Below are 144,179 nucleotides of genomic sequence, written 5' to 3'. Positions count from 1 at the left end.
TAACAAGTCTAAAGGAGTGACCAGTGCCACAGTGATCTGCCTACATCTCTATATATATATAGTAAACTATTATATATTTTTTCCCTTGCACTGCTGTGGAGTTTGGTGAGAGGAGAAGGCAGGAGCGAGTGGAAGGAATACTTATACCCTATATGGTGGGAAGGAGTCCTGAAGGCTTCATTAAAGGGGGATTAGGATCCCTAAACATCCTAAAAGGCGCATTACTCACCATCATCTGGTGAGTGCGGTTGATGTTGTTTTCTCACTGGTGATTGGTGGAAGTATTATTTCATGTGGATATTCGTCTTCTTTTTTTCACAAACCAATGGGAGAAAGGACTTTCCTTTATGTATTGTTAACTGGACACTTTAGTATGGAAGAAAATTTTATATTATAATATTTTTTGAGTCACTATATTACACTTTATATTTTTATTGATGTATACACTGTATGCTATTTATAGTTTTGTTTGAGTCAGGTGGTGATTTGCACTGTTTTTTATAGTTTTAAATAGGAGGATTCATCTGGGGTCTGAGGTGGTACACCAGAGAGCTGGAATGCTCTTAAACGAGAGACTATTTTTGTCCACATCTGTACATAGTTGCTAAGGAGTTTGTCCTCAAGTTTGAACTTTGCTTGGGCATCCCATACACCCCTCAACCCCATCCAAGTTATTAACCCCTAAATAAAATCACAAAACCAAGTTCAAGGACTTTTTACTGACTCTGAATGCAACGTGTGGAAGAAAATGCATGTTGCCTGGCTGTGCAGAGCTGTAGGGGGACCCAAAATTCAGATACTCTTAAGGGGGTAGTGCTACACTAGCAACGGAAAAACAACCACAGGGACTTTCACAAGCAAGAACATAGAAGTATAAAGAATATATATTATACAGAGTATATATTTTGTAGTATATAGCGTATGTATTGAAAAAATATATATGTGTATAGTATTAAAAAAATATAGATTGTTTCCCCCTTAACTTGGGACAGGTCAGTGTGTTAGGTCTCTGTTCTTTATGATCTGTATACTACACGAGTGCTACATTTTTACCTCAAAACAAGATTTTTATCTTTTGAAATCAATAAATACATTAATTTTATGCTTCTATGTTCATGTATGGGTATTAAAGTACACCCTTCTTGCTGTTGCACATATATGCTGTATGTGGTCGACAAGAGGTTAAAGAAGAACTCCACTGTCTATCTGCTGATCTGATATGGTGAGTGTGATCATGTTCATTACAGTTACCTTGGTGCCCTAATGTACACTTATGTATCCTCAGGGTGTCAGTCCTCCTGCTTTTCTGTCCACTTAGCATCATTCTGCAGTCTCTCAGGTGTCTGGGACAATAGGATTGATTACAGCAAAATGATGAGATAACGCACCACATTTTTTTCATTTATTTATTTTGAGTAGTGAGTGTAGCAATCTTCTTCCCTGATATTATTACTATAGTTGGAACATAGCCGTGCATAGGTCTTTACCATTTGCAAGGCAAATAGACTGTTCACTTTGCAAGGGAACTAACACTTTCCAAGGGATCATTCTCCAGAGCTTAGTGAATGTGGTGAAGTACTGTTGACTTCCATCATTTAATCATGTCCAAGCAAAAATGCTGTTTTTTTTTCTATTTTGGGCATTCTTTGCAAAGTGAAAAGTTAATAGTTTATTTGCCTTTAGTGTATCATCTCCAACTGATCTGAAGGTGAACATTTTGTGGTTTAGGCCACAGAGCTCCACCCAAAAGGGAAAGTTCTGCTTTAAGGCTTTCTCCCCAGCTCCCTGTTAAGGATTGGCACCTTTGGGGAGTGGGGGAGGAAGAGGGTACCCGAATTTGACAGGTACCCACTCCCACTTCCTCTGCGATCGCCCAGGCAATCGAAAGCAGAAGTAGTCCTTCCCCCTTCCCTCCTTATAGTCTTCTGGGACACATGACAGGTCCCAGATGACTACGGGACCATTCACAAGGCACAGTGCTACTCACGCATGCACAGTGGGCACCCAACTGTGAAGCCGCAAGCTGTCACAGCCGGGTTCCCACACCGGTGCCAAGCAGACAGGAACATCGGTGAACCTGGTTGGTGTGAGGGCACCATGGGATTGAGGGACAGGTTTTTTACAAGTCAGCAGCTGCAGTTTTTATTTTTAAAATTCCGACTGGACCTCCGCTTTAAGTATATTTAACATCATTCCACTTCCCAGCCATGGATGCTTGGACAGAGAGTTAGCAGAGTTCTGAATACCCTAAGGAATGCCTTATTGAAATACAGCAAGTAAAATAAATTCCAAAGCTGCTGTAAAAAAGCTTTATGCTCTTTCTTTCTAATGTGCACTATACATTATATATGTTTACTGACATTTTGCCTAGAATAGAATCGTCTTTTTCTGACAGGCTGTCACATGGAAAGCAGTATGCTGTCAATGTCCTTGATTGATAGGAACTTCCAGGGATTATGCGACCCTGCAGCGTGTCCAGGTGTTGTTTGTATGAAGCTAGATGGGGCTCTGGGCTCTCTCACATTGACAGCTCATGGCTGCTTTCCCCTTTGTAACTGTAGGTGTTTTTTGTCTTAGTTTGTCCTTATTAGGAATTTCACTTTGTGCCTCAAAAGTAGATTGCACTTCCCACAGGATACCCACTATAAATTGTGCACTTACCTGGAGGAACATTAACCCTTCCCTTCCTAGGGATGTAAGTATGGTGTAGTGTACCAACTGATTTAACGATTAAACATTAAAATACGGTGAAATGCTATTCTTCAAATGCTAGCAGACTCAAGAAGAAGAATGTTTATCTTTTCACATTGGAGCTGGAGTCTTCAATATGTACAGATTGCTTATCCTAGAAACTACTATGAAATACAAAATCAGACTAAAATAAAGTAATTCTCTATCTTCCAACAGTCGTGTTTTCTAAAACATTGTTCTTTACAAAGAAATAATTGTGCTGTGCATTGTAGAAAAGACAATAATAAGACGCATCATTATCCAGCGTTAGTAGGAACGGGGAGAGTGAATCAGCTCTATTTTGTAAAATGCATTAAAATAGGATTTCACAGCAGTATTAGCAGCTTTCTGGATATGTTATATTTTCAAATGCTTATATTTAGAACTATTGGGCTGTGATAATTTACAGTGTTTATATGGGATGTAATGCATTTGCTTCAAACTGAATGGCTGTGCACAGGCACAAGGGGATCATTCACAGAAATACAATTCAGAGGCTTAGAATAAACTTGAATCATACAGACTGTAAAAAAGAGACAGTATAACAAGTATTTAATAAAAAAACAAAATGTGCCACACTATACTATATATCTATGTGCAAGGTGATAACACTGTCCACAATATTATGTGTATAAAACCCATTCTGATAAACAATAAATAAAAACAAACTCATATGTGAATCAATTCCTAAAATTGTGCACTCTGTACAATGAAAGGTCAGCAAAGTTCACAAAGATATACTTGCAGTGTATGAATTAGTTCATATACATATTAAAGTTTTACTAAACCCACAACAGTAAAATCAGTCTGTATATGCAGTAAAGCATGCTTGATATACTCATTGTGGATCCTAATGGGTTAATCCTCTGCATTGTGTAAAAAGGCTGTTTGATCCTGACTTCTCTGATCCTCCTCTTCTTCCTGTGTCCCCTTCTTACCTCTTGATAAGACATTGTGTGGAGACACTCTGCACATGCTTAGTTTGGAGTGTTTTGCTAGAGAGTGCATGTGATCAGCACAGGGCCTGAGTGCATGTGATCAGCACAAAGCCAATCAGCATTGCCCAGGCAGAGGTCAGGGTTTCTGCATCCTCCTAGAGCAAAATGAAAACTCCTACAAGCTTTAACCAGCTCTCTGCTGAACACTGGTAGAAGTCACAACTCTAGCTGTTTATGAAAAAAAGGTATTTAGCTATTTATATTTATTAAAATAATTGCTCCAACCCAATTTCCATGTTGTGTGTACTGGGGGAGACCAGATATAGTGAATGCAGGGCCCTGGGTTTAGTAACACTTTAAATTGTGCCTTAAAGTCCACATGAATATTAAAGTGAATATGTGCCTCCACTCCTTTCTTTGATCTTCATGAATAAAGTGGTTTAAGCTGTCCAAAAATTTGTGCAGCCAAGATCAACCCAAATGGACATATGATCACCTTCACTGTTGGACTTTAATATTATAAAAGGTACTAAATGGGTATTTCCCTAAAGTTGGGTCAATCCAGTCAACACTGCTTGATAGGGCGAACCTACACATGTTCCTACTGGACACCCTCCCACAGGAGGTATGCAGTGGAACGCTCATTTACTCACCATGCTCAGAAGCAGGTGTAGGCTCCTTTAACTCAACTTCCCACAAGTTCATGGGTTCCTGGACACATCCAGTAAAGATACGTTTCTATGCACCCCTCCCTCAGGAGCTTAGCAAGGCCAGATCTGATGAGGCAGAGGTAGCTGGGCAAGTGGTGTGCTGCCAAATAAGAGGCCCTCCACTGTCAGCAGTAGTGTGCAGGCAGCCAGGCAGGAGCCCAACAGCATACAACTTCTCCAGAAGACCCAGCTACTGCAGGTAGCCTCTCCCCAATTCCCACCAGAGTACTCCAGTTCCAGTGGGGGGCTTCCATATGTCCTTGATACTTGGATACCTTCAGCTGTTCACCTGTGTTACCAGAGCAACCCTGTACTCTGCTGAAAATGATGCTGTTTATGAGGATAATCACAAGTAGCTGTTTGTGTCCTCAAGTGTTTTACTGATTGTTAGCTAGACTTTGTTGCTATAGAATCTTATACAGACCTATGCTATTCAGTCATATGTTACCCTGATTACAAAGACATTGCTGTGAACAGTTCATGTTTGTACATCTTTCATAATCTGTTTTTTATTATTCTGCAGTGTATGTCCCACCCTAAACCTGGGTTCACACTGATGCGGTGCGGAATTCCCAGCACTTTCTGTGTGAATTACGCACCGCATCACAATTACACACCGTTCATGCGAACCGCTGAGGGTGTGTATGTTAACAACATCCTGGAATCGGTCCGCAAAACGCGGTGCGATGTGCAGAATCGGATTGCATGGGTGTGAATACACATGCAATCTGATTCTAGTGCGGACCGAAAAAATGGTCCTGCACCTTTTTGGTGCAGGCGCGGTGCGATTTGAGCCATTCAAAATGTTTCCCAGCTTTTTCTGTGCAATCTTCCCACAGGGATTGTCTGAGACAGTATACATCTGGGGTGTCCAAACTTTTGACCTTCCTGGGCCATATTGGAAGAGAAGAAATTGTCTTGGGCCACACATAAAATACACTAACAATAACGATAGCTGATGAGCACTTCCTTCTGAGGCTCCCAGCAGGTAGATTTGGCCACCAAGCTCATTAACCTCTTCACGCCGGCCGCACACAAATGTGCGGCCTCCCGGCGTCTGGGCCTAGACACGAGCGGCCGCACATTTGTGTGCAATTAACAAAAAACATATGTGCTGAGAGCGCACACCCTGCGCGCTCCCAGCACACATGTCCGGTACTCACGGAAAGGTCCCGGTCTGCTCTTTCGATTGGGACCTTTCCCGATCATGTGACCGCCATGATGACGCTTCACGGCAGTCACACAATCTCTAAACCCCGCCCATCCCGCCTCCAGCTTCTGAAACTCTTAAAGGGCCAGGAGGCGCCGGCGGGAAGGGGTTAACTATAATGACAAGTTGCTGGCAGCCGCGGCTATCTGCAGCTCTCTACACAGGCAGTGATTACCTGCGGTGATAAAAACATGCAAACTATAAAAAAAGTTGGGAGGTATGGAATTTTTTATTTGTAAAAACAAACAGAAATACCAAAACTGTAACCATCATAAAGAAAAAAAACACATAAAAATAACAAAAATGTACCAATTGCTTACATATTCTTCAGGTCAGAAACTCTTGGGAGGTATGGATTGAGAAGCCCCAGTGGTCTGGAAGGAGCCATCACTTCTGTGGTATAGGTGACCCTGCTACTAGGGGCAAGTGCATCAGACCTTGTTGTGAGGTCTTCTCAAAAAGTGAGAACATAATTTTGTTGGAGGATGGGCATCTGCATCTGATGATTATATAAAAGAAGAATAAAAATGCAGTAGCTCAAATACAATAGATGACACAGCTGGTTTATTGGACAAAAAGTTTTTTTTGTGACACTTGAAATCTGTCTTTGTTAAATCACAGTTAATGGTGTGGATTGCTTCAGATATATTGTTTGACATCAATGCATAGGTTGATTGCATGTCCATCTAATACATTTATTTATTTGTGTTCTTTTTTTTTTCTTTGTCATGCGATGTAATGTTTCATGGGATATAATAATTTATCACTAGGAGTAGAGTAGTTATACTGCACGGCACCGAGTCACCTATGTTAAGCATTGGTTTTATTGTGGAAACACAAAATGAGCAGCAGTATTAACATTAGTTACACATAGTTACAAACACTTTTGCATGTATGTATATATATATATATATATATATATATATATATATATACTGTATGTATATATATATATATATATATATATATATATATATATATATATATAAATATTTAATAGTTTGCACGTTTTTATCACCGCAGGTAATCTCTGGCTGTGTAGAGAGCCGCAAATAGCTGGGGCTTCCGGCAACTTGTCATGATAGTGAATGAGCCCATGGGCCACACCTACCCACTGAGAGCCTCAGATATATTGTTTGGCATAAACGCATATGTTATACGCATGTCCATCTAATACATTCATTTATTTTTTTATTTTTTTCATGTAATGTAATGTTGCACGGGATATAATAATTTAACACTATGTTATACTGTGTGGCGCTGAGCCACTTATATTACGCAAATAGGTGTTGCTGTCAGTGAACTGTCATTATAGTGAATGAGGACGGCAGATGCACCTAACCGCTGAGAGCCTCAGAAGGAACTGCCAATACAATTTGCTCCAGACCTAATCGCCAGCGCGATTGTAGTCTATGTATGTGCTGTGGGGGGTTGTGGGCAGAGGACTTTGGGGGGGGGGCGCAATAAAAATCTGTGGGGCTCATCCAGCCATGCAACATTTACTTACCTGGCGACCCTACATTCCTTGCTGCCATTGCTATTGCAAACATTGCAGCCCTGGCATCCTTCCAGCCAGGCATTTTCCCTAGCTTGTCAATGTAGGCTTTCAAGGCTTCTGTGTTTGCACAGCATCCCCGGTATCCCTACAGATAAATCTGTGTGTGTTGGCTGCCATGGCTGCTGTGCTTGCATGGCATCCCCAGCATCCCTCCAGACAGACCCAGGGCCACATGCTAAACTCTCTGGGAATGCATATGCCCCTTGGGCTGCAGGTTGAACAGCCCTGGTATAAATATTCATGCTGCTCATTTGCCTTACTCCACACCTATGTTCCAGTGCCATCCAAAAGGTTCTAAAAGGCAGGAAGAGTAATCAAATCTGCAGCCTGTGAAACATAGAACAGACATAAACAATCACAAAAACTGAATTTACCTAATGGCAAATGCAGCTCCACTGGTTACAGTGAGCCAGAGCTAAATTACCTAATCCTAGCACCTATCTAGGAGAGTACTACATGTAAATAAAAATAAACGTACCTAAATATAATTTCTTACCTTGTTTTGAAATATTAGCTAATCATAAAAAAATGTGTAAAGCACATTAATCACATTCTGTGAAATATGCCCCCCAAATATAACACGTTACATAGAAAGATGAAAGGTCGTCGCATGTGGGTATCTTTGGGCAGTGTGCTACAAATAAGCTGAGTTTTCTTAATGTCTCTTCTTTTCTTCCTTTTACAGTTATCTTGGTGGTGGTGTTTGGGATCTGCTGGGCACCTTTCCACACTGAACGACTGATGTGGAGCTTTATTAATGACTGGACAGCTGAAATGCATCAGATGTTCAGCTTTGTTCATGTTATCTCCGGAGTATTATTTTATCTTAGTTCCGCGGTCAACCCAATTCTGTACAACTTACTCTCTACGCGTTTTCGTGAGATGTTTAAAGAGGTCATGTGCCACGGAAGGAAGAAGAGGCTTGGTTCTCGGAGGTCATCCCCCAGCGTTACACGCGTCACCACAAGGAGCACAGTTTGTGAGCATATTCCAGGAAATGGACTTCCCTTCGCTGAAGTGGATGAATTTGATGTATATGAAGAATGCGGCCAAAAGTGACATCTTATTTTTGATTTCCTATATCCAGAACTCAAATGCATCTACTATCCTTGCAGACTTCTGTTGTACTTACACAGAAATTCCCAATTCAGTGGAACTACGAAACAGCTAAAAAAATTTTTTCAAAAGATGCAATGTCTGGCAGTATAGTGGTTAAGACCCCTTCCTTTGACTACTGCACAGAATAAAAATAGTTTTATAACGAGAACTCTGTAGGTTACTCCACACTGTCTTCTAAAGATTGCAAGAAACTTATAGCTGATCAGAAATGTTATATATAGAAGTAGAAGGCTCAGATACCTTTCATTTATAACTTATTCACTACAGTGCTGTCCCTGAGACCTGCTCTTTCTCACAGTAAAATGTTAGAAGAAGTGGAATAGGCTTGGGCCTGCATTCCAGAATCAGAGACAAGACAGGTTATTAATGTGTATGCACTGCAGCCTCTCACGTAGTCAATAATTCTAGAGAGCCCACTGATATTTAACTTAGTTAAAGCCTCATTTAAGTAGGACAAGATGACAAGATGGTATGGTATAGAAAAATACACATATTTCTTATTAAAGAGCCACTAAACCAAAAAACATGAAGTTGTAGAATGGAGATATTTCTGTATATAAAAGACAAAATCCTTTCTAATAAACATATTAAATGTATAACTCTACATTTGTAATAGAATTACTTTATAAACTCTAGAAGCACTAATGGAGGAATCCAAATCTCATTTTACTAGATATGTTTCAGACATGGTTTGACAAGGCTCATTCATACAAGTGGGGTGGCTTTCAATATATTAAAACTTTAACAAAATGTCATTCCTGTTTTATTCCAGTCTGAGAAGGTGTTAAAAATTACAGCATGAAACATAGCTAATGACATTTCCATTAAAAGCTGTGAAAGGTATTATGAGGAGGCCTTTCACTGCAGTGGGGGGGTGGAGAATCAAAAAAATCCAAGCTAAGAATCTCAGCATGTTAGCATAAATGAAACCTTAAATTCAGAAGTCTGGCATTGCAGATATGTATGTATATATGTCAGAGTCTCTGTAAGACTGTCCATGCACCTAGGGATGCAGCAAACGTGTACCACCATAGTGAAGCAAGTCATCTAAACATTGCAGTGTGGGTTGGCTTGTCGCACCAAGTCTAAGTCAATTGATAAGGTAGTGGGAAAGAGGTGAGTGGTGCAAGTGGATGCTCCTGCCACTGTGTATCTCAGCACAGAACAGTAGCAATTGAAACACATTTTTTGGCAAGCTACCGTCTGCCACCATAGATGTGAAATATCCTCATTCAGGCAGATTGGCTGACCTTCATTTTATATTTATGGGCTGCTTATTGTTGAAATGTACATTTTTCTCCTATTGAAGGAGTCCAAGATCTACTGTTAAAATTCCCATGTCACTGCAATGGCCATGGTCCCAGACACCTTGAAAAAGGTGGTGGGGAACTCCACTTTTCCAGAACCCATAAAAGCAGAATAACAGATTTTCTATACAGAAAACTACTATAAGGTCATACTTAGATACCCTTGGGGTAAGAGAAAGAATAATGAGTACATAGTATATGGTTTTTCTCAATACAGAGTTATAACATGTAAGTAATCATAACTGCATAGTAGGAAGCTGTAGGAATAAGCTGGTAGCTTTGCACTAATTGCTACATACAATCAGAATCCACTGAGCCTAATCCAAGTTCTTACTTTACTCATACGTTTGCTATATACACAAGTAGTCTTGTATATGGTACTATATGATAGTAGCTCAGATGATTATCAATTACTGTAATTCTCTAGTTGTGCTGTAGTTGTAAAGTGTGTACTATGCTTTCTGCAAATTGCCTACCACAAGGCAGGCAGCCCTCATAATCAAAGCCCAGAAAATTAAATAGGAGTTACTAAATCTCTTTATTCCTGAAAATGAACAATATAAACTTTAAAGTCATTAGAATGTGATTAGACACTCTAATCTGAAATGACAATTATTTTCTCTGTCTCAAAGGAGAAGAACTCAGACACTCAAAGACTATGTCTGTACCTAAATATTCCCCTGTGATTACATTCTGATTTATGTACATTAAGTGGAAACTGTTTTAAATAAGCACTTCCACTTATAAGTAGCTTTTTAAAACCACTAATTAGCAAGTACAGTTGTAAACAAAACTCTTACTTTTAGCACTGTAGCATGGCATGCAGTCATAAGAATAAAGGACTGAAGCGACTTTTAACTGTATAGGTAATTAGGATCCCAGGATTCTGACCATGCATAGGAGTGGTGGTCAAAAAGCTGTTGTGGTTGTAAATGTGTGATACTGTACAAATTGCTGGAGGGCACCTAATATTAGGCCTGATCTGTTTCTGAGAATAATGATCAGGCCCCATCTTATCCTCCAATATTAGTCAGCAGAAAGCAGATTATACTAGCTGTGACAAGGCAAGTCTGCAATTTCTGTCTGGTACAGCAATCTGGTCCATTGCTTTCATAAAATATTGTCTGACATGTCATGTATTATTTCCAAAAAGAGAAGCTAGAGAAAAGCTAGAGAACAAATGTTCTGCAAAGTGGCATCATTTTCTAATTTTCCATTTGTTTCTCAATTCTCCACCAATCTGTCAACTTCACTTTAAATATGACCTGCACTGTAAAAGCTGCGCCATCTAAAAAGGCAAACAAGGGGCTTCAGCAGGGACTGGCTGGAATTTGAACAATCTAAGGGCAGACTGATTGTATCCAGGTCGATCAATCGATTTGGGTACAAGCAGCATACCAGATTTTTACATGCGATTACTGCCAGCGGCTATAGCCGTTAGCAATAATCACTGTGTTCTCCCAGCAGGGATGGCTCCACTCCCCAGCTCAGAGAACACAATAGCTCCTCAGGAAAGATTCCCCCATCAACACTAATGTAGTGATGTGCCAATGGAACGATTCTCTTTCCTGCATCCCATAGTTGCAGGAAAGAAAATCACATCATCTATGACCTGCCTTAATCTCACACTGCACATATACAGCTATGGCGCTGTGCCTAGGCACCCTAACATACCAGCAAGAGCACTGCTACTTTTCAGGAGGTTTTCCAAACAAAATGTTAATTTTTTAAGAGCACTGATTAGGCACAATTAATATTTCTAGGTGCTCCCTAGCAAAACTTCATTTTATGAGCTCAAGTCCACGTTTAAATACATCCTGCAGATTCAATCTTTTATAGACTTGGCAACAAACGTGGGACACTGAAAGTGCAGGAAACAACAGCAATTATTTACTAGTAGTTTCTGATCTGATAGCTTTCTATGTTTAATGAAAACACTATTGCTGTAAAAATTAAAACACAATTATTAATAATAAGCCATTGTTAAATATATCGGTAATATTTTACATTTATTGGCACAGGATTTACGTGTCAATTAATTGAGCTTACATAGTCCTGAGCTGTCTCACATGATATATTGCAGGATATATTTTAAAATGAATGTATCTTTTCTTTATAGAAGACACTTTTATAAAAGCACAGCAACAAAAAACTAGGTGATTTATAACCAGTTGCATTTTCTTCTTTGCTCATTATACAGTAATTTATCAAAGTGTATAAATAACAGTGTAATGTCTTGTTGGACCACAGACCATAGTATAAATATCATTATTATGTAAGTATTTATGTGTAATGTATGTATATAATGTTGACACCTATTTAAAATCATGTAATCATGTACACACATTCTGTAAATATAAAAGTGATTCTTTAATTTATGTTGAAGCTCAAAAACAGGTTGTTATGTAAATGAAGATATTTTGAAAACTTTCTTTGTTGTTTTGTGGCAGAAAATTTTTGTAGCACAGAAAACAATCTATTGCTGTTCTACAGATAGATCATCTGCAAATATTCAATAGAAAAGATGGGACTTTCAGGGTGCATGAATATGAATACCAAACATATTAAAAAGATCCTCTGGTATTACCACTTCCCAATGCCATATATACAGTCATGGCCGAAATTGTTGGCACCCTTGATATTTTTCCTGAAAATCAAGTATTTCACACAAAAAAGGTATTGCATTAACACATGTTTTGCTATACACATGTTTATTCCCTTTGTATGTATTGGAACAAATATAAAACAGAGGCAGAAAAGCAAATATGACATAATGTCACACAAAACCCCAAAAATGGGCTGGACAAAAGTATTGGCACCCTTAACTTAATATTTGGTTGCACACCCTTTGGAAAACATAACTGAAATCAGTCGCTTCCTATAACCATCAATAAGCTTCTGACACCTCTCACCCGGAATTTTGGACCACTCTTCCTTTGCAAACAGCTCCAGGTCTCTCTTATTGGAAGGACACCTTTTCCCAACAGCAATTTTAAGATCTCTCCACAGGTGTTCAATGGGATTTAGATCTAGGCTCATTGCTGGCCACTTCAGAACTCTCCAGCGCTTCTTTGCCATCCATTTCTGAGTGCTTTTTGACGTATGTTTGGGGTCATTGTCCTGCTGGAAGACCCAGGATCTTGGACGCAAACCCAGCTTTCTGACACTGGGCCCTACAGTGCGACCCAAAATCCTTTGGTAATCCTCAGATTTCATGATGCCTTGCACACAGTCAAGGCACCCAGTGCCAGAGGCAGCAAAACAACCCCAAAACATCATTGAACCTCCACCATATTTTACCGTAGGTACTGTGTTTTGTTCTTTGTAGGCCTCATTCCGTTTTCGGTAAACAGTAGAATGATGTGCTTTACCGAAAAGCTCTATCTTGGTCTCATCTGTCCACAAGACGTTTTCCCAGAAGGCTTTTGGCTTACTCAAGTACATTTTGGCAAACTGTAGTCTTGCTTTTTTATGTCTCTGTGTCAGCAGTGGGGTCCTCCTGGGTCTCCTGCCATAGCGTTTCATTTCATTTAAATGTCGACGGATAGTTCGCGCTGACACTGATGCTCCCTGAGCCTGCAGGACAGCTTGAATGTCTTTGGAACATGTTTGGGGCTGCTTATCCACCATCCGGACTATTCTGCGTTGCAATCTTTCATCAATTTTCCTCATCCGTCCACGACCAGGGAGATTAGCTACAGTGCCATGGGTTGCAAACTTCTTGATAATGTTGCGCACTGTGGACAAAGGCAAATCTAGTTCTCTGGAGATGGACTTGTAACCTTGAGATTGTTGATATTTTGCCACAATTTTGGTTCTCAGGTCCTCAGACAGTTCTCGTCTCCTCTTTCTGTTGTCCATGCTTAGTGTGGCACAGACAGACACACAATGCAAAGGTTAAGTGAACGTCTCTCCTTTTTATCTGCTTTCAGGTGTGATTTCTATATTGCCCACACCTGTTACTTGCCCCAGGTGAGTTTACAGGAGCATCACATGCTTGTAACATTCTTATTTATCCGCAGTTGTGAAAGGGTGCCAATACTTTTGTCCAGCCCATTTTTGGAGGTTTGTGTGACATTATGTCGAATTTGCTTTCTTTCCTCCCTTTTTTTGTTTTGTCCCAATACACACAAAGGGAATAAACATGTGTATAGCAAAACATGTGTTAATGCAATACGTTTCGTGAGAAATACATGATTTCCTGGAGAAATATCAAGGGTGCCAACAATTTCGGCCATGACTGTATATAGAGAGAGAAAAACAGGTCTGAATGGTTTTGCCAATACACCACAGTTCCGTTTCCAGATTATTAGCAATGGAATCCCCTTGTACAAAAATACTTGTATACAGTACCATGTGCTTAGACACCTTATAAGAGGCTCCCTTCTTTAGAGATATCATGAAATATTGATAAATGTTTAAAATGGTCACAAAAGAAAATGTAAAAAATACAATTTTGCCAGGTATATGAAATACTGAATATTAATTTGTGCATTCTCTTTTTGAGTCAGCAGATGGAACTGAAGTCACTTTTTCACATTTTTACCAGAGACTGCTTAGCCCCTCTGAAGTAAAAGCCTGTTTTTTTCAAAGTTTAAAAGCTAAACCTTAAATGTACACACCCAAGTAAATGAGTTAGAGAAGTGGCTCATACCTTATCAGATAGCTTCATCCAAGTTTATAATCAGACAAAGCCACATTTGAGGGAGGGAGCCACTGCTGCATTGTCTCTTTAGATAACCTATAGTGATCTGGGATTCCTTTATCATGTGTGAAATGTTTATTTCTAAAATAAAGATTGTAGGCATATGGTGGAAAACAAGACATAAATTTAACAGCTTATAAATCTTTAAAGATTACAAAACTGACTGAAAACCATTATAGTCAACCTATAACCAAACAGTAAGTTTAAACTCAAAATGTTGACATTAATTTTCAATGTTTTTTTTAGTTCAAAATAATTTCCTTGACTATATTGACCAGTGGATTGTTAGAGATTGTAATCCATAATCTTTATCTACTTAATGGTGTATTTTAGAGTGCTTAAGATTATAAAATACCGTTGTGCACGTTGCCCATGTAGAACTTCAAATCACACTCCTTCAGTGTCGGTACTAATTTAAACAGTCATTAATAATGGCTAGTTGCAAAACTTAATAAAGAAACACTTTCAGTGGGCTCAGACATTTCATTGGTACATCATTATGGATTGCCTTCAAAACAAGCTAGCTATATCGGAGCAGTCAGTATGCATGTGTCACTTCGCTGAAGAGCAGGTAAGACATAAATACCAAGGATACGAAGATTAAACAGAGATCTGTTGTGTATCACTTCTAAATTAGATTTTTTCTTAATATTTATTAAGATGCCAGAGAAATAAGTCAAATACCTTTTTAATAACAAACTATCATCAAGCAACATTTCAACAGCAATAAATTGACTGATGAAATGCTGGTGAACATTCATTATTCATTTTCAGCTGGGAGCCAAATGGTTTATCAGCAAAAGTATTGGTTGGCAATTCTCCTTTGTACTAGTTTGCTTTAAAGAGGAACTGAACTGTAAAAGTTGTACCCAAAGGCAGCAAAGAAAGAAAGAAAGAGGGGGTGGCTAAAGGACTAGTCACCAATGTTGGCTGTGGGTTCCCTGCAGCTCATCTTTTCCTAAATACTGACTTACCATGCCTTGTTCCACAGTGTGTTTCTTTGTGGTGCTGGCCACCTTGATAGAGGCGCAACTTTGCATCCTTGATTACTGGAGATGTAATGACTACTGGAGGAATATTTACAAACCAGCAAGGGAAGGGCAAAAAGCACAGATCCACAGAATGGATAAAGCAGAAGCAGAGAGGTCCTTGCATTGCAGATCCCCATGTACAGTTTTCTCCTAAGCAAGAAGTACACTGAACTGCAAACTGTTTCCTTAAAGATAAAAGATCTTAGCTTTTTGAGCTCAGTTCCACTTTAAAAAGAAAAACACTGATACTACAAAAAATTTAGGATTTATGGAACAGATCCCAAGATTGTGATTTGCAAATAGGGTAGTGTATCAAACTTTATGAATGGGCAGGGTCACACTGTTGGGATGACAGCTAGGGGGGAGGAACAAATGTGACGTCTTTAGATCTGGACACCTGGTGCAGCATTCTTGTTGGATGTCCTGGTATGGAACCCAAAACTACCACTGATGCTCATTCATGTGTGCTTTATGCTATATACATGGACAAACATGTTTCCAGATGTTTTCCTTCTTTGACATTATTGCTGCTGTGAACAGGCAGCAACTTTCTGTACTTTGCTAAAACCAAATAAAGTCTTAATGGAATCAAAATGTGCAAACACCCTTCAGGCCGCAGAACATAGTCTTAGCTGTAACCTAAGCATGGACGATGGTATCTCCTCAGCTGCACAGTCTTCAGTTTTCCTTACAATATTTTCTGCACAGGTATAGACTCACAGACAGGCATCCTATTAAACTGGGCACAGCAGCAATGCAGGCAAGGGTACCAGGGGCATATATAATGTGTAACTGGTTGCTGATTTTACCAAGATAGCAAACGTCTGACAATAGTTTACTTTCCTGTATGCATACAGCAATCATTAGTTATCACTGAAATAGATTGGAATTGTAAATGATATCCCTTGAAACAAATAACGTTACATTAATTATAATGAATAAATACACAGAAATCCAATCCTGGCAAAAAATTGGCCACAGTGTGTATTTTTAGTTGATTCTTTAAATTTCTAAATTTAACAGTAAACTGTCTCTAAAGTGTATTTGCAGGCAAAAGTGTGTCTTAGTTTTGGAACTAGCGGGGAAGGTTTAGACTGACTGTGAAATGTGTATTGTTGTCTAGGTCCCCATTGGGGGAATTCACCTCTCGATTATGACTAAGCCCATGGGAAGGTGAAATGCATCAGAGGAGTGTAGCTTGGGATGAGACAAGCTGAAGCTGATTCCTTATATACAGTATATATGATAACTGGGCTGATAGCTGGTGCTCAGTTCTTTATCTTTTTTTTGACAGTTGGAAATTTTGGACAGCTGAGGACATGATCTGTGGCCATGGGGATATAGTGTTACCCCCGCATGGGGATGCTTCTTAATTCTTCTCCCCAGTGGTTGCCCTGACCTTGCAAGCCTCCCGACACCTCTGACATTCTGGGTCCACACATACAATATTTCAACACTATAGAATAATAATGCAAGATACACAATTATTTAGCAACAGCTCTATATTAATCTTGTTCAAAAGAGTAGGCTGCAGGAATAATGGGTTTAGGATATACAACTCCCCATAAAAAGATAACACAGGTAAGTTAGGAATAATCAGCAATGTTTACCAAATTATACAGTCATGAGTAGTAAGCTTCAACTATTAAACTGCAACACCAGCAGTAAGAAGAAATGGCTTTTTGACTTATCATCTCCCTCTAGGCCATCAGCGCCACAATGGGGATGCAGAGAATTATGTAAATGTATATTCCAGCATAAATAGTACCCCAATTTGAATAACAATGGGCTTAGAAAAGAAGAGGTTCAGTTAACTAGAGGTTGCAACTTGAGTCCGGGATGTTTAACCACTTCAAGTCCAGGCCAATTTTCAGCTTTCCAGGCCACTGTCCAGGCCAATTTTCAGCTTTCAGTGCTATCACACTTTGAATGACAATTGCGCGGTCATGCAACACTGTACCCATATGAATTTTTTTGAGACAGATAAAACTTTATTTTGCTGGTTTTTATTCACCACTGGGATTTTTATTCTTTTTGCTATATAAATGAAAAAGTCCAAACTTTTTGAAAAAAGTGTTTTTTCTTATACAATTTTGCAAATAAATAATCTTTCTTCATAAATTTTGGCCACAATTTATTCAGTTATCTTTTTAGAAAAAAAAATAATAACCCAAATTAGTTTATAACCAAAAATGATAATCTTTCTAAGTTTTTTAGTTATTTTTTTACATACCATCACCCTAGCAGTACAGTGTCACCATAATGACACTACTACTTGTGGGGGGTGATGAAGATTTTTTTTTGGTTTTACACTGATTGCTTTTATACCCCTAAAGGCTGTAAAAGGAATCATTTCTCCTTCTCTCTGGCTGCATTCTTGCAGCCATTGAGAAATACTGTGTGAGCTGTGATTGGTCACAGCTCGTCACATGGTACAAGGCTGTTGTAAATAGCCTTGTATCATGTGACCTCTGTGATCATTCACAGATTTCACACGTAGTAAGCAATGATGTCAGAAGTGGCATCTTGCTAACTACTCTTCATGTGATCACTGATTGGCCAGTCAGTAGGCTGTAGGAATAATGGGTTTAGGATATACACCCCCCCATAAAAATATAACACAGGTAAGTTAGGAATAATCAGCAATGTTTACCAAATTATACAGAGGTCCCGTACAACGATCGGTGTTCTGCACACTCCCAGGGAGTGCGCACAAGCAGGAAGTGGGGAGGACATTTATAAACGGCCACCTACCCCTGCACTGCTTCTGTCCAGCCGTTTATATACATGGGCCAGACGGGAAGTAGTTAAAGTTCCTGATATTGTGGTGTCTGTTGTATTCTGCTAGCTATGTTGGGGCCCATAAACAGTGGTAAATACTGGTAATTCAATGAAGTTAAACAGATAGGCTGTGGTACTGCTCAAAGCAAAGATCTCCTGCTACTAAGGTTTTAAAGTGTCTGCATGCAGTGTCTCTAGAATAATGACAGAAAGAGGTTGGGCATCCACCCGCTCACCAATCCCATAGATAGCATAGCCTCCTAGGAACAAGAGTTCTTGCTCAGGCTCTTGGCTGATTGCAGGGATGTGTAGAGTTTCTGCCTGATAGCCTGTCCATGCAGCAAATAGAGATGTCTATGTGAAGACCAGATAGTGCAAGTCTTGATGCAGAGAAGCTGATGTGATCCCAATGTGGTGATCATTGCCACCGGGATAGTGAACTGAGAGAGTTCACAGAGTGCAGAGTCCTGCAGCTGTAGGCCAACAATCTATCTCTGGAGGAAAATGGCAGTCCCCTTGTGCTCAACTTTGAATCCTGCACCCAAGAGAGAGAGCTAGTCCCTTGCTGTAGAATATATCTGCTCTCCCAGCATCCCTCTCATTTGCCAGGTCTTTGGTAGTTGTAGTTCAATCAGCACTCAGGACTACATTATGTATTATAGGACTACAGGTCCTAAGATCCTCTGCTGCCGGAAAAACTGAATCCACTCTGCTAACAGAAAGTGATGTAGCAGTCTGTTCACTGGGGGAAAATGATTAGCCATAGTTTCATCTGTAAATGTCCCTGAAAGACATAATGATATAGCTGGCATCTGGCTGCAGGGAAATCCTCCAACTGTTGTACACACAGCGTGGAACGGAGCTTCTTATCAGCAGGAACTGTGTTATCACACTGGAACTCAGAGTCAGGGATGTTCTTTATGAGTGAGATACTTTGGAATATGATAAACTTTCTAGATTTGAAAATCAGCAGATGAAATGATTGAGTGATTCAGACAACAATTTATCGGAAACCCACGTCCATGAATAGTTTACTACATTGGAAAAGTCATCACCCAAAATCCTTCAAGTGAAGAATGAGGGCAAAGCGAAACTGCTCAACACAAGTGGACTCTTAAGCAGAAAGTGGGTATCTCTTTGAGAGAGTTACTCAATAAGGATATCCCAGGAGGAATCTGTTGGAATCATTTGAAAAAGCAAAAGCAATACCCAAAAACCCACTCTTAGGACAAAAAAGAACTAGAAACGATAATTTTGGAGAGATGCAAATAATTGGCACCTGCTTGCAGCAATTGGGGAGGATTTATAACATTCAGAAGTATTAAGCACTTTTGCTGGATGATAAGGACCAACACTGTTTCCTACCAAATCATCCATTGATACCATATAGAAGAGATAGGAATTTCAGAGATGTTCTGGTCCATAGCCATTTTGATAAAGTCCTAGCAGACACAGAATATAACCTTGCAGCCAGATAAACCCAAGGGGTCACATTGATGTGGCCCTTGTAAAGCCTACATTTTTTGTGCCAACTGTGAAGGAATTCATGAACCCTAAAACAGGTGAAAAGGAGATTATTCGATCTTTCTATAACTGTAGCTCTGGAGGAGTAATCTACATTGCCAGTTGTTCATGCCCCCTACTTTATGTTGTAAAACTATTAATCATTTCAGACGGAGGGTCTTGGCACACATAAATTATGTTATATTAAAGAGAGATAGCCCTATTTCTAGGAATGTTTGGTAACACATGGAGGAAAATGTGAATGTCTGGATGGTGCAAGATTTGAGATTGGGTTCGAGATAGGGTGATCTAGCTCAGGGGTCTCCAAACTTTCAAAAGAAAGGTGTAAATACAGTGTAAATTTGCTGTCCCCTCAAAATAACTCAACACACAGTCATTAATGTCTAAACCACTGGCAACAAAAGTGAGTACACCCCTAAGTGAAAATGTCCAAATTGGTCCCAAAGTGTCAATATTTTGTGTGGCCACCATTATTTTCCAGCACTGCCTTAACCCTCTTGGGCATGGAGTTCACCAGAGCTTTACAGGTTGCCACTGGAGTCCTCTTCCACTCCTCCATGACGACATCAATGAGCTGGTGGATGTTAGAGACCTTGCGCTCCTCCACCTTACGTGTGAGGATGCCCCACAGATGCTCAATAGGGTTTAGGTCTGGAGACATGCTTGGCCAGTCCATCACTTTTACCCTCAGCTTCTTTAGCAAGGCGGTGGTCATCTTGGAGGTGTGTTTGGGGTCGGTATCATGTTGGAATTCTGCCCTGCAGCCCTAAGAACCCTAAGAAGAGCTAAACGAAGAGCCTTGGGTAGAACAAGAGAGGAACTGATAAATAAGCCAAAATCAAAAACAGAGGAGGACCCCTTAAATCAACCTATAAGATTCATAACCAAATTTGGACAACAATGGAGGGAAGTTAGGAATGCCTTGAATTCTCACTGGCATCTACTAACACAAAATCCACAGATAGCAAGAATTGTAGGGGAGAGTCCACAAATGGTAGCAAAAAGGGCTCAGAATCTAAATGATATACTAGTACAGTCAGAGTTTCAGAGGACTCCACAAACAAACTGGTTGACTAGGAAGAAACGCATGAGAGGTATGTTTCCATGTGGCCACTGTCAAATCTGCCCATATGTACATAAGACTAACCTATTCTCCAATAAGGATAATTCACGGGAATTTCAGATACGTAGTTTTATTAACTGCTCCAGCAATAGAGTAATATACATGATAGAATGTCCCTGTAAGAAAATGTACATAGGAAAAACTAAAAGAAATCTTAGAACTAGGATTGGCGAACACCTGAGAGATATTAGAAATGAGAATAGAAATGTAGGGAAGGGTGAGAAAGAAAATCCCCTGGCACAACACTTTAAAGAAGTACATGGGGGAAGAACAGAAGGCCTGAAAGTTAAAGGGATCTTCCTGCTGAATATTTCAGCTAGACGGGGGGACTTTGATAAAGTCCTTCTTCAAAAAGAAAAATTCTGGATATATACCCTAGGTGCACTTGTCCCCTATGGACTAAATACAGAACTTAACTTTAAAGTCTATTTGAAATAAATGTTTGAAGCTATATATATTTTTTCCTGTATTACTATGATCATACTGTTAGTCCTAAACTAGGAAAATATGGATTCCCTCTGTTATAATATATCCCCGATATGAAGGCCCCTAGGGGACTAAATAGGAAATGTAATCGGTACTAGGCTCTATATGGTCTCAAATCCGATCTCTGCATTATCTAAAATATTAAAAAAGATAGTATTAAAATGTGGACTTTGTTCTGCCCTGGGGGTCCCCCTGCTCCCTCTTCTCCTTTTGGCCCCTGGATCTGGAATTATTCTGTCCCTTATTTTTACTCTCACTAAAGAATATCTTTCTATTGTAAAATAAGGCTTTCCTATGTAATGTCAGCAGTCATTATAAGTTTTTAAACTCACTTTGGATTTTTTAATGTAGTGATATCTTTTCAACACAAGAGGGCGACATGGAGATTTCTCTATATGCAATTAGTGTACTATATAAGGCAATGGAAATGATGTCCCCTCCCAGTTCTGACGAAGTCCGCGGTGATTGGCGGACGAAACGCGTCAACGTAATGACGTCACTACGCTCGGCGTCTTCATAGGGTGCGGTGCCCACGAGGAGGGAAGGAGCGGCGTTTGCTCCAGATCCATGTTAAGAAGGCACGAGGCTCTGAAAAAACTACCATAGGGCTACCTTTCCAGCAGTCCGCATGTGGCAATACTAAATAGAGCATACCTTCCACCGGTGGCAAGTAATTTTTTGCCTATTTGGCTAAGTTAGCGGGTAGTCGCTGGTTAGGGTCAATAAGCCTATAGGGAATTTTTATGGAATGCTATATGTGCCTAGCACCCCTGTTGTTTCAGGGAATTTTTTGAAAATCCTCTGTGGAAGAATATATGTATCCAATGTCACACATGTGCTATATGGTGTGATATGGTGATATCCTTAAGGAACCGCCCTGCTATCTCAGTTTGAGCAATTTTTGGAAACCCCTCAGTGGGTATATAGATTCAGGTATATATTGCCTGCTATATATATACTATTTTTCTTTGAAGTTTTTTGCTTTGAGACTACCTGGCTTCCCATTCATATATACACTACTAAACAAGCAGAAAGGACCTGATCCTATTTCAAGTCGACGTGAAGTCTTCTTGATCATCACTGATGGTAATATATACCTTATTTTTTTTTTTTATTTTTTTTTTATTCAGGGATCCTGCCTGATACTTATGATTTATATACTTTATATATATCCTTAGAATCACTTGTTACTGTGGACCTTGTTTCACTTGGGGTGGTTACCCAGGAAGTCTCTACATTCATCATGCTGGTATGACAGCCAAATTACTGAGAAGGTAACTGGAGTAATAGTTCATGTTTATATGGGGTAGAGTTGGTGTGATATATACGTTACTTATGTTTTTGACTACCATCTTTTTGTGTTATAGTCTCTACTCACCAGGAAGTTACTCTACATACCCTGGCACATACCAAGAATATGTCTGAAGACTACATGGTCAATTCTAATACAAGACTGGACTATATGTAAACTTAAGAGAATATTGCTAGAAAATTCTATTGCCTTATATGGTTCCCTATGTGCCCAAATCACCCAGAAATGAGGACGCTAAGTGCTTTTAAATGATTTTATTTTGTTTGATATGTTCACTGTGCTCATGTTCAACCTCCTTATGATCTATGTGATCAAAATAAAGTATTCTTTGTAATTACCTAACCTACATTACTCCGCGTGGATGTTTAAGTAACCACTTTCCCTTTTGGGTGGTGTTGCTCTTGTCACACTACTATATTTTCTATTATGCATTCCTCGGTTTATTAATCCACACTTCTATAATAAGTGAGACGGAGATAGTATTATGACACAAAGTATTTGTGTTATTATTGGTGGCTCTTTTCGGTTGCCGTTTTTGTGATAGGTTTAGGTCTGGAGACATGCTTGGCCAGTCCATCACCTTTACCCTCAGCTTCCTTAGCAAGGTGGTGGTCCTCTTGGAGGTGTGTTTGGGGTCGTTATGTTGGAATACTACCCTGTGGCCCAGTCCCTGAAAAGAGGGGATCATGCTCTGCTTTAGTATGTCACAGTACATGTTGGCATTCATGGTTCCCTCAATGAACTGTAGCTCCCCAGTGCCGGCAGCACTCATGCAGTCCAAGACCATGACACTCCAACCACCATGCTTGAATGTAGGCAAGACACATTTGTCTTTGTACTTCTCACCTGGTTGCCACCACACACGCTTGACACCATCTGAACCAAATAAGTTTATCTTGGTCTCATCAGACCACAGGACATGGTTCCAGTAATCCATGTCCTTAGTCTGCTTGTCTTCAGCCAACTGTTTGCGGGCGTTCTTGTGCATCATCTTTAGAAGAGTCTCCCTTCTGGGACAACAGCCATGCTGACCAATTTGATGCAGTGTGCGGCGTATGGTCTGAGCACTGGCAGGTTGACCCCCCATCCCTTCAACCTCTGCAGCAATGCTGGCAGTACTCATACATCTATTTCCCAAAGACAACATCTGGATATGATGCTGAGCACGTGCACTCAACTTCTTTGGTCGACCATGGAGAGGCCTGTTCTGAGTGGAACCTGCCCTGTTAAACCGCTGTATGGTCTTGGCCACCGTGCTGCAGCTCAGTTTCAGGGTCTTGGCAATCTTCTTATAGCCTAGGCCATCTTTATGTAGAGCAACAATTCTTTTTTTCATATCCTCAGAGAGTTCTTTGCCATGAGGTGCCATGTTGAACTTCCAGTGACCAGTATGAGAGAGTGAGAGCGATAACACCAAATTTAACATACCTGAGACCTTGTAACACTAACGAGTCACATGACACCGGGGAAGGAAAATTTGGCCATTTTCCCTTAGGGGTGTACTCACTTTTGTTGCCAGCGGTTTAGACATTAATGGCTGCGTGTTGAGTTATTTTGAGGGGACAGTAAATTTACACTGTTATACAAGCTGTACACTCACTACTTTACATTGTAGCAAAGTGTAATTTCTTCAGTGTTGTCACATGAAAAGATATAATAAAATATTTACAAAAATGTGAGGGGTGTACTCACTTCTGTGAGATACTGTATGTCCCATCATTGGTGTCTAGGGGAGGAAGAGTGCTAATTGTTGATATCAGGGAAGAAATTCTGCCTTATCATTGATGTCCATGGGAGGAATGGTGCCCCATTGTTGGTGTCAGTGGAAGGAATTGTGTCATATCATTGGTGTCTGTGGGAGTAACAGTGCCAATTGTTGATATCAGGGGAAGAAATCGTGCCTTATCACTGGTATGCATGGGAGGAATGGTGCCCCATTGTTGGTGTCAGTCTGAGAAAAGCGCCTTGTTTTGGGAGAGCAATAGTGCCCCAAGGGTCAGATAAAGGCAGGCAAAGGGCCGCATCTTGCCCCTGGGCCGCAGTTTGGAGACCATTGATCTACATAACAAACTTTTTCGTGTTCAAACAATTTTATTTTTTAACATGGAACAGTATAAAATAATAAGCAAAAGTATGGGTCATTGAAGGTGTACATTAATGGCACAGTAAGAAACCCAATAATACAAAGTCAGGCATCACTAATAAAGAGGACTATCAAATGGCAGTTAAGGCCTAACAAAATGGGGGGGGGGGGAAAGGATGGGAAGGGGCATACGGCTGCACAGTAGGGGGAGAAGGGGGAAACCCGCAGTATGGTTAAGGAATGGTACCATCAAACAAAAGATGCAGATTACGGATTGAGAAGGGAGTCATCAAAATTGGATGGGAGGAAATGCTCTACCCAGGGATTCCAAATCTTCTTGAACTTAGGGATGGAATCTAGGATAGTGGCTTCTATTTTTGCGTGAATCATTGCCTGAGTGACCCTATTCGAAACTGCAGTGATACTCAACGAGGGAGATTTCCATGATTTAGCGATAACCTGCTTGGCTGTGGTGGTGACTTGTAGAATAAGTTTGAAATGCGCCTTAGCGATGCCAGGTGGTCGCAGGTTAAGAAGCGCGATTAAGGGATCGGGATAGAGGGTTACGGCACTGAGTGTAGATAATATTTTAAAAACCTCCACCCAAAATGCACGGACGATGGAGCAATCCCACCAAATATGGAAAAAAGTACCCAGGTCTGCGCAGCCCCTGAAACAAACTGAGGGGTAATCAGGGGTATATTTTGCAATTCTAGCCGGGACTAGGTACCAGCGGGTCAAAACTTTGTAATTGGTCTCCAGGGCCACAATATTCTGTGATGACTCCTTGGTATTGGACCAAATAAGGTCCCAATCTGAGGGGTCAATTTGCCGTCCTAAATCCACTTCCCATTTATTTGTATACGAGGGGAACGCTGAGGTAGTTGAAGTTGTGAAGAGGGAATATAAATAGGAGATGAGGCCCCGTCTATGGGGGTCCCTGAGGCAAGCTCGCTCAAAAGGTGACAAAGTAGGTGTTGGGTTATGTGCCGTTGTGTACGGAGCAAAGAAATGCTTCAGCTGCAGATACCTGAATATCTCAGAGGCAGGGAGGTTATGGGATTCACATAGTGAGGCGAAGGATTTGAATTTATTCCTGCATACGAAGTGTCGGGTCTGGGTGAGACCAGCTGTAGACCAGTGAGCAAAGACGTGTGGTGCGGACCAGGCTGGGGGGAAGGCTGGATTGCGAAGGTAGGAAAGGAGGGGATTATGTGGTGATTGTAGGAGATAATGGGACTTCAGTTTATCCCAGAGGGACAAAAAATGCGAGGTAATGGGATTCGCAATCGTGCGGCGATTAACACGTCTCAGCCAAAGAAGGTTTCCTGTACTAAAGGGGTCGCACTCAATGGATTCCAGAATGACCCACTGCGGGGTTTCATTGGTAGCATGATACTTTGGCAATTGTGCTACATGCGCCGCTTGGTAATACTTGCTAATTTCAGGGAGGCCCAGACCACCATGAATTTTTGGTCGGTATAGAGTAGAGCAAGGAACACGGGGGCGGACTTTACCCCAAACATAGGAGGAAATACGGCGCTGCAATACGCGAAGGTAGTGAGAAGGTACTGGGATAGGGAGAACTCTGAAAAGGTAAAGGATTTTGGGGAGGATCGACATCTTCACAACAGCTATCCTGCCCAGCCAAGCCAACGGAAGGGAGGACCATTTGGTCATTAGTGCCGTTAGACGAGCTAGCATAGGAATGTAGTTAGCTGTATAGAGACCTGAAATATGCGGGGTGAATTTTATACCCAAAAAGGGAACAGAGTCTTGCGACCACGAGAATGGCAGGATCAATTTTAGATGGTTAAGTTCATTGGGTGGGAGCGAAATATTAAGTGTAAGTGACTTCTGGGGGTTTATTTGGAGGCCCGAGAGCATCCCAAACCTATCAAGTAGCTGAAGAAGAGTAGGTGTGGATGTTAAGGGGGAGGTGAGAAAAAGTAAGACATCATCTGCAAATAAGCACAGTTTATGTGTGGTGCCTCCTATCTCAAGTCCGCGGATATCCGGGTCAGTCCTAATCAATAGGGCCAGCGGTTCTATAACTAATGCGAAAAGCAGAGGGGATAGGGGACAACCTTGTCTGGTGCCACGCATAATTGGGAAATGAGCAGATCGATGCCTTAAGTATTTGATCCTGGCCGAAAGGCCCTGGTAGAGAGAAAAGATCCAGGTTAAGAAATGCGGGCCAAAACCCCATCGGCACAATATATAGTGTAGGTATGGCCACGAAGACAGTGTCGAACGCTTTCCGTATGTCCAAGGACAAGAAGCAAGCAGGAATATTGCGAGTTTTGGCTAAGTGTGCTAAAAGGGATGCACGTCTGACGTTGTCCCCCGCTTGTCGGGTTGGAATGAAGCCGACCTGATCATTGTGGATTAGGGATCCAATACATGTATTGAGGCGAGTAGATAGAATTTTAGCTAGGAGTTTAACATCTACGTTAAGAAGGGAGATTGGTCTATAATTGGACCATTGCGTGTCATCTGAGTTCGGCTTGGGTATCATAGAAATGTTGGCTTGCACTGTATCTGAGTTAAAGGTATGGCCTGAAAGTATGGCATTAAACGCATTAGTTATAACAGGCGTGAGAATGGGGGCAAACTTTTTATAATACGTGGCAGAAAAGCCGTCGGGTCCTGGGCGTTTACGGGGCTTTAGGGAATTGATAGCATTTAAGGTTTCAATTACTGAGATAGGTCGCTCCAGTGCTCCTAAGTGATTCTCAGCCAATTTCGGGAAAGGAAGGGAAGCAAAAAGGGCTTCAGCATGGGAAGAGTCAAAGGGCGTGGAGGCAGAGTAAAGGCGCGAGAGATGCTTGTGGAAGGTGTGCAGAATCCGTTCGGGGTTGCTAGAGAGATTCGCAGTTAAGGTCCGTAACCGTATGGGTCTAACAGTTTGGTCTAGTTTACGGAGAGAGAGAGCAAGGAAAGTGCCAGGTTTATTGGCTTTAGTGTAGAATTTGTGTCGAGATCTGTGGATGGAGAGCTCGGCTTGGTCAGTGAGGAAAAGATCCAGGGCTAGGCGGGAGTGCTCGAGAGCTTCTTTGTTAGCAGGGGTGGGGGAAGTTTGGAAGGCGGCATGGGATTGGTCATAAGCTTGTTCAAGGAGGAGGCGTTTCTGCCTCCTCTCTCTGCTCAGGAAGGAGGCTTTGCTGATACAGAGTCCGCAAAGTACCGGTTTGTGTGCTTCCCATAGTAGAAGGGGGGAGATATCAGGGGTTTGATTTAAGGAGAGATAGTCCTTAAGCGCAGCTGCTATCTCTGAGCAATAAACTGGGTCAGCCAGCAGGTTTTCATTAATGATCCAGGAGGGATCGGGGGGAGCTGGGGCCAAAGAAGCAATGGTAGTGACCACCGCACAGTGATCCGACCAAGGGATCGGTAGGATATCAGAAGCTAAGATTCGGGGGGAAGAACTGGCGGTCAAAAAAATATGATCTATTCTCGAAAAAACCTTATGTGGGTGGGAGTAAAAAGTATACTGGCATTTAGTGGGATTGAGTTCCCTCCAGGAATCGACCAATGAGTAATGTTGCAGTATGGATTGGAAGGAGTGGTTGGGGTGCGCGGAAAAGGTGATTGTGGGGATTTATCTAAGAAGGGGTATATTATATGGTTAGAGTCTCGTGCCTCGCTTATGATGATCTATAACCGAGAAGAGGTGGGAAAGGAACGGCAGAGGACCCTGGTTTGGAGCGTAATACGTGGCTATGGTGACCTCAAAGTCCACCAACTGCCCAACCAGTATGATATAACGACCCTCAGGATCCTTAATCTCAGTTTGTAACTTAAAAGGAGTTGTACGGTGGAGGGCGACTAAAACCCCTCTACACTTAGTGGCAGCAGAGGCCGCGTAGACCTGTGGGTAACGAGGGCCAAAGAATTTGGGAATAGAGGTAGGAGTGAAGTGTTTTTCCTGAAGACAGACTATATGCGCATTATGCGACGCAAATGAGCGGAATGCTTTGTTGCGCTTCTGTGGGACGTTAAGACCCTGAACATTCAGGGTGAGACTATTCAAGGAACCCATGGGTAGAGCAAACAATGGGTAAGCGGACAGTGAGGTACCATCACGAGGAATGTTATGTCAATTTGGCGCCGGGAGGGTATGCGGTTACTCGAGCTAAGCTTTAATGTGCAGTCGTATGCGAGAGCAAGGGTGGGGATGGGGGGAAGGGAGGGTATTCTATGATAGACACTGAAGGACATAAGAACACCCCCAAGAAAGAGGGGAAAAAAAAAAAAAAAAGGGAAGAAAAAACCCCCCAAAAAACAAAAAAAAACAACAAAAAAACAACAACAAAAAAAAAACAACGGTCCCCGGGAGCACCCAAAAGCTGGTGGCCCGGGGAACAGATGTAGCCCAGGTGGTGTAAAAAAAAATGGAACACCAAGGGGGCTAGTGGTGAGTGCGCAGAAACGCAGGCGGCTAGGAAGACAGCATGTAGACAAAGGCATATTAAAGTGATCCTGGTAGGAAGAAAGCATCAAAACCAACAAGCAAAAAGCCCGCAGAGCCCCGGCGCCGGTGGCCCCGGTCAACCTGGTCCGGACCCAGAGAGGTCGGAGCCAAACCAACTGAAACGCCGGAACCGAGGGTCCGCCAGGCGAGGTAAAGGTACAACAGCAGTCCAAACATGGCGAACATCAAACCAAACAATAGACCAATATGATTCCCAACCCGAGCAGCATGTATCAGGTGCTGGTCAGGCTTAGGTAAAAAAAAGCACAAAACACAAAAAACAACTGAAGCACAACAGACCAGTATAAGGATACAAAGTTGCAACGACGGCAGTCAGGTAGACAGTCAATTGACTAAACCCTGTGGGAGGCGATTGTGTGGGTGGTAACGGACCACCACATAAGGAGCAGGATTAAGGATCAAAGGTGGTCAACGGGATTCAGTCCATTGAATCTTGTGGTGAGGGAGCAGGAGAGGAAAAGCGTCCCCGCTTGTGTGCGTTTAGGTTAGGAATTCGTGACGGCTGGGATTTCTGCGGTGAGCATGACGCCGAACGCCTTCTGGAGGTCTCAATCTGTGCAGCGGGAGGGTGCAGCTGGAGGTTTCGTAGCGCGTCCTGAAGCTCGTCAGTAGTCTTGCATACGTGGTCACGGGCTTGATGGCGGAAGCGTACCGCAAAGGGAAAGCACCATTTATATGGTATACTATGCTGTTGTAGCACTAGCAAGTGCAGTTTCATAGCTCTGCCTTTGGTAATGGTAGTAGGGCAAAGGTCCTGAAACAGCTGGTAATGGTGACCTTGAAACAGGAGGGACTCCGAATTGCGGGCGGCTTGTAGTAGTTGCTCCTTTGTGCGGAAAAAATGAAGTTTAGCTATGATGTCTCGCGGCGGGCCGTCAGTGCGCTTTGGAGCTAGTGCCCTGTGAACCCTATCCATCTCGAGGCGTTCTATTGGGATAGCGGGGGCGAGCTCTTGGAATAGCGCAGTAGCTGTAGATTGGACATCAATAATTGACTCGGGGAGGCCACGAATACGCATGTTGGAGCGTCTGGCCCGGTTCTCAAAGTCCTCTAAGCGCGCCTGAAGTATAGCGTTTTCGTCACGCAGCAGGTCTAGCTCATCCCCTTGCGTTTGGAGAGATGCATCAAGGTCGTCCACCCTCTGTTCTAGGTCCGCAGTGCGTTGCCCCAACTCACGGATTTCCCTGGACAGCTGGTTAGTTATGCGGTCTGAGGTCTGTTTCAGGGCCTTATGTAGCATTATTTCAAAGCGAGCTAGAATGTCAGGGGTAGTAAGGTCAGGCGTCAAGGCATGTTTGGGGGTCGTAGTGTCATCATCTGACTCACCCTCTGAAGAGCTTGGGCGGCTTGGCTGCTCCGTTTGCAGGACTGCAGGGTTGGATAAGGCTGGCTGGCTCTTGTGGTGCTCCGATGTGGCGGCCATCTTGGAGGAGGCACGAGCAAGGGCCTCCTTTATTGGCTTATGCGGCGGCGCCGCTTGATGTTTATTTGCCCCCCTGACCATATTGACAGATGGCCGGGGGGTTGCACTGCTGATCGGTGCAGCTCGTGGAGCGGTGCGGGGCCGGATCATGCAGCGGTGAGGCTGTCTTCCCTGCGGCGTGGAGGAGCCTCAGGGAGACATGTCCTGTGCCGTCAGCCGCGCATGCGCACTCTTCCATAACAAACTTTTTAAAGCAGAGGCTAGATGGATTTTCAAATAGAGCTCAAAGGCACCTTATAGCCTGAATAAAGGTTTCAGGCTCCTGCCATTTGTGCACAATTGAAATTACCCACAATTTTTACGGTTGGAGTGGGGAGAAAGATGGATTTGTATTACATTTAGACATTGACCAAATAATCTGTATATAATTTGAATTCGTTTTGTAAGTTCTTAGATTGTAAGCTCCAAGGAGCAGGGCCCTCCTAACCTTCTTGTATTGAACTGTATTGTTGCTGTACTGTCTCCCGTTATATTGTAAAGTGCTGAGCAAACTGTTGGCGCTATATAAATCCTGTATAATAGTAAGTAAATTATGTAAGTGAATTAATTTACACCTGGTGGAGAGTCCCTTTAATATGTAGAGGAGTTACTTTTTGATCTGTTATGGAAATACAAAAAGAAGTGCAGTAAGTTGAATGAGCTGTAGCTGGCACAGTGATGTGTATGCAAAATAACACTGTGGCGCAGTCGATGTGATGAAACAAGGAAGGTGGGAAAGAAAGAAAGCGGGAAAAAAGGAAGGAAGGAAAGCGGGAAGGTAGGAAGAAGGGAAAGAAGGAGGGAAAGAAAGAGAGAGGGAAAGAAGGAAGGAGGGAAAGAAGAAAAGAAAGAAAGAAAGAAAGAAAGAAAGAAAGAAAGAAAGAAAGAAAGAAAGAAAGAAAGGGGAAGAGAAGACACAAGGCTGGTGGGGAGTGTAGGTGGGGCAGACACAGGAGGAGAGGGCGGGAGGAGAAGGGGCAGAACCAGCTTTCTCTCCCATTTGTGGTGGGCAGGAACTGTCAGCACTGGGGACAGAATATGATGACAGATTCCCCACAGCAGCTGCAGGGAGGGGAGAATCCAGCAGCAGCATTGCAGGAGATGGGGGGGCAGCTGCGGGGGGAGCATACAGGAGCCAAGGGCATGCAGGAGATGGATAAGAGGGGTGGCCGGGCGGCACATAGAGGAACCGAGAAATGCACGGTCTTGTTTCTCTATGTGCCACCCGGCCGCCTCTCCTATCCAGGTGGCCCAGGCCCACTGAGCAAATGCCCGGTGTGCCCTATAGTCAGTCCGGGCCTGGTCAGATGCATGTCAAAGAGACCACATCCCTTTTATCATTTGATGTAATTAGTTCTCACATACCTTTTTTATAAATCTGTATTTCAGGAATTTTGTAAGGTATACATATTGAATGTTTTATTTCTGCATCTCAGAAATTGTATGAGCCATGTAGACGCAGAAAAACTGCATTTCACACAAAGAGCGTTTCTATTTTTCTAAAACTGCAGTAGGATTTTTTTTTAACAGTGATAAGTGATCTATAACCACAACATTCTTGAGTTCTTCAAACATGCCTTAAATAAGTTAAATACACAGAAAAGAGGGATGTACATATATCAGTTAAATCTGTTATTTACAAAATGTATGTTGAAGTTACTGAAAGATATTCTAAGATCTACCATGCCCTGAAAAAGTATTCATACCCTTTAAAATTTTCCCCATTTTGTCATGTTACAACCAAAAGCATAAATTTATTTTATTTTGATTGTGTGTGATAGATCAACACAAAGTTGCACATAATTGGGAAGTGGAAGGAAAATGATAAATGGTTTTCAGCATTCTTTACACATAAATATCTGAAAAGTGTGGTGTGCATCGGTATTTAGCCCCCTTTTCTCTGATACCCCTAACTAAAATCTAGTGGAACCAATTGCCTTCAGAAGTCACCTAATTAGTAGATAGAGCCCACCTGTGTGTAATTTAATCTCAGTATAAATACGGCTGTTCTGTGAAGCCCTCAGAGGTTTGTTAGAGAACATTAGTGGACAAACAGCATCCTGAAGGCCAAGGAACACACTAGACAGGTCAGTGATAATGTTGTGGAGAAGTTTAAAGCAGGGTTAGGTTATAAAAAAAATATCCCAAGCTTTGAACATCTCACGGAGCACTGTTCAATCCATCATCCGAAAATGGAAAGAGTATGGCACAACTGCATACCTACCAAGACATGGCCATCCACCTAAACTGACAGGCCGGGCAAGGAGAGCATTAATCAGAAAGCAGCCAAGAGGCCCATGGTAACTCTGGAGGAGCTGCAGAGATCCACAGATCAGATGGGAGAATCTGTCCACAGGATGACTATTAGTTGTGCACTCCACAAATCTACCTTTAAGGAAGAGCGGCAAGAAGAAATCCATTGTTGAAATAAAGTCCCATTTGCAGTTTGTGAGAAGCCATGTGGGGGACACAGCAAACATGTGGAAGAAGGTGCTCTGGTAGGATGAGACCAAAATTGAACTTTTTGCCTAAAAGCAAAACACTATGTGTGTCGGAAAGCTAACACTGCACATCACCCTGAACACACCATCCCCACCGTGCAACATGGTGGTGGCAGCATCATGTTGTGGGAATGCTTTTCTTCAGCAGGGACAGGGAAGCTGGTCAGAGTTGATGGGAAGATGGATGGAGCCAAATACAGGGAAATCTTAGAAGAAAACCTGTCTAGAATGCAAAAGACTTGAGACTGGGGCGGAGGTTCACCTTCCAGCAGGATAACGACCCTAAACATACAGCCAGAGCTACAATGGAATGGTTCAGATCAAAGCATATTCATGTATTAGAATGGCCCAGTCAAAGTCCAGACCTAAATCCAATTGAGAATCTGTGGCAAGACTTGAAAATTGGTGTTCACAGACGCTCTCCATCCAATCCGACAGATCTTGAGCTATTTTGCAAAGAAGAATGGGCAAACATGTCACTCTCTAGATGTGAAAAGCTGGTAGAGACATACCCAAAAAGACTTGCAGCTGTAATTGCAGCGAAAGTTCGTTCTACAAAGTATTGATTCGGGGGCTGAATACAAATGCACTCCACACTTTTCAGATATATATTTGTAAAAAAATTTGAAAACCATTTATCATTTTCCTTCCACTTCACAATTATGTGCCACTTTGTGTTGGTCTATCATATAAAATTCCAATAAAATTCATTTACGTTTTTGTTTGTAACATGACAAAATGTGGAAAACTTCAAGGGGTATGAATACTTTTTCAAGGCACTGTATCTATCTATCTATCTATCTATCTATCTATCTATCTATCTATTGTTTCTATCTCTTCTTCTGGGCTATCAAAGTCACTTTGGAAAGGGAGATTCCAGAAAATGCACAGATGCTTTAAAATCATAACAGATTTGCTGTTCCAGCACAACTGCAAATGAGCGTTTGAGGATCAGATAACAGAATCAGCCCGTTATAGACAATATAAAGAGGTCTAGGGTGGATAGAAATTTAGATGGATGATAGATTGGAAAATAAACTAGTTTCGATTTTTTTATGTTCAGAATGTGCTAGAAGTATGATACTTTTGGGAATGGAGATGAACCAGCTATTTATGAATGAATACAGAGATTCTGTAGAATTAAATCATTTTATTTTGCATTAAAAGCTAATGTGTTATTAAATTGAAAACACGTTAAGAGGCAAAACTAAGATGCCACTACAATATTCTAGTTCACTAAGCAATTCCAATTCACTCATTAAATGAATTCTCCAGCAGTGGAACAATTCATTAACGGCTAAAGCAGTGGCTAAACTCAAGAATGAATATATCTTTACTTAGCATAATAGAGTGGAATTTAAAAATAGAAGTGTCAGGTATCTGGAGCCACAGCTATGGAACGCTGGTGACAAAACCTCCAACTAATTTGCTATAGGCTAAAACATGACAAAAGAATAGCTAATAACAGGGGCAGGTATCAGGGTACAGAGGAGTTTTAAAAGTTTATTGTGCTACTAATAAATTGATGGTGGTTAACTCTAGGAAACCTGTGGTTATTCACTTTGTGATGAAACATTGGGATTGCTATGTTGTATGGCTTCTTCACACTATCAGGATATATCTATAGTTTTCAGCAGCATATAAAAGTGTATTGAAGAAAGATATTTTTATGCAATTGTGATTTTCACATTTACTACATAAAGGGGCTTCACGCAAGTGTAGCTCTTTCCATTGCGTTTAAACCAACCGGGAAATAGGTTTCAGGGCTTGAAGGTTTACTTTTATTTCAGGAAAAAATAAAATTCCAACGAAAAGAAAAGATCTCCCTTACATTGGTTTCCACCATCAGTTCAAGCACAAAAGTAAAATGACATTAAGCCTCCTGGCTTCCTCTCCCAGCACCACTGCTCAAGTCTGCACTGACCCATGTCCTGGGATCTGGGTAGGGGACCTCCTATCGCCTGGGTGGAACTGCAAAACCCAATCAGAGAATTACCAAGACCAGAGAAAAAGAAAAATTCAGTTTTCTTTGTTCATAATAACCATTCTTGGGCCTCCACTGAACCATGTGTGCTATTTATCTCTTCAAAAGTGGCAGGGCCCAGCACTGTCACAACATATTTATATAATGTATTTAGAAACTATAAAATATACATACACCTGCGCTACTACAACTAAAATTTATAGCAGCTTTGCTATGCCTATATCTATAACTGAAACACCCCTGTGTAATCACTAAACACACAGTACCAAAAAACAATTCATAACTAAAGTATCAATTCCTATGTAAAAAAACTCTAGCATCCACTAATTATAAACATACATAATTCATAATAAAAGAAAATCTGTGCATTAAATCCCTCCAATCCCAAGCATGTATAATTCATAAAAACAATAAAGGGACTTTTGACCTGCCAATTTTTAACTAATAAATGTTGTAACAGTTATTAATTATTATTGTAACAATAAAATAATACAGTAACAAAGTCACTGCATTGTTTTTATGAATTATACAGGTTTGTGATTGGAAGGATTTGATGCACAGAGAAATTTGTTTGTATGTTTATAATTAGTATATATTATTTTATAATTAGTATATATATTAGTATTAAAATTAGTACCGTATTTGCCGGCGTATAAGACGACTGGGCGTATAAGACGACCCCCTACTTTTCCTGCTAAAATGTAGTGTTTGGGCTATACTCGCCGTATAAGACTACCCTTCTTCCAATGCACACCAGTGGGAGCAATAGTGCCCCATCATCGGTGTCAGTGGGAGGAATAGTGCCCAATCATTGGTGTCAGTGGGAGGAATAGTGCCCCATCATTGGTATTAGTGGCAGGAATAGTGCCCCATCATTAGTATCAGTGGGGGGATTAGGTGCCCCATCATTGGTATCAGTGGGAGGAATAGTGCCCCATCATTAGTATCAGTGGGGGGATTAGGTGCCCCATCATTGGTATCAGTGGCAGGAATAGTGCCCCATCATTAGTATCAGTGGGAGGAATAGTGCCCCATCATTGGTATCAGTGGGGGGAATAGGTGCCCCATCATTGGTATCAGTGGCGGGAATAGTGCCCCATCATTGGTATCAGTGGGGGGAATAGGTGCCCCATCATTGGTATCAGTGGCGGGAATAGTGCCCCATCATTGGTATCAGTGGGAGGAATAGTGCCCCATCATCGGTGTCAGTGGGAGGAATAGTGCCCCATCATCGGTATCAGTGGGAGGAATAGTGCCCCATCATTGGTATCAGTGGGAGGAATAGTGCCCCATCATTAGTATCACTGGGGGGAATAGTGCCCCATCATTAGTATCACTGGGGGGAATAGTGCCCCATCATTGGTGTCAGTGGGAGGAATAGTGCCCCATCATTGGTGTCAGTGGGAGGAATAGTGCCCCATCATTGGTATCAGTGGCGGGAATAGTGCCCCATCATTAGTATCAGTGGGGGGAATAGTGCCCCATCATTGGTGTCAGTGGGAGGAATAGTGTCCCATCATTGGCGTCAGTGGGAGGAATGGTGTCCCATCATTGGTGTCAGTGGGGGGTGGAATAGTGCCCCATCATTGGTGTCAGTGGGGGGTGGAATAGTGCCCCATCATTGGTGTCAGTGGGGGGTGGAATAGTGCCCCATCATTGGTGTCAGTGGGGGGTGGAATAGTGCCCCATCATTGGTGTCAGTGGGGGGGGGAATAGTGCCCCATCGTTGGTGTCAGTGGGGGGAGGAATAGTGCTCCATCATTGGTATCAGTGGGAGGAATAGTGCTCCATCATTGGTATCAGTGGGGAGGAATAGTGCCCCATCATTGGTGTCAGTGGGAGGAATAGTGCCCCATCATTGGTGTCAGTGGGAGGAATAGTGCCCCATCATTGGTGTCAGTGGGGAGGAATAGTGCCCCATCATTGGTGTCAGTGGGAGGAATAGTGCTCCATCATTGGTATCAGTGATGGAGCACTATTCCTCCCACTGACACCAATGACACTTGCTGACCCTGTTCTAGTATGGTGCTGCTGCAGCCAGCATATGTGGTTGCAGCAGCACCTCTACACGGCACACTTACCTGCTGCTCCTGCACTCGATTTTCACGGGGCTGCTCGGCTCCGCCCCCTCGCCGGTGATTGACCGCCTGTGTGCCTTTCCTGAGCTACAGTTCTGGCGGCCAATCACCGGTGAGGAGGCGGAGCCGAGCAGCCGCGCGAACATCCAGTGGCCGAACTGAAGGAGCAGCCGCGCTTCCTGGACCGGATCGTCGTGGGACCGGAGCCAGGTAAGAGACAGCAGCCCCTGCCCACCCCTGTACTTAGTGTCCCTTCCGTTGGAAGGGGGGGGGCGGCGGCGGCACCGCGCCGCCCCCCTAAAAAGTGTCAGTATGCCGTATACCGGCGTATAAGACGACCCCCGACTTTTGAGAAGATTTTCAAGGGTCAAAAAGTCGTCTTATACGCCGGCAAATACGGTAGATGTAAGAGTTTTTACATAGGAAGAGCTACATTGTTATTTATGGCATGTATTTAGATATGTCAGTTGCCATCAGCATGGCTCTGGCTCATTAGTTCATATTCATTTACATGACTCTGGCTCATTAGTTCATACAGTATCTCACAGAAGTGAGTACACCCCTCACATTTATGTAAATATTTTTTTATATCTTTCCATGTGACAACACTGAAGAAATGACATTTTGCTACAATGTAAAGTAGTGAGTGTACAGCTTGTATAACAGTGTAAATTTGCTGTCCCCTCAAAATAACTAAACACACAGCCATTAATGTCTAAACCGCTGGCAACAAAAGTGAGTACACCCCTAAGTGAAAATATCCAAATTGGGCCCAATTAGCCATTTTCCCTCCCCGGTGTCATGTGACTCCTTAGTGTTACAAGGTCTCAGGTGTGAATGGGGAGCAGGTGTTTTAAATTTGGTGTTATCGCTCTCACTCTCTCATACAGGTCTCTGGAAGTTCAACATGGCACCTCATGGCAAAGAACTCTCTGAGGATTTGAAAATAGAATTGTTGCTCTACATAAAGATGGCCTAGGCTATAAGAAGATTGCCAAGACCCTGAAACCGAGCTGCCACATGGTGGCCAAGACCATACAGCAGTTTAACAGGACAGATTCCACTCAGAACAGGCCTCGCCATGGTCGACCAAAGAAGTTGAGTGCACGTGCTCAGCATTATATTCAGAAGTTGTCTTTGGGAAACAGACATATGAGTGATGCCAGCATTGCTGCCAAGGTTAAAGGGGTGGGGGGTCAGCCTGTCAGTGCTCAGACCATATGCCGTACACTGCATCAAATTATTTTGCATGGCTGTTGTCCCAGAAGGAAGACTCTTCTAAAGATGATGCACAAGAACGCCCGCAAACAGTTTGCTGAAGACAAGCAGACTAAGGACATGGATTACTGGAACCATATCCTGTGGTCTGATGAGACCAAGATAAACTGATTTGGTTCAGATGGTGTCAAGCGTGTGTGGCAGCAACCAGGTGAAGAGTACAAAGACAAGTGTGTCTTGCCTACAGTCAAGCATGGTGGTGGGAGTGTCATGGTCTGGGGCTGCATGTGTGCTGCCAGCACTGGGGAGCTACAATACATTGAGGGAACCATGAATACCAACATGTACTGTAACATACTTAAGCAGAGCATGATCCCCTCCCTTCAGAGACTGGGCTGCAGGGCAGAATTCCAACATGATACCGACCCCAAACACACCTCCAAGACAACCACCGCCTTGCTAAAGAAGCTGAGGGTAAAGGTGATGGACTGACCAAGCATGTCTCCAGACCTAAACCCTATTGAGCATCTGTGGGGCATCCTCAAATGGAAGGTGGAGGAGCGCAAGGTCTCTAACACCCACCAGCTCATTGATGTCATCATGGAAGTGTGGAAGAGGACTCCAGTGGCAACCTATGAAGCTCTGGTGAACTCCATGCCCAAGAGGGTTAAGGCAGTGCTGTGCTGGAAAATAATGGTGGCCACACAAAATATTGGCACTTTGGGCCCAATTTGGACATTTTCACTTAGGGGTGTACTCACTTTTGTTTGCAGCGGTTTAGACATTAATGGCTGTGTGTTGAGTTATTTTGAGGGGACAGCAAATTTACACTGTTATACAAGCTGTACACTCACTACTTTACATTGTAGCAAAGTGTCATTTCTTCAGTGTTGTCACATGAAATTATATAATAAAATATTTACAAAGTGTGAGGGGTGTACTCACTTGTGGGAGTTACTGTATGCATTTACATGTGTCAGTAACCTGCCTGGGTAGGTTAGCTCAGCTGGGTGCTGATTGGGGGCCTGAGAGAATTAACTGGAGTCCAGTTTTTCTGTTCAAGTGTACACAGTGTACGGGCATCTCTAAAGGTTGGAGGAACTCTGCCCTGGCCCAGGACATTGTTGAGCATGGCACAAGTAAAGGTAACCCAAGTATAAGGCGAGTGATTCGTTCTAGGTGCCTGCTTAGTACAGAATAATCTTCTCTGGGGCTAGTCATGTGACCAACACTTGTTGCCCAACGAGGAGAAAAATATGGAGGAAGAATCACCCACCTACAACCGTTCCTCCAATTTCTTCCCCTTACATGTATTCCAGATTATGTTTCTACTGCACAGTCTGGTTTTGATACTTGGTTCTGGTTACCCCGAGAACAACCTTTGATTACTCACATCAACAACTCCACACACCTGCCTAGCCCTCACTAAGAAAATGGCTCCAGATAATTCAGCACCTACATTTCTGGGGACAGTGCACACATATAATGCATCCTAGAAAGGTTGCTGCTAAAGTTGAAGAGTACTAAAGCAGTTGTCACCTGGTCTTAACAAAGACCTTACAACTTGATAAGGGACTGGCAGCAGGTAAGGGGGAGTTTTCTAAGAATAGTTTATACTGTCTGCTATTTTGACGCTTCTCTTTTCAAGTACAGGTACACTTTAACCCCTTCCCTATATGCAGATATTCAGCTTCACTGAATTCAGCTTTTATCTGCGAGACTGCATATCTGTGTATCTGTCTTTGTGCAGGGAGTGTGCCGCACAGTACGCTCCTAGCACAGAGTCCAGTCACTGTGAGCCCCAGGTCTCATACTAATGATCGGGACCTGGAACACCCTGAGTCACCTAATCACTGTAATAGCCTCTGATTGGCTATCACAGTGATCAGTCAAGTGTTTGTTTTCTCTTCTGAATGGAGAGGAAGACACCTTGTATCTTTTTCACCTTGCAGGAGATGAAGATGTAAATACATCTTAAAAAATAAAGTAACAAATATCTAGACCAAGGTTTGATCTGGGTCAGTGCCAGGATTAGTGTTAAGGTCAAGGTAAGGATCAAAGGTTAGGGTAGGTATATATATATATATATATACATATTTTTAAAGCATTTTTCAAATTAGTATCAGTGTATGTCAGTGTCAGTTAGTGTCAGTGTGTTTAAAGTTAGTATAAAAAAGCAAAATGTGCACCATTGTTTCTGAGCCCTACTACAGGTACAAGCAATTAATAATGTACACATATGTGGTTAATTCTTGTAATAGCAAGAAATATACAGCTGAATTTAAAAAAAATTACTATTTTAGGACAATTTTCCTTTGATAATAAAAAAATGAAGAGACATCCATTACCATTTACCATCAAAAGAAAGCCCAATTTGTTCTGAAAAAAACAAGATATAATCCACCAGGATAAGCAAAGTAGTTGCAACGATATGTACACTTTTATTAACATGTCAAAGTTGCAAATATGTGTTCAGGTACTAACATTTATTTTCTCCTCCATCACTAAGGGGTTAACAATAACTTCCTATGGCGTTTGACTTCCACCGAAGAGATTCACAAACACAACTGTGCATTTGAATAAAAGAGATTGTATAACATGTGACTTCTACTCTGAGTGATAAAAGCAATCTTTTCTCGGTAGCACAAACCTAGTGAAGTGGAGAAAATTATATAGCTGTCAGCAGATCTCATTATGGTAGGAGGTGCGGTATCCAGTTGGAAAGAAAAAAATTTACTTTTATACAGTAAAACTACAGCATTCAAAGACTATCATATTGTTGAAGTATATATGTCATTAATAACACATATAATTAATGGTGATAATGATGCATTAGCAAGTTAGGCAGCACTAAAATGTGCTAGTAGTGAAACTGTCATATTTAAAAAAAAAAATAATAATTAGAAAAGCTGAAGAAATGCAAAGTAATTGGAATGTTTTTTTTTGCACAGTATTTGAAATGTATATGCATCATACATACTAGATCAGGGGTGGGCAAACTTTTTGACTTGAGGGCCGCAATGGGTTCATATATTGGACCCGGGGGCCGGACCAAGAGTAGATGAATGATGTGTATGTGTCATCCATAGTAAGTATAGTAATATTCCCCCATAGTAAGCATAGTAATTAATCCCTTATATAGTAATTTATCCCCCATAGTAATTCATCCCCCATATAGTAATTCATCCCCCATAGTAATTCATCCCCCATAGTAATTCATCCCCCATATAGTAATTCATCCCCTATAGTAATTCATCCCCCATATAGTAATTCATCCCCCATATAGTAATTCATCCCCCCTATAGTAATTCATCCCCCATAGTAATTCATCCCCCATAGTAATTCATCCCCCATATAGTAATTCATTCCCCATATTAATTCATCCCCAATATTAATTCATCCCCCATATAGTAATTCATCCCCCATATAGTAATTCATCCCCCATATAGTAATTCATCCCCCATAGTAATTCATCCCCCATATAGTAATTCATCCCTCATATAGTATTTCATCCCCCACAGTACTATTCCCCCCCAAGTAGTAAGCCAAGTCCCCCCTGTGTCAATTCACTTACCTTTGCTCCGCGCGTTCCTCTCGCCGTGTTCCCGCGCCGTTCCGGTCTTCAGGACGGACTGTGAGAGGAGCCTAGCTCCCCTCACGTTCGTCACGCTGCCCCGCCTACACACATCCTGACAGCCAATGTATCACGCTCCGCGGGCTGGATTAAAAGGTCCGCCGGGCCGTAAACGGCCTGCGGGCCGTAGTTTGCCCATTGCTGTACTAGATTAATCAATTATATCAGGGGCAAAGCTGCAAAAAGACTCTTGTAGCTGAAAAAAAGAAAAATAAATAGGTTTTTTTACAGTCAGTGTTAATAACTATCACTAAGAAATTTAACTAAGAGGCAAAAATTGATCATTAGAAGATAAGACCACTTGTAAAACTGAGTGCCGAGCCATGAAGTTAGAAAGGATAAATAAATAATGTACTTGTTTATGTTTATACAGTCATTCAGAAAGAGGGAAAATAAATCCTTAAACTGGGAAAAATAGAAGTGTAGTAACCCTGAACAGGACTTTATTTCTTAAAAAATAGGTGCCCTCTTCTGATTTTGCTTCTTGTCTCCACCCCCTACCCACCTCTGAGCACCATCACTTGGTTCCACCCCTACCCACTTCCCAGTACCTCTTCTTTTATAGAATACAGAGCCAAGTATCATTTTGTGGTACTAAATAATTTGTATGGAATGTTCATGATAGCAAGAAAAGCAGAAAAATAGTTCCCCCGCAGCCAGCAGCAGTAGACCTCCCCCCAACAACAATAAATTCCTCCAGCAACAATGGGTCCCCAAAACAAAAATACCACCCCAGCAACAACAGACCCACAGATGCTACAACAGATCTCCCAGAAGCTAGCATCAATAGACTCTCCAGCAGCCAGCAACAATAGACTCCTCCCTCAAAAGTAGATCCCTTCCAGCAACAATTGACCCCCATCAATAATAGACCACCACACAAATAGATCCCCTTCAGTGACAAAAGATCCCCAACAGCCAGCAACATTAAATCCTCCAGCATCCTCCAGCACACCTCAGCACCCCTTGTCATTACATACATATAGTGCTGTAGGTGTCGGAACTGCATTCCCGCTGAATAAAAGCCCTGACCCTGAATCATTTTAAGGAGAGAGTGGGGTGACCCACAACACCAGTAAGAAAGGGTAGGCGGAAGTGAAAAGAAATAGTAACAGTAAACTAGTATACTGTAAAAGGACATTTGGCTGAGAAAACTGAAAAAGGAGGCCTGCCAAATCACACCCACAGATACCTTAGGGGTGTTACTGTCATACTGTAAATCTATCTGATTAATAAAATATGTGATTCTAGTAATTGTAACAACTGAGCCCTGTAATGGTAAAATCCCCTCACAGAAGCTTAGGGTGGGAGCCCTAATACTAACACCAGGAATATTACCCTGAAGTTTGAGCTTCAGCCAAAATACCACAGCTGTTTGAAATAAAAAAGGTCCTATGAAAACTGTGGACTATCAACTTAGCCAAGTTTTGCATCAGGGTAACAGAATAGCCTTCCTTCTGACCATTCAGGGAATTAAATCGTTTATGAACCATAGATATTTCCTGAAAGGGACAAAGGCATACTCATAGGCAGAACCTTCACTCTTCAGAATGGGGAACATGAAAATGAGGGATCCAGCAGTCAATATTTTGACTCTAGGTAGAAAAAAACAGTTTGGACAGTTTGGCACACATTTAAGTATGTCTAGGGTAGTGAGTATGCCACCTGGCAGTTACCACAGGAGTTCTGCAAACTATTCCAGAAGAAAAGATCCTCCAACCTTAAGTAGTAGGAAAATCAATTGTGAGAATCCACTCAGAAAAGGGGGAAGGGATCATTTCAACCATAGCCTAAATCTGGCAATTAGTCACTGAACTGTTTGGTTCACAGGGCCAACTCAGTACTAGTTATAAATCCCAGATTCTCCAAATCAAAAAAGAATGAAAAAGGATTGAAGGAAAGCAAAAGTGGGGGGGACTATGTGAAATACAACAAATTCATAACCCCTAAAGGGTTGATAGGTAACAGATTCTGACGGTATGGATGAGGGTGTACAAAGATTGTGGATGATGAAGCTCAGTTCAACATGAAGTGCTTGAAATTAGGATACTGACCCTGTTAATCCAGAACAAATGTAAGAAATGGAAGGATCAGGTCTCTGTGAATCCTGGTTATGCCCGAGAACACACTTCACCAGTAAAAGCTTTGTTGACTCTTAAGCCCTACAAGCTAGGAGTCCATCATATTTGGTGAGTGTGGAGTATATAGGAAGGTGGTCGTGGAGCACTGCGGGGTGATATTATTTAAAGAACACATCTTGTTCTGACACAAATTTTTGATTGGATCACTGAAGCACCATTTTGGGACAGTGGACTTTCTATCACTTTTGGAAATCTCTTAATATATATATTTTTTGCACTGTGTTGATTATTTATATGTTAAGGTGTTTTTTCAGTTTAGGAACAGCAGCATTATGCATTGTAATATTTATTAAGTGTATGATTTGTCACAGTAGTGTAGGTATTTTAGTTTTTTTGTATTTTTGGGGGGTTTTTTTAGTTACCCCGGGGCCAACATAGCTTCTACTGTTTTTCCACCAAATAGGTCCTGCTCAATACCTGAAAAGATGTGTCTAGGAGGTCCTCCCACATGTCTTACTCGGCCCTATGGACAATAAAAAGAGCCCTCCCAGGAGAGACCTTGGTAAATGTATGGCGTCTTCTGCACCCTGACATACAAGATTACACATTTTACTCTGCTTCGCATAAATTTTACTCTCACTTAGATAATTTTTTCTTATGCCAATTAGCACTCCCCATGCTGGTGGCGGGAGAAATAGGCCTCCGGACAATATCTGATCATGCACCGGTCACGTTGACCCTGATGTTAGGTGAAGAGGTGAGAAGTTCAGGAACGTGGAGGTTAAATGAAAGCTTTCTTCAACAGCCACAATATACTTGAGAGGGATATTCAGGATTACTTCGCCACTAATGAGTCCCAGGAGCTCTCCCCATGGATAGTGTGGGAGGTGCATAAATGCGTTTTACGGGGCTCCTTTATAAAGTTGGGGGCCAGAGTTAAGCAGGAACGTCAGCAAGACATTGACACCCTCCAAGGGTACATATCAGGGTTCTGGAAGAATCCCATTAACATTCACTAGCATCCTCCCCAGCAGTGGACCTAAAAATCCTTTGGGATAACTTAAATTATATTCCACTTACGAAGGTACTAATGTAATCCCAGAGACATTACTACGAATTTGAAGGTAAACCAGGGAGACTATTGGCCTTTGCTCTACGGAATACCAAACATAAATCCTATATGTGGTACGGTCCCCTCAGGGCAATAAGCTTCATAAATCACAAGATATTGCAAACTGTTTTTGGGATTTTTAGGAGAAACTTTACAATCTACCTACTAACGACACCCCAAAAAATTCCCAGACTCAGTCACCAATTATAGATGACTATCTTCGACATTTGGGCCTTCCTCAACTATAAGCTGTGGATAGGGAGGAAATGGAGGGCCCCGTTACGTAACAGGAGGTCCTAAAAGCGATGCAGGGGATGGAGATGAACCAGACCCCTGGCCTGGATGGCTTCCCCTTGCTCTACTACCGAACTTTTTCTACCCACCTAGTGCCTAGATCGGTAAGGTCTTGTAAATCCCTGCTGGATGGAGAGGCTTTACCTGCAACCACCCTTTCTGCACACATTGTCTTAATTCCTAGGGAGGGCAAAGATAGTTCAGAATGTGCAAATTATCTCCTTGTTAAACGTAGAGCTTAAGATTTTCACAAATGTCCTGGCTCATAGGCTTCTTTCATATTTACCTGCCCTGATCCATAACGACCAAGTGGGCTTCATTCCGAACAGGGAGGTGAAAGATGATACTTCTAGAGCCCTTAACCTGATTCACTTGGCCCGATCTAGAGACATTCCCAATTTACTGCTGTTAGCAGATGCGGAGAAGGCCTTCGATTGGGGTAAAATGGCTCTTCCTTAGATGCACCTTGAGACACATCGGTCTGGGAGATCATATGTGCAAGTGGGTGGCTGCAATTTATTCTGACCCAACAATGGCAGTAAGAGCTAATGAATCCTTGTCCTCCACATTCTCATTGAACAATGGTACTAGGCAGGGGTACCCCCTCTCACCCCTGATTTTTGTTTTGATTCTGGATCCTCTACTATGTAGAATCAGGGCCCACCTGGACATCAGGCTGGGGACATACAGCACAAGGCTTATGCCGATGACCTTCTCTTCTTTATTACATGCCCAGACATAATTATCCCCAATCCAAGAGTTGCAAAATTATGCAGCATTATCAAACTACAAAATAAATGTACATGAATCAGAGGCTTTAAATATTAATTTTACTCCGGAAGCTCTTAATTGACTCCACATGAATATTCCTTTCTCTTGGTCCCAGAGGAGATTGAAATATTTGGGCATATACTTTATCCCCTCCCTGTCTGGAAAATTTTCAAGGAAATTTTTCTTCTTTGGTTGGCTTCAACCAGGGACAACTTGAATTGATGGCATCAGAAAACGTTTACTTAGTTTGGTTGCAACAGTATACTGAAAATGACAGTCTTGCCTAGACTAGTAAACCTGCTGCAAACCCTCCAGGTTGCAATCCCCAGGCCTTTTCTTCGAGCAACCAAGGCGGAATTCTTGACCTTCCTATGGAGTCACAAAATGAACGCAGTCCATATGTCCCATACTCTAGATTGAATCAAACATAGGTCAGAAAAGGGATGGGTGTACGTGGAGCAATTTCTGTCATTGCTCCCCTTACAGACACTCCCATGGCAAACAATGATTCTTCCATCAGAGGTTAAAAGGCACCCTATCATAGGGACCAAGGTGTCAATTCTGGCCAAAGTGGGCTGTTTAAACTCTGCTCTGCGGTCTTTATCTTTGATGTCCCGGGTCATAGGGACTCAAGAATTCACCCCCCAGTATAGAGGACAGATTCCGAGCCTGTCAACCAATCAATTCCGTGTCCATATTTTCTTGACAGGAAGCAGATAATGCTCCATTTATGATATCTGAGTGATGCTTTCCCCCTCTGGATCTGTGGAGGGCCATGCAAATACTCAATTTTCTTTCTACCATCAAAGTGAGCGAGATAAATCCTGGTAGGATTTCCCCATATGAGCAATTTTGCTCACAAACTTCCTCTTTGTGTCACACGCTCTCGATTTTCCCCCTTTCCTCCAGAAGTTGAAAAGGGAGAGAGACAAAACTCTGACTCCTGCACAGAGGGCCCGGGTTCTCTACTTTCCGCATCAGTCTTTGCTGTCCAGCCAATTCCAGGAGGCAGGCCACAAACTGCTGACCTGCTGTTACAGGACCCCAGCGATCCTTCATAAGATCTGTCCATCGGTTTCACCGTTGTGTTGGTGTTGCCAACAGGTGACTGGCACGCTGTTGCACATTTTTTGATCATGCCCTGCTCTACAATCCTTCTGGAAAGATATTGAATGGATGATCCACAAACTTACTGACTTCTCTCTTGAAATGCGCCCCAAAGTATTCTTCTTGAACCTCACTTCCCTGTTGAGATGTAGGTACAAGATGTCCCTCCTGATCCATTTACTCAGTGCAGAGTGTGTTTCCCACTTAAATGAAAACATAATGAAATGGAACAATTGACAGCAGCTATAAAACAAAAAGAGGAACTTTTCCGGAAAACACGGTTTTATTGGCACGATTTCCAATGCACACAAGACTATACTCTGCTACTGTCTTCACAGGTCACTGAAGTTCAGGCCCAGCAAGGGCTAGCTAGGCTGTCCCGGCATACTCCAAGCAGGACATAAGTCCTCACCCCTCCTACAACCCCCTACTCCTACCCTCCCTCCCCCCTCCCTTTTTTTTTCCTTTCCCCCGTCTCTATCTTTTGATAGTTCTTCTCCTGGAAAATTTGCTCTTGATGCCCAAACCTGCGTGGCCTGGACTCTGGCCAATGCACCAGAGTAGGGCAGCCAAGACAATGTCTGCTATCTGACTTTACTTTAGACCAGCGGTTCTCAACCTGGGGGTCGCGACCCCTTTGGGGGTCGAACGACACTTTCCCAGGGGTCGCCTAAGACCATCAGAAAACACATATTTCCGATGGCCTTAGGAACCGAGACACCGCTCCTTGATCCGTCTCCAGGTGTGGGCGGGATGACATGCCGTCCCTGTCATCTGGACACACCCCCGGGATCAATCCTTCCTCGTCGGTGATTGGCCGCCGGAACTGTAGCTCAGGAGAGGCACACAGGCGGCCAATCACCGGCGAGGAGGTGGAGCTTGGAAAGGAGGAGCCGAGCGGCACCGCGAAGATCGAGCGAGTGAAGAGGAGAGCGGCCGGAGAAGAAAGACATCTGACCGGTAAGTGTGTACCATGGGAGAGGGAGGGAGCGAGCGAGCCAAGGCTGGAGCAGGGGTCAGCAAGGTAAGTATCATTGGTGTCAGTGGGAGGAATAGTGCCCAATCATTGGTGTCACTAATACCAATGATGGGGCACTATTCCTCCCCCCACTGACACCAACGATGGGGCACTATTCCTCCCCCCACTGACACCAACGATGGGGCACTATTCCTCCCACTGACACCAATGATGGGGCACTATTGCTCCCCCTGATACCAACGATGGGGCACTATTCCTCCCACTGACACCAATGATGGGGCACTATTCATCCCACTGATACCAGTGATGGGGGCACTATTCCTCCCACTGACACCAATGATGGGGCACTATTCATCCCACTGATACCAGTGATGGGACACTTTTCCTCCCACTGACATCAGTGATGGGACACTATTCCTCCCACTGATACCAATGATGGGGCACTATTCCTCCCACTGATACCAGTGATGGGACACTTTTCCTCCCACTGACATCAGTGATGGGACACTATTCCTCCCACTGACACCAGTGATGGGGCACTATTCCTCCCACTGACACCAATGATGGGGCACTATTCCCCCCACTGACACCAATGATGGGGCACTATTCCCCCCACTGACACCAATGATGGGGCACTATTCCCGCCACTGACACCAATGATGGGGCACTATTCCTCCCACTGACACCAATGATGGGGCACTATTCCTCCCCCCACTGACACCAACGATGGGGCACTATTCCTCCCACTGACACCAACGATGGGGCACTATTCCTCCCACTGATACCAACGATGGGGCACTATTCCTCCCACTGACACCAACGATGGGACACTATTCCTCCCCCTGACACCAACGATGGGGCACTATTCCTCCCACTGACACCAATGATGGGGCACTATACTTCCCACTGACACCAACGATGGGGCACTATTCCTCCCACTGACACCAATGTTGGGTCACTATTGCTCCCCCTGATACCAATGATGGGGCACTATTCCTCCCACTGACACCAATGATGGGGGCACTATTCCTCCCACTGATACCAATGATGGGGCACTATTCCTCCCACTGACACCAATGATGGGGCACTATTCCTCCCACTGACACCAATGATGGGGCACTATTCCTCCCACTGACACCAATGATGGGGGCACTATTCCTCCCACTGATACCAATGATGGGGCACTATTCCTCCCACTGACACCAATGATGGGGCACTATTCCTCCCACTGACACCAGTGATGGGGCACTATTCCCCCTACTGACACCTATGATGGGGCACTATTCCTCCCACTGACACCAGTGATGGGGCACTATTCCCCCCACTGACACCAATGATGGGGCACTATTCCCCCCACTGACACCAGTGATGGGGCACTATTCCCCCTACTGACACCTATGATGGGGCACTATTCCTCCTACTGACACCAGTGATGGGGCACTATTCCTCCCACTGACACCTATGATGGGGCACTATTCCTCCCACTGACACCAATGATGGGGCACTATTCCTCCCACTGATACCAATGATGGGGCACTATTCCTCCCACTGACACCAATGATGGGGCACTATTCCCCCCACTGACACCTATGATGGGGCACTATTCCTCCCACTGACACCAATGATGGGGCACTATTCCTACCACTGACACCAATGATGGGGCACTATTCCTACCACTGATACCAATGATGGGGCACTATTCCTCCCACTGATACCAATGATGGGGCACTATTCCTCCCATTGACACCAATGACGTGGCACTACTCCTCCCACTGCAAAATTACAGTTATGAAGTAGCAACGAAAATAATTTTATGGTTGGGGGTCACCACAACATGAGGAACTGTGTTAAGGGGTCGCGGCATTAGAAAGGTTGAGAACCACTGCTTTAGACCTTATGGTTGTAATTATATTTCTTATGTAACGGCATCCCACTGCTCCAAATGTTGTATAATGAGACACAGTTTTGTTCACAATGGTTCTTTCCAATGCTTGTATCTTGTGTTGATAACACTTGTTCTTGTCCCACCATGTCAGGTCGACTGTTAACCATAATTTTGTAAAACGTACTATGCCAAAGAGTGAAATAAAAATTTAAAATAAAAAAAAAAGATCTGTGGACAGAGTGGGACATAGACTTTAAATGGGTTAAGTCAGTTGTTCTTATCTATATCTCCAGAGAACTGAGTGCTACAGTCTTTAAATATACAATAAAATGGTGTCAGATCATGAAACGTGATATGTTGGCCACAAAATGCACATGATGGGCAGGTATAATCCCTGGCCACAGGTTATTCAGAGTATTACAGAATCTTTCATAAGCTTGTAAGCATGCTATCAATTGCTTTCACTTACAGCACCAGGCACATCTTAAGTGGTAGTGGAATCTACAAAAATGTACCAAAGTTTTAGGTAGTTAAAAAACTATAATATAGAATACAACAGTCATTTGCACAGATAAAAAGATTACACTTGAATAAACACAGAACTATCTTAAAGAGACTTTTCAGGGCATCTGGCAGAGCTTGTTTTTAGCCTAGCCCCAAACCAATTACAGTTACATCAATCCTATGTAAGCTTTGAATAGTTCCATCATGAAGCTTACATAAGATTGACTCTTGGAGGAACAAAGTGGTACAGGTGCATGGGTAAAGTGAGTATAAGAGACTGTCACTTCACTGCTCTGAACTAGCAAAGTTAACAGGAAAAGTTGGCAAAGGGATTCACTTTCATTAATATTGATAATGATACAAAGCAAAACAGTGTGCAGCTTAAAGCGCAAGATGACGTAAGAGAAAAGAGAATAATTGTTTTGAAGGACCAGAATTTCTACAAAAAATACATTGAAAAAAAGTCAAGATAAACACTTACTAGTGTTTTGAAAACAGCAAAATGCATGCAGCAGTCATAATATTTGGGGCATACTTAATGAGACAATGATTACTGAGTTTTTGGTTGCAATGGTCAATACAATGCCTACTTGGGAGAAAATTGACCCACTAAATCATCATTAGACTGTACTTTTCCCTAAAGGATATATATTATTGCAAGTGTTGGTGAAAATATTGACATCTAGGCAGGGCCATCTTTAATATTAATTTGACCTTGGGCATACATTTACTTGTGCCCCCCCTAACTCGACAACACAAACACCCAGCCCCCTAGCATGTAATTTCTCCACCTGCTCTGAGACATACAATAAAAAGCAGCCAGACTCAAAATCTGTTTATTGCAGCAGATCAGGCAGCGATTGTGATTGGTTGCCAGAGGTCACAGTATATCATGACCACTCACAGACTGGTTGCTAAAGGTTACTGTACATTATTACCACTCACTGATTGGTTGCTAGAGTTTACTGCACATCCACATCCTCACCACTCACTGATTGGTTGCTGGATTTTACTGCACATCATTACCACTCACTGCTTGGTTGCTAGAAGTTACTACCCATCCTTACCACTCACTGATTGGTTGCTAGAGCTTACTTCACATCCTTACCACTCACTGATTGGTTGCTGGAATTTATTGCACATCATTACCAGTCACTGCTTGGTTGCTAGAGGTTACTGCACATCCTTACCACTCACTGCTTGGTTGCTAGAGGTTACTGCACATCATTAGCACTCACTGATTGGTTGCTAGAGCTTTCTGCACATTTTTTCCGCTCGCTGATTGGTTGCTGCAGCTTACTGCACATCATTACTGTTCACCCATTGATTGCTGGAGGTAACCACACATCATTTCTGCTCACCATTGGTTGCTAGTGCTTACTATCCTCCCTCACTCCTCCAGCCTCTGCCAATGCTTGTCATTGTGTCTCTCACCTCGTCCAGCATGTGAGGCATGAACTCCACCGCTCACTGCTTCCCTTTCCCTGCAGCTGCACTATGTTACAGGGAGAGATTGTTAGGATGTTGGGCCCCACAACAATGACAGGGCTCTGGGCAGATGCCCCTTTTGCCCTGCCTTAACCACTTCAAGTCCAAACACTTTCACCCCCTTCCTGTCCAGGCCAATTTTCAGCTTTCAGTGCTATCACACTTTGAATGACAATTGCGCGGTCATGCAACACTGTACCCATATTAATTTTTTTACGGTTTCTTTTGAGACAGATAAAAATGTATTTTGGTGGTATTTATTCACCACTGGGAGTTTTATTTTTTTGCTATATAAATGAAAAAGTCCAAACATTTTGAAAAAAAAGTGTTTTTCTTATATAATTTTGCAAATAAATAATATTTCTTCATAAATATTGGCCAAAATGTATTCAGCTATCTTTTTAGTAAAAAACAATAATAACCCAAATTAGTTTAAAACCAAACATTATAATTTTTCTAAACTTTTTTTTACATTACCGTATTTTTCGCTCCATAAGACGCACTTTTTTCTCCCAAAAAAGGGGGGAAAATGTCAGTGCGTCTTATGGAGCAAATATAAAGCGGCCGGTACGGTATTTCTGCCGCCACCATGTCAGAATACCAGGCCGGCCGCTCAGCTGTTCTCTCCTGCAGGGCCTTACCTGTTCCTCGCTCCAGCGCTGCACAGTCTTCCCGTGCTGGCTTCTGTGACAGCCGGGTGCCCACTGCGCATGTGCTGCGCTTTGTGAATGATCCGGTGTCTTCTGGGACACATGACAGGTCCCAGAAGGCGCCGGGCCATTCACAAAGTGCAGCGCTTCTCGCGCATGCGCAGTGGGCACCCGGCTGTCACAGAAGCCGGCCCGGGAAGAAGAGGGAAGGACAACTCCGCGGAAGTGGGAGCGGGTACCTGTCAAATTCAGGTACCCGCTCCCCCTCCCTCCCCAAAGGTCAGCAGTCTCTGGTCATTCCCTGCACTGTCTGCAGTCTCTGGTCATTCCCTGCACTGTCTGCAGTCTCTGGTCATCCCCTGCACTGTCTGCAGTCTCTGGTCATTCCCTGCACTGTCTGCAGTCTCTGGTCATCTCCTGCACTGTCTGCAGTCTCTGGTCATCTCCTGCACTGTCTACAGTCTCTGGTCATTCCCTGCATTGTCTACAGTCTCTGGTCATCCCCTGCACTGTCTGCAGTCTCTGGTCATTCCCTGCACTGTGTCCGCAGTCTCTGGTCATCTCCTGCACTGTGTCCGCAGTCTCTGGTCATCTCCTGCACTGTGTCCGCAGTCTCTGGTCATCTCCTGCACTGTGTCCGCAGTCTCTGGTCATCTCCTGCACTGTGTCCGCAGTCTCTGGTCATCTCCTGCACTGTGTCCGCAGTCTCTGGTCATCTCCTGCACTGTGTCCGCAGTCTCTGGTCATCTCCTGCACTGTGTTCGCAGTCTCTGGTCATCTCCTGTACTATGTCCGCAGTCTCTGATCATCTCCTGTACTGTGTCTGCAGTCTCTGGTCATCTCCTGTACTGTGTCAGCAGTCTCTGGTCATCTCCTGTACTGTGTCCGCAGTCTCTGGTCATCTCCTGTACTATGTCTGCAGTCCATTGGTTCAGAATATTTTTTTTTCTTGTTTTTCGCCTCTAAAACCTAGGTGCGTCTTATGGTCAGGTGCGTCTTATGGAGCGAAAAATACGGTAATTTTTTTATATTATAATTTATGTTTTTTTTTTTAACATACTGTCACCCTAGCAGTACAGTGTCACCATAGTGACACTGTACTACTTGTGGGGGAAGATTTTTTGATTTTTTTTTACACTGATTGCTTTTACACCCATAAAGGCTGTAAAACCAATCATTTCTCCTCTCCGGCTGCATTATTGCAGCCATTGAGAAATACTGTGCAAGCTGTGCTTGGTCACAGCTTGTCACATGGTACAAGGCTGTTGTGAATAGCCTTGAACCATGTGACCTCTGGGATCATTCACAGATTTCACTAGTAGTAAGCAATGATGTCAGAAGTGACATCTTGTTTACTACTATTCATTTACACCGATTGGTTAATCAGCGATCACATGATTTTTACCTCACACAGAGGTCCTGTACAGCGATCGATGTTCCACTGTGTCCTCTGGACACTGCGGGCACTGGATCGTGGTGCCTCGCGCTCCCAGGGAGCGCGCACATGCAGGGAATCGGGAGGACATTTATAAACAGCCACCTGCTCCTGCATGTCTCCCGTCCGGCCGTTTATGTACATGGGCCAGACGGGAAGTGGTTAAAGACGGTCCTGCATCTAGGGGTTGATTTACTAAAACTGGAGAGTGCAAAACCTGTTACAGCTGTGAATGATAGCCAAACAGCTTCTAACTTCAATTAAGCTTTCACAATGTAACCTGGAAGCTGATTGCTTTCTATGCAAGGCTGCACCAGATTTTTCATTCTCCAGTTTTAGTAAATCAACCCTCTAACATCATTTTTATTCTGCATGTTAGTAATATATCAATAGGAAGAAAAAATAAGAAGACTCTTTTGCAGACATTAAAGGAAACCACATAATAGCAAATGATAAAATATTTGTTGTGTTTGAAGATGATTTTTTTTGTTCTTGATAATGTTGGTTATTTGAATGGTAGTCTTAGATGGTGGACGTTATGTAAAAAATAGGATATCACAATCAACTATATTATAACTTCAGAGAGTTACTGCCCCTTTTAGCAATATCTATGATAACACCATAAGATAAAAACAGTTCTAATGTACTTATGAACTGTTTCGGCAAAGCAAAACCTCTAATTTACTGAACACAAATCTCACAGAAGAACCTGATTTTGATCCATCTATACAACAGAATATATAAGCAGATGCATCAAAGGATAGCTATGTGTTTGCAACAAAGACACTCCACCAATATCTCTAGAATTCCTGTAAAGATGCACTTTAATCATAAACCTCTGAAAGCCACTGTCAAGACCCATTAGGTAGGTAAACTCATGCAAGGTAATAATGTTGCTGCCATTAAAGAACTATGATGTAAATGTGACATTGCCTAAAAATCCAAAGACTTTTGAAGATACAAGCTCCACAGCATCTGAAGCTGTATGATTGGCTAATGGAGAGGAACTTTTTGATGAGACAGTGGTTTACAGCACTTGATGGCATCTGAAAAACCTATAAATCCTGTAGTGCTGCAAATGTTATAGAAATACAGAAGGATATCATTCTGACAGCAGTCAATAAGATTCAAGCCTGCTCAAAAAGAAAAAGTGTCTCAATTTACAGAGATTTTGGTTACTGTGCAATCTTTCAGGATTACAATTATATCTTCTGACACAAACGTTTAATGTCAAAAGATAAGATTGAAACCCCAAAAGGATTCCGAAATGTGAAAGCTGCTGCATACAGCTCAGCAAGCAGGCATTCAGACCTCCAAAGCATGAGGAAGAATGAGAATGTATTGAATTTGCATTTTCAGAGACACTGAACATGGAAAACTGCAGAAACTGTCAAGAAAATGGACAAGCCAACCAAAAAGAAAATTATTTGTAATGCACTGTACCCTTTTCCTAGACATGAGTGCATTTAATTTTGGATTACATGTATTCTTGATGGGGGAAGGGAAGACATTTACCTTTGAAAGTTTACCACTGTAAGCTTTTCAAAATGATGACTGCAAAGAAAAACTAACTGCCATATGTAAACAAATGCAATTGCATAATACTGAATTTTGCACCACCCTTTTGGGTAAGTGCATGATTAAAGTGGTTGTAACATATACCTAGTGAAGTGATACAGAAAGATGAAACAAATATTCCTACATAAGTTGTACCTGTTTATCTACAGTCTTATCTTCTCTACATCCATTGAAAAAGCAGAATTTACAAAGCTTGGCTTAGTGCTTAGTAGGGTTACAACTTGTTGTCTGAACTTCTGTTCATCAAGATCATCTGGCCTTGTAGAAAGAGGAAAGAGACCTTCCAACCTGGATAGAATTGTGATTGTGGCCTATTCATTTAGATATTTCAGTTTGAATGAATCAGTCAGTGAACAGTTAGCTTAAAATTGCAAAGGAGGTAGTTGAATATTATCTCACCAGAGGACAAAATGCAGTAAACATCACTAACGCTTTATATATATATATATATATAAAACTATATATAGTATATGGTGTATATATATACACTTTTGACAATATAGTGTATATAAATATATATATACACACCAGGGGCGGACTGACAACTCATGGGGCAATAGGGGATCATGGGGCCCCTGTGTCCTTGCCCAAACTAAAAAAAGCCTATGAAAAAGGTACCAGGGGCATCTTATGGGGCCCCCTACTGACCCTGGGCCCTCGGGCAGTGCCCGAGTTTCCAAATGGTCAGTCCGCCCCTGATACACACACACATTATATATAAGGACACCTTTGACATTTTACAAATTTAAATTCTTAACACCTAATTAAAGACATAACATGCTAAAGGCAAAGGTGATAGTATTGTCAGAGCTCTTATTGATGTTATAGGAGAAAATAATGCAGCAGAATTGTTAAAATGATTAAAAACCTACTTTTTTCTTGCATAGAAGGTGAAAACTAAATTTTTTTTATTGCACTCCTAATTAGGGAACAATAAATAATTACTGGTTATCTATGCATAGTCATACTCAGCCAGTTTTCCAAATTAGCTGCACCTGAGACCTGCAGAAACTATTAAAACCTTCGTTTTCAGCCACAGTATAACATACTGACTATTCAGGCACCTAATTACCTCATGCTACATGCATTAAACTGCCCTCTGCATTCCTAGTCCTATGATTACATACTTGGACACATTTGATTAAAAAAAATGACATTTCTTTGTAAGTGGCGCTTCAATCCTTGAGTCATTATCCTTTTTTTTTTCTCCACGGATTTAATTACCTTTTTATTCTGTTGCACAAAATTTCCTCCTGCCTCATTATTTCCCCCTTTTTGCTTTGGCTCTTAAAAGCCACATTGAAAATTAATATCACACTTAACCTTAAGTATAAAATATATTTAATATTTTAGGTTTTACATATGCAATAGAAAACTAATTTTATTAAGTTGTTTTCAAAGCTTACTTTTCCAAAGAGAAGAAAAAGAATCGAATTTGAAAATACAGCCAAAATGCCCACTGATCTATAGACAGTTTATCTATCCTGCAGACATTCAGTCATTATGGGATCTTGTCATTTGCTTCAAATGTCAGCGACTCACTGCGTCAGACAAACATGAAGGATATGTTGTTGGAGGAGTACGTTCCAGCTTTCAGCATACGATTTTAGAAGTCCTTTAAGGCATGTCCTGCAAGCAGGAAGTTCTGGAAAGATAAGTTCTACTGTATGTATACTTTAAATCAGTATTAAACTCCAAAACAAAAATGTATTATACTTCAGCTCACATTAGATGTGGTGATTGCACTTTTTTTTTTTTAATTTTACAGGGGTGCTTACTAGAGATGAGCGAATCGAACTTGGCGAAGTGGAATTCGTTTAGAATATTAGGAAAAATTCGATTCGCACCGAATCCGAATTTTAGCAAACTTCGGATGCACGAATCGAATTCTCCCCGATCAGCCGGCAAAAAGTGTCACTGCAGAGAGCTCCGCTATTTCTGACAGTTCTCTGACAGTTCTGACAGTTCATTTACAGCGGTTGAAACATTGTATCTATTTGTTTCCATTTAGGATACAGATGTTTTTATTCGAAAATAAATAGATACAATGTTTCAACCGCTGTAAATGTGAAGGAACTGTCAGAGAACTGTCGCGGAAATAGCGGAGCTCTCTGCAGATACACTTTTTGCTGTACTGGAATTCTTCTTCTTTTCATTCTTCTTCTTCTTTTCATTCTTCTTCTTCTTCTTCTTTTCATTCTTCTTCTTCTTTTCATTCTTCTTCTTCTTCTTTTCATTCTTCTTCTTTTCATTCTTCTTCTTCTTCTTTTCATTCTTCTTTTCATTCTTCTTCTTCTTCTTTTCATTCTTCTTCTTCTTTTCATTCTTCTTTTCATTCTTCTTCTTCTTCTTTTCATTCTTCTTCTTCTTCTTTTCATTCTTCTTTTCATTCTTCTCATTCTTCTTTTCATTCTTCTTTTCATTCTTCTTCTCATTCTTCTTTTCATTCTTCTTCTTCTTCTTTTCATTCTTCTTCTTCTTCTTTTCATTCTTCTTCTTCTTCTTTTCATTCTTCTTCTTCTTCTTCTTTTCATTCTTCTTTTCATTCTTCTTCTTCTTCTTTTCATTCTTCCTCTTCTTCTTTTCATTCTTCTTTTCATTCTTCTTCTTCTTCTTTTCATTCTTCTTCTTCTTCTTTTCATTCTTCTTTTCATTCTTCTTCTTCTTCTTCTTTTCATTCTTCTTCTTCTTCTTTTCATTCTTCTCATTCTTCTTTTCATTCTTCTTTTCATTCTTCTTCTCATTCTTCTTTTCATTCTTCTTCTTTTCATTCTTCTTCTTCTTCTTTTCATTCTTCTTTTCATTCTTCTTCTTCTTTTCATTCTTCTTCTACTTCTTTTCATTCTTCTTCTTCTTCTTTTCATTCTTCTTCTTCTTCTTTTCATTCTTATTCTTCTTCTTTTCATTCTTCTTTTCATTCTTCTTCTTTTCATTCTTCTTCTTCTTCTTTTCATTCTTCTTTTCATTCTTCTTCTTTTCCTTCTTCTTCTTCTTTTCATTCTTCTTTTCATTCTTCTTCTTCTTCTTTTCATTCTTCTTCTTCTTCTTTTCATTCTTCTTTTCATTCTTCTTCTTTTCATTCTTCTTCTACTTCTTTTCATTCTTCTTCTTCTTCTTTTCATTCTTCTTCTTCTTCTTTTCATTCTTATTCTTCTTCTTTTCATTCTTCTTTTCATTCTTCTTCTTTTCATTCTTCTTCTTTTCATTCTTCTTTTCATTCTTCTTCTTTTCCTTCTTCTTCTTCTTTTCATTCTTCTTTTCATTCTTCTTCTTCTTCTTTTCATTCTTCTTCTTCTTCTTTTCATTCTTCTTTTCATTCTTCTTCTTCTTCTTTTTATTCTTCTTCTTCTTCTTTTCATTCTTCTTTTCATTCCTCTTCTTCTTTTCATTCTTCTTCTTTTCATTCTTCTTTTCATTCTTCTCATTCTTCTTTTCATTCTTCTTCTCATTCTTCTTTTCATTCTTCTTCTTCTTCTTTTCATTCTTCTTCTTCTTCTTTTCATTCTTCTTTTCATTCTTCTTCTTCTTCTTTTCATTCTTCTTCTTCTTCTTTTCATTCTTCTTTTCATTCTTCTTCTTCTTCTTTTCATTCTTCTTCTTCTTTTCATTCTTCTTTTCATTCTTCTTCTTCTCATTCTTCTTCTTCTTCTTTTCATTCTTCTTTTCATTCTTCTTCTTCTTCTTCTTCTTTGTCGTGCCCCGTGACTGCCCAAATGAGTGAAGTGTGCGGTGATTCTAAGATCGACGGCACTCATCTGCATGTCATACTGACTGACAGTATTATTTCTCTTCCCCAGCAGACTCCAAGGGCATTTAAATTAAAGGTACAGTGTTCTGCACTAATATAAAGGCTCTCTGAAGCCTAGAAACCCTTTTAATAAGTTAAATTCGCAGCGAATAAATTTGCATCGAATCGAATTTCTCCCGCAAATTCTGCGAATCAGCCGAATCGAATTTTTGAATAATTCGCTCATCTCTAGTGCTTACAATGGTTAGCTTTATTAATTTTTGTAAAACCTTTAAAAAACACTTGCTATAACTGCTTTAAAAGTATTAGCTGGAGTTTGGCTTTAGTTTGTTAGTCACGTCTATCCAAATCTGCTAGTGCATCTAATATTACCCTATCCCCTTTTCTCTGCTGTCCAAAGGTGTCTCTGTTGCTCCTCCATCCAGAGTGGAGCCACCGTTAAGGCCAGTTCACACCATGCCCACATCTGAATCGCTCAGGAATGTGATTCAGATGTGGGCAATTCAAACCACATGCAAAATGCACTACATTTGCAATCTGCAGTAGGTGTCAATAAAAAATCAACAACACCCAGCACTTTTTTTTCTCAGAGAATAGGTGCAGAAACTCAATCATGACCTCCCCCCCCCCACAACCCCTCCTACCACACTGTAGGCAGCTCCGCCTCTCTCACTTGCAGGGAAATCATTGAGCAGGGGTATCAGAATTCGGGCACCAGAGAAAAGATGGGAATCACAGAGGGTGCAGCTTACCATGTGCCCTCTCCCCTGCCCATGACTGCATTGTACCCTGGACGCAAATGAAAAAACAAAAAGAGGGCGCACCAGCCTAGTGCATTATCATTTAAATCGTGGCTCTGAGGAAGAGGCTGTCCTTGAAACGCATCAGCCAGTTGGTCATCCAGAGTTCCATCGTTGTGGACTCAGATCCTATATGAACTGAAAACCTTTGTTCATTGTGATATGCCTATGTTTTATATGTCCATTGTGAGTATACCTACGTTTTTATTCTTTCAATATATATTTTTAAACGATAATGCACTAGGCCGGTGCACCCTCTTTTTGTTTTTTCATTTGCTTTTAGTGACTTTGGACTACCCCGATCCGTTGAGGGCAGCAAGCAGTGCATATTCCAGAACATTTACATTCTAGCCTCTGCTGAGTCCAACCCCAGCGCAGGAGTAAAGTATTTGCTGTGTTTGATTGTACCCCTGACACCTGCATTTCCCTTGTCCCTGTCCTGCACTCAGTGGGGTTTGCTCAGGAGATCTGGTCTGTGGGAGCCACTTGGAGACAAGCTATCACTTGTAAATACAGAAGCTGGACTTCTGTGTTTACAAGTGATAGTGATGAGCAGGGAGCATAGGGCCTGATCCAGAGGTGGCGGAACCGAGTTCTACCAAGATCCAGCTGAAAAAAAGTACTAACAACACCCCAAATGCAGGCCACAAATGCAGTGCATTTGGCCACACTGGACCGCATGGTACTTTTGTACCATGCAATCCGGTTGCAGTATGTTTTAAAAGTAGTGCACGCGCTCATTTTTTGGTGTGATATGTGGTGTGAATTAAGCCCATTCAAAATGAAGGGGCTGAATTTGCACTACAAAACATGTTCCTGTGTGATTCAGATGCTGGCATGGTGTGAACTGGCCCTTTAGCTGGCCATACACGTTTGTTTGTTTTTTTTGTCCCTCAGCCATATATATATATATATTGTGACAGTAGGCAGGTGAAATCACCTGGTTGCGTCCTGGATAGACGATACATTTGTCCAAGGTATAGACTCTATGTGGATTTGTTCCACTAGAGGGAAGTGCTGAGTCCTGCAGCACTGAGGTAATGAGCCCAGCTGAAGGTAGTGGGCTCATTAAGGCCGTTATAAAACTTCCCAGCCTGCTTAGGGAGTTGCTCCAACCTGGAACCAGATCTGTGCCTGAACTGACTGGGGAGCAACATCCTATCTGTGTGCAGGGAGACCAAAGCCTGTGTGGCTATCCTCCATCTAACAGGGACTAGGTATAGCACCAGGCTGTACCTAGTGGATAGCTAGGGAAGCCATTTGTACAGTAAGTAGCCAAGTTGGCCAGGATTTGATTTAATGTTTCTTTTTGGTTTGACGTTTTCCTGTAAATATTGTAAATAAACTGCACCTTTTTTTGTTTTTCACCTCCACTGTTGTTGTGCTGTGCCTGTGTTTTTGTGTTGTGCACCCATCCTGGGGGTCACACACACCCACTGCCAAGCATACCCCATTACATATGGTGGAGGACCGCGGGCAGATCATAGTAAATAAAGGGCCAGCATGGAGGAGATAATAAGACAGTTGGCTCTGGCAAATACCAATCAGCAGCAGACTAATGCAAGTCTCCAGCAGAGCATTGCAGCCCAGCAGAAAGCCTTGGAACAACCGCGGGCCCGCCATAGGGAGTTGCTGGTGCAGCAGGACCAGAGACATCAGCAACAAATTGAGGCTGTCATGAAGCAGCTCCAGCAGAGGCAGCAGACTGAGGCTGGTAATGATTCTGGTAAAACACCATAATTTTTCTGGGCCGTTTATTGCCAAAATTGACTGAAGATGATGATCCTGAGGTGTTTCTAACCACATTTGAACAGACTGCTGAAAGGGAAAAGTGGCCTAAGGAACAGTGGGCTGGATTGATGGCCCCACTATTAACTGGGGAGTCGCAAAAAGCTTATTATGACCTGGAGCTGGACCAAGCCAAATACTATGATGTGCTGAAAGCGGAAATTTTGGCACGATTGGGTGTTACCCTCGCTGTCCGTGCATAATTGGACTTTTCGGCTTGGGAAACCTCCCAGGTCACAGATGTGTGATCTCATTCACCTGAGCAGGAAGTGGCTTCAGCCAGAGACTTTGACCGCCCCAAAAATTGTGGAACGTGTCATTATGGATCGGTTCCTAAGGTCTCTGCCTAATGCCATTCAAAAGTGGGTCAGCCATGGAGACCCAGAGACAGCGGAGAGATACTTGGCTACGGAGAACCTGACCTCCTCTTCCAGAGACTCATGGACTTTCCACCCTAAGACCAGACCATCCCCAGTGGCGGGTAAGATGATACCAAGCGGTGAGGGTGGAGAGAGTGAGAGGGTGGGAGTATTACCCAATGTCTGGCAAGAGCGGCCGGGAAGGTCAAGGCCGCAAGATGTGGCAAAAAAGATTATTTGTTACCGCTGCTGGCAAGAGGGACATATTGCAGCCAATTGCCCAGTGGTGGATGAGCCTATGCAGTGTGACTTTCTGAGGGACAGACGTCAGTCGCTGTTTGCGACAGTGGTATGCACCAAGAAACATTTGTGCAAAATGACTATTAATGGAAGTAATGTTGTTGTGTTGCTGGATTCAGGTAGCCTGGTAACCTTGATAAGAGAGGAAATAGTCACTACAGAGGTCTCTGGGTATAAAATGGTGGCTATTATTTGTGTGCATTGGAACACCAGGGAGTATCCAGTGGCAACCGTGTTTTTTAAGACCCCGAAAGGTAACCTGTCTCATCAGGTAGGGTTGGTGCCTCACTTACCACATGATGCCATTGTGGGGAGGGATTTTCCAAAATTCTGGGAACTCTGGGATTGTCCTGACCCCCCACGGTCTCCCCTTCAGACCAGGAAGGTGAACCCCAGAAATCCTCTGAGTGTGATGAGGTCTCTCCCAAGTTCCCTTTGTCGGTACTAGCCGGGGAGACCCAAGGAACTGGGGAGGAGCCTGCCTCTTCAGACGAAAACCTGCTGGCTGTTGAGTTTTCAGACTTAGAGGTTCATAGGGAAAATTTTTGCCACCGAACAGTTGAAAGACCCAACACTGATAAAAGCATGGGAAAATGTAGTAAAACTAGATGGCGAACTAGTGAGCCCAGAGAAAACTTGTGATTATCCGTACTTCCTTGTGGAAAGGGACCTACTCTATTGAGTCACTCAAGGAGCGGAAGAAACCATTGAGCAACTGGTGGTGCCCAGACCTTACAGCAGTGTTTCTCAACTCCAGTCCTCATGGACCCCCAACAGGTCATGTTTTCAGGATTTCCCTCAGATGAAACAGCTGTGGTAATTACTAAGGCAGTGAAACTGATCAAATCACCTGTGCAAAATAATGGAAATCCTGAAAACATGACCTGTTGGGGGTCCATGAGGACTGGAGTTGAGAAACACTGCCTTACAGGAAGTTGGTGTTGGAGTTGGCTCATGGACACATCCTTGGGGGTCATTTGGGGGTGGAGAAAACACGGGAAAGAGTATTGCAGCAGTTCTATTGGCCTGGGGTCGTTAAGGAGATAGAAAATTACTGTTCCTCTTGCCCTGTGTGTCAGAAGTCAGACCCTATGCCCCATTTCCGTAGTCCACTCGTACCTCTTCCCATCATTGAGGTCCCTTTTGAAAGGATTGCAATGGATTTGGTAGGTCCGCTGGTGAAGTCCGCTAGGGGGCATCAGTACATGTTGGTCATACTCGACTATGCCACCCGCTATCCAGAGGCGATTCCGCTCCGAAATACCTCTGCCAAGACGATAGCTAAGGAGTTATTTCTCGTTTTCAGCCAAGTGGTTATTTCAAAGGAACTGCTTACAGACCAGGGAACCCCCTTTATGCCCTGGGTGATGAAAGAGCTGTGCAAACTGTTCAAGGTAAAACAATTGCGCACCTCTGTGTATCATCCCCAAACAGACGGGTTGGTTGAAAGGTTCAACAAAACCCTGAAACAAATGTTAAGGAAGGTGGTAGATAAGGATGGAAAGGGTTGGGATTATTTAATACCCTATTTGATGTTTGCCATCCAGGAGGTACCCAGTCCTCTACAGGGTTTTCACCTTTTGAGTTGCTCTATGGGAGACACCCAAGAGGGCTGTTAGATATTGCCAAAGAAACATGGGGAAAGTGAGAGTACTCCCCACTGGAGTGTGATTGAGCACGTTGCCCAAATGAAAGATAGAATTGCCCAGGTAATGCCGAGTGTAAAGGAACATTTGGCCCAAGCGCAGTTAGCACAGCAGAGGGTGTACAATCAGGGGGCATAGACCAGGTCGTTTGCCGAAGGAGAAAGAGTGCTAGTGCTAATCCCTACGGTTGAAAGCAAATTCCTGGCCAAATGGCATGGCCCCTACGAGGTAATTGAGAGAGTGAGCAAGGTGAATTACAGGGTCAGACAACCAGGAAGGCAAAAACCTGAACAGATCTACCACATTAATCTGTTGAAGGCCTGGAGGGACAGGGAATCCCTAGTTGCAGAGGCTTTGTCACCAGCGCCATCTGACTGCTTGGTTCCGGAGGTTGGAATAGCAGTCACGCTATCTACCACTCAACAACAGGAAGTTAAAGAGTTTGTGCTCCGCAACCCAGACGTTTTTTCTGAGCTGCTGGGACAAACCTCTGGGGTGGAGCATGACATTATCACCCCACCGGGTGAAAGGGTAAAACTAAAACCCTATAGAATCCCAGAGGCCCGTCGGGAGGCAATACGCGGGGAAGTGCAGAGAATGCTGGATTTGGGGGTGATAGAGGAGTCCCAGAGTGACTGGTCCAGTCCCATAGTGTTGGTGCCCAAACCGGATGGGAGCTGATGATTTTGTAACGACTGCCGACAGTTAAATAAAGTTACAAAGTTTGACACCTACCCCATGCCGAGGATAGATGAATTAATCGACCAACTGGGAGCAGCCCGGTACATGACGACGCTCAATTTGACCAAAGGATATTGGCAGATTCCCTTAGCTAAGTCAGCAAAGGAGAAGACTGCATTTGTAACCCCAGAAGGGTCACTCCAGTATAGAAGAATGACGTTCGGGTTACAGAATGCACCGGCCACCTTTCAGCGCAAAATGGATCAAATTCTTCGCCCCCATCAGAAGTATGCTGCAGCTTACCTGGACGATGTGATTGTCCATAGCGCAGATTGGGCCTCACATTTACCAAAAGTTCAGGCTGTAATAGACTCAATACAAAAAGCTGGATTTACGGCCAACCCAAAGAAGTGTACTATTGGACAGGAAGAGGCCAGGTATCTTGGGTACACTATTGGGAGAGGGGTCACAAAAACCTCAGATCAACAAAGTTGAAGCGATACAGAGTTGGCCACACCCAAATAACAAGAAGCAGGTATGGGCTTTTCTAGGAATTGCTGGCTACTATTGGCGATTTATCCCCCATTTTGCTTCTCTGGAAGTGCCCCTAACCAACCTGACAAAAGGGAAGGAGTCTGTCATGGTTAAGTGGTACTCAGAGGCTGAAGCAGCCTTCCAGTCTTTAAAAAGGGCCTTATGTAGCCAGCCAGTGCTATACTCACCAGACTTCTCAAAAGACTTTGTGGTCCAGACAGATGCATCCGATGTTGGCTTAGGAGCAGTGTTGTCCTAGGTTTGGAAGGAGGAGGAGCACCCGGTAATTTACCTGAGCAGAAAGCTTAAGTCTCACAAGGAAAATTACGCCACGATTGAGAAGGAATGTTTAGCAGTAAAGTGGGCTATAGATTCCCTGTGGTACTATCTGCTAGGCAGACATTTTGACCTGGTCACGGATCACGCTCCCTTGAAATGGATGGCTCAAAATAAAGAGACCAATAGAAGGGTGAATAGGTGGTTCCTGGCCCTGCAAGAATTTAACTTCACCGTAAAGCATCGCCCTGGAGTTCAGATGGGAAATGTGGATGCTTTATCCCGGGTTCATTGAAATTTGAATAATGGGCTGAGTATGAACAAAAACAAACAAGGGCGCACTCCCATCGTGCATTAACGTGGTACACCACATATTTTTTGAAAAATAGTAGAAATATACTCCCAAACCAAAAAGTTTAAAACAGAACAGGTAATCCGCAAGGGCAGTCCAATTGATTCAAACACCTATATGGGATAGGCTAACGCGTTTCGGGAGACGAACCCCCTTCCTCAGAGCTAAAATGTAGACCTGCTAGTCCAACTTAAGTAGGCCAATAAATGGTGAAAAGAAATGAAAACATCTCCCTTCCCACACACATAACTGGCCGCCCAATCAAGGAACAGCCACTTGAGTAACTAGAAGTAACTAGAAACTTGAGTCCTGTGATGCTAAAAGTCACTAATAGGGTGGTATCTGCTGTCTTCTGCTAGCAATAGTGGGGCCTATAAACATTTTCTTACTGATAATTCAATAAAGATGTGTAGACTTACAGCCTGACAGCCTGCCAGCATAGCGAACAGCGATGTCTGTGTAGGGGCTGGACAGTGACAGTCCCAGTGCAGAGAAAGACTGATCCAATCTTGGTGTGGCAATTGGTGTCACATCAATGCAGAACCGCTTCTCAGAGTCTCACATAATCTATTTTTTGAGGAGAACAACAATCTCCCTGCATCTAGTTCTGAATCCCGCACCAAGAGACTGAGCCTGCCCCTTGCAGTAGAAAATATTTGTTTTCCCAGAATCGCTGTAGGAGAATTGGATCCATTCTGCTAACGGGAAGTGATGTAGTTGTCTCAGTAATGGATACTAATGGGAAAAAGCTTAATCATAATCTCATCTGTAAGTGTCCTTGAATTCCATAATGACATGGGATAGCCGAGGTCATACACAGAGCAGCAAGAGAGAATATCCGTTAACCAAGCAGAGGTCAGATCAGTGGTTAAGCAGAGAAGACAGGTCCAAGAGCAAGCCGAGTGGGTATCAGAAAATCACAGATCACAATAGCACAGCAACAGGAACAAGGTACTGGGAAGCCAGAGATCAACCAGCACCTGAGAGTAGGGCAGGGCTTCCTTATATGGCCGTTTGGAGCCAAATTTGAGCCGATGTGAACTTCTGCGGCCATTCAAGGTACTGGCAGGGGTACCAGGTCTCCTAACACCTCTGCCAAGGACAGAGCCCTGACAATAAGTATATATTCCCAGAGAACTATTGGTCAGTTCCTGCTGGAACATACACCAAATTGGTGATCAATATATTTGAATAAGTCAGACAGTTTTTTTAACCACTTGCCTGCGGGGCACTCTCACCCCCTTCCTGCCTAGGCCAATTTTCAGCTTTTCAGAGCTGAATGACAATTGCGTGGTCATGCAACACTGCACCCATAGGACATTTTTATCATTTTTTTGAGACAGATATAGCTTTCTTTTGGTGATATTTAATCACCACTGGGTTTTTTTTAATAAACCAAAAACTACTGAAAAATTTAAGACAAAAATGTTTTTCTTAGTTTCTGTTATAACATTTTGTAAATGAGTAATTTTTTTCCTTCACTGATGTGCGCTAATGAGGCTGCAGTGATGGGCACTGATAGGCTGCACTGATGAGGAGGCACTGATGGGCACTGATGAGGAGGCACTGGTAGGTGGCACTGATGGGCATTGACAGGCATCACTGGTGGACATTCACAGACATCATTGATGGGCACTGAAAGGCAGTACTCATATATGGCACTGATAGGCGGCACTGATAGGCAGCACTGACTGGCGCTGATAGGTGGCACTGACTGGCACTGATGGGCAGCCCTGATGATTAGTGTAGATGTCCCCTCTGAGGAATGCCAATTGCTGGCTCTCTTCTCTTCACGAGCTGTCAGCGTGACATCTCGGGAGAAGAGAAATGCCGATAACCAACATTTCCTTATTTACATGTGATCCGCTGTGATTGAACACAGTTGGTCGCATGACAGAGCTGAAGTCATCGACCATTTCCACTGATCGGTGATCCGCTGTGTCCCAGGGACACAGCTCACCACTGATCGCCACGCTGCACGCCCCCAGGGGCATGCACACGCGGTTAGTGTGGGCTGACAATACACAGCATTTTTGTGGGTATCAGCCCTCGCACTTTTCTTTTGCTAAACTACTCACACTTTTATATCTCTACAACGTAGGGGCTAATTATTCTGTAGACCAAAAGCAGAACTAGGAGTGTTGTCTGAGAAAACACAGGAAGCACGCAGAGGACACAGGCAGCTCTGGAATTCTGAAAAAAAATCTACATTTTTTTCCACTTATTATTATTATTAGAGATGAGCGAATCGAAGCATCCGAAGTGGAATTCGAGTCGAATATCGGAAAAATTTCGATTCGTGCCGAATCCGAAAAACAGCCTAATTCGGACGCGCGAATCGAAATTTTTCCGAAAATGGCGGCTGACATGTGCGGCGACGGAGCGGGGATGTCGGGGAAGGCGCGCAGACAAGGCGCGCTGCCCCATAATGCATTCCTCAACGACATGTGATCGCATCAGCCAATCAGCAGCCAGCCAGCCAGCACTGTGTAATGGTCGAGGTATATATAGCGGCCATTTTGGAAATCTTCATTTGCCTGCAGTCATTGAACAGAGGCAGACCGCTCTGTACTAGGGACAGGGACAGAGTTAGGGCCACAGAAACGAGAATTGGGGACAGAGAGAAGTTACTTAGGGACAGAGAACCATTACTCAGGGACACAGACTTGTTAATGAGGGCCACAGAATCGTTATTTAGGGACAAAGAAACGCTAGTTAGGGCCACAGAATTCATACTCAGGGACAGACAGAATTGTTACTCAGTGCCAGAGAATTGTTACTTAGGGCCACAGAAACGTTATTAGGGCCACAGAATTTTTACTCAGGGACAGACAGAATTGTTACTGAGTGCCAGAGAATTGTTACTCAGGGACAGACAGAATTGTTACTGAGTGCCAGAGAATTCTTAGGGCCACAGAATTCATTCTCAGGGACAGACAGAATTGTTACTCAGGGACAGACAGAATTGTTACTGAGTGCCAGAGAATTGTTACTCAGGGACAGACAGAATTGTTACTGAGTGCCAGAGAATTGTTACTCAGGGACAGACAGAATTGTTACTGAGTGCCAGAGAATTGTTACTCAGGGACAGACAGAATTGTTACTGAGTGCCAGAGAATTGTTACTCAGGGACAGACAGAATTGTTACTGAGTGCCAGAGAATTGTTACTCGCACAGACACAAAATTGTTACTTGCACAGACACAGAATTGTTACTCGCACAGACACAGAATTGTTACTCAGGGCCACAGAATTCATACTCAGGGATAGACAGAATTGTTACTGAGTGCCAGAGAATTGTTACTCAGGGACAGACAGAATTGTTACTGAGTGCCAGAGAATTGTTACTCAGGGACAGACAGAATTGTTACTGAGTGCCAGAGAATTGTTACTCGCACAGACACAAAATTGTTACTTGCACAGACACAGAATTGTTACTCGCACAGACACAGAATTGTTACTCAGGGCCACAGAATTCATACTCAGGGACAGACAGAATTGTTACTGAGTGCCAGAGAATTGTTACTCAGGGACAGACAGAATTGTTACTGAGTGCCAGAGAATTGTTACTCAGGGACAGACAGAATTGTTACTGAGTGCCAGAGAATTGTTACTCGCACAGACACAAAATTGTTACTTGCACAGACACAGAATTGTTACTCGCACAGACACAGAATTGTTACTCAGGGCCACAGAATTCATACTCAGGGATAGACAGAATTGTTACTGAGTGCCAGAGAATTGTTACTCAGGGACAGACAGAATTGTTACTGAGTGCCAGAGAATTGTTACTCAGGGACAGACAGAATTGTTACTGAGTGCCAGAGAATTGTTACTCGCACAGACACAAAATTGTTACTTGCACAGACACAGAATTGTTACTCGCACAGACACAGAATTGTTACTCAGGGCCACAGAATTCATACTCAGGGACAGACAGAATTGTTACTGAGTGCCAGAGAATTGTTACTCAGGGACAGACAGAATTGTTACTGAGTGCCAGAGAATTGTTACTCAGGGACAGACAGAATTGTTACTGAGTGCCAGAGAATTGTTACTCGCACAGACACAAAATTGTTACTTGCACAGACACAGAATTGTTACTCGCACAGACACAGAATTGTTACTCAGGGCCACAGAATTCATACTCAGGGACAGACAGAATTGTTACTGAGTGCCAGAGAATTGTTACTCAGGGACAGACAGAATTGTTACTGAGTGCCAGAGAATTGTTACTCAGGGACAGACAGAATTGTTACTGAGTGCCAGAGAATTGTTACTCAGGGACAGACAGAATTGTTAGAGTGCCAGAGAATTGTTACTCAGGGACAGACAGAATTGTTACTGAGTGCCAGAGAATTGTTACTCGCACAGACACAAAATTGTTACTTGCACAGACACAGAATTGTTACTCGCACAGACACAGAATTGTTACTCAGGGCCACAGAATTCATACTCAGGGACAGACAGAATTGTTACTGAGTGCCAGAGAATTGTTACTCAGGGACAGACAGAATTGTTACTGAGTGCCAGAGAATTGTTACTCAGGGACAGACAGAATTGTTACTGAGTGCCAGAGATTTGTTACTCGCACAGACACAAAATTGTTACTTGCACAGACACAGAATTGTTACTCGCACAGACACAGAATTGTTACTCAGGGCCACAGAATTCATACTCAGGGACAGACAGAATTGTTACTGAGTGCCAGAGAATTGTTACTCAGGGACAGACAGAATTGTTACTGAGTGCCAGAGAATTGTTACTCAGGGACAGACAGAATTGTTACTGAGTGCCAGAGAATTGTTACTCAGGGACAGACAGAATTGTTACTGAGTGCCAGAGAATTGTTACTCAGGGACAGACAGAATTGTTACTGAGTGCCAGAGAATTGTTACTCGCACAGACACAAAATTGTTACTTGCACAGACACAGAATTGTTACTCGCACAGACACAGAATTGTTACTCAGGGCCACAGAATTCATACTCAGGGACAGACAGAATTGTTACTGAGTGCCAGAGAATTGTTACTCAGGGACAGACAGAATTGTTACTGAGTGCCAGAGAATTGTTACTCAGGGACAGACAGAATTGTTACTGAGTGCCAGAGAATTGTTACTCGCACAGACACAAAATTGTTACTTGCACAGACACAGAATTGTTACTCGCACAGACACAGAATTGTTACTCAGGGCCACAGAATTCATACTCAGGGACAGACAGAATTGTTACTGAGTGCCAGAGAATTGTTACTCAGGGACAGACAGAATTGTTACTGAGTGCCAGAGAATTGTTACTCAGGGACAGACAGAATTGTTACTGAGTGCCAGAGAATTGTTACTCGCACAGACACAAAATTGTTACTTGCACAGACACAGAATTGTTACTCGCACAGACACAGAATTGTTACTCAGGGCCACAGAATTCATACTCAGGGACAGACAGAATTGTTACTGAGTGCCAGAGAATTGTTACTCAGGGACAGACAGAATTGTTACTGAGTGCCAGAGAATTGTTACTCAGGGACAGACAGAATTGTTACTGAGTGCCAGAGAATTGTTACTCAGGGACAGACAGAATTGTTAGAGTGCCAGAGAATTGTTACTCAGGGACAGACAGAATTGTTACTGAGTGCCAGAGAATTGTTACTCGCACAGACACAAAATTGTTACTTGCACAGACACAGAATTGTTACTCGCACAGACACAGAATTGTTACTCAGGGCCACAGAATTCATACTCAGGGACAGACAGAATTGTTACTGAGTGCCAGAGAATTGTTACTCAGGGACAGACAGAATTGTTACTGAGTGCCAGAGAATTGTTACTCAGGGACAGACAGAATTGTTACTGAGTGCCAGAGATTTGTTACTCGCACAGACACAAAATTGTTACTTGCACAGACACAGAATTGTTACTCGCACAGACACAGAATTGTTACTCAGGGCCACAGAATTCATACTCAGGGACAGACAGAATTGTTACTGAGTGCCAGAGAATTGTTACTCAGGGACAGACAGAATTGTTACTGAGTGCCAGAGAATTGTTACTCAGGGACAGACAGAATTGTTACTGAGTGCCAGAGAATTGTTACTCAGGGACAGACAGAATTGTTACTGAGTGCCAGAGAATTGTTACTCAGGGACAGACAGAATTGTTACTGAGTGCCAGAGATTTGTTACTCGCACAGACACAAAATTGTTACTTGCACAGACACAGAATTGTTACTCGCACAGACACAGAATTGTTACTCAGGGCCACAGAATTCATACTCAGGGACAGACAGAATTGTTACTGAGTGCCAGAGAATTGTTACTCAGGGACACCTAATCGTTGAATTAAATAGTATGTCAGACAACATGCAGAGGAGTGGCAGAGGAGGCAATGTTTTAGGAGCGAGCAGACGTGGCAGCAGAGGAAGGGGTCGAGGCAGCAGTATTCGCAGCCAGAGGCCAGTGCTCCCGGTGTCATCCAGCGGTCGTGTCTCCACCGACAACCCTGCCGTCATTGATTGGTTGGCTCGGTCGTCTTCCTCTTCCCAGGTCACCTCTGACACCTACAGCCAACGGTCGGTGGGTACGTCAGACACAACCGTTAGTTGGCATGGCCCGGGACCAAGCCCACTGAAATCACGTGTCCTCTACCTGCCCCTGTCCTTTGCTGTTCCCTCACCAAGCGAAGTATCGCATGCTGTGGGCTCAGCCCCACTGTACAGTGAGGAAGAGCTAACAGAGGGCGGTCAGGAACGGGGGGAGACATCGGCCTTTTCAGCAGCCAAGCGAACAAGTACTGGCGAGGAGAGTGGCTCGGTAGCCGGTCTAGAGACAGGTCTGTCTCCTGACCCAGACGCAGCCGAGGGGGCTAGTAGTGAGGCGGAGACCCTACTTGATGATGAGGAGGTTGATCGCACTTGGCAGCCTCGTCGTCATCAGGCAATTTCTTCCGCATCATCAGGAGAAGAGGGTGGCAGCTTGGCAGCGAGCAAAACAGTCGGTGGGTTGCCCAGGAGACAGCAGCAGGGTCGCATCAGTGTCAGTGGAGCCAAACGTCCACGGAGTAGAGCACCAGCTCCACTGCAGCCTACCACCACGGCCAGTAGTGGTGCCGTTGCGCACGGAGGAAGTAGCAGTCAGCCAGTGAAGAGTAGCGGGGGCAAAGTTTCCTACTCGGTGGTGTGGCAATTTTTCCTCAAGCCGCCCGAGGAAGTAAACGTAGCCGTATGTCGACTATGTGGCCAGAAATGCAAGCGTGGCCAGGGGGCCCATGTTGGGACTACAGCGTTGCGTCAGCATATGCAGCGTCACCATTCGGTGGCCTGGGAAAACCGTGATAAACATACGGCGGTTCTGCCTGCCCCAGCCCCCGCTCCATCACCCGCTCCGTTACTTGCTCCGTCACCCGACGTCGTCAATCGCCCTCTATCAGCCAGTCAAGGCTCCAACACCTCTGCTGAGGGGAGTTGTCGCTCATTGGCATCTTCCGCTCGTTCAGATGCTCCTTCTCCTGCTACTCCTCTTCTCGGATTCCGTCAACAGTCTTTCTTGGAATCCGTATCCAAGAGACAACAGTTTGCGAGCACGCACCCGACGGTGCAAAAGCTGAACGTCCTCCTGTCCAAGTTGCTGGTGCTGCAGTCCCTCCCTTTCCAACTGGTGGACTCAGCACCTTTCCGAGAAATGATGGCTTGTGCCGCGCCGCGGTGGAGAGTGCCAAGCCGTCATTTCTTTGCCCAAAAGGCAGTGCCAGCCCTGCATTCACATGTAGAAGAGATGGTGGGCCAGTCTTTGAGCATGTCGGTCTCTGCCAAAGTGCACGGCAGCGCCGACGTGTGGAGCTGTAACTACGGTCAGGGACAGTACATGTCATTTACGGCCCACTGGGTGAACGTGGTGCCGGCACAGCCGCACCAGCAACTTGGACAGGTCACGACGCTTTTGCCTCCACGTTTGCACGTCCTTGGTCCAGCAAGCATGTCCGCCTCTACCACCTCTTTTTCCGCCGTGTCCTCAGCCGCCACCCCCGTGCCAAGTCCCATTACCCGACCGGCATATCACATGTGCAGGGCGCAACGGTGTCACGCTGTGCTGCACCTGGTATGCCTTGGCGAACGTAGTCACACAGGGGAGGAACTGCTGAGTGTAATGAACAGAGAAATCGACAGATGGCTGTCTCCGCGCAAACTAAAAATCGGAACCATGTTGACTGACAACGGAAAGAACATGGTGTCTGCTCTGCGTCAAGGAAGGTTGTGCCATGCGCCATGCATGGCTCACGTGTTCAATCTGGTTGTCAAGCGGTTCCTAAAATCCACCATCCCACTGCAAGACATCCTTAAAATGTCACGTAAACTGTGCATGCATTTCAGCCATTCCTACACCGCAAAGAACACCCTCATTGAGCTGCAGCGTCAGAACGGAATTCCACAGCATCGCCTGATCTGCGACGTTGCAACAAGGTGGAATTCAACCCTACACATGTTAGACCGCCTTTACGAGCAGCGAAAGGCCATCACCGATTTCCTGATGTTACAAGCGGATAAAGGTACTCCCCTGTGTAACTTAGATGTCAGCCATTGGCAGCTCATGCGTGACACCTGCCGCTTGCTCAGGCCCTTTGAGGAGGCCACGCTATTCGTGAGTCGGCAGGACTATGGGATGAACGACGTCATTCCTCTGTTGCACGTCCTGGAACAAATGCTGTTAACAATGGCTGGTCAGGGTGCGGTAGACGTGGCGCACAGATCTCAACGCCACATGACCCCTGTGGGGGCAGGACAGGAAGAAGAGGAGGAGGTAGAGGAGGACATTTGTGCTCAGGAATTATTGAGTGAAATGGGTGGTTTTTCCACTCAGCGGACAGGAGTGGAGGAGCAGGAGCATCTGGTAGAGGAGGAGGAGGAGGAGACAGAGGACCCAGACGCACCGTGGCAGTATGCTGTGGAGATGGAGGCAGGGAGTCCCTCGCATTCCTTGGCACAAATGGCCCATAGCATGCTCGGTTGCTTGCGTAGCGACAGCCGAATAATAACCATCAGACAGAGGGATGACTTTTGGCTGTCCACCTTGTTGGACCCTCGCTACCGGTCCAAAATGGTGGCCTTTTTCACACCTGCTGAGAGGGAGGCCAAAATTACGTACTATAAAAACCACCTATGTAGTCAGTTGGTCTCTGCCTTTGTGCGCCAACGTCCATCCTCAGACACTGTGGGCCCTGTGCGCTCGCGTTCCGCTGGCATGGCAGCAGGGGAGGGGTGGGGTGGTAGGAGCAGTGGCAGCTCCACCAGCAGCGGCTGCCTCAGTCTGCAGTCGATGATGAGTAGCTTTCTTCACCAGCGCAGTGAGGAAACTACTAACCAGCCGCAGCAGCAGCAGCAGCATCAGGTGGACCTGGAGCAGGAGCTCAAACAACAGGCTTGGGCCTACTTGGACAGCACCCTGCCAACCGAGGTAGACAATCCCCTTGACTACTGGGCAACGAAACTTGACCTTTGGCCCCAACTAGCTGAATTTGCCCTTGAAAGGCTGTCATGCCCGGCCAGTAGCGTGGCATCGGAGCGCGTGTTTAGTGCGGCAGGAGGTATTGTAACTCCGCGGAGGACACGACTGTCCACCCAAAGTGTGGAGAGACTCACGTTTGTGAAAATGAATCAGGCGTGGATTAGTCTGGATTTCAAACCACCAGTTCCTGACACAACTGACTAAATCCGCCATGAATCATGCCTCAAACATGTGCCACTTTCAGGTCTCCTCACACACTGCTGGTGTGTTACATTTTTTGACATAGGGTGCAGGCAGATTACGGGCCTCACATAGCTGCTGCCAGGCCCCTAATCTGCCATGGGCCCCTATATACCGCCTCCTCATGCTGCTGCCAAGTCCAGAGTCTCTCATGGGTCCCTGTACGGCCTCCCATTGCTGCTGTCTCCATCGCCACACTCTGCTGCCATGTGCCACTTTCAGGTCTCTTCACACTGCTGGTGTGTTAAATTTTTTGACATAGGGTGCAGGCAGATTACGGGCCTCACATAGCTGCTGCCAGGCCCCTAATCTGCCATGGGCCCCTATATACCGCCTCCTCATGCTGCTGCCAAGTCCAGAGTCTGTCATGGGTCCCTGTATGGCCTCCCATTGCTGCTGTCTCCATCGCCACACTCTGCCATGTGCCACTTTCAGGTCTCCTCACACACTGCTGGTGTGTTACATTTTTTGACATAGGGTGCAGGCAGATTACGGGCCTCACATAGCTGCTGCCAGGCCCCTAATCTGCCATGGGCCCCTATATACCGCCTCCTCATGCTGCTGCCAAGTCCAGAGTCTCTCATGGGTCCCTGTACGGCCTCCCATTGCTGCTGTCTCCATCGCCACACTCTGCTGCCATGTGCCACTTTCAGGTCTCTTCACACTGCTGGTGTGTTAAATTTTTTGACATAGGGTGCAGGCAGATTACGGGCCTCACATAGCTGCTGCCAGGCCCCTAATCTGCCATGGGCCCCTATATACCGCCTCCTCATGCTGCTGCCAAGTCCAGAGTCTGTCATGGGTCCCTGTATGGCCTCCCATTGCTGCTGTCTCCATCGCCACACTCTGCTGCCATGTGCCACTTTCAGGTCTCTTCACACTGCTGGTGTGTTAAATTTTTTGACATAGGGTGCAGGCAGATTACGGGCCTCACATAGCTGCTGCCAGGCCCCTAATCTGCCATGGGCCCCTATATACCGCCTCCTCATGCTGCTGCCAAGTCCAGAGTCTCTCATGGGTCCCTGTACGGCCTCCCATTGCTGCTGTCTCCATCGCCACACTCTGCTGCCATGTGCCACTTTCAGGTCTCTTCACACTGCTGGTGTGTTAAATTTTTTGACATAGGGTGCAGGCAGATTACGGGCCTCACATAGCTGCTGCCAGGCCCCTAATCTGCCATGGGCCCCTATATACCGCCTCCTCATGCTGCTGCCAAGTCCAGAGTCTCTCATGGGTCCCTGTACGGCCTCCCATTGCTGCTGTCTCCATCGCCACACTCTGCTGCCATGTGCCACTTTCAGGTCTCTTCACACTGCTGGTGTGTTAAATTTTTTGACATAGGGTGCAGGCAGATTACGGGCCTCACATAGCTGCTGCCAGGCCCCTAATCTGCCATGGGCCCCTATATACCGCCTCCTCATGCTGCTGCCAAGTCCAGAGTCTGTCATGGGTCCCTGTATGGCCTCCCATTGCTGCTGTCTCCATCGCCACACTCTGCTGCCATGTGCCACTTTCAGGTCTCTTCACACTGCTGGTGTGTTAAATTTTTTGACATAGGGTGCAGGCAGATTACGGGCCTCACATAGCTGCTGCCAGGCCCCTAATCTGCCATGGGCCCCTATATACCGCCTCCTCATGCTGCTGCCAAGTCTAGAGTCTGTCATGGGTCCCTGTACGGCCTCCCATTGCTGCTGTCTCCATCGCCACACTCTGCTGCCATGTGCCACTTTCAGGTCTCCTCACACTGCTGGTGTGTAGAATTTTTTGACATAGGGTGCTGGCAGATTATGGGCCTCCTATAGCTGCTGCCAGGCCCCTAATCTGCCATAGGCCCCTATATACCGCCTCCTCATGCTGCTGCCAGGTCCAGAGTCTCTCATGGGTCCCTGTACGGCCTCCCATTGCTGCTGTCTCCATCGCCACACTCTGCCATGTGCCACTTTCAGGTCTCCTCACACACTGCTGGTGTGTTAAATTTTTTGACATAGGGTGCAGGCAGATTACGGGCCTCACATAGCTGCTGCCAGGCCCCTAATCTGCCATGGGCCCCTATATACCGCCTCCTCATGCTGCTGCCAAGTCCAGAGTCTCTCATGGGTCCCTGTACGGCCTCCCATTGCTGCTGTCTCCATCGCCACACTCTGCTGCCATGTGCCACTTTCAGGTCTCTTCACACTGCTGGTGTGTTAAATTTTTTGACATAGGGTGCAGGCAGATTACGGGCCTCACATAGCTGCTGCCAGGCCCCTAATCTGCCATGGGCCCCTATATACCGCCTCCTCATGCTGCTGCCAAGTCTAGAGTCTGTCATGGGTCCCTGTACGGCCTCCCATTGCTGCTGTCTCCATCGCCACACTCTGCTGCCATGTGCCACTTTCAGGTCTCCTCACACTGCTGGTGTGTAGAATTTTTTGACATAGGGTGCTGGCAGATTATGGGCCTCCTATAGCTGCTGCCAGGCCCCTAATCTGCCATAGGCCCCTATATACCGCCTCCTCATGCTGCTGCCAGGTCCAGAGTCTCTCATGGGTCCCTGTACGGCCTCCCATTGCTGCTGTCTCCATCGCCACACTCTGCCATGTGCCACTTTCAGGTCTCCTCACACACTGCTGGTGTGTTACATTTTTTGACATAGGGTGCAGGCAGATTACGGGCCTCACATAGCTGCTGCCAGGCCCCTAATCTGCCATGGGCCCCTATATACCGCCTCCTCATGCTGCTGCCAAGTCCAGAGTCTCTCATGGGTCCCTGTACGGCCTCCCATTGCTGCTGTCTCCATCGCCACACTCTGCTGCCATGTGCCACTTTCAGGTCTCTTCACACTGCTGGTGTGTTAAATTTTTTGACATAGGGTGCAGGCAGATTACGGGCCTCACATAGCTGCTGCCAGGCCCCTAATCTGCCATGGGCCCCTATATACCGCCTCCTCATGCTGCTGCCAAGTCCAGAGTCTGTCATGGGTCCCTGTATGGCCTCCCATTGCTGCTGTCTCCATCGCCACACTCTGCTGCCATGTGCCACTTTCAGGTCTCTTCACACTGCTGGTGTGTTAAATTTTTTGACATAGGGTGCAGGCAGATTACGGGCCTCACATAGCTGCTGCCAGGCCCCTAATCTGCCATGGGCCCCTATATACCGCCTCCTCATGCTGCTGCCAAGTCCAGAGTCTCTCATGGGTCCCTGTACGGCCTCCCATTGCTGCTGTCTCCATCGCCACACTCTGCTGCCATGTGCCACTTTCAGGTCTCTTCACACTGCTGGTGTGTTAAATTTTTTGACATAGGGTGCAGGCAGATTACGGGCCTCACATAGCTGCTGCCAGGCCCCTAATCTGCCATGGGCCCCTATATACCGCCTCCTCATGCTGCTGCCAAGTCCAGAGTCTGTCATGGGTCCCTGTATGGCCTCCCATTGCTGCTGTCTCCATCGCCACACTCTGCTGCCATGTGCCACTTTCAGGTCTCTTCACACTGCTGGTGTGTTAAATTTTTTGACATAGGGTGCAGGCAGATTACGGGCCTCACATAGCTCCTGCCAGGCCCCTAATCTGCCATGGGCCCCTATATACCGCCTCCTCATGCTGCTGCCAAGTCTAGAGTCTGTCATGGGTCCCTGTACGGCCTCCCATTGCTGCTGTCTCCATCGCCACACTCTGCTGCCATGTGCCACTTTCAGGTCTCCTCACACTGCTGGTGTGTAGAATTTTTTGACATAGGGTGCTGGCAGATTATGGGCCTCCTATAGCTGCTGCCAGGCCCCTAATCTGCCATAGGCCCCTATATACCGCCTCCTCATGCTGCTGCCAGGTCCAGAGTCTCTCATGGGTCCCTGTACGGCCTCCCATTGCTGCTGTCTCCATCGCCACACTCTGCCATGTGCCACTTTCAGGTCTCCTCACACACTGCTGGTGTGTAGAATTTTTTGACATAGGGTGCTGGCAGATTATGGGCCTCCTATAGCTGCTGCCAGGCCCCTAATCTGCCATAGGCCCCTATATACCGCTTCCTCATGCTGCTGCCAGGTCCAGAGTCTCTCATGGGTCCCTGTACGGCCTCCCATTGCTGCTGTCTCCATCGCCACACTCTGCCATGTGCCACTTTCAGGTCTCCTCACACACTGCTGGTGTGTTACATTTTTTGACATAGGGTGCAGGCAGATTACGGGCCTCACATAGCTGCTGCCAGGCCCCTAATCTGCCATGGGCCCCTATATACCGCCTCCTCATGCTGCTGCCAAGTCCAGAGTCTGTCATGGGTCCCTGTATGGCCTCCCATTGCTGCTGTCTCCATCGCCACACTCTGCTGCCATGTGCCACTTTCAGGTCTCTTCACACTGCTGGTGTGTTAAATTTTTTGACATAGGGTGCAGGCAGATTACGGGCCTCACATAGCTGCTGCCAGACATGTAATCTGCCATGGGCCCCCGTACCGACTCCTCATGCTGTGACGTTGCAACAAGGTGGAATTCAACCCTACATATGTTAGACCGCCTTTACGAACAGCTAAAGGCCATCACAGATTTCCTGATGTTAAAAGCGGATAAAGGTACTCCCTGTGTAACTTAGATGTCAGCCATTGGCAGCTCATGTGTGACACCTGCGCTTGCTCAGGCCCTTTGAGGAGGCCACGCTATTCGTGAGTCGGCAGGACTATGGGATGAATGAGGTCAAATCGGCCATGGGCCCCCGTACCGCCTGTTCACGCTGATGCTGGTCCCACAGTGTGACCTGGGTCCCTGTACGGCCTTCCATTGCTTCCACTCTGCCATGTGCCACTTTGAAATCTCCTCACACTCCTGCGGTTGTCCATTTTGTCATAGGTTGCTGGCAGATTACAGGCCTTCCATAGGTGCCACCAAGCCCCATATCGGCCATGGGCCCCCGTACCGCCTGGTCACGCTGCTGCTGGGCCCATAGTGTGACCTGGGTCCCTGTACCGCCTCCCATTGCTCCCACTCTGCCATGTGCCACTTTCAGGTCTCCTCACACACTGCTGGTGTGTTACATTTTTTGACATAGGGTGCAGGCAGATTACGGGCCTCACATAGCTGCTGCCAGGCCCCTAATCTGCCATGGGCCCCTATATACCGCCTCCTCATGCTGCTGCCAAGTCCAGAGTCTGTCATGGGTCCCTGTATGGCCTCCCATTGCTGCTGTCTCCATCGCCACACTCTGCTGCCATGTGCCACTTTCAGGTCTCTTCACACTGCTGGTGTGTTAAATTTTTTGACATAGGGTGCAGGCAGATTACGGGCCTCACATAGCTGCTGCCAGGCCCCTAATCTGCCATGGGCCCCTATATACCGCCTCCTCATGCTGCTGCCAAGTCCAGAGTCTCTCATGGGTCCCTGTACGGCCTCCCATTGCTGCTGTCTCCATCGCCACACTCTGCTGCCATGTGCCACTTTCAGGTCTCTTCACACTGCTGGTGTGTTAAATTTTTTGACATAGGGTGCAGGCAGATTACGGGCCTCACATAGCTGCTGCCAGACATGTAATCTGCCATGGGCCCCCGTACCGACTCCTCATGCTGTGACGTTGCAACAAGGTGGAATTCAACCCTACATATGTTAGACCGCCTTTACGAACAGCTAAAGGCCATCACAGATTTCCTGATGTTAAAAGCGGATAAAGGTACTCCCTGTGTAACTTAGATGTCAGCCATTGGCAGCTCATGTGTGACACCTGCGCTTGCTCAGGCCCTTTGAGGAGGCCACGCTATTCGTGAGTCGGCAGGACTATGGGATGAATGAGGTCAAATCGGCCATGGGCCCCCGTACCGCCTGTTCACGCTGATGCTGGTCCCACAGTGTGACCTGGGTCCCTGTACGGCCTTCCATTGCTTCCACTCTGCCATGTGCCACTTTGAAATCTCCTCACACTCCTGCGGTTGTCCATTTTGTCATAGGTTGCTGGCAGATTACAGGCCTTCCATAGGTGCCACCAAGCCCCATATCGGCCATGGGCCCCCGTACCGCCTGGTCACGCTGCTGCTGGGCCCATAGTGTGACCTGGGTCCCTGTACCGCCTCCCATTGCTCCCACTCTGCCATGTGCCACTTTCAGGTCTCCTCACACACTGCTGGTGTGTTACATTTTTTGACATAGGGTGCAGGCAGATTACGGGCCTCACATAGCTGCTGCCAGGCCCCTAATCTGCCATGGGCCCCTATATACCGCCTCCTCATGCTGCTGCCAAGTCCAGAGTCTGTCATGGGTCCCTGTATGGCCTCCCATTGCTGCTGTCTCCATCGCCACACTCTGCTGCCATGTGCCACTTTCAGGTCTCTTCACACTGCTGGTGTGTTAAATTTTTTGACATAGGGTGCAGGCAGATTACGGGCCTCACATAGCTGCTGCCAGGCCCCTAATCTGCCATGGGCCCCTATATACCGCCTCCTCATGCTGCTGCCAAGTCCAGAGTCTCTCATGGGTCCCTGTACGGCCTCCCATTGCTGCTGTCTCCATCGCCACACTCTGCTGCCATGTGCCACTTTCAGGTCTCTTCACACTGCTGGTGTGTTAAATTTTTTGACATAGGGTGCAGGCAGATTACGGGCCTCACATAGCTGCTGCCAGACATGTAATCTGCCATGGGCCCCCGTACCGACTCCTCATGCTGTGACGTTGCAACAAGGTGGAATTCAACCCTACATATGTTAGACCGCCTTTACGAACAGCTAAAGGCCATCACAGATTTCCTGATGTTAAAAGCGGATAAAGGTACTCCCTGTGTAACTTAGATGTCAGCCATTGGCAGCTCATGTGTGACACCTGCGCTTGCTCAGGCCCTTTGAGGAGGCCACGCTATTCGTGAGTCGGCAGGACTATGGGATGAATGAGGTCAAATCGGCCATGGGCCCCCGTACCGCCTGTTCACGCTGATGCTGGTCCCACAGTGTGACCTGGGTCCCTGTACGGCCTTCCATTGCTTCCACTCTGCCATGTGCCACTTTGAAATCTCCTCACACTCCTGCGGTTGTCCATTTTGTCATAGGTTGCTGGCAGATTACAGGCCTTCCATAGGTGCCACCAAGCCCCATATCGGCCATGGGCCCCCGTACCGCCTGGTCACGCTGCTGCTGGGCCCATAGTGTGACCTGGGTCCCTGTACCGCCTCCCATTGCTCCCACTCTGCCATGTGCCACTTTCAGGTCTCCTCACACACTGCTGGTGTGTTACATTTTTTGACATAGGGTGCAGGCAGATTACGGGCCTCACATAGCTGCTGCCAGGCCCCTAATCTGCCATGGGCCCCTATATACCGCCTCCTCATGCTGCTGCCAAGTCCAGAGTCTGTCATGGGTCCCTGTATGGCCTCCCATTGCTGCTGTCTCCATCGCCACACTCTGCTGCCATGTGCCACTTTCAGGTCTCTTCACACTGCTGGTGTGTTAAATTTTTTGACATAGGGTGCAGGCAGATTACGGGCCTCACATAGCTGCTGCCAGGCCCCTAATCTGCCATGGGCCCCTATATACCGCCTCCTCATGCTGCTGCCAAGTCCAGAGTCTCTCATGGGTCCCTGTACGGCCTCCCATTGCTGCTGTCTCCATCGCCACACTCTGCTGCCATGTGCCACTTTCAGGTCTCTTCACACTGCTGGTGTGTTAAATTTTTTGACATAGGGTGCAGGCAGATTACGGGCCTCACATAGCTGCTGCCAGACATGTAATCTGCCATGGGCCCCCGTACCGACTCCTCATGCTGTGACGTTGCAACAAGGTGGAATTCAACCCTACATATGTTAGACCGCCTTTACGAACAGCTAAAGGCCATCACAGATTTCCTGATGTTAAAAGCGGATAAAGGTACTCCCTGTGTAACTTAGATGTCAGCCATTGGCAGCTCATGTGTGACACCTGCGCTTGCTCAGGCCCTTTGAGGAGGCCACGCTATTCGTGAGTCGGCAGGACTATGGGATGAATGAGGTCAAATCGGCCATGGGCCCCCGTACCGCCTGTTCACGCTGATGCTGGTCCCACAGTGTGACCTGGGTCCCTGTACGGCCTTCCATTGCTTCCACTCTGCCATGTGCCACTTTGAAATCTCCTCACACTCCTGCGGTTGTCCATTTTGTCATAGGTTGCTGGCAGATTACAGGCCTTCCATAGGTGCCACCAAGCCCCATATCGGCCATGGGCCCCCGTACCGCCTGGTCACGCTGCTGCTGGGCCCATAGTGTGACCTGGGTCCCTGTACCGCCTCCCATTGCTCCCACTCTGCCATGTGCCACTTTCAGGTCTCCTCACGCTCCTGCTGGTTTCCATTTTGTCATAGGTTGCTGTATGGCCTCCCATTGCTGCTGCCTCCACCGCCACACTGTGGCTCCAAACACTGGTTTTGGCCCCGTGACTGGCCAAAGGAGTGAAGTGTGCAGTGATTCTAAGATCGACGGCACTCATCTGCATGTCATACTGACAGACAGTATTATTTCTCTTCCCCAGCAGACTCCAAGGGCATTTAAATTAAAGGTACAGTGTTCTGCACTAATATTAAGTCTCTCTGAAGCCTAGAAACACCCTTTTTTAAGTTAAATTCACAGCGAATTTATTCGACTCGAATCGAATATTGTCCACGAATTCGCCGAATCAGTCGAATCGAATTTTTCATTTCTTCGCTCATCTCTAATTATTATTATACAGTATTTATAAAGCGCCAATAGTTCACCCAGCGCTGTACATTACAAAGGGGGGCAGAACATCTGACAGAACAATACCAAAACAATACAAAACATGAGGGGATTGAGGGCCCTGCTCTTTCGAGTTTACAATCACTTATCAAACAGATTAACAAAGAACTTCTTTTATGTGCTCCTTTTGTTATATTTAGAAACCTTGTAGTTTCCTCTTACTTTTTAAAAAAACAATAGTCAGAAAAGTTCTGTGGACATATTTACTGGGTTAATCATAGGGCTGCATAAAGAAATGAAATTAACATTTAATCACGTGGAATCATGCTGTGTTTCAATCCTGATGACCACAGACATAGCATCATTTTCAAATAAAATGTATATGACAATCAGGATGATTAATGTGAAGAATAAAGCTGATATCCAAGAAGAACTAATTTGTAGACTTTTAATTTTAATTAAATAATACTTTAATAATTAAATAATTGTTTTAGTTTGATATGCACGGTGACCATTTTTATTAGGTAAGAATTATTATAATAATAATAATAATTGTTTAATATATTTCTGAGGGGCTACAAAGTACTGCAGATTCAGTTATACTTTCTCTTTACAGTATGGTGGGGACAATTCACTAAGCAGTATCTTACTGCATCCGAGCATTTTAAAAAAAAAACATTGGCATTCACTAAAAACCACTACTAAAATACCACATGAGTTATTTTATTAAGACATGCAGTATGTTAGTAGTGAAAACATGTGGTAATGTATCAGCTGTCAGCAGGTTCCCCACTGACAGCAAAATGTAAAAAAAAGAACTGATGGCAATTAAAAATTTAAAAAATGGCGTGGGGTCCCCCTCCATCGATACCAAGCCCTTGGAGTCTGGTATGGATTTTGAGGGGAATCCCCACGCCAAAATAAAAAAAAAAATGATGTGGGGTCCCCCCAAAGTCTATACCAGACCCTTATCTGAGCATGCAGCCTGGCAGGTCAGGAAAGAGGGGGACAAGTGAGTGCCCCCCCCTCCTTAACCATATCAGGCCATATGCCCTCAACATGGGGTGAGTGCTTTGGGGCAGGTGGGCTCTTCCCCATAACCCTGGGTGGTTGTTGTGGGGGGTCTGCAAGCAGGGGACTTATCGGAATCTGAAAGCCCTCTTTATCAAGAGGCCCCCAGATCCCTTTACATGGTACCCCTACTCATTCACCCCCCCAAAAAAATTGTAGTAAAAAAAAACACAGGAGGCAGTTTTTGATAAGTTCTTTATTTAAAAAACAAAAATGAAAAAAAGTCCCCTGCTGTAGATCCATCGTCAATCATGATACTCGACCTGAAAATTGAAGAAAAAAAAAAGGTTTGCTCTCTACGCTGGCTCTCACCATCTGACAGCTCCATCAGCCTGACAGTTCTTAAATGACTAAATTATTAGTCATTACCAACAAAGGATCTTGTACGAAGTATTAAATAAATTTCACTTAGCATGTTTAATACGTTTTCCCTATGCCATTCCATTTTATTACACATAACTTAATTTCTGAACTGATTTGTTTTGGTTTCTTTGTATGTATGGATTGTATGGGTTGGTAACGACATATGGTGAACATTTCATGTCAATGACATCTTTAGAAATATATTTACCTAGAAAAATGGTGACATATTCAATACTTATTTTACCTGCTGTAAATTCTATATTTACTACATTAAAATGAATTGTTTAATAATACTTTCAGGTATTAAATATCATACATTAAAAGAAGTTTGGGGTTTGCAAAAAAAAAAAACTAATATACTCACTGCTATGCTGCAGCACTGGTGTGATGCTGTAGTTGTCTTATGTCAGCTCTAAGACCAAAATATGAGTGCTCAAATAACTGCTGATTGCTCAGTTTCTGGTCTTTTCAGAGCAGAGAGCGGTGACTGTCAGTCACCGCTCTCTGCTTTGCTCCTGCAGCGCTTACTGAAGCACTGGGCAAGGAAGAGGGCAGGCACAGCTGGCTCCGGCTCTCAGCCCACAGCTATCACTATCAATCAGGCAGCTGGATCGATCCTGACAAAATTGTCAGGATCGTTCTAGAGCTAGGAGCAGCTCGCCAGGTCAGCTGATTCTGGGTCACAGGAGAGCAAAATTAACCACTTCAATATCAGGCACTTTTACCCCCTTCCTGCCCAGGCCAATTTTCAGGTTTCATCTCTCTCACACTTTGAATGACAATTGCGCGATCATGCAACACTGTACCCAAACTAATGTTTTATCATTTTGTTCACACAACTAGAGCTTTATTTTGATGGTATTTAATCACCACTGGGGTTTTTATTTTTTGCTAAATTAACAAAAAAAGACCGGAAATTTAAACAAAAACACGTTTTTTCTTTGTTTCTGTTATAAAAGTTTGCAAATAAATAATTGTTCTTCATATATATAGGCCAAGATATATTCGGCTACATTTCTTTGGTGAAAATAACCCAAATCATTATTTATTACTTAGTCTGTAGGAAAGTTATCGGGTTCACAAACTATGGAATATATCTGAAAATTGATTAATCCTGAAGTACTGAAGCATGGCGAGTTTTTTCGGAAAATGAAGAAATTAAAAAAATTATTTTCCCCAGTTTTTTTTTTACATACTGTCACCAGTGCAGTACAGCGTCAGCATATAACTGGCATGGTGGTGATCAGGGACACTGACTGGTGAAAGTATGAAAAAAAAAATTAGAATTTGTTTCAATTTTATTTTATTTTTTTTCTCTTTTTTGAAGATTTTTTTTCTCATATTGCACTATGACCAAAGTAGTATAATGTTACCATAGTAACATTGTACTACTTTTAGGAAGTGATCTGTATTTTTGTTTTTTTGATTTGATTGCTTATAGCAAAGAATTTCTTTGCTATAAGCAAGCATTTAACTGGATGAAATCGATTCATTCAGGTTTTTTTTATTTTGATTAGCTGTGATTGGCCATGGCTAATCACATGATACAGATGGGCTGTGATTGGCCCAGCCTGTGCATGTGATCGCTATGACCATTCACAGCTAGACACACTTGTATACAATGTATGGCATGAAAGGAAGCTATCCATTGTATACAACTGTCATGTGACCTGCTGTGATTGGTCACATCAGGTCACATGGTATTGGCAATGGGGCCGGTACACAGGTCTTTCATCAGTCGTGTCCGAGGTACACTGCCGGTGACAGGTCTCACCACAGCGCAGCCCTACGGGCATGAGAAAAAGCGCGATCCGGGAAGGACATTATATGACGCCCTCAAGTAGGGTCGAACTGTTTACCTGGCCGTCATTTGACCATAGGCTGATCGGCAAGTGGTTAAGTGCACTCCTGTGAACCACAAGAAAAGTATGAGCAAATAAACTTTGGTCTTAATTCTCTTTTAATATGTTATATGTTTACAGCCAGCAAGTTGAGGCTCCTTCTTACACATTTACCTGTATTTTCTTAGCTGCTTTGTTGTTTACAAAGCTCAATAGCGTAAGTTAAGACTTAGCCACAGAATATTTCCTGCCCTTCCTGCTGTGTTGTAATGGTGAAGCACAGGTTTTAATCAGAGCAAGTCAGAAAATTTGAAAGCACACAATTTATGTTGAGTTCTTCCTTTAGAAAGCCCACACTGATCTGTGTTACCAGTGTCATGGATACAGTCTTTATAAACTTTTTGTTTGTATAATAAATGTTTCATAAATTTAGCAAAAAATATAAAATGTAATGTATAGATGAATAAACATGAAAGAAACATAAAATGGAGAAGAATCATTATTAACCTTTTAAGGCATTAAGAGAGGTCATACTTTTGTAACTAACCCTAACAATTTGTATAAAATGAGATGCAAAGCAAAAAGAGAACTGCAAAATGTGTAATTGGGGTACGTGTTGTAAAGTTTCTGCACAAGAAACACTCAGAAGGAACATGAAAATAGTAGGACAGACACAGTCAATATGCAGTATATATTTAGAGCTCTGAGGTGCTTGATGTTTACTGCTGGCACATAAAGATCACCTATGAGGATATTCTTGACAAATATTGAAAGGCCATCTATTTTTTAAACTCTATTATCTATTTTTGTGAGATAAGAAATATGTTTTTAATATTTATAGCTAAAGCCGCTTAGGCCAAATGATGTGGATGACTTCATATCTTCCGTAAAATTGCCTTTTGAGATTGATGAGATTCTAAGGACTGATTTAATCATCGGGTATAAAATAAGAAGGTGTTTTTTTTTTTACAGAATAACTGTTCTTAAACGGCATAAAACAGATATTTTACTGCTAACTGTAGTTATACCCTTTAATATTTTTATGCAACTGTGAATATTATACATTTGTAACTCTGTCATGTTTATCACTAAAGGGTGTGTATTAGTTTGTTAGTATCATGATTATTATTATTATACAAGATTTATAGTATCCTGATATACTGTAGCATATATACCCAAAGCCAGATTATGTTTGAGAATACGTTTGTGACATACATCACAAATGTAAATTGTTGTTAAAGTTTAAGTTAATTTTTTTTAATCAGCACAGGGGATGGTCCTTACATTAAAAGAGAAGTGTCCCTTGTGCAGTAGGTTGCTCTGTTAGTTGAAATGTATCATTATTATAGTACAGGATTTATATAGCGCCAACAGTTTGCACAGCGCTTTACAAAATGATGGTAGACATTACAGTTACAATACAAGAGGAAACCGAGGGCCCTGCTCATTAAAGCTTACAATCTAAGAGGAAAGGATAAGCGATACAAAAGGTAATAGCAGTGGGGGATAAGCTGATGGAGAAAAAAAAAAGCAGTTTACTAGGTAGAAGCAGGATAGACTTCTTTAAAGAGAAGGGTTTTCAAGGATCGTCTAAAGGTGGATAGATTAGGAGATAGTTTGATAGATTGGGGTAGGGAGTTCCATAGGATGGGAGAAGCTCAGGAAAAGTCCTGGAGGCGAGCATGGGAGGAGGTTACACAGGAACTAGAGACCAGAAGGTTTTGTGAGGATCGAAGAGAGCGATTTGTTTGATATTATGAGATATTATGAGTTTGATATTATTGGTGATGTAGCTGGGGGCAGAGTTGTGGATGGCTTTGTAAGTTGTTAGTATTTTGAATTTTATTCATTGGGTGAGTGGAAGCCTGTGGAGGGATTGGCAGAGAGGGTAGCAGACACTGAACGGTTGGTAAGGTGGATGAGCCTGGCAGCAGATTTCATGATGGATTGGAGGGGGGGATAGCCTATGTAAAGGTAAGCCAATGAGGAGGGAGTTGCAGTAGTCGAGATGAGAGATGACCAGGGAGTGAATTAGGAGCTTTGTGGTATCATTGGTTAAAAAGGGACATATTCTGGAGATGTTGTGGAAATCTGAAGTGCTACTCCCCCTTCCCCCATACCCCCACAGATATGATATTCTGGTGCTGTGTTGGTTAAAATGGGCTGCTGGAACTGTCACAAGCACTCGTCAAAAGTGCAGACTATGCCCGTTCTTTCTGCCCCCCTGCTCCAATCACAGAAACTGTATTATTGCTTCCCAAAATGAAACGCACTCTATGAATGGAGGATGGGTGGAAGAATGAAATATCCACCTCCTCCATTCATAGTGATTTTTATTGCGAGAAGCAATAGTACGGCTTTTATGAATAGTGCAGGAGAATGGAAAGGGTGGGCACATAGTCAGGAATTTAGGCAAGTGCCTATGACAGGTCCAGCAGCTTGTATTAACCCCTGAAGCTGTGAACGTCTGGTGCTGTGGGGCTTATTACAAGCTGGTAAATCAGAGGGGCAGAGGACTTCAAACAAACAGAGCAGAGACCAGCACAAGCAACACTTCAATGTACTGTAAGTACCGCATGGTGCTGATTGAAAATAAATACCTAAAATTAGGCTTTAAAGTGTAGCTAAAATCAAAACTTTTTTTTTTTTAGTTTTGGATAGAGTGGAGAGGAATTAGAACACTTTTCAGGTTTTTATTGCTGTCTGTGCCCCTGTTAGGGAGCTTCACCCTCTCTATTTGTTCTGTTTACCATTATCATCAAAAGAAGAAACCCCAAATTTTAGGTTGTCCCTAGAATAGTAAGAGAGGAGACATCTTCCAATGGGGACACTAGTTCTGGTGACTGGTTTCACGTCAGGATTCCCTCACTTTGGACCGATTTGCTCTCACGTCCTATTTAGGCCATAGGACAGAAGGTTATAACTCTCCCCTATGCTATCAAAATGTTTTTAACGTTTTGCATTTAGTTATTGTATTATTAGTATATTATAATTGTTGATTAGGAATCCAAGGATTAAAAAAAAATATATGTATATACAGAGTTGTGCTCAAAAGTTTGCATACCTGGCAGAAATTGTGAAATTTTGGCATGGATATTGAAAATATGACTGATCATGCCAAAAAATGCTCTTTTATTGAAGGATGATGGTCATATGAAGCCATTTATTATCAAATAGTTGTTTGGCTCCTTTTTAAATCATAATGATAACAGAAATCCCCAAATGGCCATGATCAAAAGTTTACATACCCTGGAATGTTTGGCCTTGGTACAGACACAGAAGATGACACACACAGGTTAAAATGCCAATTAGAGGTTAATGTTCCACATCTGTGGCTTTTTAAATAGCAATTAGTGTCAGTGTATAAATAGTCAATGAGTTTGTTAGCTCTTATGTGGAAGCACTAACTAGGCTAGATACTGAGCCATGGGGATCAGAAAAGAACTGTCAAAAGTCCTGCGTAACAAGGTAAAAAAGATGGAAAAGGACATAAAAAGATGTCCAAAGGCTTGAATATGCCAATCAGTACTGTTAAATCACCTATTAAGAAGTGGAAGGTTCAGGGATCTCTTGATACCAAGCCAAGGTCAGGTAGTCCAAGAAAGTTTGCAGCCATAACTGACAGAACAATCATCATCCTTCAATAAAAGAGCATTTTTTGGCATGATCAGTCATATACTGTATGCAATGTCAATGCCAAAATGTCACAATTTCTGCCAGGGAATGCAAACATTTGAGCACAAATATATATATATATATATATATATATATATATTAGAATTTCCTTGACAACAGTTTCACCAGATAGGAAGTGAGGGTAAACCTCAAACAGCCTCACAAACAGATATAAACCTGTTTTTTTTTTTTTTTTATAGAATAGGAGAAGGCTAGAATCCCTTAACTCATAAAACCATTTATTCTTCACCACTCTTTACAAAACTAAATAAAAAATTTGCCTACTTCATATCGGCATCAAGCTCAGAGTAAGCCAAATATAGTATGCTTAAAGCCCCATTCACACCTGAGCAATTTGTAGCTCCAAGCTCTAAGACGCTTGAGGAAAAAAATCAATTATTCTCAATGGAGATGGTTCACATCCCCACTCTAAGTCGCCTGAAGTCAAATGCCTGAAGCTTAAACAAGTTCTGGAGCTTTGCACAGATTTGCACAATTTTTTGCATTTTTAATTCCATAGAAATTAAAGGAAACACGCAATTTGTGAATTTTTTAGCGTTGTGCATTTTTAGAGCATTTTTCTGCTCATATGAAAAAATAAAAAATAGAAACAAATAATAAAAAACGAATAATTAAATGCTCAATAAATAAAATAAATACTCAAAAAAATAAAAATAATCATAAATAAATAAAATAAATAAATAATATGTAATAATAAATAAATAATAATGAATTCTAACCCTCTAACCTTAAAAAAAATACTACTAATGATAATTATAATAATAATAACATTCATAATAATAAATAAATTAACACCCTAACTCTAACAAAAGATAAATAAATAATAAATAAATGATAAGAAGATAATAAAATATTAACCCCTAACCCAAACACTAACACTGACACTAACCCCTAAAAAAATAGATGTTGAATACTAAAAATAAAATAAAGCTGATGAAAAAGCTAAAAAAAGCTGAAAAAACTTACAACAAATGATGAAACAGATGATACTCTTCTTTACTGACTAATTAAAAAAATGTCAAATCTCAAAAACACCTGAAAAACTCTGTATAAAAACATACAAAAATGTGCAAAAATTGTGCGACAAAACATGTAGAAACACACAAAAAAATGCTCAAAGACAGTTTGCTCAAGTGTGAATCCAGCCTTAGGGTGCTTTGTGTTGCTTTAATTTGCTACTTTGTTGCTTTGATTTGCCTTTGTGTTGCTAGAAGGCTTCTGTTTGTTTGCTTCTAAGATGCTTTAGGTAATGACTCAGTGCTAATCTTATTGGAAAGCTCTATCCTGAAGCAATAATGTTTTATGTACAGTGGGTCCAGTGGTGTATTTTGGTTGTGTGCCACCCTAGGCAAGAGTAAAATTGCACAATCACCCCCTCCCCCCGTGTATGTGTTCATGGGGGGGGTTGGAGAGATAAAGAGAGAGAGAGATATTCAAGCAGTTACCCGTTGGCCACCCCGGGAGCCATGATCAGGAAAGCCCAGCGTCTTCCTTCTGCGCTGTTCTCCGGCAATGATCCTGGAACAAGAGTTGGACATCCTTCAACAGCCCTCACTGCTGTTCCTGTGCCTCACCTGCTCCCCATCCTTACCTGCTACCATATGTGTCACTTCCACCAGGGGGCGGAAGGTGTTGCCCCCCTGAAAAATGCCACCCTAGGCAAATGACTTGTTTGCCTTGCAGTAAATATGTCCCTGCGGTGGGTGGCACCATACCAGTTAATGTGATCCCTTTAAATATGTAGTTCCTTGACTGACGCATAACTGTTTACCACAAATTTCTGCTTTCTCTCCATACCTGTTACCAAGGTTACCAAGTTTTAACAGCTAGGTTTGTCCTGCACTGTTCAAGTTAAGTTTTCCCATGATACCTCAAGTAATGTTGCTTTAAGATTGATTCTGCAATAAATCTGGCATTAAAATTAATCTATTTTATCAGATCACAATGTTACATAGCAAACTAAGATATTATTTCTTTATCCAGCGGTACATGTATCTCATGGGAGCACTTCTAACAGGTTCAGGGGGTACTCCTGCCTGTAAAAGCAAATTGATAGAAGGGAAAAAAAAAAGATATCACATTTTGGAACAAACCTGAATAAATATTTTAGTCATTCAAAGCCATGAGGAATACACAAATATACTTAAAAAAACACAATAAATACATGAATAGGAGGGTGCACATCAATATCTAAGTCAAATGCAAACCTGTTAGAATTGTATTCCGCTTATTTACGTTAAGAATTACTAAATATAGAAACTGCTAAAATTTGTTTATTAGAGCTAGCATACATGCATTGCTAGTACTGTATATTTTTTAAAGAATTGATTACTAGATAGATGGCCTTATTTAACCATAAGGCAAGGATCTTTATGTCTGACTAGAGGAGAGAACTAGGCCTATAAGAGTTGAGGTCTGTGGAGGGCTTGCTTGGTTTCAGCAGGAGCACAAGTGCTTTGGTCATGGATTCGGGAAGACATCCAGTTTTTAGGGCAGCATTTATAATTTTTGTTATTGCTTGCAGGGGCGGACTGACAACTCATGGGGCCCCCGGGCAATAGGGGATCATGGGGCCCCTGTGTCCTTGCCCAAACTCAAAAAAGCCTATAAAAAAGGTACCAGAGGCATCTCATGGGGCCCCCTACTGACCCCGGGCCCTCGGGCAGTGCTCGAGTTTCCAAATGGTCAGTCCGCCCCTGATTGCCTGTAAATGTCTATAGGAATACTGTCCTCCCCCGGGGATTTACAAGTCGAGAATGAACTAACTGCCCGCTGCAACTCCTCGATAGTTATAGGAGCATCCAATTGTACCCGCTGGGCCACAGTAAGACTAGGCAGACCTGCATTTATGAAGTTGTATAAACCCCAAAATTACAGCCTCCTGATCATCACCTCTAGGTAATTGTCCAATGGCTTAAAAATGGCTTAAAACCCTTAGGGCCTCCCCGGTTTGTCGACATTCTAGGTTGAGACTGCTCCGGCTTGCCCTTTTGGGTTTCATCCTGGGTTGGGGGGGGTCTCTTCCTGGACTTAGGAATCGGGACTTTTTGCTGCCGCAGCCTGTTTTGGGTCCCTGTGATGGTGCTTGGGTCTACGTTTGTGGCATTGGGTGATGGTTCCCTTGGGCTCCGGGGTGGGAGGTTGACCCGGTGGGCCTGGTTGGGTGGAGGGGGGTTGGCCCCTGTGGTTCTCCGGGTTTCTATGGGGAGGTTGTCGCGGAGGTTCCTGCTCCTGGGACTTTTAGTTTATTAAGATTTACTATATTCTATTATGTACATTGCCTTTTTTGCCCCCTGAGGGCTTCTGTTTTGATGTTTCCATTTGCAGCCATGTGTCCGGTGGTAGAGTTACCCCTAACTGTATCCTTCATGTGTAGGATGCACGTCACCATTGGTGTGACACGATTGCACTGTTGTGTATACTTTTTGTGTCTTTTTCCTTTTTTCTTTCTTTGTTCTTCTCTTTTTCTCTGTTTTTTTTTGTTTTTGTTTTCTGCAGGGTTCCGGGACGCCATGGTCCAATCGCCATTGGGAGTGGAAATTGCTGGCTGCTTTGGGCTTTTTTCTGCTGAGCGTGTTGCGTTGATACCGCCATGGCCTCACCCCTTTTGAAAATATATTCACATAATGTTCAAGGCTTCAATTCGCCTCAGAAGCGGGCTAAAGTTTTTCATCACCTCAAATCGCAACAAATTGATGTGGTATGTCTACAGGAGACCAAGTTTTCTCAGTCCTCCGCTCCGCGTTATCTTTCACCTCACTATCCCATCTTTTACACGGCCTCGGCTCCTGAGAAGCGTCGGGGTGTTCTGATAGCTTTTAAACGCAATCTCCCCTTTGTCTGTGCTCGGAATATAGCGGACCCCACGGGCAGGTATTTGTTTCTGCAAGGCACCCTCTGGGACCAGGAGGTTACCTTTGTCTCTTACTACGCGCCTAACCGTTTCCAGCATAAATTCTGTTCGCATCTTTGCACCATTATTTCTCGACACTCTAAGGGTCTTCTTCTTGTTATGGGGGATTCGAATGTTACCTTGGATTCCACACTGGATAGGCGCTACGCACAAGGAGCGACCCCCTCTCATGACTTGGTGCTGGAGGCACGTATGCGCTCTCTTTTGCGGACAGCGGGGTTAGCGGACGTCTGGAGGGAACTTCATCCAACTGAACGCGACTTTACGTTCTATTCTAACCCTCATGACAGTTTTTGTAGAATTGATCATATATTCATGCAGGTCCAGCAACTCCCCTTGGTCCGGTGGATAACTATTCCCTCCTCACCCTGGTCAGACCATGATCCTTTGGTACTCCTCCTTGCCCTTTCTGGGTCAGAATGACGCCCTTTTCATTGGCGCATCAATGACTCTTTACTGACCACTCAGGCTACCTGCCAAGAAATAGAATTCTTCTTACGGACATACTTTACGGAAAACTCGGGATCGGTCTCTTCAGCAGTGCCCCTATGGGAAGCGCATAAGGCCACGGTGCGGGGTCATGTTATACAGCTGGCTGCGGTCCGGAAGCGGGAGCGGGAACGTCGACTCTCGGAGCTTCATTCTCTCCTGGCCTCTGCGGATGCGCGTTGGAAGTCATCTCCATCCGTGGCCCATAAACGCGCTCGGGACGCTCTGGCGACAGAATTGGACCTCCTTGCCTCTTCGGAGGCGGAACGGGCCTTGCGTTGGACCAAACATAAATTCTATTCGTGTGCTAATAAGCCCGGTCCCATGCTAGCCAGGAAACTAAATTCTGTGGGGAAACCCCATAAACCGATTCGGCTTCGACTTTCCACGGGTGGCTGTACTTCTAATCCCCAGCAGATTGTTTCCCGATTCTCGGACTTCCTTTCGCGCCTCTATGCTGCCCCAGATCCCTTCCCTGTGGCCCAGGCAGAGGCATTCTTTCAGGACCTCCATCTTCCTGGATTAATCGAGGCAGTACAGGCGGCCCTCAACGCAGGTGTCACCGTACCGGAAGTGCTACAAGCAATCAAATCTTTACGGTCCACCGCGGCCCCAGGTCCAGGCGGCTTCTCCGGTCTCTATTATAAAAAATTCTCAGCCCTATTGGCACCCTTTTTAGCTGCCTACTTTCATGAGTTACGACAGGGCTCCTTGCCCTCTCCGGACGCACTTAGGGCACATATCTCTATGATTCCTAAGACGACCGATGATGTCCAGGAACCGCAAGCCTTCCGGTCCATCTCTCTTCTTAATGAAGACTTGAAAATATTGGGCAAGATCCTTAGTTTTCGCATCAATAAATATTTGTGTAGCCTGGTCCACAGGGACCAAGTAGGGTTCGTCCCCGGGAGGCAGGCGGGTGATAACGTCCGTAAGGTGGTCCATCTTATACATTTTCTGCAACAACGGAAAATCCCAGGATTCTTACTGTCCTTGGACATATATAAAGCTTTTGATTCTCTATCCTGGGAATATCTGCGGTTTGTGCTGTCTCGCTGGGGTTTCAGGGATTCTATTCTCTCTTGGATTCAAGCCTTGTATTCCTTTCCTTTGGCTTCCGTTAAATACGCTGGATATTTCTCGGATCCCTTTCCTGTTGGGCGAGGGACGAGGCAGGGCTGCCCGCTGTCCCCGGCACTCTTTGTCCTGGCGCTTGAGCCACTGGCTTTAGCGCTCCAGACCGACTGCAATGTATCGGGGGTTCCATACGCGGGACAGGAGTTTAAGCTGAGCCTCTTTGCGGACGATGCCCTCTTGACCCTTACTAATCCTCTGACGACGCTTCCTAATTTGCAACGGGTTCTTGAGCGCTTTTCCTTGATCTCGGGTCTGCGTATTAATTTGGATAAAACCGTTGCTCTCAATATTACTTTGGCTTCAGATTTGGTTTCACGCCTACAATCCCATTTCCCTTACCGGTGGGCTTCCTCTTCTCTTGAATACTTGGGCATTCGCTTGACCCCCACCTATGACTCCCTTTTTGCTACAAATTATTATCCTTTGCTTAGCTCCTTATCTTCTCTTATGCATTCCTGGCAATTTCCGCACCTGTCTTGGATAGGACGGGTTCACTCAGTGAAAATGACCATCTTACCGAAATTGTTATATTATTTTCGCACCCTCCCAGTGCGGGTTCCCCCTCATTTTCTTCGGTTGCTTCAGGAGAAGTTTATGCGTTTTATCTGGGCCAATAAGCATCCCAGAGTTTCTAGAAATACGCTCTTTGCTCATAGACTCCAAGGTGGTCTTGGGGTACCCAATGTAACTAAGTATTATCAGGCGAGCCAAATTGCCCCGCTGTCTATGTTGCACGCTTCCTCCGACGTTCCTCTCTGGGTCCTGCTGGAACTACCTAATTGTGCCCCTATCGCACTATCGACACTTCTATGGCTTCCCCCTGCCCTGCGCCCTACGGCGCTGAGTCCGATGTTGCTCCATGGCCTACGAGTCTGGGACTCGGTACGTTACTCCAGTGGTCTGATGTCACCTTTCTTGCCCTTGCTTCCAATCGTTAATAACCCTCTTTTCCCGCCGGGTCTAGATCACCCGAGGGCATTTTCTTGGTGGGTGGCTCATGGTTTCTCACAGGTGCAACACTTTTTGATTTTTCGGTCCTTTCCCACCTGGAATGTCAGGAATGGATTCAGCACTGGTGGTGGGACTCTCCTGCCGTGTGGGCTGCAGTACCAGAGCTGACCAGCGGGTGCTCTCAGCACTGGTGGTGGGACTCTCCTGCCGTGTGGGCTGCAGTACCAGAGCTGACCAGCGGGTGCTCTCAGCACTGGTGGTGGGACTCTCCTGCCGTGTGGGCTGCAGTACCAGAGCTGACCAGCGGGTGCTCTTAGCAGCCAGAAGCTCACAATCAGCCAAACCTGGGGCTGATTACAGAAAGGTGTATATAAGGCATGACCAGGCCTGTGCTCTGCGCCTTGGTGTATGTCCCCCTGTATCCTGTTTCTAGTTCCTGTGAGAAGATACCTTGTTGCCGACCCTGTCTGATCCTGATTCCTGTTGACCGTCTCCTGTTCTGACTACTGGCTCATCCCTGACTATTCTTCTGCCTGATCCTCTGTACTGCGCTGTCCGTGAGTTACTGAACCCGGCTTGTGACCTTGACCATTCTCTGCCTGCTCCTTTGATACCTTGCTGCCCGCACGTTGCTGACTTGGCCCGTCTGACCACGCTCACTACTCTGCCATCCATCCATCCTGCACGGATCCAGCCGTACCTGCACATACCTCTGGCGGATCCCTCTATCACTAGCAGGTGTACTCAGGGGCCGCGACCTGGTTCCTGTCTGCTCCAAGTCCATCCCCACCATCAGGGGCCCTGGTGAATAGCAGACTGGGACTTAGACTCCGCGCCCTGGGGAATCCTGCCCTGAGGACCGCTAGAGGTACCACCAGGCAGTCGTTACAGAACCCTACGGCCGGCCTGACCATTCCACCTCTCCAGCCCTGACTACGCCTGTGTTCCTGCACCTCCTAAGATTAGTGGAAGGTTAGTTTGTTCACTGTGCGTTTTATATATATATATATATATATATATATATATCTGGGTGGCTAATAACCTGTATTATATTATACCTGAGACCTGCGTTTCCCTGTGTCAGTCCGCACCTTTCTGGTCATTCCTTGATTCCTGACATCACACCAAGGCCTTTCCTGACCAGAAGTGGCTGCACAGGGAAGCCATCTTGACTTGTCGTGAAGGATGCATCCTGATGAGGTTATATATTTGTCTATGCTAGTCTTTGATGACAGGGAATATGCCTATCAGACTCTGCGGGAGTATACCCGGGATCAGCTGCTAGAGTCCATACGGGTCGCTCATTCCCTAGTAGGTCAGGACCTAGAGCTCTCTGAGGTGCAACCTTTGATTCAGGCTTGTATTGAGTTGGCTTCATCTAGTACCCCTGAAAGCAGGGATGAATTTCTTCCTCCATTCAGGGCGAGTCAAGTAATATCACTGGTATGGTTGTTGGAGGATGATCCGGATTGCTTCTTGGAGCATTATTCAGCATATTCACCACAGGTGCTAAAGAAGTGTATAAACGCAGTGCAAACTTTGATCAGACAGGCCTTGTGTAAGCTGAGCGTTGTCCAACCCTTACTGCAGACATGGTCAGACTTGTTACACCCAGCCTCAATCAGCTTGCAACAAACCAGTCCTGCTTCTCATCATTCCTCTGCTCAAAGCTCTTTTCCTGCATTCCCGACAACACCCCCAGTGACAGCCCCCCCAGTGACAGCCCAGTATACCCAGCAATCTACCACATGTCGGTACCCTGCTCCCACTCACTGTACCATCGTACCAGTTGACTCGGTGCCCGCTGTCGAGCCAGATGACTCGATGCCAGTTGACTCGGTGCCCGCTGTCGTGCCAGTTGACTCTGTGCCCGCTGTCGTACCAGTTGACTTGGTGCCAGTTGACTCTGTGCCCGCTGTCGCACCAGTTGACTCTGTGCCCGCTGTCGTACCAGTTGACTCTGTGCCTGCTGTCGTACCAGTTGACTCTGTGCCTGCTGTCGTACCAGTTGACTCTGTGCCCGCTGTCGTACCAGTTGACTCGGTGCCAGTTGACTCTGTGCCCGCTGTCGTACCAGTTGACTCTGTGCCCGCTGTCGTGCCAGTTGACTCTGTGCCCGCTGTCGTGCCAGTTGACTCGGTGCCCGCTGTCGAGCCAGATGACTCGATGCCTGATGACTCGGTGCCCGCTGTCATGCCAGTTGACTCGGTGCCCGCTGTCGAGCCAGATGACCTGATGCCCGAGGACCCAGTGCCCGCTGTTGAGCCACATAACCTGATACCTGATGACTTGGTGCCCGCTGTCGTGCCAGTTGATTCAGTGCCCACTGTTGTGCCAGTTAATTTGGTGCCTGCTGTCGAGCTTGGTGACCCGGTACCCGCGGTTCTGCTAGAAGGCTCGGTGCCCGCTGACGTGCCCGGTGACCCTGTGCCCGCTGTCGTGCCAGATGACTTGGTGCCCGCTGACGTGCCTCTGCCCGCTACACAGCCCGCCATACCAGCCCCTGATGTCCAGTTAAACTGGCCGATAACTGATACCCAGCCTGCTCCTGGAAATCCTGTGCCCAGTGACCTGCCTTCCTTGGTTCTCCTACACAAAGAGAAGTCTACCAGCAGGAAACCCAGCCAGCCGGTTTACTCCGGCAGTAGGATATTCAGCCAGTTACCGGACCCGGGCGGTGGAACATTTTGCCCACTAAGGACTGTTTGGAGCGTCCTGAGGCCGCTCCTTGAGGGGGGGGTTCTGTCAGGAATGGATTCAGCACTGGTGGTGGGACTCTCCTGCCGTGTGGGCTGCAGTACCAGAGCTGACCAGCGGGTGCTCTCAGCACTGGTGGTGGGACTCTCCTGCCGTGTGGGCTGCAGTACCAGAGCTGACCAGCGGGTGCTCTCAGCACTGGTGGTGGGACTCTCCTGCCGTGTGGGCTGCAGTACCAGAGCTGACCAGCGGGTGCTCTTAGCAGCCAGAAGCTCACAATCAGCCAAACCTGGGGCTGATTACAGAAAGGTGTATATAAGACATGACCAGGCCTGTGCTCTGCGCCTTGGTGTATGTCCCCCATGTGCCCCTGTATCCTGTTCCTAGTTCCTGTGAGAAGATACCTTGTTGCCGACCCTGTCTGATCCTGATTCCTGTTGACCGTCTCCTGTTCTGACTACTGGCTCATCCCTGACTATTCTTCTGCCTGATCCTCTGTACTGCGCTGTCCGTGAGTTACTGAACCCGGCTTGTGACCTTGACCATTCTCTGCCTGCTCCTTTGATACCTTGCTGCCCGCACGTTGCTGACTTGGCCCGTCTGACCACGCTCACTACTCTGCCATCCATCCATCCTGCACGGATCCAGCCGTACCTGCACATACCTCTGGCGGATCCCTCTATCACTAGCAGGTGTACTCAGGGGCCGCGACCTGGTTCCTGTCTGCTCCAAGTCCATCCCCACCATCAGGGGCCCTGGTGAATAGCAGACTGGGACTTAGACTCCGCGCCCTGGGGAATCCTGCCCTGAGGACCGCTAGAGGTACCACCAGGCAGTCGTTACAGAACCCTACGGCCGGCCTGACCATTCCACCTCTCCAGCCCTGACTACGCCTGTGTTCCTGCACCTCCTAAGATTAGTGGAAGGTTAGTTTGTTCACTGTGCGTTTTATTTATTTATATATATATATATATATATATATATATATATATATATCTGGGTGGCTAATAACCTGTATTATATTATACCTGAGACCTGCGTTTCCCTGTGTCAGTCCGCACCTTTCTGGTCATTCCTTGATTCCTGACATGGAATGTCCTCCGGGAGTCTCGGGATGTTCCCCCAGCGGAATTTTTTCGGTACCTTCAATTGCGGCACTGGCTACTCTTGCTGAGGGCCACTTCTGCTTTCCCATATCAGAAATCTGCCTTTGAACGGCTTTGCCAGCAGCGTCCGGGCGCCCCGGGCCTTATCTCCCTTCTTTACGCAGCTTTGAACAGATGCTCGTCGCACACTTCTCTTTCATATGTAGTTCAGTGGGAACGCGACCTGGGAGTGGCTGTGGATCCGGAGGACTGGAATAAAGCCTGGTCACTCATAGCTAAATGTTCGTTTAATACTACCACGCTGGAAGCAGCCTATAAGGTATTGTTTCGTTGGTATTGGGTGCCGGCTCATTTGGCCCAGGCTAACCCTGCCTGTAGTGATCGATGTTTTCGGGGTTGTGGCCATCGTGGCGATGTACTGCATATCTGGTGGTCATGCCCGAGGTTGGTTCGTTTTTGGTCTCGTGTGTTTGGCCTCCTTTTCACTTTGTTTCATCTCTCCATACGCCGGGATGCTCGGTATGCTTTGCTTCATTGCCCCATACCGGGCCTCTTGGCTCGTCAGCAGCGGTTGGCTTCCTAATTGTTTTTATCGGCCACTAGGACAATTGCCCAGGCCTGGAAGAGTCCGTTTGTACTTTTTCAGGGGGTGCGGGATCGTATGACTACTATGATGCTCAATGAACAGATGTCGAGTATATGCAACGACTCTCAACATAAATTTTTGAAAATATGGGAGCCGTGGTTGCAATATGCCTTTCCCACGCTCCCCCCGGCCAGTGTAGGGAGGTGAAAGAGTTTTGTATTGGCGCTCATGGACCCTTGCTCTTTGGTGTGTGTTTTTTTTTTTTTTATCTTTCTTTCTTCTCTGCTTTTCTTCTTTCCTTTTCTGTTTGTTTTGATGTGACAGTGGACAGCTGTCTTTAGGTGCGATAATCTGAGTTTCACTGATGTTATTGTAACCTATGTGCCATTGATAGCCCCTGCGCGGGCATACGTTTTGCCTTATTGGAATTAGAGCGTTGTCTGCTCTATTATGCATTTTCTATCGGTGCAATTGATAGCCCCTGCGTGGGCGTGTTTTGTTGACTCTGTTTTATACTGTTTAAAATTAATAAAAACCATTGAAATACAAAAATGGCTTAAAAATTATCACTTACAAATCCCTATCCACATTATCCTTTCAATGCCCAATCCATGCCCCATGTTACATAAGACTAATTCATATCTGCTAAACATAAATTAAAACTTTGCACAATGCACATATATTATAATAATATACATGATCCCACATATATTAGAAAATTATATAAAACACTGTATGGATTAATTATGTCACGTATGGTATATCATTATTATTATACAGGATTTATATAGCACCAACAGCTTGCGCAGCACTTTACAAAATGACGGTAGACATTACAGTTACAATACAGTTTGGAACAAGAGGAAACAGAGGCCCCTGCTCGTTAGAGTTTACAATCTAGGAGGCATATATGTATTTATTTATTGCAGGTACTTATAGAATATTACTGTCAGTTTTTATTGCACTATAATTTATGTAATTAAAATAGAAACTGCATAGCAATTTATCCAGTGAAAGTACTTGTACATTCATTCTGTGCAACTAGACCAAAAAAAAGAATGTTTTGGGCTGTTTCCTGTGCTGGTTGAATGTTTTTCATTAAAGCAGAGCTCCACCCAAAAGAGGAAGTTCCGCTTTAAGGACTGCTCCCCATTAAGGATTGGCACCTTTGGGGGGGGGGGCAGGGGGGGGATGGGTACCCGCTCCCATTTCCTGTCTGATCGCCTAGGCGATTGGAAATGGAAGGTGTCCTCCCTCCCTCCCTGTAGTGTTTTGGGACACGTTACAGGTCCGAGAAGACTACAGGACCATTCATGAAGTGCAGCGCCACTCGCACATGTGCAGTGGGTACCCTGCTGTGAAGCCGCAAACTGTCACAGCTGGGTGCCCACACTGAAGATGTCGGCCTCATGGAATCCAGGATGGCCGGTGAAACAGGCTGCCTGGGTGTCAGAGCCTGGGATCGAACCTGGTCCTTCTGCAGTGAGAGGCAATGTCTCTTCTCACTGAGCTATCTGGAATGCTGGACGGCTCCCTTGACAATTCTTGGATAATCCTGCCTTGTGCCTTGATTACTCTTGAACCTTGAACTCCTTGCTCCTCCCATGAACTTCCTTATAAAAGCCATGTCCATGCACTTCCTCCTTGCCAGATTATTGTGCCTTTCCAGCCAATATCCCGCTACTGTTCCTGCTGCTGTCTACACCTCCGCTACTGACCTTTGGCTTGTTCCTGACCACGATTTCGTCTCATCCTAACGTACTACGATTGATCTGCTACCATTTGTGACCGACCCTTGGCTTGTGACTGACTCTGCTTTCGTCTGATCCCTAACCTGTTGATCCGCTATTGGTTCCCAGTCTGCTCATTCCCTGGTGGGGTGATCCTGAGATCTGCGACCTGGTATTAACACGCAGCCCAAACCATCTCCACCATTAGGAGCTCTGGTGAATACCGGTTAATACTTAGATTCCGCACCTCAGGTGAGCCTGCGTCATTCCCAGGGGGATCCGCTGGTGTACCTATACTGCTGGTTTCAGGTAAGCCTTTTACTGCTATAGCAACTAGTCTCTGAACCTGACCTTATATCGTGACAGAATAATCTGGCCCAAACATGGAGGCCGCTATAGCAAGTGTTGTGAATCCTCTTAGGCAGCAAATTGCTGAGCTGCGGGAATTTGGGGTTACCCATCAGGAAAAAGTTGCCAAACTGGAAAGCATTGTGGATAGGCAACAGGGAGAGATTCAGGCTCTGCAGAGGCAACTGCTGAACCGTGATGATCCTAGCTCACATATACCCCAGCCCCAACCATCTAAGTTTAATGGAGATCGCCGCCAATACAGGGGTTTCCTTAATCAATGTCGCATATATTTTCAAATGTACCCTGCTGCGTTTCCCTCAGAGAAAAAGAAGGTAATGTTTATTATTGGGCTTCTTACTGGGCAAGCTTTAGCTTGGGCCTCCCCTTATATAGAGCAAAACCATGGCATTCTAAATAATTTTGATACCTTTTTGACCGCAATGAATCAGGTTTTTGATGATCCCAACCGTTGTGCTTCTGCCGAAGCAAAATTACATAGTCTAAGGCAGGGTAGACGCTCGGTCGCTGAATACACAGCCGAGTTCAGAAGTTGGGTTGCAGATACCACTTGGAACCCTGCAGCACAAAAGAGCCAGTTCCGCCAAGGGCTTTCTGAACAGGTAAAGGATGAGCTTGCCAGAGGTGATACTCCTAATGATCTTGAGGAATTCATCCAATTGTGTATCCGAATCGATCAAAGACTTACAGAAAGGAGAAAGGAGAAGCTGGGAATACTTGGAAGTAATAGGGGCATGCATCTCTCAGCTAGTCCGTTTGTTTAGCAGGATTCAAGAGTCTCTCTGGGTTCTAACACTCCTGAGCCTATGCAGGTTGATGCAATCAAGAGATCCATCTCCATTCAGGAGAAAGAGAGAAGACGTTCAGAGAATTTATGTCTATATTGTGGGGATTCTGGTCATTATGCAATTAATTGTCCTAACAAGGTTAAAAGAACTATTGCTGTGACTGATATGATTGAGCCTGAACACATAAACTCCATAAGCCAGTCGATCTCCCCGCTGATTCCTGAAGAGAATAAGGTGAACTCCCTGCTTTCTCATTTTGTTATCCCCATTAAATTGGTATCTGAGGGCCATGAAATTTCCTGCTCTGCTATGTTGGATTCTGGGGCTGGGGGGAACTTTATGGATATGGAGTTTGCTCACAACCATGGTATTCAAGCCAGAAACACATTTACCCCTATTGATATGGAGACAGTAGATGGGTCACCTTTATCTTCAGGACCTGTTACCCATAAAACGGTTCCCCTGGTACTGCTGTTTGAGGCTGACCATAGTGAGACTATCAGCTTTCAGCTGATTATGTCACCCAAGTTTCCCATCATCCTAGGCATTCCTTGGTTCTCCACTCACAATCCTTCCATCAATTGGGGAGCTCGGACTATAGATTTTACGTCCCCCCACTGTGAAAAACATTGCAAAGAACCTTGCCTACCAAGTTCATCACCAACCAAGGAAGCGCAAGGTGACATAGTGGCTACCCAGTCATATGACAACTTGCCCACACATTACCATGAGTTCCGAGATGTCTGTGACAAGAAGAATGCAGATCAATTACCCCCTCATCGCCCATATGATTGCCCCATTGAGCTGCTCCCAGGGGCAGAAATGCCTTTCGGTCGCCTTTTCAATCTGTCGGAACCCGAATTAAAAGTACTCAGGGTGTGGATCAATGAGAACTTGGAGAAGGGCTTTATTAGACACTCAACTTCTCCTGCGGGGGCAGCCCTGTTCTTCGTTGAAAAGAAGGACTCCACCTTGCGTCCATGCATTGACTACAGAGACATGAATAAGATCACTATTAAAAACCGCTATCCATTACCCTTGATCTCTGAAATGTTGGAAAGACTTCATTCTGCCAAGATCTTTACCAAGCTTGACCTACGAGGGGCATATAACCTTGTCCGCATTCGTCAAGGAGACGAATGGAAGACTGTCTTCAGAACCAGGTATGGGCATTTTGAATCCTTGGTGATGCCGTTTGGACTTTGCAACGCCCCTGCAACGTTTCAGCATTTTATCAACGATGTTTTTCGTGATCTGTTGGACCAATTTGTAATTGGCTATCTGGATGACATTCTTATTTTTTCTGATAATTGGGAGGAGCACCGCAAACATGTTTGCATGGTCTTTGAAAGATTAAGGCAAAATAGACTTTACATCAAATTGGAGAAATGTGAGTTTGAACAAACCCAGATCTAGTTCTTAGGCTATATCATTTCTCCAGAAGGAGTGAGCATGGATCCCGAGAAAATCAAAGCAGTGGTAGATTGGTCAGCACCAGGAAATGTTAAGGAGATTCAACGTTTTGTCGGGTTTGCCAACTTCTACAGAAAATTCATAAGAAACTTTTCTAAAGTGATGGCTCCAATCACACAGCTGACAAAAAAAGGGGTACCCTTTGTATGGACTTCTGAGGCACAGGCTGCGTTTGAAAAGCTGAAGACTCTGTTCACTTCTGCACCAATTTTGGTACATCCCGACCCTGAACTACCCTTTATAGTGGAAGTGGATGCTTCCAATTCTGTCGTGGGAGCGATCCTGTCTCAGCGAAGTGGTGAAAAGATGCAGCTTCATCCTTGTGCCTACTTTTCCCGTCTGATGTCCTCAGCCCAAAAGAAATGATGACATTGGGAATAAAGAGCTACTGGCAATTAAGGAAGCCTTTTCTGAATGGAGGCATCTGCTAGAAGGGGCCAATCATCCTGTAACAGTTCTCACTGAGCATAGAAATCTGGAATTCATTCGCTCGGGCAAGAGATTGTCTTCCAGACAAGCACGCTGGTCTTTATTCTTCTCAAGATTCAATTTTGTTATATCATATCGACCTGGATCGAGGAATGGTAAGGCCGATGCCTTATCAAGGATGCTGTCTGAGCCTCCCCAGGAGGGCGATTCCAAATGTTCCATCCTAACGCAGAGGAACTTCCTAGGGGCCACAAGTGCAAAGACATTCTTGAGCCTCCTCAAAGAGGGGTATGAGAATGATCCACTTCTTAGGGATTCTCCTAGGGACATAAACCTTGAGTACAAGAACGGCTTTTGGACTCTAGCACATCGTCTCTATGTACCTGAGTCTGCTCGGGTGGAAGTCCTCAAATTAGTTCATGACTCCAAACTGGCAGGACACTTTCGGATTTCAAAGACTGATGACCTTCTGTCACGTTCCTTCTGGTGGCCCAGTTACAAGAAGGATATCAAACGCTACGTGGCCTCTTGTCTGACATGCGCACGTCATAAGACACCCCGAGCTTCTCCTTTGGGGTTACTCCAGCCACTTCCTGTTCCATCGAGACCTTGGGGGTCAATTTCTATGGACTTTGTGGTCGAATTGCCTCCCTCAAAGGAAATGACTACTATCTTGGTAGTCGTCGACCGCCTTACCAAAATGGCTCATTTTATACCTGTCAAGGGGGTACCTTCTGCCGAACAAACTGCAGAGTTGATTATTCGAGATGTTTTTAAATTACATGGAATTCCTGATGATGTGGTATCTGATAGAGGAGTACAGTTTACATCAAAATTTTGGAAAAGCTTTTGTTCAGCCTTAGGGGTAACTGTTAACCTATCCTCTGCTTTTCATCCACAGTCTAATGGTCAGACAGAGAGGACCAATCAAACTTTGGAACAGTACCTTCGGTGTTTTGTCAGCTATCTTCAGGATGACTGGGTGGACTATTTACCTACGGCAGAGTTTGCCTATAACAATGCTAAACATAGCTCCACCTCCCAAAGCCCTTTTTTCCTCAATATGGGGTATCATCCAGTTTTTATTCCGGAGCTCCCTATCACAATTCAAATTCCTGCTGTTGCCAACAGATTAACTACCTTGCAGGAGACTCAAGCAAAGTTGATTGAGACCTTGGGGGAGGCTCAGGAATGTTATAAAAGGGCTGCCGACAGTCATCGCAGATCACTTTCTACCTTTCATGTGGGTGACAAGGTTTGGCTATCTACTAAAAATCTGAAGGTTCATGTTCCATCTGCAAAGTTGGGCCAAAAGTTTGTGGGACCTTTCCAGATTTCTGCTCAGATTAACCCAGTCGCCTTTCGCTTAAAACTTCCTGACAGTATGAGGATTCACCCTGTGTTTCATGTATCACTTTTCAAACCATTTCATGAAAATCCTTTCTCTGGAAGAATTCTTCCTCCTCCTCCTCCTGTTGAGGTACAGGGTGAAGAAGAATATGTGGTAGAGAATATTCTTGACTCTAGGATGTTAAGAGGAAAATTGCAGTATCTTGTCCAATGGGAAGGATATGGGCAAGAGGAAAATTCTTGGGAGCCTGAGGAAAATGTCCATGCTCCTAGATTGACAAGAGAATTTCACCAGAGGTTTCCTCACAAGCCTGGTCCTAAGATGTCCAGGGGACGTCCTGTGAGGAGGGGAGTACTGTCAGAGCCTGGGATCGAACCTGGTCCTTCTGCAGTGAGAGGCAATGTCTCTTCTCACTGAGCTATCTGGAATGCTGGACGGCTCCCTTGACAATTCTTGGATAATCCTGCCTTGTGCCTTGATTACTCTTGAACCTTGAACTCCTTGCTCCTCCCATGAACTTCCTTATAAAAGCCATGTCCATGCACTTCCTCCTTGCCAGATTATTGTGCCTTTCCAGCCAATATCCCGCTACTGTTCCTGCTGCTGTCTACACCTCCGCTACTGACCTTTGGCTTGTTCCTGACCACGATTTTGTCTCATCCTAACGTACTACGATTGATCTGCTACCATTTGTGACCGACCCTTGGCTTGTGACTGACTCTGCTTTCGTCTGATCCCTAACCTGTTGATCCGCTATTGGTTCCCAGTCTGCTCATTCCCTGGTGGGGTGATCCTGAGATCTGCGACCTGGTATTAACACGCAGCTCAATCCATCTCCACCATTAGGAGCTCTGGTGAATACCGGTTAATACTTAGACTCCGCACCTCAGGTGAGCCTGCGTCATTCCCAGGGGGATCCGCTGGTGTACCTGTACTGCTGGTTTCAGGTAAGCCTTTTACTGCTATAGCAACTGGTCTCTGAACCTGACCTTATATCGTGACACTGGGACACACCAGCAGCTACAGTTTTTGTAGCTGTTGACTTTTATTTTTTGACAGGTGAGTGGAACTCCACTTTAATTTCAAAAGGGAAAATACTGCATTTAACCACCAGATGGCGATAAGTATCATAGGCATTTCCTATGATACTTAGTGCCATCTAGTGGCCAAAGTAGATATAGCTATAGTACACCTACAAATGTAGTCGTGTTTTGGGTAATCCCATTGAGTACTGTCCGTGATACTTTTTTTATTTGCACTAACATTCAATTTTGAGGACAAGCTTTCAGGGTATGTCTCCTTCTTCAAGGTCCAAGCAGTACTACATCACAAAGTTTTAGCAGAATGTTAAAAGGGGGAGAAAAGAAAAACAGTAAAAAACACACATAAATCAATGTGCACAGCAATGGTTATAAAACTAGGATTAGACTAGAGATAAGACAGAGCAAATGCAAAGACTGGCGGGGAGGGGGGGTTGAGACAACATTCACAGAGGGGGTCGTAAAATTGTTGGATAATGAGTGAGAAATGCCATGTTCAAATTATCTCTTTATCTCTTGTATCAAATTGAAATATCATTCTTAGTTCAAAAGTTTTCCTTTCCTGGATAGTTTTGAAATTTCCTTTAAGAACTAACATATTGAGGTCTTCCATAGTGTGGTCCGGTTGTGCGAAATGGTGTCCTACAGGTGTGCAGAAGTCTTCTTCTTGAGAATTTATTTACCATATAGGGTAACCAAATAAGATATTTGGGCCATAATTACCGTAAGCACTGTGGGAGCTTCAGCTGGGTTGCCTTTAAATTAGTGTACTTTAGTGCTTGGGGTTCAATGCGCCTATATCAGCATGTGTCAGTACTAACAATTGCAGATAAACAAAAGGGCTAAACTGATAAATCTCACCCTCTGTGATTTTGACATGAAAACATCTGTCAGCTAATGTGTAGCTTTTAGCCTCTTTTATTCCCTTGAGTAACACACTCAAATTGTGTGACCTTGTTTTCAAACTAGCAGTATGACATGCCCCTCTGTAACATTCACATATTACTCAGAAGACAGAACACTACTCACATTACCAGAGTCCAATAAAGTGTGTGATTTGAAATGCAATCAGCGTTCTGTTTATTATGTCCCACTGAGGTTCTCCGCTGCCTATGCATGGGTTACAGAAACCCACAAGGAGTAGAGTAAAACAACTGTAGTCCAAATGAATGACCTCATTATCTTGTGGAAATCTGTGCACATTTACTGTGCTAATCCTCATTATTTACACGCTCATAATACTTTTTGGTTAAAGAATTTAAACAACATCAAATAATTTACTTATTCAGCCATCAAACATAATTTATCATCAGTTTCCCCATCAAGTATAGCTACGTTTCAGTTGCTGTGTTTATACATTATTTCCAAGGCTTATAGGGCAACTTTAGAAAACAAGCCATGCATTTTGTGTAGACATCACACATTTTTTAAAAGGCACACACAGCTACTTACTAGTACATTTTCTTTAAAAAGTCAGTTTTTAGCCATCCAGGATGATGGCAGTTTAACTAGGCTGATGAAATAATTGAGATCTCATTCCCTTTAGAATTTATCTATATATCATTATTTTATTTTTTTTGCAGCCTTGACATTTAACTGTTTATTGACAGCTGAAATTGATATATAGCAAATGAATCATTTGGGTTATGTATCATTTTCCATGAAACCTTCATTTGTAGTTGAGTCCTTAGTGTAGAAATACATGATCGTTAGGATGAATGTTTTGCTTAGACAAAGAGGTGATGAGACTACTGCCAGATCGGTCAGGACAGGAATCTACCGTTGAGCTTGACCAAAGTGAATCAATGGTTAACACACACTTAATTCTGACACCAGGATTGATCAACAAGTTTTAAGTTGACAATACTTTAAGCTTTTTTTTTTTTAAAGAAACATAAACAACAGAGAGGGCCTAAACGCCTACTGTATTACCCTTGATGTTTTATTGTATAAAATGAATATAAATTATACTCACAAACAGGGGCGGACTGACCATTTGGAAACTTGGGCACTGCCCGAGGGCCCGGGGTCAGTAGGGGGCCCCATGAGATGCCCCTGGTACCTTTTTCATAGGCTTTTTTGAGTTTGGGCAAGGACACAGGGGCCCCATGATCCCCTATTGCCTGGGGGCCCCATGAGTTGTCAGTCCGCCCCATGCTCACAAACATTGTGAGCTAAAACCATACAAATACATAGGCTACATAGAAAAATCCACTCTTCAACACCATGGCAGTGGTGGTGTTGGAAAGTGGACTTTTCTACGTGGCCTATGTATTTGTATGCTTTTAGCTCGCAATGTTTGTGAGTATAATTTATATTTATTTTATACAATAAAACATCAAGGGTAATGCACTAGGTGTTTGCACTCTATCTGTTGTTTATGTTTTATACAGTGCGGGATTTCCCCTATCTGAGGAGGGCTGCATTGCTGTTTTACTTTTTGTACCCTGGTTGCTACTAAACTGGTTATCAGGGTCATATGATGGGTGCCTCTGTCTACTTCTGAGCGCTTGGGTGCCAATATGCTTGTTCTGTTCATTTTTTTTTTTATTTGTTCAACCCATAGAAATGACCCTACTTCCCCATCCACACACTTGAAGTGGATGGGGGAATCATTCCCACTGCACTATTGTGTTCTGATGGCAGACCCACCATCAGAATACAATAAACAGTGTTGCCGGCTGTATCCAGCAGCATTGATTGATCGGAAAAAAAAAATGACAGGATGGTTATACAAGTTTCGAACTCCCTTTAACAGAAAGTCCCTTTAACAGAAATCAATCAAGCGACTGACTTCTATTGAGCGGGGACTGCCACACACTGTTCGAAATGAGGCAGATTCCTGTTGAACCAGCTAAATTTCAACCAGCTAATGGGCAGCTTAAGTCTTACTTACCAATATCACAGTCTGTGGACCATCTCAGCAGAGGTGAAGGGGAATGTGTCAGCAGTGGGATGGTTTGGTGGGGAGGGGGCCTTTAAACACCTATTTGGTCATCAAAACTGCTTCCTGTATGTTCCTTATGAACAGGATTTTGCTACATACATTTTAGTATGGAACAGAGGCAGACTGACAACTCATGGGGCCCACAGGCAATAGGGGATCATGGGGCCCCTGTGTCCTCAGCCACAGCCAAAAAAACCTATGAAAAAGCCAATTAAAGGTATCAGGAGCATCTCATGGGGCCCCCTATTGACCCCAGGCCCTCGGGCAGTGCCCGAGTGCCCAAATGGTCAGTCCGCCCCTGGTATGGAATCTAAGGTCCTTTATGACTTATGAATTCTTACTATCAATTCTACATATCAGGACATAAACGTTTTACAGACTTATTAAACTGAATATAAGCTTTGGCAGCACAGGATCCCCTTTATGTATCCTTTATAGTTCATTACATTGCTGGCTGGTTGCTTTATATGTCCTATGTCTCCTGAAGAAGCAGATTTATGAACTAGGAAACATGTTGAAAATTAACCTCAGTACAGGAATTATCTTCAACGGAATGAAAATACATTTACGGTCAGGATGATATGGACATTTATACATATAGGGATATAAATATAATGTGTGTTAGCAGCTGATATACTGTATATGAACTCAAAAACTGTTCTATATGGTTTTAAAATATATAAAAACAAAATATTTTTGATGATATACTATATGATTTCTTTTACATCAGTCTGGCACCTTAAAAATCCAATGTGCATACATAGAAATTGTTCTTTTTGGTACATTATAGTTATGTGCACAGCTGAAAACTTTCCTAACCATGTCATTTACCTGTATTACTATGACTATATTTTAATTAATTTGCTGCTAATTTTGGAGAGATCAGTGATAGCTATTAAAAGATGAAATGTTCAGTTGGTCACAGGGGCGGACTGACAACTCATGGGACCCCCGGGCAATAGGGGATCATGGGGCCCGTGTCCTCACCCACACTCAAACAACACCCAAAAAAGTATATGATAAGGTACCAGGGGCATCTCATGGGGCCCCCTACTGACCCCGGGCCCTCGGGCAGTGCCCGAGTTCCCAAATGGTCAGTCCGCCCCTGGTTGGTCATCATACCCTCCCACTGCTCTCCTGCACATTTTTCCCTCATCATGCCCAGCATACTACTCTCTGGAAAATACAGACAGCAGTCATACTCTCCACACTTCTTTCTCTTCTCTTGCCTTCTGAGCTCCTGTACTGCACATACCACCCACTGTCATACCTTTCATTATCTGCTCCTGCACATACAGCCCTCTGTCACACCCTGCTCCTGCACATACTGCCCTCTGTCACACCCTCCTCCTGCACATACAGCCCTCTGTCACACCCTGCTCCTGCACATACTGCCCTCTGTCACACCCTGCTCCTGTACATACTGCCCTCTGTCACACCCTCCACACCCTGCTCCTGCACATACAGCCCTCTGTTATACCCTCCACACCCTGCTCCTGCACATACCACCCTCTGTCACACTCTCCACACCCTTCTCCTGCACATACCGCCCTCTGTCATACCCTTCACACCCTGCTCCTGCACATACCACCCTCTGTCATACCCTTCACACCCTGCTCCTGGACATACCGCCCTCTGTCATACCCTCCATACCATACCCTCTACATTCCTCTACACAGCAGAACACACTTCAAACTATGCTGTGTGCCCAGCAAAAGATGTATGGCACTTTCTGAAAAAAAAAATCTTCCATACTTCTGGTAGACAGATTAATGAATTCACTGCTTCGGGGTTACTATTTTAGGTTAAGATAAATCTAAAGCTTCCACTCCAGATAAACTTTTATGTACTGTAATTATTGCTACTGCTTCTGCTAACAAGGGCTACTCCATTATCCAGAGGCCTAATACAGGATCTGCTGTCTCTGTACTGCCTGAGGAAATTTACCAGAGGTACTTGGTAAATTAACCACTTACTACACCTACTCTGAAACTGAATAATTATCTTAGGTGTGTTCTTTCTGTGCTTGATTACCTGTCAGTGACTGCACAGTCTGAGAGAACTGTACAATATGCAGTCTGCAAGCTGAATTCTACATTTAAAGAAAGACACCACTTTATTGAGCAGAGATCAATTTTCTGCACCAAATATGTACCACAAATCCATACTAAACTATGTGTTGCAGACATACAACTCCCAAAAAGGCTAATGCCCCTGAAATCATCCGTTTCTAAGGCTGTTAATAACCAATACAATAAGTGTAAGACCTACAGCCAAGGCCAAAAATATTGGCACCCCTACATTTCTGTCAGATAATGCATCATTTCACCCAGAAAATTGTTTCAATTACAAATGTTTAGGCATTCTCAAGTTTATTTTTTTTTTGTTTGTATTGGTATGACACAAGTGAAGAAACAAAAAGCCAAATCTGACACATTCCACCCAAAACCCCAAAAATGGACTAGACAAAATTATTGGTACCTTCTCAAAATTGTAAGAGATAATTGCATTGCAAGTTTGTTGCTTCTGTAATTTGTAATTAAATCTGTTAATTAGATAAGTTGGTGAATAGAATATAATAACATAGAAAGAATATAGCCATCTTTTGAAATGCAAATTTTGAAAAGAATAGAATAAAATAGAATAGAAAATATAAGAAAAGATTAGATTATAAAATACAATAAGGGAAAAGAAAAGAATAGAAAGGAATACAACGGAATAGTATAGAATAGAACCAGCTATTTTTCACAATGAATTTGGATTGATTCTGTATTTTCAATTCACATTTAAGTCTAAATTAACTTAATTCGAATACTTCAAATCCATTGGAAAAAAACTTGAATCTGGTCGAAAACGAATAAACGAAACTAAACTAAATGAAATGAATTTCCTTTCAAATGCAACGAAACAAAATGAGTAACTTAACGTATCGATCCAAAATGAAACTAAACAATTTTTTTTGTTCTGCACATGTCCAAAAATTATCGGTCTCTTTAATATACGAATGACCTGTTTAAAGTTATAAAGGAAATTTTTTTTAATAAAATAATAAACATGTTCTACTCACCTGCTCTCTGCTCTTTGCTCTAGTATTGCACCTCCTCCTTTGGGGTCCCATGCTGGTAATCTTGGCTCCTCTTCTCTGTGTGCCCCCATAGCAAACCACTTGCTATGAGGGCACACGTGCATGCTTGCTCCCAAAGCCATGTGTGTCGATGCTGTGCACGGCGTCACTTAGCCCTGCTCCCCCTTCCACCTCATAGCATCGACAGCCTGCAAAGCTTGGAGAGGAACCAGCCCAGCTAGAAGGGCTGAAAGCAGTTCTATCTACAGCTGCAGGGCAAGGACAGTGTGAGTACCTTTACACCCCCAGGGCCTAGAAGAAAGAGGTCTGCTGGATGCAAGTTCTGGAAAATCTTCAGGCGACAGTTCATAGCTTACCCAATCCCTTGTCCTGGGATCAGATACCATAGCCAGGTGGGCTAAGGTGCACTAAGGGGACCAAGAGCTCCTACACGTTGTCATGTTGCTCACAATCTACTCAGGAGACACCAAGCTCCTAGATGGAGAATATTCTACTTAGGACTGTGATGGTTTCCGGCTGGGTCGCAGTCAAGGGTTTGTGTTTTTTCTTTCTAAGTGTGCTAGAGCAGGAAACATCCTCATTCTGCTGTTTCTTCAATCAAATTGGGCATCCCATAACCCCTTCACCCTATCCAAATTGTTAACCCCTAATAAAACAACAAAAATGAAGCTCATAGACTTACTGTCTGAGGGTAATAGTGTGGGAAATGCATGTTGTCTGGCTGTGCAAAACTTAGGGAGGCCCAAAAACACAGCGGCCCTCAGGAGGGTAGCGCTACCTGTGGTGGCTCATTATTCCCGGATATCCCTATAGTAACCTGCATGGCTGTTGCCCCTAGCAACCGGCAACTGTTGAGCCAGAGGACTGTTATATGCTGCCAAGTGATCACAGGAATCGAGTGGGAAAGTGGAGTTGTGATGTACTGCTGGGACTGGGATTGTGTTATTCAAGTGCCGGTGTTCATGCCGTCGCCTGTGGCAAGCATGTCAAGCCTGTGCAAGTGTCTTCTTGTTGCTCAACAGGTGGCTGGAGTTAAAGACTGTGCTAATTGTCTACCTGTGTATGTCAGTGAGACCTGTATCATTGTCCATATTGCCGTCACCTGTAGCAACTATGGCGAGCTGCGGTGCACTTGTGGATTACAAATACTCAGTCGCCAACAGCGGCTGAGGTTCATGTTCATTTTATTTCAAGTCCTGCTAAATTTAGTGTGAACTGTGTGATCCTGCTTGCCGTTGCCTGTAGGAACCCAGACGGCTTATTACTTTGGGGTTTACAAATGTCCAGCTGCCCAACAATGTCTGGGATTCAAGACTTTGTGCTTATGTATCCTGATAATTACAGTGGGGAGTGTGTCAAACACTTTGCTGTTTCCCGTAGCAACTACCATGGGCCATCACTACTGTCAATACCCAGTTGCCCAGCAGTGGCTGGGGCCAGGTATCATGTCAAGACAGGAAACATTGCTTCTAAAGCCTGCAACCCAGTCAGTACACTTCTGCTTGGCGGAGCAGGGGTTAACACTAGCATGGGATAAATCCTGCAAAACAGTGCCGCTGGCACTGCAAGTCTGAGTGAGAGGTGTGGCCACACTCTTAAGTCGCCCAGTACACCCAGCATTGAGAGAGTAAGAGAGACGAGCTAAATGGAGGACAATGTACAAGTTTTTCCAAAATTTTTGTTACCAGAGATGACCCCGGTGGATACCAGAGTACGTCTGGAGCATCGAAGGGGATTCACCCTTGGTCTGATCGAGGGAGTTGAGAGACTGTGCCTGATCTGCCCTGGCTTCAGAAGACCAATCACACTGGTCAGCGCTTGGATCAAGTGCGGGCACTGTGGGGAGCTGCTAATGAAGCTGACACCCAGCAACTTGACACCCATCACCTAAAGTTTGGACCTGCAGTCAGGACTGTGTATGATGCAGCCGGTGATTAAGCCTCAGATGGCCGGGGAAATTTGGGAGATGGATGCTGAGAGTGGGGTCAAGTCACAGGACCGAGATTCCCCTGTGAAGATTACGGTACCTACAGCGGAGAATCGAAGCCTTCTGCCACTTATTGTTTATCCAGTGATGCTGCTGAAGGGTCGTTGTTCACCAGTGCTGCCCAGCAGAAACCAGCAAGCTTCCTGGAGAGGCCCGACTCACCCACCCACCTTGTCAGCCCCACTTGGAAGGAGCCAAGCTGCGAGGATAGCTCATCTTCAGGTGAGCCAGTGGGGAGTGTCAGTGATGGAGGGATAGGCTATTTACAAGGACCATGTAATGGTTATCAAAGCTGAGTGGCCAAGTCAGAGTTATGTGATTGCAACTCAGAAGCTTGATAGTAACGTGTTTAGACTGCCTAGCCCCACGCTGTACTGCTAAGAAAAGCTGACAAAGGATTCCAGCCCACTGGATTTAATAAGGATTCACTGCTGATGCTTTCCTTCCTTTTGCTATGGGCTAGGCTGGCCTTTATGCCCAGAGATGCTGTTCAGGAAAAAAGACACCTGGGTGAGGCCTAGAACTTGTACATGTTTTTTTGACAGGCGGAGCTTCTCCTTAATGCCTCTTATCTAAGGACTTTTGTTGAAGTGATATTTTCTCTTCCTGTGGGCAGGATGATAACCCCTGCAGGTAGAAATAATTTAGTCAGATAAGAAAGCATGAGGGCTTGTGTTCTGTATGTTTCTGTTTCTTCAGGTACATCATGGACAGATATCCTTCTGCTCAAGAATTTGACACATGTGCAGGCCATAGACAGGCCATTTATCGGCCGAATTGTCGATTATCCAGTGATGCTAGATACAATCATATATCTACAAGGTGTTGACAATTCAGGGCATTGCTGGCCCTGGAACCCTGTGCTGGGCAATCTTGGTCAGCAAAAGCCAACTGACAAGCAGGCTGTCTTGGGCAGATTGATCTTGTGTTTGGTGTTACCTGCTTAGTGTCACTACTGGTGTAACTTGGCAGGTCAGTGGAGCAACTCTTCACCTGCACTGCCTATCTGCTTACAGTATATACCCAATCACACCTATGAATTCCTTACCTGAGTTTGTAGCAGGCATTCTCCTTGCCACTGATCTGAAATCTAAGGGGGCATTCTTTCTGCTACTGATCAATGTAAGGGGGCAATCTTCCTTCCATAAACCACCAATATAATAAGCCATTCTTGCTGACACTAACCACCAATGTATGGGGACATTCTTTCAGCAAAATGACCACCAGTGTAAAGGGGTTTGCTTTGTCTTTCCTCCTTCAACTGACCACTAATGTAAGTGGCATTCTTCCTCCAACTGGCAACCAAAGTTAGACAGGCAATGTTGGGAGCCAGCCAAATAGATTGCACACAAAAACAACAGCAAGTGATCATCTAACAGTAAAATAAAGACATACACACAGTTACTTAATTTAAATCTATGTAAATGAACTCAACAGTCACATCAAGCAGCAAGTTGTTTTTTAAACTGAAAATATATTCATGTCCAATTGAAACAGAAAGTTTGTTTTCATTTGAAATTGATTTACAAAGTTGCAGTCTGGCAAAATCTTCAGAGTAGCACAAGAATCACACAGTGTCCCAAAAATAATCTTGCTGATGGTACTTGAGCTCAATCTGTGACTGAAGTGCTTTCTAAGTGTTTTCATTTATCCATAGTACCAATTAGACAAAACTAAGATCTGATAAAAAATATGAATTATAATGACACTTTTTGACTAAGCTAAGTAATGTGTAGTTTTCAGGTGCATGTGTCTTTTGCATTAGAAATTGTTTCCTTTAGTGGGAGGGGTTGGTGCTTATATTTAACATCCTACCGTATGTTTCACCTAGTGCTGTATACATATATCTCCACTTGTCATTTTCAGTAATTGGTGAGATTTCATATGTGCTGTTAAGATAACCTGATATAGCAGTGGGTCTGTTTTGACAGGTGTTAATGTCATGCCAATCAAATCTATTTTTGGCCCTAGTATGTGTATGTATGAATGTGAGTTAGGGACTTTATACCCCTTCAGGGTTAGGGACTGATGTGAATGTACAATATATATATAAATTGACGGCGCTCTGTAAGTACCTGTAATAAATAAGTAAATAAATATTTAAACATCAGTTGGTGCTAAAAGATAGTCTGTTGGGTGGGTATGATCAGAGTGGGGTGAGAGAGTATACTGTAGTGTAAATATGACACACTCCCATCATTTTATTCATTGAATCTACTGTTTCAAAATCTTTTGTGATAGACTTGTAGATCTTCAAGAAACAGTTGGGTGTTTCAAAACTTTTTCTAAATCTTTATGAGTTTAAAAAGAAGCATTAGTAGCTAGAGCATCACTGGATGTAGAAGAGGTCACTGCAGTTTGTCAGGATAATGGATAAAAGCAGAACAGAGTATAGGTGCACTCAAATGTAGGCCCCTTTATATGTGGATGTCAAAATAGGTTGCGTAGCCCCACTTGGGAGAGTTTTGTAATACAGGCCAGCAGTAAGGCATCTAACAGAAGGGTGTGCTGTATCTTTTGGCACTCGTGTGTATGAGATTGTACATACCAGATCAATTCCACACAGATCCACTCCAGTGGTGTGCCTAGTAGGGAAGGCATTCCAAACCATGTTTCCTGCCACTTGGAGGGTGTTGTACTGATTATTGGCAGTGCACAGTTAACATTATTAACAGTGTGTACATGCTTCCCAAGGCCAGCAAGAGAAAGCAGGGCTTTTTGTTCTTCAGTTTCTCCTCCAACTGCCTCATAGACAACACTGTGTGGACCATGTGGTCTGAACTCATCCAGAAATCCTAGACCCAAAAAACACTGTCTATTTAGACCAGGAGAAAACAGCATAGGACTCAGGAGGAAAGATGTTACTAGACAGGACTCAGAGCTAATGTCAGTCTAGGCTAAGATAGTTTACCTGCAGTTGCAGCCAGTGAAATTTCCTTCCCACATGCACTTCTGTTGACAACAGTAAATCAATAAACCTCTTTCCATTTTTTTTTCTCTTTGTGGTATTCACAGTATGCACACACAGCGACATAAGATTTTGCTTTGTTCCACACAACTAATTCTGACTCCTTCATCCAATCAAAATACTGGAGATTTAGTTAAGGCTTTGCTGTATTTGTCAGCTAAATGTCAGTGGTTTGCTCTTGCTACGTTTGTTTTTATTCTTTTCCCTTTTCTCATTGGCTGTGTTATTCAGTGCGCCCATTCACAGTAACTACATGGTAACAGCATGCATTGGTGTATAGTAGTGCCAACCATGCCAACACATTTTTGAATGGCATCCCAACACACTCCCACAACACACACTGTCCTGTGTGCAGAATCCAAATAAATGCATTTTTTTGTGCATTGAGGTGAGTTGCTACCTGGTGCAGTGTATGCAAGGCACAAAAATGCCTTCACTGCAATGTACTGCGTACTAATATGAATGGGCTCTTACACCAAACAGGTGAGATTACTACAGAAAAATAAAAATATATAACATTATACATGGCTATTTATAAATAGCAATAGCAACTAAAAATGCAAACACCTTCCAAAGGCTGCCATTAAACCCTTGAATTTTATTTGACAGCACATTTTTCACAAGGTGCACACTATTAAACCCTTGTGCTTTATTTTATTTAGCAAGATGGAATTATCCCAGTGCTTTCCTTTAGTGCAATAAGTCTTGTTTTTTCATTCCATTATTATGTTAAAGAGTTTAAAGAGTAAATTAACTTTTTCATGAAAAAGGAAAAAGTGAACTAACTCCAAAAACCCTCCTTGACGGTGCTCTTAGCTGGTCCCGTGCCACCCTTCTGCCTCCCCCCCCCAGTTTCTAGAATGGGCTCACACAAAAAAATCTTCACTCCACATCTCTGGTGGCCATGTAGTGAAGTGCCCACCATGCTCACATGTAGGTGCAAGCCCCTTTAATTCCATTTCCCACAACTCCTTGGGTACCTAGACATGCCCAAGGAAAATAAGTTCTTTAACTCTTCTACCTCCCTTAGCAGCTCAGGAAGGCCACACCTGATGAGGCAGAGGTATCTGGGCAAATGATCTACAGCCAGCTGAGCAGCCTTCCACTGTCGGAACCAACATACTGTATAGACAGCCAGGAGACTAACACAATGCAACTTCTCTGAAAGACCCAGCTACTGTGGGGAGCCCCTCTTCACTTGATACCATAGTACCTAAAGTGTTACTAAACCCACAACAGTAAAATCAGTCTATATATGCAGTAAAGCATGCTTGTTATACGCACTGTGGAACTTAAGGGGTTAATCCTCCACATTGTGTAGAACTTAATGGGGAGTCAGTCACTGCTCTCTGCTCTGCTTCCCCAGCACTCACTGGAGAGCTGAGTTGTGGAGGGGGAGGGAGCGGCTGGCTCAGGTTCTCAGAGCTTCGCTGAGAGGCTGAGCCAGGTGCCGCTCCAGACTCTGGGGTGGATCTCAACTTTGAAGTCGGGATCTTTCCCCAGCCTGGATTGGTTGAGTGACGTCATCTAGCTGAAAATGGGTCACAAGAGTGCAAAGCGAACTGCACTCCTGTGATCCACAGGAGAAGTACAGCCAAAAGAGCTGTATTTAACATTCATGTGGCATGAATGTTAAATATACTTACTGCTTATTAACCACTTAGTTCCGCATACAGTATCTCCCAGAAGTGAGTACACTCCTCACATTTTTGTAACTATTTTATTATATCTTTTCATGTGACAACACTGAAGAAATGACACTTTGCTACAATGTAAAGTAGTGATTGTACAGCTTGTATAACAGTGTAAATTTGCTGTCCTCTCAAAATAAACACACAGCCATTAACGTCTAAACCGCTGGCAACAAAAGTGAGTATACCCCTAAGTTAAGTGAAAATGTCCAAATTGGGACCAATCAGCCATTACGGGTGTCATGTGACTCGTTAGTGTTACAAGGTATCAGGTGTGAATGGGGAGCAGGTGTGTTAAATTTGGTGTTATCGCTCTCACTCTCTCATACTGGTCACTGGAAGTTCAACATGGCACCTCATGGAAAAGAACTCTGAGGATCTGAAAAAAAGAATTGTTGTTTTACACAAAGATGGCCTAAGCTATAAGAAGATTGCCAGGACCCTGAAACGGAGCTGCAGCATGGTGGACTTCACCATGGTCGACCAAAGAAGTTGAGTGCACGTGCTCCAGAGGTTGTCTTTGGGAAATAGACATATGAGTGCTGCCAGCATTGCTGCAGACTTTGAAGGGGTGGGGGGTCAGCCTGTCAGTGCTCAGTGTTACTGCATCAAATTAGTCTGCATAGCTGTCGTCCCAGAAGGAAGCCTCTTCTAAAGATGATGCACAAGAAAGCCCGCAAACAGTTTGCTGAAGACAAGCAGACTAAGGACATGGATTACAGGAACCATGTCCTGTGGTCTGATGAGACCAAGATAAACTGATTTGGTTCAGATGGTGTCAAGCATGTGTGGTGGCAACCAGGTGAGGAGTACAAAGACAAGTGTGTCTTGCCTACAGTCAAGCATGGTGGTGGGAGTGTCATTGAATGGGCTACCAGCACTGGGGAGCTACAGTTCATTGAGGGAACCATGAATGCCAACATGTACTGTAACATATTGAAGCAGAGCATGATCCCCTCCCAAGACAAGTGTGTCTTGCCTACAGTCAAGCATGGTGGTGGGAGTGTCATTGAATGGGCTACCAGCACTAGGGAGCTACAGTTCATTGAGGGAACCATGAATGCCAACACGTACTGTAACATATTGAAGCAGAGCATGATCCCCTCCCTTCGGAGACTGGGCCACAGGGCAGTATTCCAACATGATAACGACCCCAAACACACCTCCAAGACAACCACTGCCTTGCTAAAGAAGCTGAGGGTAAAGGTGATGGACTGGTCAAGCATGTCTCCAGACCTAAACCCTATTGAGCATCTGTAGGGTATCCTCAAACAGAAGGTGGAGGAGTGCAAGGTCTCTTAACATCCACCAGCTCCGTGATGTCATCATGGAGGAGTGGAAGAAGACTCTGGTGGCAACCTGTGAAGCTCTGGTGAACTCCATGCCCAAGAGGGTTAAGGCAGTGCTGGAAATTAATGGTGGTTACACAAAATATTGACACTTTGGGCCCAATTTGGACATTTTCACTTAGGGGTGTATTCATTTTTGTTGCCAGCAGTTTAGACATTAATGGTTGTGCGCAGGGGTGAACTAACCATTCGAGCACTTGGGCTCTGGGGTCAGTAGGGAGCCCCGTGAGGTGTCCCTGGTACCTTTCATAGGCTTTTTTGGGTGTGGTTTGAGTGTGAGCAAGGACACACGGGCCCCATGATCTCTTACTGCCCGGGGGCCCCATGAGTTGTCAGTCCACCCCTGGTTGTGTGTTGAGTTATTTTGAGGGGACAGCAAATTTACACTGTTATACAAGCTGTACACTCACTACTTTACATTGTAGCAAAGTGTCATTTCTTCAGTGTTGTCACATGAAAAGATAGAATAAAATATTCACAAAAATGTGAGGGGTGTACTCACTTCTGTGAGATACTGTATGCGGAACTAAGTGGTTAATAAGCAGTAAGTATATTTAACAGCATTAACAGCAAAGTGGGAGAATTGCATAATTTTCACCAGGACAAGTTGGTCATATACTGCGTTTTAGTAAGTTTCTGTTGCTTGTGTCCAGCATTCAGAACTTTTGGTAAGAACACATCATCTTTATAAACAAAAACGTATAAATTACACCATGGATTACTACTATAGATCTCTCCTTGTTCATAAGCATCATTTATCAAGAAAACAAAGTTTGAATAATTAAGTCTATATAGTTAAATGCCACATCATTTTATAGACAATTACAATTCATTATCCCCTTCATGTAAAACCATAGGAAAGGAAAACTGAGAGAGCAGGCACACAACTATTATCAAGGTGCTATTCTGAGCAAATATAAGCATGTGCTGAAAAGGAGATGGCAGGCTTGCCTTCCTGTGAATGATTACCATCCTGACTATGCTTCTTCAGCCCAGTCCTTCCAGCCTGATCCTCCTTCTTCCTCAGGATCCACCCTGCCTGTGGGTGCTGCCCTGGTCCCACTACATCTCAAAGAGCAACTGAGGTCCTGCCATTTGTACTGACAGAACAGCTAACCACGGCTTTGCTGTAAGCAGCTTCCAGTAGATCTACTTAAAGTGTTACTAAACCCACAACAGTAAAATCAGTCTGTATATGCAGTAAAGCATGCTTGTTATACTCACTGAGGAACATAAGGGGTTAATCCTCTGCACTGTGTTAAAAAGGCTGTTTGTTCCTTTCTTCTCTGCCCCTCCTCATGTTGAAATGACCACCTGATACAGACTGAACCCGTGGTCACATGCACATGCTCAGTTTGGTGTGTATTGTTAGAGAGGGTTTTTTTTTTTTCTTGGGAGGGTGCATGTGATCAGCACAGGGTCAATCAGCACTGTCTAGACAGAGGGTCAGAGGTTTCCCATCCTCCTAGAGCAGAGAGAAAACTCCTCCTACAAGATTTAACCAGTGCTCTGCTGAAGTCACAAGACTGCTCTGACTGCTGATGAGAAAAGGTATTTAGCAGTTTATATTTACTAAAATAATTGCACTTCCATGTTGTGTGTACTGTGGGAGATAGAGTGACTGAAGGGTCCTGGGTTTAATAACACTTTAAATGGCACCCATGCTTCTCACCTTCAGGGGTGCTTGGCACTTAGCTGCAAGGGAAGCCCTCTCATCAAATACCTCAGACTAGGTATGAGCAGAGGTGTATTTACCACAAGGCAAACAAGGCATTTGCCTAGGGCAACATTTTTCAGGGGGGCAGCACTGCCCCTCGGAAGTAGGGATGGAAGAAGGGACACGGGCATGGGGACCTGGTGGGTTCCAAGAGAGGATGCGGGTTTCATGACAGCAGGGGCGGAGTGACCATTCGGAAACTTAGGCACTGCCTGAGGGCCTAGGGTCAGTAAGGGGCCCCATGAGATGCCCCTGGTACCTTTCATAGGCTTTTTTGGGTGTGGTTTGAGTGTGGGCGAGTACACAGGGGCCCCATGATCCCCTATTGCCCGGGGGGGCCGCATGAGTTGTCAGTCCTCCCCTGCATGACGGTGTATGCATAGCCCTACTCTCGTTCCCAGGATGTCTGGAGCTGTGAAGGTGAGTGACTTTCTCTGGCCTATGGCAGCACAAAACCTAAACACAACACTGGGTACAAGGCACCTATGTTATATACACATTACAAATAGAATATAACAGTAATGTATAAACTTGTTCAAGAGTAATCTTAGAGCTTGATTTGTCTTACTATTACTCAACAAAATCTTTGCACAGAGAATAAAAAGTATATATAGTTTTGTGTGAGACTTAGAAACAGCATTGACTCATCATTTCCCCTATAGATCCACATAAACAGTTTTTTTTGCAGGTAACCTCCACTACTGGAGTGCTGAGGTTTACAATGGCTACAACATTTACTGTATGTATGTATAGTTAGAGAGATAAAAAATGCCCCTAGGCTATTAATACAATTTGGTTACATGTTTTCATAATATGGGTTTGACTAAATTATTATTAAACGTGTTATAATGATTAGCAAATAATTTACTGGGATTGACTAATCTAAAACACAGAACTACGTTCACACTGATGTCAAAATGAGTTGCTTGGTAAGTGTTTTCAACACTGGCAAGTGCCTTCCATACTCAGGGCAGGAAAGGGTGTACTTAACTGCAGAGAGGATCGATAGCACTGTGACCTGAATGCTGGTCAAAACAACATGGGCAATGAATGATCTTTGTATCCAATCTGCCGGATGAAGCATGTATACTATAAAGGATATTTGTGGAATACAAGACAGCAGCATAAGTGATGGTGGATTGGCATGGGAAAAAAGTAACAAGAAACAGTGATGAAGGTTGCAGGGATCAGTAGTACTGTAGCAGGATGGGACAGAAGCAGGGGCGGACTGACCATTTGGAAACTCGGGCAGTGCCCAAGGGCCCGGGGTCAGTAGGGGGCCTCATGAGATGCCCCTGCTACCTTTTTCATAGGCTTTTTTGAGTTTGGGCAAGGACACAGGGGCCCCATTATCCCCTGTTGCCCAGGGGCCCCATGGGTAGTCAGTCCGCCCCTGGACAGAAGTTAAACGTTAGTATCAGTAACAATGTTTTGGGATTTGACAGCAGGCAGGGTTAGTGTGCAACTCTAGTATTGTAAGCAAGCTAATCCCTAAATTGCTGTAATAATCTGCATTTTTTGTCCTCTGTACAACTAATACACACCCTTACTAAACTATGAGATTTAGTTCTATCCTCTGTCTGATTGACGTTTGACATATTTGAAAAAAGGATCTGCTGGCAGTCACAAATTCTGGTGCACAATGCCACACACTTATGAAGTCATGACATTTTGGAGACATAACCGAGGGCAACTCATACAAAGTAGTTCATCCCCATTTCTTCTAAACATTTGGTCATAAATCTAACCTATCATACAGTTTTAAATCCAAACGCGCTTCCCTATCCTGTGCAAGGCAAGTACCTTGTGACCTAATAACCAGAAATTAGAGGAGGAGTATTTTGGCAATTGCACAGTCTATGGTAATAGACCCGGGCCTGGCAATTGGCCCTTTAAGCCTCAAGTGCTGCATTGTGAGGAGCAGAGGCATCTTTTTAGATAACAGGCAGATTATTACAGAAAATATAATACCGTAATAAGTATTTTAATGCTTTACAGCAGGGGTCATCAAACTGCGGCCTGTAGGCCTGATGTGGCCCTTTGGTTGCCTTTATCCTGGGGCACTTTTCCTTCCACTTATACGAAGCACTATTCTTTCCATTGACACCAATGATGGGGGGCTATTCTTCCCACTGACACCAACGATGGGGCGCTATTCTTCCCACTGATACCAACGATGGGGCACTATTCCTCCCACTGACAACAACGATGGGGCACTATTCCTCCCACTGACACCAAGGATGGGGCACTATTCATTCCACTGACCCCAACGACGGGCCACTGTTCCCACTGACCCCAACAATGTGGCACTGTTCTTCTGAATGACTGCAACAGCGGGGCTTTGTTCCTCCCACTGATCCCAATGGTGGGGCACTGTTCCTCCCACTGACACCACTGACAGGGCACTGTTCCTCCCACTGACACCAGCAATGGGGCACTGTACCTCCCACTGACACCAGCAACTGGGTACTGTTCCTCCCACTGACACCAACAACAGGGCACTCTTCCTCCTACTGATACCAGAAATGGGGAACTAATTACCTCACTGGCACCAACGATGGGGCACTGTTCCTCCCACTGACCACCAAGCCTAGGGTATTGTTTACTCCAACTGATCCCAGGGCATTTTCTACTCCCACTGGCCACAATCCAGACCCCCTAAAGTTTGAAGGGCAGTAAACTGGCTAAAATGTTTGGAGACCTTTACAGAGTGCTTTATTGTCCAGCTTTTTATTGAAATTATTTCATTTTGAAGCATAATCAAGTAAAAATAGTATTTTTATTCTCTGTAGGGACAGATTACAGATCTGCTGATGAAGTATCATAGACTATCAGGCAACATAGTTGACTGAATTCGCTTTAAAAGTTGTAAAATAGAGCTCAGAGTTCGGGTATAAGGTGGGAGATGGCAGCAAGTGGGAGCCGTAGAGGCAGGAGCAGAGGCACTTCTGAAGCAGAGGATAGGAAGCAGCAGCAGCAGGTCTCAAGGATCAAAGGGCACATCTGGAAAGGGAGTGGAACTGGAGGCTGTGGGACTCCTGACAAGAGAAACAAAGGAGGCAATAAGAGAGTGGTTACAGAATTGACAAGAGCCGAATGAACTATGGAGAGTGTTAGTGACTTAAAGTGTTACTAAACCCACAACAGTAAAATCAGTCTGTATATGCAGTTAAACATGCTTGTTATATTCACTGTGGAACCTAAGGGGTTAATCATCTGCATTGTGTAAAAAGGATGTTTGATCCTGTCTTCTCTAATCCTCTCTCTCTTCCAGTTTCTCCCTCTTATCTCCTGATAAGACATATTGTGTGGAGACACTGCACATGCTCAGTTTGGTGTGTATTGCTAGAGTTTTGTTTTTTTCTTGGGAGAGTGCATGTGATCAGCGCAGGACCAATCAGCACTACCCAGGCGAGGTCAGGGGTTCTACAGCCTCCTACAGAAAACTCCTCCTTCAAGCTTTAACCAGTGCTCTGAACACTGATAGAAGTCACAAGACTGCTCTAACTGATGAGAAAAGGTATTTAGCAGTTTATATTTACTAAAATAATTGCATTTCCATATTCTGTGTACTGTTGGAGACCAGATATAGTAAATGCAGGGTCTTGGGTTTAGTAACACTTTAAGTTGAAGGCCCTAGTGTGAGGTTTGAGAGGTTTCGCATGAAGACAGAAGACAGACATTGATCAAAACATGGAAGGATATTTTTCAACTAATTTTATGACCCCAATAACACTTACCAAGGGTACCATTATTGCTTACATGCTGCAGACCCAATATGGGTTCCCAGCAATTAGCTGTGGGAGGCAGCCCTATTGGAAGCAATAGGAGGCTGACAGCTGCAGCTTAATTGCAGCTGCGTGCAGCTAATTGCTCATGGAGTGATGATCTGTGATCCCTGGAAGCAGACCATCTACAGTAAACCTGTCTGTCAGCCTCCCATTGCTTTCAATGGGGCTGCCACCCACAACTAATTGCCATGGGCCCTGCTGGGTCTCTTGTATGTAATTCCTAATTGGGTCTATATTGGATTGTCAAAAATATTTATTATTTGTTTTGCTATTACAGTGCTGATGTTATAAAAGTTTTCTGTAACTATAGATCTACTTTAACCTCAAATTTAGTGAAAAATGTTAATATCAATAACAGAAATGCAACTACAGTGAAATTGTTTTATAATGCATTGATAAAACATGACAGTCTGTGCTGATTAAGGTTTTAATTGCACTTCTGAGAGAGAAATGGTAAACAGCTGTGCACTGCGCTGATAATCAGAGTTCATCATTTATGGCAATAATCTTTCCAAGATTTAATATCCCACACTATGCTTCCAAATGTATGGCAATCCTACCATACTGCTTGATTTTCCCTCCTTAGGGCTTGGAAACAAATTTCACCTTTTCTGTTACCACAGAACATTTAGGAAACAAACATTTTTTTTTTTTTCAAAAAATGGAAAGAAGAGGGAATTGCTCTTGTTATTAAAATAATGCAGTTACTAATAGAATAAATGTAAACTGAAGGAGTTAAGTAAGGAGACTGAGAAGAGTGTGAGGAATGTGAGTTGGATAAATTCAAGGATCAAACATAATTTGAAAGGGTAAAATAAAAAACTGCAAAAAGATATACTGAAAGAGCAGCAAAATAATGAAGAAATTCTAGTGAAATGTAATGGATTTTGAGAAAGGAGTCATTTTTGATTTTCAAAAATCACTCTTTAGAAGCAAACCTAGATCACAGAGTTACAAATAGCAGGTCAACCAGATGCGGTAAGAAAGAAAACAACCCAGTGGGTGAAGAACTCACAGGTTAAGGGGGTCCGAATGAGGACAAACTGCAGCCTATGAAACCAAATAATACACAAAAAATAGAAAATTTAATTAATTTGCAGTATAAATGTACAGACATCGGGGAACATGTTTGGCATGGAAAGCCAAAATGCACAGGGTTACCTCACCACCACCAGGGAGAAAGGTGAAGAGAGAATGACAAGATCATCCAGGGTGAAGCTAGGCATGCAGAGGTCCCATGAAAAAGTGATGGACAGTAGACCTGTAGTGGATATGGTGATCTAGAGAGAAGAAAAGGTAGATAGAAATGACTGAGAAACAATAATGCAAATATAAACCACTCAGAAGAGTATTAATAGATAACAAGGACAGCTAGGTCATGTATGTATCACATAAATACATGTAAATACACAAAGAGTACATGACAAATAATTAAATAAACATGAACCTAGACATATCCATCAAAAATAAACCCCTAATTAGAAAAGAAGGGGTTATAGTCATTACTCTGATAATATATAATAATATAGAATGACAGGTCACTCATCAGATAGAGGCGGTTAGGCTTGAAATAAAAACTGTGTTGTATAAGTCTCCTGTAGTAGTATAGATAGAACAATGTGTGGAAAATGCTCCCCTTAGTATTGCAATGATGATGGTCATGTATAGCATATTATCAACAGTAGATGCACAGCACTAATGGAGCCACTAGAAGAGTCAATCATAATAGTCATGGAGACATAGAATATGGAAATAGAGCAACTTCCTTTTAAAGACCGCTATTGTGCACAATGTAGAAATGCCTTAAATAAATATGACATGAAGGGTTGCCAGGGAAGGACCTAGTAAAGGTCAAAGTCTATATATAATGTAGGTATAACTGAGTGGAGAACCTATTTCAAACCTGCAAAAGCTGGTAATCCGTAACCAAGAAGTAGCCCATACAGGAGTAGTCGCTGTAGTCGGTGAAGATTGATCCTATATCATTGGCAGGTAGGAGTCCTCCAAACATAGGATAAGATGTTATCCACTTATATACCAATCACCTGGTTAGCAGACCCATAGATGCCGAGATGGAAGGCAGAGGTTGTATATAGCATAACACGTGCAGCGGGACAGTACGGCGGCTATACGTGGCAGCTGCACACGTTACTTGAAGAGCCGTGACCATACAGAGGATTTGCGTGTATCAGATATGGCAGTCAAGGCAAGCCGCACCGCTGGACTGCGCATGTGCCAGCCTGTCCAGGAAGTGATGTTGACGTGTTTCACCCACTACGTCACATGGGCTTCTTCAGAGAAGAGTGTGAGGAGTGTGAGTTGGATAAATTGAAGGATCAAACAGAATTGAAAGGGTAAAATAAAAAACTGCAAATAGATATAGAGAAGGAGCAGCAAAATAATGAAGAAATTCTAGTGAAATGTAATGGATTTTGAGAAAGACATTTTTGATTTTCAAAAACCACTCTTTAGAAGCAAACCTAGATCACAAAGTTACAAATAGCAGGTCAACCGGATGCGGTACAGATAGGTCAATTAGTGAGACAGATAATGAGTAGAAAAAGAGTTTAGGGTATATTAAAGAGACCTTTATGAAGTATGTAAGGGGGCTAGAATGTGCTAGATAGCTGCTGCCCAGCAGGGAGGGAAGGGGTTAACTGTATCTCCTGGATCTCTGACAGGCTTAGAGGCCATTAGCAGTTTAGAGGCTGCCATTGACCAGCTGGATACGTGCAGCAGCAGGGCACCCCGATGGATGACACGGGCTTACCTGAGGTGCGGAGTGTAAGCTCTAACTGGTGTTTACCAGAGCTCCTGATGATGGAGATGTGTTTTGCTGCATGTTAGTGCCAGGTTGTGGTCCTCAGGATCACGCCACCAGGAAGTGAGAGACTGGGTTCAGTAGTTGCAAAATGTTTTTCCAGCTCTTGCCTGTTAGCACCACTTACTTTGACAGCTTTTTGTTGCTCTGTCCCACCTTTATTGCTTTCTGAAAATGGTAAATTCTCTCAGTTTAAACTTTTGATATATTTTCTATTGTAAATCATTACATTCTGTTTTATGTAGATTTTACTAAAACTACATTGTATAAGGAGAAACCTACAAAATGTATTAAATGGTATATCAAATCAGGCAGGCCCTTCCATCACACACAGTAGTTGGTGGTAGATCTAAAGGTGACCATAAACTCAGTATGGGATTCAAGTGGATATAAGTGGATATAATATATATGGGATATAAGTGTAGGGTGTAATAAAAGTCTAGTAGTACTGCATTTTGCATCACAACATAATAACTGTCCCATGGGGCCAAAAATAAAAGGTATTTATGAACTTCAAATTAGCCCTGCAAACATAATGCTTCTGGATATATGCATTGTATACTCTGCAAACTAAAGGGTTAAATCAAGAGCTGAAGTTTAAAAGTTTAAAATAATGTTGCCAGCAGATGCTTGCCTCCTATCTCTTTCTGTCAGCCACCAGAACGATAGCCCAAGCCTGGAAAAAAGCATCAGTCCCCTCCCCTTCCAGACGGTGCAAGACCCCCTGACTGCTCTGATGCTCAATGAACAGATGTCTAGTATTCAAAATGATTCTCAGAACAAGCTTCTCAAAATCTGGGAACCATGGGTGACGTACGCCTTCCCCACCCTCCCTCCAGCTAGCTTGGGCCTACTTTGATGGGCAGTCCCGGTGCCCCCGAGTCCCTGCTTGTTTCTCCTTCTTCTGGTTTGTGGCCTTTTAGACACCCTCCTTTTTCTCCCCTCCTCCTCCATTCAATCCACCCTTTCACCTAGTCTCTATATTTCTTTTGGTTTCATTCTCTTCCCTACTTGTATCTACATGAGCTGCAGACAGTAAACTCATATGGGTTTGGATGGATCCTAGGGATTATTGTTGTGTCAGTTTTTGCCTGTCATCTAATGTCTTTGTTATGCCGTCTTTTCTTTTCTGTATGCTTACTTTCATTGTACGTACCACTGCTAGCCCCTGCGTTGGCGAACTTAGTGCTTACCTGTTCTTCATGGTAAAATCCAATAAAAATGATTGTAATAGAAAAGCTTAAAATAATGCAATATCATTTTGAGGGTTGATGAGTTAATTAAAGTGGTTGTAAACCTCAGACATGCAATGTGAACAAAGCATATCCCTTCTATAGTGTGTACTTGTCTCAATTAAAAGAACTAAGTGTAATTTCTGTCTGCTGCTTTGTTCCTTTGTCATCCGAGTCAATTCCGAGTTTTCCTGACACCAAGAGAAAAAAGATGACAGATAAAAAGAACTGCACCTGATTGAAAGCCTCAGCTCTGTTCCCGTGAGTTGTATGTGTCTTCCCTCCATTCAGCTCTCGGAACACTCCTCACTGAGCTCTGCAGAGCGTGACTTCAGATATTTTATGGTGTGTGGTTGTGTGGCAGTGTGGTACTTTCTGCAGTATTATTTACCATATCCATCCATTTTTTGCATGAAAATGTATAAAACAAGCAATACTGCTAACTATTTATTTTAGGTCAGCTTAAAATAAAGGGAAGTTGTCTCATATAGGTAGCCCATACTGCTGATGGTACTGGAATGGTTATTTTTCATTTTTTTGCCACTGTACAAAATGTTACTGCTGCCTAATGCCAGTATTCCAAACCCCATGTAAGTAAACAGAAGTAGCACACGGTCTGGACATTCACACTCATTAGTCTCTGGCTTGGAATAACAAGGGTTCTATAAAGCAAATAGTTTTAAGAAGGAAAGCCGCACATGAAATAAAAATGTCTGATCTGATTGCTTGGTCTAGGTCAGTGACTTCAATTATTGAAGACATTGAATTAGTATTAAACCCAGGCAACTAGCATTATATTACATATTTCTCTAAGTATGGATTTCTATTAGAAAATTAAGTTGGCGCATGTAAAACATACAGTATAATTCAAGCAGCCGTGAAATATTGCCAAATTCCCAGACTGCATTCTCCTAAAGTGTATGGCCAAAAGTTTGTGGTCACCTCATCATCATACCTGTATGAGCTTGCTGGACATCTCGTTCCAAAACCTTAAGCATTAATAAGGAGTTGACTCCCATTTTCAGCTTTGACTTTTGAGGAGGCTTTTCCACATGATCTTGGAGTGTGTGTATGAGAATTGTATCCACTCAACCAGAAGAGCATTTCTGAGGCCAGGTATTGATGCTGGAGGAGAAGACCTGGTTTGCAATCAACATTCTAAATCTGAACAACCCTATGGAACACAATGATGTTTCATAGGATTGAGGTCAGAACATATCACTTGATTTCCTCCACACCAAACTTATCATACTGTGTCTTTATGAAATTGGATTTGTGCACAGCCCATGCAAGAACAGAAAGGAACCTTCTCCAGACTGTTGTTGCAAGGTTTGAAGAACGCACTTCTCTAAAATGTCTTTGTACACTGTATCTGTAACATTAAGAGCATGCTACAATGGAAACAAACACTTGAACACAATCATTTGGAGGGGTCTCCATATACTTCTGGATTGTTCACAATCTTTTGGTCACCTGAGAGCATATTTATAAAGCAGTGAAGGTGACATTTATCAAATATTCAGTGCAGGTGAATCTTTTTGGTGCATGAGTTTTAAATTACAGTAATTGTTCACCTGTAGTAAGTGTTTGGTGAATGTCACATTCATTGCTTTAGGCTACATTCGCACAGGTGACTAGCACAAGTGCAAACAGCAATGGCAGTAATCTCCTGTAGCTGTTTCTGCCACCTGTGAGCTATCACAGGTAATCACTGGCTGGGGGTCCACGGCCAACCTGTCATTGAAGTGTACAGGGCTCAGTAGCCACAGATAGCCACTCACAGGTGGCAGGAACAGCTGTTGGAATTAGCAGATTCACGCTGCTGTCATTCACACTGGCACTAGTCACCCATGAGAATGTAGCCTTATAAATATGCACTATAGTGTACTGTATATTATTAACTGCCTAATAGCTTGCACTATGGGAGCTACTCCTTTTAGTTCTTAATGATTAATGGCGAAGGTCTGCAATCAATACCCACATGACTAGCAATTGTTCATTTTGGTTATGCCATCTACATATCTATGCATGAACACTTTTGAACCAAGACTTATTTCTATTTTACGGATGCAGTCTGTGCAGTTCCTTTACTTAGAGTAAAAGAAGAAACACAGAAGAAACAAAAGAAAAAAAATCCTATAATTACAAGAATCTGAATTTTCAGTACAACATTGATTTAATCTGCCTGGAAAGGCATGCATCATTTATTTTCATCTAATACTACAACCAAGACATTTGTAGGTTTGCAGAATTAAAGTCAACAAACATGACTGATGCGCGCCATAAATGTGAACTTGCAAGCCAAAAAAATTCTAAACATAATAAAACAAACTCATATGACAGATAGCTGGCAAAAAAAACAACAGAGACTGTGGTTTAGAAAGCAGAGCTCTCTGATGGGGTGATATTCAAAAGGGTCACATAGGGTCTTGATCACTAATATCAGAAACAAGTGTCACATCAGACATAAACATGTTAGATGTATGGTAACACGCCAGCCAGAACTTGATAAATGTCTGATTTGAATGAAAAACAAAAACAAATCCTAATTTCTTACTGGCTTGACTTAAATATGGACAGAATATGAAATTATTTTCTTTTGTTAAAGGGAAGGCTGGTAAAAAAAAACAACCCTTACCCAGTGCTTACTGTTCCAGATTTCTCCTTAGACATGAACAATCAGGTTGCATAGGCATTTTGTCTATGATGGAGAAAGGGGGAGAAACAATAGCAGTTGGCTGAGGTTTTATAATTTCTGATTGCTTTCTGCCCAGAGAACAGTTATGGGAGATATTCTACATCTTTCCCGTATAGACCTTAGGCCATTTTTTGATTTGTCAAAAGAATGGATCCAATGACTGCCACTACTGTCTATATAGGCACTTTAAAGCTAATCTATCATACATTGCTAGTTATAATATTAGCAGGTTGTGTGGGACAGTGTACAATATACCCTGGAGCCGCTGCTATAAAGAAAATAGGGTGTGAAAAAGAATAGGATACACATTACACATGTTTATGCTAGTCCAGATGAAAAAAAAAAGAAACCCAGAAAAATTAGGTCATTGTATATTAACCTACTACAGAATGATTCTAAAAAAATTGTCACTAAAGCACCCTAAAACATTTTATTGATAAATTAAAATAATGCCCAGATAGGCAGATCCATTAGTACTGCCACCCAGCAAAAACTGCGTATTTCTTATATCCTAAGACAATTCCCAGCATACCAAAAATGACACTGCGTATATAAAAAAATGTAATCCAAACCCTTTGTAAAAGGTTTCCATTTTCCAAAATGTAAACCTTTTGAATATAGTGCTTACCCCTGGAAAAGCTGCTTGGTATGATGGGTCCTCTGTTCTGTCTTGACTCTGTGAACAGCTCTGTCCCCTCTGACACACCCGATTAGATAGTGGGATGCTGCAGACACCTATATGAGCTTAAGTATTATTATACTACCACCACTCTATTAGTATATACTGTAAAAATAGACACCAAGCTGCTTGGTTGTAAATAAAGTAAGTGTATTCTTGTAATGCAAAATAAATGGCAATGCATAAAAGCAATAAACAGGTAAATGAATCAGTTTGAATGCAATTAATTAACTGACATGAATACCAGGAACTTAATTGATAAAAGACAGATAAAAGCTACTCACATTTAAAAGCAGGTCCACAGGCCCATACAAGCATGTATATTATTGAACATAGGAATGGTTGTACCAAGATGGTGGCTGCCATCTGAAACAGGAAATTACATCACCATGCTTCCGCCCGATGCATTGCGTCATGAATCGTGACTTCCTCAGGGGTCACCTGACCTTTGGACATTGGACATTTATTTCTGTCATATTTTATGCTTTTTGACTATTAATATTTATTAATAGAGTAGCACAGCATCATTTAGGTTGTATTTATTTGGTTTGTGGGAATACAATTAGGTGCTTGCTGCAACTCGCACAGTTAGGATAGAGACTGGCACTGGCAGCGCAGGAGTGTAAGCCATGTACCGGGGTGGGCTCCCCAGGATACAGTGAAGTCACGAACGAGGAAAGCAACCCCCAACACCAACTTTTGCCACAACAGAATTTTACTTAGATGTGGCAAGTAAACACAACCACAAATGCTGGGAACATACAATAAATTTACATACACCCAGCCCAAAGGCTGAGACCCTTGTGCTGCACAGCATGGCGCCTCCTGATGGATGAAGGTAGAAAGTGTAGTAATTTACCTACTGGCGGGCACAATTAAGCTGCCACACCTTACCCGTTATTACCCTAAGAGAGCAGGAATCAGTGTATGGGCTAGCCTGCGGTGCAGCACAACAGCTTACAATCTTACACAAATCTACAGTATTCCCCCTCCCATAACTGGTCCTGTAGCACATGCCTGAGTATTCCATCTGAGCAAAACGCCAGTCTGGCTTGAGTTTGTAGGATTTTATCAGCTCTCCAATGTGAAATGTCACTTTAAGTTGTGGAGTCCTTCCAATGATCAGTAACAACACTTGTGGCCTGACACAAACAGAGACCCTAACTAACTAACTATAGGCCTTGACTCAGTCTATAGGCGCCAACACTGAAATGAGGTGCGTGCACGATCTTACCGACCCGGGTCTGCTTTGTATTCGCTGGTGACTCTGAACAGAACAAATGTCTCTCCAACAAACTTGCGATATTGCAGTGTATGCTGTGTTGTTCCTCTGCTCTCATCAGCATTACTGGCAGCAATCTTCCTTTCTCTGAACAGGATCAGGGTCTTGGACACGATCAGCTTCACTTAGCTGCAGCTCTGGTTACCGAGGGAAGCTCCCACACCTGGATGTCATCGGATTCTCAGCTCACACGGCCCCTTCATTCAGCACCGTTCAAAACATGGCTGCAGTCTCCTCTTCCTGTTCACTCCAACTCTGTGTGAAAACCCCACCTCTTCATGAATATACAAATATCTATGCAGTCTGAGGCTGTGTTAGAAAAACAGTGACATCTTGCGGCTATACCACAGAATGTCAGTCAAAACATAATTTACTTCCACACAATCAGTGTTCAAACAATGAGAGCTGTTTCCCCATCTTATTAAGTACCTTAACTAGGTACTCTCTACCCCCCCCCCCCCCCCCGATGTCTTCCCTGCCCTCAGCCCCAACCAACAAAACACAGGACTGTGCTTGATCACAGCTGAGCAGTTCCAGGTTCACAGTCAGCAAAGGAGATCTGGGAGTGCATGTTTCCCAAGTTACTCCCACTTGCCATGTTGACAGTTGACAGTATTTGCTGTGGTCCTGAACTTCTGGGAGGAGAGGAAGATCCCAATAACTACTGAGCAGGAGGCCTGGCTCACTGTAGTCAGTTGAACTGTGTTTGATTATTTTGGTCTGTTCTGTGTTTCACTGGCTGCAAGGTTGACTGCATCCCCTGCCTGTCTGGAAAGGTTCTGTAAGATAGTGATCTAGGAGAATCAAATCAGTAGCTGCATATTTATGCAGCCCAGGCCAACCCCTGAGAGAGTGTGCCCAGACGGTAGCTTGGAGATTGTATAAATACTCGGAGACTTGGAGTAGAGGGGTCTTTTTTCCTGGAGGAAAAGATCAAAGTCCCAGCTAGGCTGGCTAGGGGGCCTATTCTGCTGAAAGTCACTGAAGATGACTGATGGGCTTTTTGTCAGGTGATCTGGTCTGGTATCACTGGAGAGGTGTCAGTACAGACTGGTGTGAGAGATCCTTGAGACTGTGAACTGTGACCATTGTACTGGAGGCAGTGTTGCTTAAAGGGAAAATTTTTTTCTGGTGTCCTGAAAAGCTCAGTCCAATTTTTGCTTGTGCAAGGCTCTGATCTTTAGGAGAATGTTTAGCATCTTCAAATTACTGGTATAGTTACTGGAGTATCCCACAGTTATCCTGAACCTATCCAAGTTCATGTTCTGCAATAAAGCATCTGAAACGCATAATCCTAAACTGTTCATTGATCCAAAGGAGTTGCGATTGTATGCCTGGTTGAGGGGTAATTGTGGGAAAAAAAACCCCTAGGAACCTTAAAACTGTGGGCTCCTATAGGAGTGAGCACTACACACTGTTGCTATGGATGTGAACTAATAACCTCCTTCCACAGTTTTTATGTTAGTTTTAGAATGTATTTATTCAATACAGGTACTTATATACCACCATCAATTTATACAGCACTTAACATATTTATTATATATTCACATCAGTCCCTAACCCTCAAGGACCTTATTATCTAAGATCTCTAACTCACATTCATACATACACATACTAGGGCCAATTTAGACAGGAGCCAATTAACCTTCCAGCATATCTTTAGAGTGTGGGAGGAAACTGGAGTACCCAGAGGAAACCCACACAGGCACTGGGAGAACATGCAAGTAGCGCCATAGGTGGCATTGATAAAGCTTCTCTATAAAATATCTGTTAAAGATTATTAAGTATTCAGACAATCAGTAGCAATCTGGGAACCCAGAAGGTGACTGGCTGATGATTAAATGATGTTGGTTGCATATAAGAAAAACATGTGGGCACATAAAAAAAAACGCGATCAATGAGAGTCCTGCTAGGAGGCTGAGAGACGGGTTTGTAATGAGATACTAGGAATCAGCTAACTACAAGAACATACTGAATGTCAGAACACTAACAAGATCACACAGACAAAATCTGCAGCTCTAATGATGAGCAGAATTAACCTTAATTTATCTACAAAATGACACCTACACAGCTGCGCCAACACCCACATACTAGGCAAACTGTGCCCAATAGTGGCCTTTCTGTGTAGGCAGAGATGTAACAAACACGAAGGCTGGTAGTGACATATAAAGAGATCTGAGCACCCACGTTCTGCCACAGGGTCAGTTTGAAAGAACACAGAAATCGAATAGGGAGATCTTAATTAAAATCTCATGCAATTGACATAACCAATGTTTTAAGTTTGTCCTCATAGGTTGTGCTGTAAAAAAAATTGCTATAACACTCAGAAAGACAATTTTGTTTTTTTATACTTTTATATTTTTTTATAAGGATAACAAAATTTTAACTGTTGATGAGAAGGCTGTGAATCACTCTGTAAATTACACTGAAATTATAACTAGTGAACGTGACTTGTACAATAAATAATATAATTATTTCCAAGACTGTGTAAGGTATACCAGTGAAGCTTTGTGTGGATTATGTACGGTGTGTTATTTAATGAATTATGCTCAAGTATAATATGCAGAGTTAAAATAAAGGATTCTGCATTCTGCCAGAAATGGAGTATATATAGAAAAACCACGCTTTCAGCCCTGGTTCACATATATGCGGCCGTGCGGGCCGCGTTTTGCGCAGGCACGAGAGCCCATTCATTTGAATGGGCTCCCATGCCCTGTGACACGCAGAGTCCCTGCACTTCTTCTGAAAGCGCAGCCCACTCGGGAACCTCAGTTCCCAGTGCGGTTGCGTTTCCCAGTGCGGGCAGCATGCCATTAGAACTGATGACACCAGCCCGCGGGTCCGCATTTCTCTGTGCAGGTGGTGTGGCTGCACGGATTTTTGTGCGGATCTGCAGCGGCACCCCTCGCACAGATGTGAACCTAGCCTAAATGAGTGTAAAGGGTGTTTTATTAAAATGCTTATAACCAAGGATGGCTCAAGTCCAACCAGTTTCCCGGTATGGCATGAAAAGGTGTTGTGTAAACTTTGCATCCTTAGCATCTTTATTATAAAGTATTATAAAGTCTTTTTTCTATAATTAATTCTATATTATAAGATTATAATTTTGCAATATGCTTATCCCAGTTGTGGCATACAAAGAATCACTGCCTCCATTTAAAATATATGTAAACCAAATTTTTTTATTATTGATACAATCACAAAGATCAACATACAAAAGTCCCGACATGTACTATATAAGTACAATTATCAATTAATCTCATAATATGTATATATATCACAATCAGGCACGTCAGCACTAGCCACATAATTAGGAGCAATTCACCATTAGCCTTATAATGAGCATATTAGTCCATACAGTTTATAAGTAAGGCATAATGGTCCATTATCTACTGTTTCTATTTATGCATGCTTGTTTTTTTTTCTTTTTTTATAAATCTAGGGTTTTGCTGTGGATGAAAAAATTGCATTGTCCAATTAGGGAATCGAGGCTGCTGAGTTACTGTGCATCCATGTCTTTTAAAGCATAAAACAGACCCTTAACCCCCTGTAATCCCTCCAGATGGTATGCAGGAAGTTCCCACATTCCTAGCTTGAAACATATATTAAATAATTCTGAACATGTATGCTCATCAAAGTCCAATTAATATATCCAGGGAAGTAAGGCTGCTTTTTAGAACACTGGTCTGCTACTACTGTGTATAAAAGCATACAGATAGTGAGGTAAAAATGAAATAATGCATATGTACATATATTTACAATTTGCATCCAGCAGGTGGAACTCTAGTAATCGCTATACATATTTACACTATTTGCATTAAACGTTTGAAAAAGCTTGAAAAAGTCTGTTGTTTGCAAAAAGTGTATAAATAGCTTTTTTAAAGTTCTGGACAGAGTGGGCAAGGGTTAGAAAAAGGATCTTCCCCTGTAAAAATAAAAATTGAAAGTCAGCAGCTACAAATACTAATAATCAATAAAAGATGCAGTGCTAAAATATACAGATTATAAAATAAAAAAAATATAAAAAAATTTATAAAAGTCTTAAATATAATAAAAAAGGTGCAATGTGATAATCGTGCTTCATTAGATAGCTGTTGAGTTATCGTGACTTCCATGGCTTGTGGAGAATGAGTATACAATGCACTAACCAGATAGCACAAAATCTTGTGCGTTGGAGTAAATAAGACCTACTCCAAGGTACTCTGGAAGTGGGAACTCTGCGAACAGGAGAAGTCGTCAGGGGGAGTTGAGTCACCAGATGTCATCAGACCAGGGCAGATTTCCTCATTCCAGTATAGTGTAAAATCATCATATTAGATGCATCTTGTGGTACGGATTTCAGCCACCGGGGGGATCATACACTTAAGTGTGAGTCGCCTAATAGAGTGCACCTTGAAGGAGGGGGGGGGGCTCAAAATATCAAAAAAATGAGGGCTTTCCAACTCTGCTGTGAAACTGCAGTTCCATGAAGTTCCTTCAGAGATGATCTTGCCTTGCTTTCTGCTAACGGAAGCCGCGGTTTCCCCCGCACTTGGTGCGCCTGGCTGGAGGGTGTACACTGGATTCCGGGGGCCTAGAGGACCTGCGCTGACATCACAGTCATGTGACCGTAGCCGGAGTGACGCAGCTCCGTCATGTGACTTGCGGGGCTGGGACTACAAATACTGTTGATGCTGACTTTTAAAACCAGTCCCTCGGTCCAGTGATGTCCTCTAAGAGCAATGTCAATGTCCTGTCCACGGCAGAAGTTCTGGAAGATCTGGCATTTCTGCCAGTACCCTGCATGGCCGCAGAAGCACGCATCAGCCTCAGTTTGGTGCCAGACGGCCTTTATAAGGAGGCTCATCACTTCCTCAAGTTGCTAGATGATCTCTAGCTCCCCGTGCCTTGTTCTTGTTTCTTGTGATTGTGACCTGTGATTTCCTGATACCGATATAGACTGGACCTGTCTACTCTGATTTAACCCTGATCTGACCTCGGCTTGGCTTACGGATACTCTCTCTCTCGCTCCTCTGCGTATGACCTCGACTATCCCATCTGACTACGTCTGCTCTGATTCCCACCTAGTACCTGACCTTGGCTTGAACCGACTACCCAGTAAACATCTAAATCCCGGAAGGGCTTGCATACAATGCACAGGCGCCTCCTGTCTGCAGACCTTTCTCCGTGCAAAGGCTTTGCTTCTGAGTGGACCACCAACCAGCACTCCTACAGGCGACCTGTGCAACTTTGGGCCTGACTCCCGCTGTTCCACACTCAGGGGAGTCCAAAACGTAGCCGCAAGGAAAGCCCTCTCTCCATTGGCCTCCATCACCAGGTACGTGATAGCAGTATAAGGACATTTATTGCGGAACAATAAAAAATCACTCACATGGTGAAAGAATTAAAAAGGATCATCAATATTGGAGTGTCGAGAGAAGTTCTCAGTGGGTAGGCCGCGATCCGTGCCTTGGGAGACTCTGGATGGAGAGAGCCGGCCGGCTTGTATGTGTGTCTCTCAGCAGATGGGCAATGGAACGCACCTTGGAGCGCAACGCCAGCATCTGCGTGATGACGTGAAGAGGACCAGTGATGCATTTCGGAGCATGTGCGAAGCCAATGGATGGCAAGCGCTCTCCCTTCTCAAGCATAGGATGATCTTTGATTGCTCAGCATTAAACGTCCTTATACTGCACTTAGAGGTGCTTTTTTTCTTTCCTATTGTATTTCATCCAGAGCCTGCTACAGCTTCAAGAGCATGCCCTAGTGCTATGTGGACTTGCATACATTGAACTTTAATATGTGCAAATACTTGTTCTCTGGCCCTTGATTTGGGGAATTATTTTGAGCTGATTTTATTGTTTTTTGTCCAGTGATGTCCTCACCAGCTCTTTGCCAGTCTTCTGGTCCAGACACCATCATCTTAACTGTGGGCCGCTGGCTGTGATTGCTTGTGCGAGCCATGCCCCATGAATGCTCCTTCAGTCTCCTGGGACCTGTGATGTGTCTCAAGAAGCTGCTGGGAGAGGTTTTTGACAGATACTCCCTCCCCCCCCCAAAAAAAAGACATTCCAAATATGGCAGAGGAGGGTGTGAGGAGGAGGAAAAGCAGAAATTCTCTTTTTGGATGAAGTTCCGCTTTAAGCTTTTCTTTCATCTTGTCCTTACTCATTTGATTCACTCTCTTTGTCCTGGTAGCCAC

At 43.8% G+C, this 144,179-nt stretch overlaps 2 protein-coding genes across 2 annotated transcripts in view; both read left to right on the top strand.

Moving 5' to 3' along the window:
• The window catches only part of NMUR1 (neuromedin U receptor 1), a 100,730-nt gene extending 88,727 nt beyond the window's left edge, over positions 1-12,003 (top strand). Inside the window, exon 4 of the mRNA XM_089680079.1 lies at positions 7,832-12,003. Within this exon, the coding sequence (XP_089536205.1) occupies positions 7,832-8,205 (374 nt within the window). The 3' untranslated portion in view covers positions 8,206-12,003. The remainder of the gene's footprint in view (positions 1-7,831) is intronic.
• A 32,852-nt stretch (positions 12,004-44,855) lies between these two features.
• LOC149460064 (uncharacterized) lies at positions 44,856-117,674 on the top strand. Its single transcript, XM_089680161.1, has 5 exons — positions 44,856-45,046; positions 45,745-45,914; positions 107,726-107,890; positions 108,440-109,101; positions 117,474-117,674. The coding sequence occupies exons 1-5, from the start codon at positions 44,856-44,858 to the stop codon at positions 117,672-117,674; spliced, it is 1,389 nt and encodes a 462-aa protein (XP_089536287.1).
• Positions 117,675-144,179: the final 26,505 nt, after the last annotated feature.

This window comes from Staurois parvus, unplaced genomic scaffold (genome assembly GCF_062004578.1).
Source record: "Staurois parvus isolate SC_StPar_1 unplaced genomic scaffold, SC_StPar_1.0 ptg000235l, whole genome shotgun sequence".
NCBI classification, from domain to species: domain Eukaryota; kingdom Metazoa; phylum Chordata; class Amphibia; order Anura; family Ranidae; genus Staurois; species Staurois parvus.
Note: the sequence above shows the minus strand (reverse complement) of the source record. Positions and strands in the feature narration are given on the sequence as shown.

Bases quoted from the DNA above. Each gene is read 5' to 3' on its own strand.
- LOC149460064 (XM_089680161.1), top strand. From the start codon at position 44,856: ATGAAAGCTTTCTTCAACAGCCACAATATACTTGAGAGGGATATTCAG. The intron at 107,891-108,439 runs GTCTGACATGCG...GGTATCATCCAG, and splicing joins CAAACGCTACGTGGCCTCTT to TTTTTATTCCGGAGCTCCCT. The intron at 109,102-117,473 runs GTGAGAGGCAAT...TTGTTACCAGAG, and splicing joins TCGAACCTGGTCCTTCTGCA to ATGACCCCGGTGGATACCAG.